The 140,717-nt window shown below is 41.5% G+C and overlaps 5 protein-coding genes across 5 annotated transcripts; 2 read left to right on the top strand and 3 right to left on the bottom strand.

Moving 5' to 3' along the window:
• Positions 1-11,599: 11,599 nt before the first annotated feature.
• Positions 11,600-46,063, bottom strand: CFAP91 (cilia and flagella associated protein 91; the record flags this gene model as incomplete). Its single annotated transcript, XM_084232672.1, has 16 exons — positions 11,600-11,751; positions 14,501-14,592; positions 15,073-15,221; positions 16,550-16,771; positions 21,072-21,218; positions 22,685-22,756; positions 24,431-24,547; positions 24,859-25,001; positions 26,201-26,383; positions 30,273-30,430; positions 34,512-34,689; positions 36,185-36,366; positions 37,309-37,365; positions 38,445-38,525; positions 39,502-39,659; positions 46,049-46,063. 16 exons carry the CDS (start codon positions 46,061-46,063, stop codon positions 11,600-11,602), a joined length of 2,106 nt encoding a protein of 701 aa, XP_084088798.1.
• A 7,855-nt stretch (positions 46,064-53,918) lies between these two features.
• Positions 53,919-56,189, top strand: COX17 (cytochrome c oxidase copper chaperone COX17; the record flags this gene model as incomplete). Its single annotated transcript, XM_084231419.1, has 2 exons — positions 53,919-54,025; positions 56,105-56,189. The coding sequence occupies 2 exons, from the start codon at positions 53,919-53,921 to the stop codon at positions 56,187-56,189; spliced, it is 192 nt and encodes a 63-aa protein (XP_084087545.1).
• An 11,218-nt stretch (positions 56,190-67,407) lies between these two features.
• POPDC2 (popeye domain cAMP effector 2) lies at positions 67,408-75,272 on the top strand (the record flags this gene model as incomplete). Its single annotated transcript, XM_084230982.1, has 3 exons — positions 67,408-67,933; positions 69,933-70,041; positions 74,766-75,272. The coding sequence occupies exons 1-3, from the start codon at positions 67,443-67,445 to the stop codon at positions 75,270-75,272; spliced, it is 1,107 nt and encodes a 368-aa protein (XP_084087108.1). The 5' UTR covers positions 67,408-67,442.
• Positions 75,273-91,946: 16,674 nt separating this feature from the next.
• On the bottom strand, positions 91,947-118,373 carry PLA1A (phospholipase A1 member A; the record flags this gene model as incomplete). Its single annotated transcript, XM_084231192.1, has 11 exons — positions 91,947-92,031; positions 93,033-93,200; positions 96,755-96,863; positions 99,366-99,455; positions 100,731-100,898; positions 102,847-102,936; positions 105,996-106,097; positions 107,061-107,169; positions 107,623-107,800; positions 109,774-109,975; positions 118,301-118,373. The coding sequence occupies 11 exons, from the start codon at positions 118,371-118,373 to the stop codon at positions 91,947-91,949; spliced, it is 1,374 nt and encodes a 457-aa protein (XP_084087318.1).
• Positions 118,374-128,749: 10,376 nt separating this feature from the next.
• On the bottom strand, positions 128,750-135,679 carry ADPRH (ADP-ribosylarginine hydrolase; the record flags this gene model as incomplete). The annotated part of the gene is made up of 3 exons (XM_084232671.1): positions 128,750-129,164; positions 130,190-130,550; positions 135,367-135,679. The coding sequence occupies 3 exons, from the start codon at positions 135,677-135,679 to the stop codon at positions 128,750-128,752; spliced, it is 1,089 nt and encodes a 362-aa protein (XP_084088797.1).
• Between the last annotated feature and the right edge of the window lie 5,038 nt (positions 135,680-140,717).

Below are 140,717 nucleotides of genomic sequence, written 5' to 3'. Positions count from 1 at the left end.
AAACCTGGTTTAGTCTTTTATCATACAACCAAAATGCGTTTTAAAGAAGTATTTTTGTTGTGTGGAAAAATAATCTTGCCTATTAACCAATTAATATAATAAGTAGCAACCTCTGGGGCCTTGTGTAGAATATTTTACAGTCTGACCATATCATTAGAGATCATATGCCCATCCCAGTGGAGGCGCTCTAGTCTCTCTGCTGTCTGGTGGTGACCACCAGTCTTCCCAGCAGCAGAACTGCAAAGCATCTGTGTGGGAGCTGCCATGAATGATGCACTTAGTCAAGATGCAGTGGCCACAGAGGTGAACTGCTGCCCTCCCCAGACACATAGCTTCCCTAAGGCAAAGGTCAAGGGCACAGGATAGGCCAGGTTGTGTTGTGATGCAGGAAGAAGGAGGGCTAGGTGGTGCTAAGCACATGTAAGGAGGCTCAGTTCTGTGGGAGAAGGTGCCACCCTTCAAATGAGGTAGAAATCCCATGATCCAGGTCCAACTCAGTCACAGGGCTATATAGAGGCGTGGGACTTCCCCCCACCATGCTGAGTGCTCAGGACCTGTGACTGTTATCTGCTGGGTCTCAGCATTAGCTGGGGGTGGGGGGCTGCCAGCACTAACCTTGCAAGCTAAGAGGAGCGGGGGCTTTTTCCCAGCGCCCACAGTGCTGGATGTGGTATTTTCTCAAGGGAAAAAAGATGTGGGATTTTCTCACATTCTCAAGAGAAAAGAGACTCCAGTCCAACAACAGAGAGGGAGCTGATAATATGAATGACTCAAGGTGATCGTTTAGGACGAAGTTTTCCACAATCATTACTTCTCTAGGAGGCAAATGTGGCATGGGGACAGAACTAATGGGGCTCAGTATAGATGATCGTCTTTGGGGTTTTTTCCAACCTGGAAATGAGGAGAGCAGCAGGAAATCTGCTACACAACCCACCACGATTCCGACCTCAAACATAAAATATACGTGGGTCCCCACATTTCTTTTGCAAGTTGCTGAAGGGCAGTTGACCCTCAGCAAGAGAGAATGAAAAAACATACCTGCTTGGTGGAAACTTGACTCTGACTGCTTCTATGGGGTCCACTTCAAACAATCAAGGACAAAAGAGCAATCAAAATATCAGCACATCTGAAATAGCTTCCTTGTTAGAGGCTGGAGGATTAGCTTCACCTTTTGCTTTTCACAGACGTGAATGGAGAGGCGGAGGCTTCCGCTGAAGTAAAGGCAGCACTTCCTGTCCAAGTCAGAGGTTATTATTTCCCAGAATACGAACCAATCTTGTCTCTCACCTACATTTCAGTGCAGGTTTGCACTTAGTCCCGGCTCTAAATGGGCCCCCACCTGGCACTCCTGAGTCCCAAGTCCAGCACCTGAACTTGCAAATGAACAGATTACCGTATTTACTCCCATTATGTGCTCCCCACATTTTTCCTCTCAGCTGTCTTCACTGTAAAACACAGGAGAAGAATGTTACTAGTATCTTCTTTGGGTCTTACTACTTCAGAGCAAATTTCATGCATCTGACGCTCTCTGCGCTTTAGACACTGAGGCAAAGTTAGTTTGATCTTAGATCTCCTATTGCTTCTTCCTTTGTCTAACCTGCCTTCCTGGACAATGTCACTTGCTGTGAAAGTCAGGGGGACAGCATATGAACAGCAACACAGGTTATGCAAGGAGAGGGAGTGTGAAGTGAGGGCATGAGCACAGTTCATGACTGTGACCTGCCCCCCAACCTCCAGAAAGGTGCCCACCAGGAGGAGCAGGGAGCCTGGACCAAGGGAGGAAGGTTCTATGACGCTCTCCTCACAAGGCCCTGCTAGAGCCCCAGGTCCTCAATCCTCAACCTGACCCTGCAGGCTCCCAAGCAGCAGCTCTGCTGGCTGCTCTAGCACTCCTGGGGGTAGAACTGGGAAACCCTAGGGGGGGGGTTTCATAGGATTAGTCTCTTTCTTTTGCTTTGTTTTAAAGGCTACTTTATGGCAGATGTGGGGAGTGGAAACTGCTCCCATATAAAATGCAAATGAAGCGCAGGCTTCTGAGAAGAGTAAAGCAGTGTCATCTGCTACAATGAGAAAGGCAGAGGGAGAAGGATGGAGACGGAGCAGATAGGTGGAGAAGAGAACTGAGGAGTTCCAAAAAATTACCACAGTCATCTGCATGTCAAATTTTGGGTTTCTTAACACTTATTTCCTGATTTGATTGTTTTTATGTTGAATTACATGTTTTAATCCAGCCCTTCTGATGATATAAGCAAGAATATCTAAGGTTTGTGGTTTTTTTTTTTTTTTTTTTTTTTTAATTTTTTAGCTAAATTGGTTTCTTCTCTTCCACTCAATTTTCCCCTGGGGGCGGGGCGGGGCGGGGCGGGGAAGAGGTGGGAGGGAAGATTTCAGTCTGGGATTTCTAAGTGTCATCATTTCTCAAGTGGTTGCTGGCTTGCTCTTCCCAACCAAATGCAAAAAATAAGATGGCTTGCACAGCTCACTGCTGGGCTCTGCCGCCAGCAGTGGTGACCAGGACCCATGGTCCGGGGCTCCTTTCTGTCAGTCAAGTTTCAGTCTGTCCACAGGGATCCTGCTAGGGATGGGGAGCATTGGATTATAACTTCCACTGGTTGGGAGGCTGAATTGGACCTTGGCAAGGAGAACCTAGAAGTGAAATGCTGGATTTCAGTTCCAGTAGAAGCAGCCCGTCCATGTATCCCTAGTATAATGGGGGGATACATGTCACTACATATTTATCCAAACCCATGCAATGTCCACCAAGAGTGAACTCTAAAGTAAACTATGGACTCTGGGTGATGATGTGTCCCAGTAGATTCATTGATTGACAGAAATGTGCCACTCTGGTGGGGAATGTTGACAAGGGGAAAACTGCATGTGTGGGGCGTGGGACAGAGAGAGAATCTCTGTACCTTATCTCAAGGTTGCAGTGAACTAAAAACTGCTCTAAAAAATAACAAAATCTTTTATTTAATAAACTAGGGCTTTCTGTAAAGACTGGCATTTCTAAGCTTAACAAAAAAAGGCCAGCATCCTAGACTAGGGCAGCTTGCCAGAAACCCTTGTGTTATGGGTAAAATATATAGCTTTCACCATCTCTGAAATGCCCTCTCTCTTACAAGGACCCAGCCTTCTCTCTCTTTAAACAATGGTCAATTATTTACAGCAGAAACAGGACTATAAAACCACTGAGGCAAAGACACTGTTGGCAGGCTTCTGCAGGGATCTTCTGGATTCCCTGTCCTCTGGGTCTGTCAAGTGTCACGGGCCAGTGGACAGGAGACAGGCTGCAGGGCTGCCTGGCCTCTTGAGGCTATAAATGTAGTTTTCACGTTAGCTCCAAGCTCAGAGAATACACTCAAATTATTAAGGGCAGCACAGATGAGAAGTAGGTGAAATTTGAGTCCCCAACCACCATTTTACACTTTATTTTCTCTTGCCAAAACCAGAAACGTGGCACTCCTAAATCACTCGTAAGCGACAAGTAGATCTGATAAGCTTAGGGATTTTCCTTAGTGTGATTTCATTTATGTTTTGCCTTCCTACAAGGATGACCTAGATGAAGAAGAGTCAACTAAAGGAGTGATGCACTAATGGGATAAACTAGGGGAAAAGGTACTTATCAACCAATCAGGTTGTCCTCAAAATCTGTTACCACCCCACTGGGGTATGCTCTTGGAGGCCCTCGGAGGCTCCTGGAACAGGGGATTGCCAAGGCCAGACACGGAGAGGGGCTTTGATCCCATGAGGACACCTTAGAGGAATCTTCTTGCTTGGACAAACATAAAGTATGTACAACTTCATTCAATAAATACTTACTTGGAGAACACCATATGCCAGAGTCTGCCAGCACCAAGAATAAAAAACAACTGAAAACAAGAGGCACAGCTCCTGCCTCCACCTCAGAACTACAGTTACAACCAAGTGTAATATGTGATGTTGGGAAGTCCAGGTATTACAACCTTGCCCTGTATCACTTTTTGGCTTGAGTAAGACAAATGTCATTAAGACCTGACTGAAAATATGTCTTCCATGGCAAGTCTCTGTGTGGTCAATACTTGGGGAGGGACAGTTTCCTTGTCTGGGAGCTTTGCACTTCAGGAATCTGGAATCTCTAATAATTTCATGCTAATGGTTGCTCATCCCAAAGCGACTTTTACTGCCATTGGATTTTACATTGACTGTTGAGGCGAGGCACTGCCTCTGTAAAAAGGCATAAATCTTCACTACTCTTGATTATGCATCTATGCGAAATTTTTTTTCTCTACCTCAAAAATCAGGCCGTTGTAATTGTGCAGTGCTGTTGATTGTATTAGTCTAGCCCTAATCCATTACATGTCTCCAGTTGCCATGATCACATGGCTTTAAATATGAGCTTTGCTCATCACTCAATGTGTCTCATTTTCCCAAAGCAACAATTATGAAAGTTGGGGTGTTTTAAGTCAAGGCCTGATAAGTAGAGTCTGCCAGTGTATCAGAAAAGTAAGTGTTTTCACCTCCTTGAAAACTTCTATTATTCAATGAGAATTCTGGAATACTTCATAGTTTCCGTTTTGTCTAAATAGAAAGCTTAGATTTAGGAGTCTATATAAGGATGATGATTTAGAGACAATATTTTAAGTTTCATTACATTATTTATTAGAAATTACTTTAAATCACTTTTCAAAATAAGATTTAAATTGAGTTCACTGCGATATACCAGGAATGGGCAAACAACAGCCACGTGTGCCAAATCTAGCCTGCTGCCAGTTTTTGAAAACAAAGTTCTATTAGCACACAGCATGTTCATTCATTTGTGTTATTCACTGCTACTTTCATCCTGTAAGAGTAAAGTTGAGTAGTTGCAACAGAGAGCAAGGGCCTGCAAAGGTTAAAATAGTTACTATCTGGGTCTTTACAGAGAAAGTCTGTTGTTCCCTGCTGTGCCAGCCCCCCCACAACCCCCAATCATTTATCCTATCATCCCTAACTCACCAATCATTGTGTTCTTGATTTTTTATTTCACAAGTGAATAATATAACCTTTGCCTTGTTCTGGGGAACATTTTTTTTTTTTTTATAAATTTTATTGTTATATTCCCCATACAATTGCAGCCCCCCATTCTGACCCCAATCCCTCCCCTCCCGCCCCCGTCCCCCTAAAAGTGTCTCTGGTTCATAGTTTTTTGTTGATTTTGATTTTCACTTTCTTATAGTTATTCATTTTCCTGGTCCCTTATTTAAGTTTTCTAGATTCCTGCTATGAGTGAGACCATCCGGTATTTTTCTTTTTCTTTTTGGCTTATTTCGCTGAGCATGATCCCTTCCAGCGCCATCCATGTTGCAGCAAATTGCATGTGTTTATCTTTTTTGAATGCTGAGTAATATTCCATGGTATATATGTACCACATCTTCTTGATCCAGTCATCTATTTTTGGGCATTTGGGTTGTTTCCAAAGCTTAGCTATTGTAAACAGTGCTGCTATAAACATAGGGGTGCAGGTGTTCTTTGGAATTGATGTTTCTGTGTCCTTTGGGTAAATACCTAGGAGTGGAATTGCTGGGTCATATGGAAGCTCTATGTTTAGTAGGTCCAGAAATCTCCACACAGCTTTTCTGGGGAACATTTTTAAAGAAAAAAAATTCAATGGCCCCTTATTTGTGCAGTACTTTTGCTAGTGATCCTCAAGGGAAAAAAGTTTCGATCTAGTTTTCCTAGGACATTGTAAATTCACAAATCGGTAAATTTTTTTAACTCAGAATATTTTTTATTATAACTTTATTGTTTCTATTTTATTTACTTCTATATGAATTCTTTTTTTATTTTTAAAGATTCATTTATTTTTATACAAGAGCTGGGGTACAAGCCAGAGGTGCGGGAGGGTGAGAGGAATCACCAGAGACAGAGCGAGAGAGAGTAGGGAGCAGAGCAGGCAGATGACCAAAATACACTGCTGAAGGGCGCAGCCGGCGCCAAATCTAGAGGAGAGAGGTCTGCTGCACCGTGTGGGAATCTCCCTGGCCGGCCTGCAATCGAATCGGCTCTGCGAAGGCTGCAGGCAGCTTCACAGTGCTGCGCTCAACCCGCTGTGCCGCCGGGGTTTAAAAAATGAAACCAAAATCTGGTTCTTTGAAAAAAAAAAATAAACAAAATAGATAAACCTCTAGCTAGACTAGAGAAAACTCTAGGGAAAAAACTCTAATAAGCTGACTCAGAAATGAAAGAGAAGTTTTAACAGACATCTCCAATATAGAGGATCATAAAAGACTACTATGAACATCTTTATGCCAACAAATTGGAAGAGCTCATCATTTTCATGTTTGTCCTTTCCTCTCCATCCCATGCCATATGACTTAACAAATTTGTCAGGAAAATTGTAATTTTCTGTTGTGATAGCTATCTTCTTAACTGTGCATAAATTGATGTCATTAGATTTTTAATCTCTCTGTATTTTTTTCTTCTTAGCCAGTCTTTCCTTTTTAGCCTACACCTGGTCTGTTTTTCGGTCTTCTCTGTGCTTACTATTCTCTGCTTCATTTTCCTAAGAGACCATCTCCTTTTGCCTCCTATTAGGACCAAGCAGATAGTTTCTGAAGCTTTTCTTGTTTTCTACAGTAAGATGTTTTCTAAGATAGGTTTTTTATCTGTCTTCAGGGTAAAATACATTTTCTTTTATAAACTCTTTACTATGGGTCCCCATTGATGCTTTTATTAATTGTTTTTCCTACTTGTTGAGCTTTAATTAAGGAGGGATTCATTTCACCCTAATGTTGTCAACACACAGGATGGGCAGATTGCTCTCCAACAGTACTCTTTTTATGTTGCATGAAAATACTTCCCAGATCTAAGGCTCAATGGTGCACTGACAGGCCCCTGAATAGATATACCACAATTAATTTTTCATTGCAGGGAGCTCTCATGAATAGTACTGCTCGTAACATTCTTCCCCTGCCTGTTCATGCACATACTTATGCATTTCTATTGGGTATGTATCTAGGAGATGAAATGCTGGGTCATGGGTTATGCATATTTTCAGCCCGAGTAGATAATACAATATACTATGGCTAGAAAACCAAAACTACTTAAGAAATAATCAGTAATAATTCTTTTTGTTTGATTCAACAAGCTAACATAACCTCACATTTAATAAAATGTTAAAACGAGACATGAGAAAACTTGTAGTAGAGCATCTAGGAAACATGACAAGGAATAAAACTCCTTTTGATTATTATTACTAAAAATCATTTCAAATCACTGGGATTTTACAGAAAAAAAAATCTCTTCGCTCATGAAGTACACATTGACAAGCTCATGAGAGCTGCACATCCTGGGAAAAGCAGAGACTACTGGAATTCTTTCTGATGATTTATACAGCTTTCTTAAAAAAGATCACAATCTGTAAAAAACAACACAAATGTTTATGATTATGTCACCTTTTTAGAAATCATCATCATCAGATCAATTCATTTAAAAAAATACTGTGATACAATTACACAGGGCCCTGCCTTTGAAGTCAGACAGCCCCACCCAATATACCATGCATCCATACATTCATACATACATATATGTATTTGTATTCACACACATTTCTAAATTTTATTATCAATATGACACATAGAGGGAAGTACAGAAAACCAATGTGCAGTCTAATTAATGTAAAGTATCCATCTGTGCAACTACTATTCAGGTCAAGAAACCCCAGAAATTGGGTTACCCCCCCGCCCCATCACAACCCTCCTCCCCCTACCACCTAAAATTAATCACTGTTCTGCTTTTTGTTGATTTTTATAGTAATCACAGTCTTTGCTTTTCTAAGAATGTACTCCTAAACATTAGAGTTCAGTGCTGACTCTGAACTGCACATAAATAGACATGTTCTGTAGATATTTCTTAGATTTGGCTTCTTTGGATCGTCACTGTATTTATAAGATTCAGTCATGCTGTTTTGTATTTAGTTCTGCTTTATTCATTTCAGTTGTGAAGAGTTGTGAAGACTCACAAACTTTTTCTGTAGCAGGCCTGCTAATAAGTATTTTAGGTTTTGTAGGCCAAAAGACAAAGAGAAGGATATTATGCATTCAAATGAGAAAAGACAAATTTTCACAAATGTTTTATTAATAAAATTCAAAATGTGCTACTAATATGGATGAACTAAATAAAATAAAAGTACACTTTTAGACTATAAAACCAATTAGTGATTACCAAAGGGAAGGGGAAGAAGGGGTGGATAAATCAGATAGAAGGGGTCAATTATGTGGTGAAGGATAGAATTAGCCTTTTAATGGTGAACGTGATATAGCATATACACATGTTAATTTTTAATGATGCCCACCTGGAACTTATATGATATAATGCAATGTTATTTCAATTAAAGGAAATAGTACTAATAATTACAGTTTTTTGTAATACAGGCCCACTAATGAGAAAAATGAAATTCTTATTTAAGGGATAACATTTTATTTAATTGGGGTTCAAATCATCAAAATCAACTGCAATTGTTCATGTGTTAATAGCAATGAGAATTCCCCCCATTTTAGCTTTGAGAATGTCTTTCACACATATTGGTCCTACCAATATTGATACTGGTATATTTTTTAAATTGTGGATATTTGTTGCTTAGAAGGCATTTATAGGATTTCATTAGTTTCCTCCCTTGATATTTGCCTTTTGGGAAGTTATTATAAGGCAGATTAATCACTTCCGATTAAAGGTTAAGTAGACATGGCTCCATTGCATAATCAGATTTTGAAATATGGAAATTTCCTTTCAACTTATGTCAAGATCCAAGAACCACTCCTGAAAACGTAGTTAAGATCAGAAATTAAATTTGTTGCAGATATGTGTGGGAATGGAGAGTTTGCTTCTTATTTCAACTTTTGACAGCACAGGAAGTATGTAAAACAATTTCACATTGCTTGTAATTCACACAATGCTAGTTGTCATTGAAATGACTTTACCATAGTATAAGTGCTGCATATAAGTTCTGCTGTGCCTTGAAATTTTAGGCTGGATTCATTTAAAAAATTACCAATTCTGTACAAAAGCTAATTTCCATAGTCATTCTGTGTTTTAAAATTAGTGGTTAAGGGTAGCTTTCTTAAAGAAACTTGGCCATTGTTAAGTCATTGAACACAAGTGTGGCAGGGAAAGTCAGGATATTCAGCTATTTTTGAATAGCTGAAAATAGCCACACATTAAAAAAAATTTTTCCATGGAAGGATAAATTAGCAACAGTTGAATCCATGAGACTGAATGAAGATCACCATTGACACTGCTGGCTAATTTCTACAAGACAGATTCAAACTAGTGAAAGGGTACCTACCAAAAACCTAAAACGGGGCCTCCCCTGGTGCCGCAGGTGGTTAAGCGCCGCGCTGTGAAGCTGTCCGCAGCCTCTGCAGCACAGGTTCGATCCCGGCTGGCCAGTGAGGGTCCCACATGGCACGGCAGACCTCTCCTGTCTTGCCCGCTGCTCCCCTCAGCAGTGTATTTCATCAATCTGCCTGTTCTGTTCCCCGCTCTGTCTCTGGTGGGTCCTCTCACCTTCCCACGCATTTGGCTTGTACCCCGATTCTTGTATAAATAAATAAATCTTTAAAAAAAAAAAAAACCTAAAAAGGACATTCTGTGGGGGGAAATGTCATCTTTTGGCTGGGTCACAATCCATTGTCCTACTCCACACAGACTTATAAAGTTTTGTTGGTTTCTCTTCCTCTTAGTAAATAAAATTCCTCTGCTTTTCATAAGCCTAATTCTTAGCAGGTGCCCATGCTCAGCCAGTGCTCCCAGGAAGAAAATAGCCAGCAGCCTCAGGCCAGTTAGGAAAGACTCTGTCCTTGCTACAATTTAGTTTACCTGGTTCCCTCTATTCCCACAGCTCTGTAAAGCCTTTAAAAAGATGGCATTTATAACATACCTATTATTTTCCCTAATCTGTACAGCTATCCTACATAGAATCAGAAGACACAGCTATTTTAATTTCTGCTGTTATTTTTTATTTTATTGTTTCCATCCTTTTATTTTTGCTTTGCCATCTAATTTCTCGAAAAGGATACTCCGTCTTATTTTCACCTTATCAAATATCACTTTAAGATTATAAAGTGCCATAGTAGCAGCATTCCACAAACTTGACACATAGCATTTTTGTCATTTTTCTGTTCAAAAATATTTTCTAATTTCTATTCTGATACTTTCTTTAATGAGCAGGTTGTTTAAACCGGTATTTCTTAATTTCAAATATATTGGGATTATCTTGTAAGTGATTTCTAGCTTCACTGCATTTTAATCAGAGAACGCAGTTCGCATGATTTCAATTCTTTGAAATAGCTGAGACATGCTTGATGATAACGTATTGTCAGTTTTTGTTAAATGTTCTGTGTATGCTTGAAGGGAATGTGCATTTTGCAGTTATTACATTCTATAAATGTCTATCAGGCAAAGTTTCTTCAATATGCATCTCAAATTTTCCATTTTTTACAGTTTATATTCTGCTTACTCCATCCATTCCTGATATATAAAAATTTCTCAGCATTATTATAGATTTCTCTACTACACAGTTATGGCAAAGCTAGTCAACATCCAAACCTTCTGAATGCCAGCCTAAAACTTCTCTGTCAACTTTAGCATCTTCCTGTCGTCTGATAGCACCGTCAGGCCACAGTAATGGGCACCATGTGCCTGCACCATGAAAGGACTGAGGGAAGAGTTACAGCCAAAGGGTTTATTCCTTTCCCCCTTCACAGGAGAATTTTACTTTTAAGTGACTCCCTGTGGGTCAATGAAACTACTACTAGGCAACACTGCTTAAGGTATAAATGACCCCTAAATGCTACCTCTAAGTAGCATCTGACTGGAAAGAATTACGGCTACTAAGACTTACTAGGAAACCATGCCTTTAAACGCTCCTGAGTGCCTATTTTTGCGACTGGGTAAATGCAATCTGAGGACCCTAGAAGCGCTGCCTATGGAACTTTATAAGAGATACTAGTCTCTGAAGCATATAAGTCAGGGCTGTCCTTGCACCCACCCAATCTGATTCTCTTTTCCTTGCACCTGAGAGCTAAAGAAAATATATTCTGTGTGTACAAGGTCTCACAGGGAGAGAAAAGCCTGGCACTGCCCTGCTGGAGCAGATTGTTACTCAAATCATACCAAATGTGGCCTATGGTGGGTAGTCCCATGAGTGTGACTGTTTAGTTGAGACCAAAACCTGGTGGGCACTGCAGAAATCATCTGGACGAGGACTGGGCAGACTGTGCTTAGAACCAGCACAATGCGTTAGGCAAGATATATCTTCTCTACCTCCACAGAAACAAGTTTTCTTACAACACAAACATATTCTATAGCTATATTTGTGAAGGAGCACAGCCACATGCTAAAAGAACCTATTAAAAAATAATTTAGAGTCACAAAAGTCCAACTGGTATAATATCAATGCTATACTCTAATAATTTAAAGTCAATTCCATCATCTAGATGAAAAGTGCCAATTTGAATGGGAGAGCTTATTTTTTTCTTCAGCAATGGACAATCTGTTCACATTATGATTGTCAGAGTTCAGCTGAACAAGGTAGCTTGTCCTTTCTTCCTCTCCTTTCCTCCAGATAAAAATCAAACTCACCTTAGCTGCTTTCCTCACTTTGAGTTCCTTTCTCAGCTTCTTGAGTTCCTTCCTCATTTTGCTGCTGTTCAGCAGCCGCTCTGATCATGGCTTCCGTGTGCCTGTGGATGATCTCATGGGCTGCAAGAATATGCTTCCGCTGTGCGTTCCTCACTGTACCAAAGTGACAGAAGAATGTTTACTCTGAAAATCTGAATGAAATCATGCCCAAAGATTTTCAAGGAGTGATGACAGAAATTGTAATTTTGAAAGCCACATATTCCCTGGCTGATGGCTGACTAGGTTATATAAGAACAACCTGCTCTCCATTTTAGAAGAGTACCTTAGGCAACCACACCCAAATCGTATTACTGCTGTACCCTCTGTTCCCACTCTTTGGTTCCGTCCAAACCTATTCTTCCCTACAGACTTGGCTCCACTCCACTTCTCAGCAGCTTCCTGACCTGGAATGCCTGCACCCCAAATCCTACCCTTTTTGCAGAGCCCAGGTCAAGTTCCAGCTCCTCTAGGGAGTGTCCTCTGACATGTCCGCCATGTCTACATTTGCTTCACTCTAGTTTCTACCAACCCATTCAACATCCAAGGACTGCATCTGAGTTATATTTTGCTTTCTATCTAAATGGTAAATGATTTAAAAGTACAGGCATTGTCTCATACTACTCTCTGGGCCTTAGTTCCTAATACGGAGGATACTTGATTGACGATGATTTTCTAAGTTCATGGGTTTAAGAGGATGGTCCTAGCTCCATATTTTAAAAATATTATCTGCATTTAGTACATTAAGCTTCCCATGTCCCCTGAAAAGGGGCAATCATGATGATGATATTAACAGTTAGCAATTGTCCTTTTTTTTGTGCCAGTCCTGTTTTAAGCAGTTGGCATATAATTATTCATATAAACCACCCACATCCCTAAAATACAGCATTACTAATATTCCCATTTTCAGATATGGGATATGAGATCCAGAGAGATTACGTAATTTGCCCAAAATCATAAAGCTAGTAAAGAGTGGTAAAATGTTCTGCAAATTCTGTGCTGTTCAGGTATTAGCTAGTCTCCATGAGGTAAATCAGTCAGCAACCCATAGAGCCTAACAGTAGTATAGCTGAAAAAAATGGGGGTTTGAAATTATACAGATCATGGTTCAAATTTGAAAGTCATATAAAGTCCTTAAGCAATAATTTCCTTAACAGAAAAATAAGAACACACAGCTGTTGTAAGAAACTGAGATAACGTCCTTTTTTCAAACACTTGGTACATTGTCTGGAACTTAGCATACGTTTAAATGTTGGCAGTTACTGTTATTTTACATCTACACAGGTCTCTTAAATGTTTGTTTTTCTAATCCAGCAGCTTTCAAAAATTAGACATCTTAAAATGGCCTGTATGCAATATTATCTTAATTTTGGGTAATATAATATGTATGGTTTTATTATATTTGGTAAGAGAAAGAGAGGGTCCTAGTGTGTATCCCTGCCCATTTGACTTCCTTGATTTTGCAGAAGTACAAAGGAAAAAGGCTAAGGACTTGTCCAGATGAATTCTTTCAGATTCTTCAGATCAACGGCCCCCTCTGGCTCCTTCCCTGCCCTCCTAGGAGCAACTGGGGAAAGTAGTTACAAACTAGTAATTATTAAACTATTTCCTCCTCTCCTTCAATTCCCTCAAGGGGAATTAATCTGAAGCAGGCTGATATTACTTCCCACCTAGAAGTAAAAAAGGTTGCATAATTTCTCAAGGATCTGGTAAACACAAGATCACTTTAATAATATAAGGTGACACAGAAATGTTATTTGATCTAAAATTTTAATTTTGTTAATAAAGGCACTATCATGTACTTGTGATGAGAACATGAATTAGAAAAATCTTTTTTATCTTTTTTATGTGGGTAATCTAGTAATCTATCAAAACATGAAATGCCCAGCATTATATTGCTAGGAATTTACTTTCAGAAGCATGACCTGGATATGTGCAAAATACATGGACTGCAGTACTGCTAATTATAGGAAAACACATCAAACTAAATGCTTATTACTAGAGGCTACTAGTTAAAAAATTACAGTATAATCAGTTAGTGGGAAAATAAGATTTCTTTTTTCCCTTCTAATGTATTAGAACATCACCATTCCTTTATCCTGGGTTGGGTGATCTGATACATTACACACTTTTCTTGTAAACCTGTCCACAATGCCCCTGTATAATTCTAAAACCTTCTGAGCTGTTATTTACTTCAGTTTGGATCTTCTCCTGGTTGCACCTTCTTTCCTTCTGGGATGAAATCTGTACCAACAGTCTGAAAGTTCCAGAAGAATATCCTTCTTTCTGCTGTTCCTATTTTTTTAGACATATTTTTCTCTCTCCCTTCTCTATTGACTGGAAGCATCAATTTTCAAAAACATTCCACTTTCGACAAATGATGGATGAGGATATTTATACTGAGATACAATCCAGCAGCAAAAGACGATGTTCATGGCACCAGCTGAGCAGCAGGGAAGATTGAGGCCCTCCAGGCATCCCAGCTCCTCAGCACCCACCCTGCGAGTGCTATGCCTCCTCCAAAAGGATGCTAGTTTCAAATTCCTGCCTGCCCTCAACATTTGTTCTTTGCTTTAAAAAATTAAATCACAAAACACACCTCTTCTGGAAGCTTGGCACTGCCTCTTAAAGAAGGTTTGGACCTTGAGACACTGTCAAACTTGTTAGACCAACACCCATTTACTTTAGAGGTGATTATATTCTGGAATCAGACAGCACGAAGAGAACTTGACAAACGTCAAACAGAAAACAATGATTCTTCTTCAGAAATTTTCCTAACTTAAAACTGCTCAGTTATAAATCTCTTAGTTACTAAAAATATATCTTGAAAAAAAAATCTTAAAGTGAAGCATTTACATTGGCTTACCTTTTTCTTTGACAAAGGCCTTCTGTACTTCTGGGATCAGGAAACTATAAACCAACTCAGCAACAATTTCCTCTGACTGAAGATGAGTCCGACTGAAAAATGAAGCAACAAATTAAACCACTGCCTTTGTTGCCTTGTTTGAGCTGCTGCCTTATTCTTAGACCCTCCTTGCTTGTGTAATATGTGCCATTGCTCAAATCCCACCATAGTCTTTGTCTCAATTAGGTGATCTGAAATCTCAAATTCCTGGTGAGCTTGGTTAACTCCATGGAAAATTGAGATTTGACCATGTAATTCATTTACCCTGCCTGACAGGGAAGGATGTTAGCGATAGAACTTAAACACGGACGCCTAAAACACCAGGGTGAAATGAAGTCCAAGTAATACTGCACATACAGTTTACTGCTGCCATATAGGATTTGGCTCTAAAGAAATACACTAAAAACGAATAAACAAACAAAAAACACTGGCATGGGATATTTATCTTTCTACTTGATGGTCAAATCTCACATTCTTGAAAAAATTATGAGTAACAGCAAATGGACTGTCCATTCTGTTCCCCTGGTGCTTACCGGTTTTCCATTTCATAAGCAATGTCATTGATTTCCTGAGCTATCTTCTCAATTTCTGCCCTGGCTTGTTCTTCTGCCGTATTCTCTTCAGTATTCAGTATTATGTCTTCCAAATAGGATGTTATAGTACTTTGGTGCACTTTTACCACCTACAAAACCCCACAAAAACCCCAGTTATTGAAAATAGCAATAGTAAACAAAACAATAATAAACAAGACCCCAAAATGTACAAACATTGGTTAAGCTTTTTTTTAAGTGCATCAATTTCCTTTATTGAGTCAATGCTGTCCTCACTGATCTTTTTTTTCATCTTAACCATCTATCCAGTCTGTTTCTGATTCACCTACATATTCTGAGCAGCCTCTCCCCACTAGACGCCCCCCGCCCCCCGACCATCTACCCCATTTCAGAATTGCGGTTCTTCCACCAGAAGGTGGGCAATGCAACATGGCAGGAAGGTTCAGGCTTCAGAGTCAATGGCCTTGCCTCAAGATCCTGGCTTTGCTCTTGTCAGCAGTGGGTCCCATTTGCTTCCTTCATGAGAGTCAACACACCTTCTAATTCTACTCTTATCTGCATGGTATATGGTAGTTACGCTCCAGGACAAAAGTGCTCACGTCGGGTTTTCCCTCCCAAGGATCCTACAATGCCTTTGTGTATTACCTAGCCTATACACATTTACTGAGTACATTCAAAAACGACTGTCATTTCATACCATGCGTTTCCTTCGTTTTGACTCCTTACAAGCCGCTCCAGTCAGTGTAAGGCAAATTAGTTTTCAGGGTTTTCTGCCCTCCCACCATTAGGATTGCCCTGCCTGATGGGGCACCTGCAGTTGTTATATTATAGTGCTGTTTACTTCTGTGGGCCGTGGAGGAGTATTGGGATAGTCACCAAGAGAAGTAGGAGAGGAGAGAGGCAGGAGAGAAGAGGAGAGAAAGGAGCCAGAGAAGCCCAGAGTGAAGACTTGCCTGGGGCCTGGAGGCCTCCTGGCCTCGTGGCCCCCCCAGCACCCCTGCCTGCCGTGTACCCGGTTGCTGCAATGCATGTAAAGCTCAATAAAAGCCTGAGAAAGCCACCGAGGGCTCCAGGCCTCCTGCTTTACCCAGTCTGTTGGGTTCATAAAACCTGCTCCCCGGTGGCGCAGCGGTTGAGCGCTGGGTCGCGAAGCTGCCCGCAGCCTCTGCGGCAACGGTTCGATCCCCGGCTGCTCCCCGGCCACCAGAGGAGGGTCCCACATGGCGCGCAGACCTCTCCTGCCGCCCGCTGCTCCCCTCAGCAGTGTACTTCGGTCCTTCTGCCTGCTCTGCTCCCCGCTCTGGCTCTGGTGAATTCTCTCACCCTCCCGCGCTTTTGTATAAATAAATAAATAAACAAACAAACAAACAAACAAATAAATGACTCTTTAAAAAAAACAAACAAAAAACCTGCCCAGTGACCACCCTGCCCCTATAGGCAACCAGCGGCACCCACCGACCTGCTTAAATATCTCGTCCTCTTCCCGCAGGCGCCTCTGCTCCACCTGGCGCCGGCCGCTCTCCTCGGCTTCGCGCATCCTCCGCTGGCGCTCGGCCAGCATGGCGAAGGCGTGGACCCGCCGCTCCTCCTGCAGCCTCACCAGCTCCTTGGACAGGAAGTCCAGCATGTCCGCCAGCACCCTGCCTTCCAGGCCCGCCAGGTGGTTTTCAACAAGGGACACCTTGAAAATAATCATATCCATTAATGGAACAAATTCCATGAGAGAATATGTATGAGAAATTTTGTGCCATACATGGTAATCATGAAAAGCTGAGAGAGATTTTTCTTGAAGTATATTTTAAATAAGAGTAAGCTAACTTAATTGTGGCATATTTTAAATAAAACCATCAAACTTGAAAAAAAAAAAAAAGAAAGGTGACTTTTATGATGAGGTGCTGGGTTACCCAGAGCTCTTAACAGTGATTTTTTTTTTTATTTTTATTTTTTTTTTAGATTTATTTATTTATTTATTTATTTATTTATTTATTTATGCAAGCACTGGGTACAGTCAGAAGCGCGGGAGGGTGAGAGAATTCACCAGAGCCAGAGCAGGGAGCAGAGCAGGCAGAAGGACCGAAGTACACTGCTGAGGGGAGCGGCGCACGGCAGGAGAGGTCTGCTCAACCGCTGCGCCACCGGGGAGGCCCCTCTTAACAGTGATTTTGCCATGCGCTTAGTTTTTATTAGGAATACTGTCTCTGGACTGGCCACGTCCCAAGGAATCTTACTAGGAAAACTTAGGACACAGATTGAGACATGAGAAATTACATTGCTCAGTCAGCCACTGATGGATTCTATCTGCAGATTATGAAGAGTGCTTAGCAAAAAAATCCTTTTAGTAAACACACAAAATGTCTTTCTTTCCCCTTTCAGTCTTATCCTGAAAGTAAAGTGTATTTGCCCAGACATGAAATATCAAGGCTTTTATTAAAAGATAGTATTGGAATGTAATAGAAATTCACTCATGATTTTTTTTTTTTTTATGCTTGGTCCATTAGTACAAGTTTGGGAAATTTTAAGAACTTGAATAACATGAAAGTAGAAAATTATGGACATTTTATTCTTTCCAATGACTTCAAAGTAATTAATTACCTTTGAAATAGGAAAAAGCTTATGTCTATAGATCGCCGAGGTTAACCAGGGACCTGGTGTTCTTATCCAGAAATAAGCCCCAGTATCTACTTACGCATCACTCTGCCCTGGCTTTGACATGGAGAATAAAAGTATTTAAAAAAAAATTGTATCCTTTGTAAAACCTGGAAACAACCCAAATGCCCAAAAATAGACTGGATCAAGAAGATGTGGTATATATACACAGAAGAATAAACATTATTAAAATGGCCATCCTTCCAAAAGCAATATACAGATTCAATGCTATTCCAATCAAAATTTCAATGTCATTCTTCAAAGAAATAGAACAATTATTGATGAAATTCATATGGAATCACAAAAAACCCCGAATAGCCAAAGCTCTCCTGAAAAAAAAAGAAGGGAATGGAGGCATCACACTCCCAGACTTCAAACTCTACTACAAAGCCATAATCATCAAAACTGCATGGTATTGGAACAAGAACAGACATACAGACCAATGGAATCGAATAGAAAATCCAGAAATAAACCCACAGATTTATGGTCAACTAATCTTTGACAAAGGAGCAAAGAATATGCATTGGAGCAAAGAAAGTTTGTTCAATAAATGGTGCTGGGAAAACTGGGTCGCTACATGCAAAAGAATGAAGCTTGACCACTACCTCACACCATACACAAAAATCAACTCAAAATGGATTAAAGAACTAGACATAAGACCTGAAACCATAAAATATATAGAAGGAAATATAGGCAAAACACTACATGACATGCACCTCAAAGACATCTTTACAGACACATCACCCAAAGCAGTGATAGTGAAGGCAAAGATAAACAGCTGGGACTACATCAAATTAAAGAGCTTTTGCACAGCAAAAGAGACAATAACAAAAACAAAGAGAAACCCCACCAACTGGGAGAACATTTTTGCACCCAACACTAATGATAAAGGACTGATCACAAAAATCTGCAAAGAGCTGATGAGACTCAACAACAACAAAGAAAATAATCCAGTCAAAAAATGGGCAGAAGAGCTAAAAAGAAACTTCTCTGAAGAGGAAATGCAAATGGCCACCAGGCATATGAAAAAATGTTCAACATCACTTGTCATCAGGGAAATGCAAATCAAAACTACCATGAGATACCATCTTACACCAGTGAGAATGGCACATATTAAAAAAACTAGCAACAACAAATGTTGGCGAGGGTGTGGAGAAAAAGGAACTCTTCTGCACTGTTGGTGGGAGTGCAAACTGGTCCAACCACTGTGGAAAGCTGTGTGGAGATTTCTGGACCTACTAAACATAGAGCTTCCATATGATCCAGCAATTCCACTCCTAGGTATTTACCCAAAGGACACAGAAACATCAATTCCAAACAACACCTGCACCCTTATGTTTATAGCAGCACTGTTTACAATAGCTAAGCTTTGGAAACAATCCAAATGCCCAAAAATAGATGACTGGATCAAGAAGATGTGGTACATATATACCATGGAATATTACTCAGCATTCAAAAAAGATAAACACATGCAATTTGCAGCAACATGGATGGCGCTGGAAGGGATCATGCTCAGCGAAATAAGCCAAAAAGAAAAAGAAAAATACCGGATGGTCTCACTCATAGCAGGAATCTAGAAAACTTAAATAAGGGACCAGGAAAATGAATAACTATAAGAAAGTGAAAATCAAAATCAACAAAAAACTATGAACCAGAGACACTTTTAGGGGGGCGGGGGCGGGAGGGGAGGGATTGGGGTCAGAATGGGGGGGCTGCAATTGTATGGGGAATATAACAATAAAAAAAATATATAGAGAATAAAGCAAGAAAAAAAAAAAGAAAAAAAAAAAAAAGAAACCTTGACGAACCAAGGAAGACATTTGTCCATTGAGTTCCTGCAACCTGATGCTTCTAGGGTACTAATTGTGCTTCCTGTCAGGATGAAAAAGCAGTTCTGCCTCCATCATTTCCAGGACTCTTGTAACTTCAGATTCAGAGACTCCAGTGTCTACACTTTCTTTTTTTTTCAGGTATCTTTACTATATTTCACAGTCTGTGACTTTCTTCCTCTTCCTTCTTCCCCTATCCCAACTTCCCAAAAGTCAGCAACAATCCACAGTCCTGCCACCATGTAAATGATGGCATTGTACCCATTTTCAAGCTGCTTACCTTTTATGCCCAGTTGCCAGCACAAGTGTTACATGTGTTACTAAAGTTGGGTCATATTAACTTTGCAATAAATTTACTTCTTAACAACAGTAATCTCTGTGCAAATTGATTCTATTCACACTGATTTTTTGATACATGAAGAAGGTAGTAAAAGTGCATCTACACTGTAGTCAACAACAACAAAATCTGGATAGATATAAACAAAGATCAGAAGAGAAAAGGAAAAATTTTTGCAGTTGTTGGGTCAGAGATGCAATTACCAATTGTTATCAGGAGTCTCAGAGCCGAGAGGTCATGATGAAAGTCACAGAACATTCTGAGATACTAATATATTTAAAATGCAGTTTGACCAGCATGAGCTATAGACAGCTCCAAAACTTATAAGTAAGCACTGATATTTTAAAATAAATCTCATTTCTCATTTTTTATTGCTTTTATTATTCATTCTGTTAAGCTCCCACTAACTAATATTTAGATTCACCAAATATTTAAGAAAAATTCAAAGGGAAAAGCCTTCTAAAAGGTGGGTTTTTTTGCAAATAAAGGAAAAAAGACCAATCGAGTAAGGGTACATACCATTCAAATATTGGCTGCAGCAACATTGTTTAAAAATGTTGCTTTGTAGAACAACCACATGATCTAGTAATCCCACTTCGAGATTTTTACAGAAGAATATGAGAACAATAATTTGAAAAGATATATATATATATACCCTTGTGTTAACTGTAGCACTAGTCAACAAATGGTGATTTTTGTATAGAAAGACAAGGGACTACTACTCAGTCATCAAAAAGATGAAATCTTGCCATTTGTAACAACATGGGTGGATAGTAAGGTGATTATCCTATGTGAAATAAGACAAGGAAAATACTGTATGATTCCACTTATTTGTGGAATATAAAGAAAAAGCAATCAAACAAACAAAACCTTATTCTAACAACACAATGGTGGTTTCTAAAGATGAAAAAAGAGGAGAAGGAATAGGTGGAGGGGGGCAACTGGCCGGTAGACGATGGTGTAAGATATGTAGTTGCTGAGGTGAGAAGCTGTACACTTGGAACCAATACAGAGTTGTAAACTAAAGTTACCTCAATAAAAAGGAAAAGGAAATAATTGTTGAACGTGATAGAGCCACAGGATTATGGGGGACATTTCTTTCGTGTCATTTCATTTATTGTTATTATAAGAGTGAGAAAATGTAATAAGAAAGTAACAAAGCAAAGAACCTTGTGTTCATGCAAGTTCCTCTGCCGCTGTAAAGCCAAGGTCACTTGCTTCTCAGCTTTCTTCACCAGCCTGTCATCTTCTTGTAGTGCGTGGCTGGTGCGCAGTTCCTGGATCAGCTCCAGTCGCTTTTCTTTCCCTTCAAACATCTGTGTCAAATCAAATCAGAGAGATTTGCAAATCAGCCTCCCTTGCAGCAGGCACTAAGATTTGCCTGCAGTGAGCTGTGAGGCACTTGTCAATAGTGGGTTCCACACTGCCTTTTGGGACCACAGCAGGTTATTTCTCAGAGCTCAAGTTCAGCCCCCTTTTTACACCTTCAACTCCCATGAACTTAGTTATCAGCTCTTTATTCGATTTTCTTAATTGCCCCTCAAAAACAGGGAATGACTATGGGGTCACACTAAAAAACTAAAACCTTCCCCTCATTTTTGTGTTCCTTCCCTAAGAAGAGTGGGATAATACATGTTTTGGTCATGGTTTCTTTTCCAGGGGCTCTGCCGCTGGTCTGTAATACACAATATGCTGTCTGAACTTAACTGCGGACTTCCTGGGAAAACACTGAAAGAAGAGTAAATAATGCTGTACACAAGAAGCTTGCCCATCTTTCCTGGACTTTCTCATCATAAATGAATCTCTTAAGAGTTATAGCTGTCTGGGAGAAGATAATATCGTAGCTAGGGGTTTTCTGTCAGTCTGTTTCTTAAATTAAAATGTGCTTGCTCTAACACCAAAATTAATGTGATTAAGGCTTTATAGTCAGGAAGACCAGTGTTGAATTTGGGGGTAGTTAACATAATGTCTCTCTGACGCAGACCACCTGTCTCTGAAAAAGAGTTACTGATAGGAAAGAAAGTAAGATGAGATATGTCAAGCAAAGAATGTCTAATGTGGACATATAGTAGGAGTCCAAAAATAGTTCATATTATTTAGCTATCTCATTTTAATTCAGGTGTTACTGGTGCTACACAAAACTCAAAGAACTGTGTTATGACTATGTATAAAATTAGGGAATATAGGAGCCTCCCTGGTGGCACAAGGGGTTAAGATGCAATCTATGAAGCTATCTGCAGCCACTGCAGCATGAGTTCGACCCCCAGCCAGGGAGATACCCACATGGTGCAGCAGACCTCTCCTGCCTTGCCCGCTGCTCCCCTCAGCAGTGTTTTCAGTCAATCTGCTTGTTCTGCTCCCCACTCTGTCTCTAGTGAATCCTCTCACCCCCCCCACCTCTGGCCTGTACCCCAATTCTTATATGCATGAATAGATAAATCTTTAAAAAAAAAATAGGGAATATACACTTAATTTGTGATGCTTTAATAGTCAAAGTTCAGATAAGAAAAATGCTGGATTTAGTAATCCCAAGGATTAGAAATTAGGTTCACAATGCTTTAGTTACAACTGGCAAATAACAGCAAGTCCTTCCTCTTTTCTCCTTGACATTGTGCCACCTAGCTGGGCAAACTGGAAGGGAATGAGTAGTTAATTTAAGAGTGTAGTTCCATGGGACAGCAGAGTGCAAGAGAGAATTCACTTCAAGGAACCAAGCACAAATGCAGTCTACAAATCTATTCTCAAAGGAGAAACTCTGGGCCACTGGTTGGGCCCTACAAACCATGTTCTGAACAACTCTTCCCCGGAGTAACTTTTGAAGGTAGATCACAGCCATTTCTATATCTTCTTCTTCCTAAAAGAACAAAGACAGAAGCAAGCAGTTTGAGAACAGCAGCAAAAAGCATCATATAATTTTTGAAGACTTATATCAAACAAAAGACACTATGCTAGTTACCAGAACAATTTAAAGAGAAATAAAACACTATCCCCACCCTCACTGAACATATAGCATTTTATATGTCACTTGCTGTACCATTAATATTTATTATTTTTCATCATAAATATCATTAACAAATCATATCAAAAGCAAAAAATTCACCCACTGTCATGCAGTAATACCTATAAATTAAGTCATTTTTGTATTTTATACTTCTATTCTCCTTTTCAGCAAAATCTTTATATCATCCCTTTTGCAAATGTTATTCATATATTATCATGAGCAAAGAATACTGCTAGTCTGACAGAGTCTAGATTGTCTCAGAAGCATTTAGCTAAGCTGGTAAAGTCAGAATATAATAGGTAAGATTAGCCATTCACAAAAATCACCTTATATAACTATGTGAAAAAAGCAAAAGAACAGTCTGCAAATCAAATTAAGTTGCCTCTGAATGCGAAAGAAAGCAACAGTCATATAGTGATATTAATATATGTAAGAGGGGTCAGCACAGAGTCTAGAAAGGGGGGTGCTGTCCAGTCTGTGGGGGCATTCCAGAACCTCCATAGAGGTGATCTATCAGAGGCATTAGTGAGATTTCCCTCCTTCTGGCAAAGTCCCACAAACTGCTGAATACAATTTGGCTTTTGTAAAAATTGCCTGATACTGGGAGCTCATGGGCTAACCCGACAGGCTTATAACATCCCCTTTACAACTGCTTTTGTAAATACATTTTTCATCACAACAAATACGCTGTGGCATCTCTAGCCGTTTCCTCTATGTTTGTTTAGTCTTAGTCAGTCCTTTAAGTACTAACTGACTGATACATTGCCCAAACTGAGTCTGAGGATGTATAGGTGAAGGTCTAGCCCTGGTCAGGGTGACTCTGAGTGAGCCCTCCCTCAGAGGCCAGCCTGGCTTGGTGTCACCTCTAGCGTCTCTTTCCTCACCGACTCTGGCTGTCAGCAGCCACCTCCCAGCGTGGGAAGATAGTGATGGTAACTGGTCATCAGTTCATCTTCTTATTTTATTGACATCTGTGTAGATTACCTTCTGATGCCCATTTTTCTTGGGAAGATTGTTTTTTCTTTTTTTTTTTCAAAGATTTATTTATTTATTCAGACAAGAACTGGGGTATAGGCTAGAGGTGCAGGGGGTGAGAGGATTCACCAGAGACAGAGTGGGGAACAGAACAGGCAGACTGACTGAAATGCTGAGGGGAGCAGCGGGTGAGACAGGAGAGGTCTGCTGCGCCACGTGGGTAGCTCCCTGGCTGGTCGGGGATTGAACTTGTGCTGCAGAGGCTGTGGATAGCTTCACAGTGCTGTGCTTAACCCCTTGTGCCACCAGGAAGGCCCAAGATTGTTTTTGCATTGTGTTTTTATTCTTGAAAAGAATTTGGGCTTAGATTTCATTTCATTTTGTAGGCTTTTGTGTGTGTTTAATGTTTGAGACATAAGAATAATGGCAACAAATAGAGATCTTGAGAAACTAACACTATTAAATTAGGTTTGTTTTGAACCCAAACTATCTGAAGAATAAACTGAGAGCAATATTGAATTTAGCGTTTCAAACGAAACGTTTCATACTTACATTGGAACTCATTTCCAAAGTTGGGGTTGGAAGCCGAGGTTGAGGTATTGGTTTTCTTTGAAGAAAGCGCAGAGGTTTACTTGGTTCAGGAACCTTATTCCTCTTATCCAACAGTGCCTGAAGTAACACCAACTAATGTCAGTTCTCATCTTTATTTTCCCCCACTGCGACACCACAGATCAGAACTTCAATAAGATATCCTCTATGGCTATGCTCAGAGAAAGTTGCTACAATATTCTTAAGGATAAGTTAACCACTGAATAAACACAGTACAGACTGAAAGTGTGTCTAGAGGGGAGAAAGAATGTAGGGCTAGATGTTGAGAACCATGGGACACTGCTGCCCAAGACAAAGTGCAATCTTTAGAGTGCTGTACCCGCTGCAAAAGTCCTACAAGAAGCATTTTATCTTCCAGCTAAAGATGATACCTTATGAACTTCTGCCAACTCATGGTCCATCCTTGCCGCCCTCTTTAGGAAACCAGTTTTGGTAGTTGTGACTTTGGGTTTTGGAGGTTTGATTCGGGGTTGTGTTACAAAATCTGGGAGACATGACTCAAGTTCAACTAATCCTGTGGAGAAGTACATGTTTTTAGTATCTGGCACTTAAATTTACCATTTTGAAAGTACATCATTAATTTTATTTTTTTTAATTTTTTTTTTAAGATTTATTTATTCATGTGTACCAGAACCAGGGTGCAGTCCAGATGCATGGGAGGGTGAGAGTATTCACCAGAGACAGAGCGGGGAACAGAACAGGCAGACTGACTGAAATACACTGCTGAGGAGAGCCGCGGTGAGACAGGAGAGGTCTGCCGTGCCATGTGGGATTCTCGCTGGCCGGCTGGGATCACCAGCGCTGCAGAAGTGGCGGAGAGCTTCACAGTGCTGTGCTCAACCGTCTGCTCCACTGGTGGGGGTGGGGGGATGTCCTATTGTTAATTTTAGTAACTGTTAGCCAAGTGGTTTCATTTGGAATTATTGCTAAATTGTATCTTATATAATTGAATTGTCCCCAAACTGAAAAGCAAATTTCTATATAATTATATCATCTTTTCAGTAACTTAGTATGTAAAATGAGAAATGCATCCAAAAATGAATACTGTCCTACAAAAAAGGAATAAATTTCACAATAATATTCAATAGAAAGTTGATGGTCGTGTGATACAAGGCACCACCATTCTACAGTAAGTATATACTCACTGCTCTGAAGAAGGTCAGTCAGAGCTACAAGTTCAACAGTGTGGTCTTCAACTCATGATCTTGGCTATGTGATGCTTCAACTTGTTAAGTGAAATTTAAATAATTTAAATAAGCCTCTCTTGGCATGTATAATAGGTATTTCCCTCTCCATAACTGTATCCCTGGCCACCCAGTCCCTCGTTGCCCCCTAGCTTTCTGGCATTTCTCCTCAAGGGCTGGCTTCATGATATATTTCTTGTTTATTTCATAATCTAATATAAATGCTTTTTCTATTTTATTTTTGCATAATTTTGATTATTAGTGTCATTAAACACTCTCAAATGTTGATTGTTGACTATACACCTTGATTAAACTGTTGAATAGTATACACATTTATTTGAGTGTTAGTAGTTTTTACTTGTTTGTATAAATTACTTGATGAATAACATTCAACGTGTTTGCTACTTCTTGAAAATATTTGTATCTGTCATTTAGTCTTTAAATTTCTAGATTTAAGATTTATTTATCCATTTATCATCATTTATATTTCTAAGCTACCCTCTTATTTGTAATTATGTAAATAGCTTACCTTCATAGGTGTTGAGATAGTGGTTTTTCACTACAAATTCCTCTGAGTTGTTGTCTGGGAAACGGCCGAGGCGAGACAGAGGTCCATAGACCTGCGATGCATAATCAGTATAATCCTTGATGATATTTCGTCTCTCCAACTTCCCTTCTATATTCTTTCCCTTTGCCACAAGTTTTCTGATTGCTAAAATAAAATATACCACCATGACTGTCTCCAAAATTTTGTTTTGAATGCTCCAAACGCAGAAGAGTAAACCAGTTTCAGTTTCATTCACAGGGCAGCTACTGAACTGTATAACTTTCATGGTCATCACTCGGCGTAGCCAGAATATTAACACTGAAAACAGAGGCCTGTTATCTGTGTGGCCTGGGTTGTCATGAAATAGGCTGAAGGAAGTGACAGAAGCTGGATCTTTAAGTGTCCTCAACTGTTATTAATCAAAAATCTCTCAACTGCATTCTAAGGTTTGGGTCAAGAAGAGGAATTCATTAAAAGTTTGTTAAATGAATGAGAGAAACTCAAAAGAACTGTGAAATACAAGTTCAATGGAGATAGGACAACTATTCTCTCCTAGGAGAATAATTAAAAGGGAAGAAAGACTATAGGTTCTTTAATAATCTCTGTTCATCTTGGTTATAACCAGAATATATCCCAGTTTATAGCTTTTGGAATTGTTTGGCAATCAGAGGGAGAAGGTTAAGCAGGGCATATTACGAGTGCACTCACATCAGGAGTCATGCTTATGACCACCTCCTGCTCCTTTCATTTCAATCCTATCCAGACCCATCCCCATTTGAAGGTTCTACACTGTGACTCTCAATGAGTGTAAAATCATATTTCAAGATTTGAAGTCACATTGCAAGAGCCACTTGCAAGGCAGCTTCCACTGCTGCCTTGTGGATATTGTTTATATTTAATCCTCACTGCTTCTGTGTATGATGTGGGGTTTTAAGATTAAATAAAAAGGGTTTACATGTCATCATTTATTCATAAAAGTAAATATTGACAGAATACAAATGTATAGCCAGCAGCTAGTTAGGAGTGATTTAATCACATGAAGGAAAAGTTAAAAGTTTACTAAAAATAGCTTTTAAGGAATTAACTTATTTTTTTGCAATTGCTTTACTTCTGCTAGAACAATAATAATTTGAATTTTTAAAAATGTGCTTTAAAGATAATATACATAGAGAACCCCAAAAACTCCACAGAAAAACTAATTCAACTCATCAATCAGTTCAGTAAAGTGGCAGGATACAAAATCAAGACGCAAAATTCAGTAGCCTTCCTAGACACAAACAATAAATCTGAAGAAGAAGAAATCAAAAAAACCATCCCTTTTATTATCGAAACAAAAAAAAATCAAATACTTGGGAATAAATCTAACAAAAGAGGTAAAGAACCTATACAAAGAAAACAATAAAACACTGTTAAAAGAAATAGAAGAAGACACAAAGAAATGGAAAGACATCCCCTGCTCATGGATCGGAAGAATAAACATTATTAAAATGGCCATCCTACCAAAAGCAATATACAGATTCAATGCTATTCCAATCAAATTTTCAATGTCATTCTTCAAAGAAATAGAACAATTATTGATGAAATTCATATGGAATCACCAAAAACCCTCAATAGCCAAAGCTCTCCTGAAAAAAAAAAGAAGGGAATGGAGGTATCACACTCCCAGACTTCAAACTCTACTACAAAGCCATAATCATCAAAACTGCATGGTATTGGAACAAGAACAGACACACAGACCAATGGAATCGAATAGAAAATCCAGAAATAAACCCACAGATTTATGGTCAACTAATCTTTGACAAAGGAGCAAAGACTATGCATTGGAGCAAAGAAAGTTTGTTGAATAAATGGTGCTGGGAAAACTGGGTCGCTACATGCAAAAGAATGAAGCTTGACCACTACCTCACACCATACACAAAAATCAACTCAAAATGGATTAAAGAACTAGACATAAGACCTGAAACCATAAAATACATAGAAGGAAATATAGGCAAAACACTACGTAATTTGCACATCAAAGACATCTTTACAGACACATCACCCAAAGCAGAGATAGTGAAGGCAAAGAAAAACAGCTGGGACTACATCAAATTAAAGAGCTTCTGCACAGCAAAAGAGACAATAACAAAAACAAAGAGAAACCCCACCAACTGGGAGAACATTTTTGCACACAACACTAATGATAAAGGACTGATGACAAAAATCTGCAAAGAGATGATGAGACTCAACAACAACAAAGAAAATAATCCAGTCATAAAATGGGCAGAAGAGCTAAAAAGAAACTTCTCTGAAGAGGAGATGCAAATGGCCACCAGGCATCTGAAAAAATGTTCAGTGTCACTTGCAATCAGGGAAATGCAAATCAAAACTACAATAAGATACCATCTCACACCAGTGAGAATGGCACATATTAAAAAACTAGCAACAACAAATGTTGGCGAGGATGTGGAGAGAAAGGAACTCTCCTGCACTGTTGGTGGGAGTGCAAACTGGTCCAACCACTATGGAGAGCTGTGTGGAGATTTCTTGACCTACTAAACATAGAGCTTCCATATGATCCAGCAATTCCACTCCTAGGTATTTACCCAAAGGACACAGAAACATCAATTCAAAAGAGCACCTGCACCCCTATGTTTATAGCAGCACAATTTACAATAACTAAGCTTTGGAAACAACCCAAATGCCCAAAAATAGATGACTGGAGCAGGAAGATGTGGTCCATATACACCATGGACTATTACTCAGCATTCAAAAAAGATAAACACATGCAATTTGCAGCAACATGGATGGAGCTGGAAGGGATCATGCTCAGCGAAATAAGCCAGAAAGAAAAAGAAAAATACCAGATGGTCTCACTCACAGCAGGAATCTAGAAAACTTAAATAAGGGACCAGGAAAATGAATAACCATAAGAAAGTGAAAATCAAAATCAACAAAAAACTATGAACCAGAGACCTCTATGGGGGGTGGGGGGCGGGGAGTGGAGGGATTGGGGTCAAAATAAGGGGATTGCAATTGTATGGGGAATATAAAAATAAAATTTATTTTTAAAAAATGTGCTTTAAAAATGAACAGTTTAAATTACTTTAAATGTGATTACATTACTATTCTTAAATGTGTATATAAATTGATAATTTATATATATAATTACTATATCATTTTAAAAGTAATTAAGTTATATTACATTTTTAAAGTAATAAGTTATATTATAAGCTAATCAGCAAATACAGCTATCACATTAAATGCTAATAAATGAGAATTTTTAACTTAAATTTAAAATATTTATTTAGTCATTCTTAATCCTCCACTGACTTCTCTTCACATATAAAGTAAAGATATTGGGCCTCCCCGGTGGCGCAGCGGTTGAGCGCTGGGTTGCAAAGCTGCCCGCGGCCTCTGCAGCGCTGGTTCGATCCCCGGCAGCTCCCCGGCCACCGGAGGAGGGTCCCACATGGCGCGCAGACCTTTCCTGCCGCCCGCCGCTCCCCTCAGCAGTGTACTTCCGGTCCTTCTGCCTGCTCTGCTCTCCGCTCTGGCTCTGGTGAATTCTCTCACCCTCCTGTGCTTCTGACTATACCCAGTGCATGCATAAACAAAACAAACAAACAAACAAATAAATAAATAAATAAAACATGCCTCTAAAAAAAAATAATAAAAAAATAAAGTAAAGATATTTATAGTACATAAACAAATATACTGCATATCTTTAATATTAAAATTTCATGGAAGTGGGTGAAGTCGGAAATAAGATGTCTCTTTTAGGAGGCAATAATGAAAAAAAGGCTGAGAAATGAATGTGGAGAGACCAAAATCTAAACACACACACACACACACACACACCCCATAATCTCAACAACTTAACTGCATGTTAGAACATGATCACTTGATTTCCTTCTATTCTTCTACCATTGAGAAATAAATCATCTCCCATCCCTTACCCATTTGGTAACACTAGGATCAAAAAAGAATTATGTCATAGTTAAATTAGGTTTGGTCAAAGATCCAAAGAAAATAACTTTTTTCCATTCTCTTTTTTTTTTTTTAACACCATTACCTGATACATGTTTGTGTTGAATTTTAGCCACTTTTGCCTCCTTTGCTTCCTGCAGTTTAGACCATTGGGCATTCAAGCGTTTCATGTTCACTTCATTTTGATTCTCATCACGCTTCTTCAGCAGCTCTTTTAAAACTTCCAGGCGAATCTCCTGTAGTCTTCAAGTACATGGTAAAACATAAAGAAATATATGTATTTCAAACAGACTGTTCTACTAAAGAAAAAAGGAACACCTGCTATAAACAGGATCTTCTCTTTGGACTGATATCATATTCATGTATTTTAAAAAGACTACTGTGAGCAACAAGAGCAAAAATAAACAAGTAGAATTACATCAAACCAAAGAGCTTCTGCAGAGTGAAAGAAAGCATCAACAGAATGAAAAGATAACCTACTAAATGGGAGAAGATATTGGTAAATCATGTCTGAAAAGGGGTTAATATCCAAAATATATAAAGAGCTCATACAACTCAATAGCAAATAAATAGCCCAATTGAAAAATGGGCACAGGATCTGAATAAACATCTTTCCAATGAAGACATACAGATGGTCAATAGGTGCATGAGAAGATGTTCAAAATCACTAATCATGAGGGAAATGTAAATCAAAACCCTAATGAGCTAGCTCCTCACACCTAAGAGAACAGTTATTATCCAAAAGAAAAGAAATAGCAAGGGTTGGTGAGGATGTGGAGAAAATGCTGGCAAGAATATGGGAATCATGATGCACTATTGATAGGAGTGTAAATTGGTGCAATCTGTATGGAAAACAGTATGAAATTTCCTCAAAATTTAAAGCATGGGCCTCCCTGGTGGCACAAGGGGTTAAGATGCAACCTATGAAGCTGTCCACAGCCTCTGCAGCACGAGTTCGATCCCCTGGCTGGGAGCAGCCCACATGGTGCAGCAGACCTTTCCTCTCTTGCCCACTGCTCCCCTCAACAGTACACTTTGGTCAATCTGCCTGTTCTGTTCCCCACTCTGTCTCTGGTGAATCCTCTCACCCCCATGCCTCTGGCCTGCATCCCAGCTCTTGAACGCATAAATAAATCTTAAAATTAAAAATTAAAAGCAAAACTACCATATGATCTAGCAATTCTACAGCTAGGTATTTATCCAAAGAAAACAAAAATATTTGCACCGCCATATTCAATGCAACATTATTTACAATGGCCAAGACATGGAAGCAAACTAAGTTTCCATCAATGGATGAATGGATAAAGAAAGTGTAGTGTATGTGTGTGCATGTGCACACATATATGTATGCACATACAAGGGAATATTATTTAGTCATAAAAAAGAATAAAACCTTGCCACCTGTGACAGCACGGATGAACCTCAAGGAAATTTTGCTAGGTGAAATGTCAGAGAACAACCAATACTATATGCATATAGTATATGCTTATGTGTAGAATGTAAAAAAGACAAAAACAAAAAAATCAGGCTCATATATAGAGACCAGATTGGTGGCTGCCAGAGTTGGGGGACAACGGGGCTCAAATGGTATAAAGTAATAAGACATGAGGAAATGATGCACAGCCTATGGCTAATGTTAATAATACTGTATTGTATATTTGAAAATTGCTAAGAGACTAGATCTTAGAAGTTCTTCTCACAAGAAAAAGAAACTTTTGTAATTTCGTGTGGCAACGGACAGTAATTAGACTTACTATGGTGATCATTTTGCAAAATATATAAATATCAAATCATTATGTTTACATCTAACATAATGTTATATGACAATTATACCCAAACAAACAAACAATAAAAAATGACCATTCTAACAAAAATGTGACAGATGAATTGGAGGTATACGGGAGGCACCACAATTATAAGTCTCTATATAACAGGAATGTATATGGGTATAGTTCTAAAGGATGAAGGAGAGTATACCAGATAGATGGGGTGGATCGGCCTAAATAAACAAGATGTTTGTGCACAGTTGCAGGTTGACTGGTATTGCTGGAGGATGAAATAATAGGAAGAGTAAAGAGAAGGTGTGGTGGGGGCACCCTATCTTAAGCAGGGAATGTGAAAAAAAAACGTTGGTGTCTGCACATTTGTTTTCTTTCCCCTTACATCACCTTGTTGTCCCAAGGCTACTTTGCTAATAGGTATACAACCGTGTACAGATGACCTCAAAATCTGTACCTCCAGCCTAGATAGTTCTGAACCAGAGTTGTCTACTTATATCTGCAGCTATCACAACCTCAAAATAACCCACTCATTTTGTTCCTCCGGAAATCTACAGCTTCTCTTCTATCTTTTTCCCTCTTCCAATGACTGCTCCTCTGAAACACTTCCTGCATCCACCCCCTAGCTCATGTTTTTGTCACTCCCTCCTAATTTGGACTTTTGTTAGTCTAATCTCTCCTGGTTCCTATCTTGCTCTATACAGCTGTCAAGATTTTCCTTCCTAAAATAGATATGAATATTTTACTCCTACTTAAAAATTCATACATTAATTTATTCAGTCAAAAAATGTATTCAGTCACTTATTTGTCAAATATTTATTAGGAGCTAGCCATATGTCAAGGCAAGGAACAGACACCTATTAACCCGTACTTACCACACAGACAGATAAACAGCAGACTGTGGGAGAAGAAATAACAGCACACTTATTCCCAGTGGACTACGGGGACGATGGGGGATAAAGGGTCCTTAGACAGTAGTTCTCAAACTCAAGCATGCATCAGATAACCTTGAGGGATTGTTATGATATAGATTGCTGGGTCCCAACCTCCTGATGCATCAGGTCCGGGAAGGGGCCTGAGAATCCGCAACTCTAACAAGTTCCCATCTAATGCTGATGTGCTGGTCTTTGGGCCACACTTTTGACTTGGAGCACTGTCCAGAATATAGTAAGCACTCTGTATGTGTTACATGCTTTAAAAATGTCATCATCATTGATATTATCATTTACCTGACAGCTTCTAGTCACAATTAAACATCCAGATCAGAGGCAGCCCCTTTTTTTACTTTCCCCAAATTTCCATTTATCTCAATCAGAACTAATTGTTCTCAACTGCATTTCCCTGGCTTTATGTATATAGAGAAGTGTTAGTCTGAGAGTTGTTAGTCTGAAAGTTTTGTCCCATCACCTCCCCCACTGTTGCCCCAATGAACCAGGAGAAGCTCTGTCTGGGCACAGAAATTTCCTACTCATTCCTTTTTCCCTCACTCACAGCACAGAATCCAGCACAAAGGAGGGACTCAAAATATATTTATCAAAATTATCCTCAGCTTAAAAAGTACTCAGTTTCTCAGGTGATGTCTTCATTCTGATCAGAAGCATTTTAAATATTATTAATCCTTCTCACAAGAATATACCTCTCCAAATTATAGCAACAAATTTAAATTTCAAGAGACAGGATTTTTGCTCCAAACATCATTTTCTGCCAAACTGCAAACTTTCATCAAAATGGTCACAACATCTGGATTCACTGTCAATCAGATGATGTTGACAAAGAAAAACATATTTTGAATTCAGAACCAAGCTGAGTCCCTAACTTTTTGATTCCTAACTTTTTAGTGTCTAAGCATACTGCCAGGGGCCCTGGTAGCATTGCTACAAGCACAGCCTGGAACAAAGGACAACCTCCACAAATTCCCTTCCTTTCTTTCTTGCTAGGGACTTGTAACTTGTTGGATCTCATCACTTCTATATATTCCAGTGACAAATTCATTACTAAAATATATCAGTTAAAATAATTGAAAACAACCAGAAGTACTGAAGCATATTGTTATTTAGATGCTATGAGTTCTCTGTTGATTAAAGAATTCTATAATTTGGAAATGCCCAATTAACTGTAGCTAGAACTTTTAAGTGTCCTGACTATGAATCCAGCACCAGGAAGATTAGAGATGGGGTTGGTGAGGAAACTGTTGGAAGGATATAAATAGGGTCAAGGCCCAGGGGTAGTGGCACTGGAAATGACAAGAAGGGAACATTTTTCAGAAATCAGTGGAATTCTGACAGTCTAGATTAGATACTACAGAAAAGGGGAAGTGTCAGAGATGTCTTGAGAAATTGTTCAAATCTGGGTTCCATGTTGAACTTTACATGCAAAGAGGGCATTATACATTTTTGTACTACTGGTGAGAAAATTTGGAGTTTTTGTTTTTGAAGGAACCAGAAATCCAATTTCTTGTCCTTACAGGTTGAGGATTACTTTAAACCTATACATTTGGGAAAACACTGTACAGATAAAATGAGTTGTCTAAGTGACTAAGAACCTACTTTTCAATTTCCTGCTCTCTGAAGGCCCATTCCTTCCTCTCCATTGCATCCATCATCTTCCTCCTTTTCTCAAACTGGGAGGTGTCACTCAGAGATGGAAGAGTGGCTTCCCAAGCACGCTTCTCCCGGGCTCGTTCTATCATCTCTATTTCAGCTTGTCCTGCAGGGAGACCTCGACCTACAGGAAGGGTGATGCAAAAAACACGTTAGAAATATACTGACAAACTCATACACCTATCATTATATAACCTACTCCCTTTCAGTTCCTGTCCTTTTTAAATTCAAACATTATGAGAAGATGAAATGATATTAGGAAAGATCCTTCAGATGTACCTCACAGCCTGTTAACTGTGCCCTGTACTGCTTCCTATTAATAATTCAGACAGAGGACCATTTTAGTTGTGTATAAGATGAAAATAGGTTTGTGAAGAACATTATGAGATTACTGAAAAATGACAGCTTGGAATACTCTGTATTTGATAAATGTCTATTGTGAAATAAAAAGAAATATCAAAGTTACTTGCAGAAGGCCATAGCTGATAAGCAGTGGAAATCAGGATCTGAACAATGCAATCTGACCCTTGTGGTTTTATGCACTACACTATACTCCTCTCTAATAAAAACAGTTGTGAAAGAAAAAAATGAATGATACTGACAAGTTAATATCATACTGTACACTAAACAGTTGAAAGCTTTACCTCTAAGATCAGGAGCAAGACAAGGATGCTTACTCTTATCACTTCTATTCAACATATCACTGGAAGTCCTGGCCAGAGCAATTAGACAAGAAAAAGAAATAAAAAGCATCCAAGTTGGACAGGAAGAAGTGAAATTGCCACTATTTACAAATTACATGAACTTTTATACAGAAAACCCTAAAGATTTTACAAAAAAAAATTTCAGATCTAGTAAAAGATCAATAAAATCACAAGACACAAAGTCAACATACAAATATCAGCTGTGTTTTTATATGCTAACAACTACTTAAAATTTTTCTGGATATTGCCAAATGTTGTTTGCTCAAGCCCACTGAGATTCTCCTGATCCTTCCTCACAGACACACTTCCTCACTTGTCCCCAACTAGCTTCTACCTAATCTCAACTGCTACAAATAAAAATTTCAAAGTTTACAGATTATAAATATACATATATGTATACATATATATACACATGCACATATATAAATCTCTCAGATACACTGAAAATGAAATTTCTGGGAGTTTTGTTGTTCTTGTTGCTTTCGTATATTTTCTGGGAAAAAAACGGTGCTAATTTTCATGGTATGGTTATACTGGGAACAGAGACTTGGATTATAATTGCTTAAAGGTATAAAATATTTTATATCTGAGACTGATTTTGGTTTGTATTGTAAAGTAGGAATCAAGAGGGTAGGTGAGTAATCAACAAAACAAGAACAAAATTAAGTTGAAATAAAACTTCAGCTTCAGGAGCACAATAAACCCCCTCTTAGTGAAAAGGGCCTAACTCTCACTCCTTGAACAAAAGTATTATAAAAAGTATGAATCTATGAAGTAGCTCTGCTGAGCAAGATATTTTAAATATCACCATTTTAAACCACTGTTGTTTCCATGTGTGTCATTTCCAGGAACTAAGTAGCACACATGGTTATGAAGACTGTCATCTGCGAATGCTTAAGAGAATTACCAACTCACCCCAAGTAAGAGTAGCCAGAGTCAAGAGCTCAGGGATTGAGTCCTGACATATTACATATTCTGGAGAATACGGATCTGTTTGAACTTCAGCATCCCGATAATCAGTCTGAGTGCCCACTGAGGACTTCATAAGGATGGGTGGGTACTGAGCAGGAGCAGGAGGAAAAGCATATGGTTCAACCCTAAAAAAATTATTTTTAAAAATTAAGACCTGATATAATCACTTATAATGCTATATAATTAAGGAGAAATAAGTCCTTGAGCTTCACTAAGTCCACTTATCCTTCAAAAATTCACAGGCACAAAGTTAGTTATCTGGTAGGCAGGATTATACCCAATAATCTTGAGAAAATTACCTTATTCTTACTTCTGCTGAGAAACTGAAGGAGTATTAAAAACGTACGTCTACTCACCAAAGTGCCTATCTTTCTGTGTATAACTGGGAAGACCTGTGGCACAGAGCTATAAAAGGGGCATCCTAAGGTATCAGGCAATTGCTTCTGAACCTGTTCAGGATAGCTACATTCCCTGGTTTCTTCCTTCCCTATTTTTGTTACACACCTAATTTTAGCTGCTTCCCTTCAGAAAAACAGTAGAAAAGAAAAAGAGATGTTTTCTGATTTTTTTAAAACCAATCCTTTTTCTGAATAGGTGAGTCAATAATTAACCCTGAGATCACTTGACTAATCATGTAGAAGTCACCTTGTGTGTTGCACAAAAAAATCACTCCAGATATTTTAAAATACTAAATGTGAAAGTAAAACTATAAGGAACTAACAGAAACATAGGAAAATATTTATATCATCTTTGAGTGAAAACCATACCATTAAAAGGAGTATATCTTACATCATTCCTACAATATATATATGAATATATGTATATATCTACCCAAAGGAAAAGTTATAAGTAAAAAACAACTTACCCTCAATATGTCTAATGCTTTCAATTATTTTCTATTCTAGTTCATTTTTTTAAATGTTGCTTATGAACTACTAGAAAATTCCATGACCTTCTAATGGGTTGTGATCCACAGGTTAAAAAATTGAGGGAACTATCTTCTGCAGACAAATTTGGAAGCATACAATAAATAAATTGGTAAAAGTTTTAAAATAATGGTTACTTACTTGGTTTCTGAAAAAACAATACCAAATGGCATCTGTTCATAAAATGGAAGGAGAGGCCTAGGGGAGAAAGGAAAATACAATGTGTGAGACTTTTGAATTGTGTGCAGTCTGAACTTTCTTCACCTCTAGCATTTTCCCTTAAAATCAGTGAGCTTGATTATCCAATTTATGAGTAATCCTCATTGGGAGTGGGGAGATTCTTCTTTAAATACAAATCTCCAGGTCTAGCCAAGGAAAATTCATCAAATATAGGTAGAGCCAATGAATCTGCATTTTTAAATGAACATTCCAATTTTTCTGTGCAGATGGTAAACAAGCCACACCTTAGAAAGCTTGAGCTTTAGCTGGCCTTTAGCACCCAGCAACTTCTCAAGTTCCCTGAGACATTCTAAAATTCCCAATAATTTAAGTTTAAAAGCCCCCACCAAAATGTCTAAGAATTGAGTACACTAAGAATTTAACATTACTGCAAAAACGTTAGCATCATAAAATTTCCAAAAGGAGGTTGCTCATAATAACAATGTGGATTATAAATTTACTTCCTCAAGGAAGCTTATGCAGATATGTAGCAAGACTATTTTTCTAATTCAGATAATACCTATATGGAAATCCTTGTCTTATTTTAATTTTATCTGAGTATATTATTATTGTATGAGTATTAGTCACAAATGAAACAAAGTGAATCCTTTCACCATGTTGATTCTGGCAACACTAACACAAAGAGAGCAAATATCACCTATTTGTCCACTTTTAAAATTTTCCCATGACTGTCATGGCATCTCTGCTGTATCTCACTTTGTCTGATGACTTTATTTTGTTCTCAAATATGCATTCTTATTTTCATCTAATACCTCTGAAATCAGGAGGAATTAGCTGGAATCCTGGCTCTGTCACTGGCTATGTGACCTTGAGCAATTTACTTCTCATCTCCTCGTCTCAGCATTTTTACTGGTAAAAAAATGAGGATAATATATCCTATCCTACATTTCTATTATGAAAATTGATAATACATATGTAAAACACTTAAAATGGTGCTTTGCATATTTCATGCACTTAAAAATGACAGCTGTTATTACTATTATAAAGAGGCTCTCTAATAATATCAGGGTTCCTATTCATTAATAATTACTTTCTACCTTTCAAAATATTTATAGCGATTCTTGCCAGTAACCTGAGGATCTTCATACACTGCAGGCATCTGAAAACAGGTGTCAATTCTAAAACAAAGCAGAAAAATATTATTCAAGTCTGAAGTATTATTTCCAAATATAATTTCTATTTAATATTTCTACACCTATAAAGTAGGAGATATAATTGGCATCTTAGAATAAGAGCAAAGTCTTTTCTAACATGCATCTGACCTACATCTCAGACTAGATAACAAAAAATAGGAATTAAGATTTATGAATTCTCACATACAAAAATGCTCACTAAAGTGAGATGAATGGTAGCATTCGTTTTTAATATACAAGACAGAGCATGTAAATAATTAAAAGATGAAGGTGTTCAAAAGATTTGGTTCTGAAGTTGAAAATCTCCCCAAAAATAGACTTGCAAATTCTAAGATGGATCAATGAACAAATTCAGTCAACCTCTTCCTTTGGTGGCAAGTTGTCATACATACATACATACATACATACATATGTATGTATGCCAACCTTTGCGAACGTCTACTAACCAATAAAGAATATCTACTAAGCAATAAATCTATAACCACTGCTCCTGAATCAGGCTTGAGTTACTCAAAAGAGTTAAGAGAGATAATTTGGGGTCAATTTACCTAAGTAGAAGATCATAATTGTACCTTTTAAAATAATAGAGAAAAATAAATACAAATTATTTTTTAATTTTTTTTAAAGATCCATCTATTCATGTATACAAGAACCGGGGCACAGGCGAGAGGTGTGGGGGGGTGAGAGGATTCACCAGAGACAGAGTGGGGAGCAGAACAGGCAGACCGAATGAAATACACTGCTGAGGGGAGCAGCGGGCCAGCCAGGAGAGGTCTGCTGAGACATGTGGGTAGCTCCCTGGCCAGGGATCGAACTCGTGCTGCAGCAGCTGCGGACAGCCCCATAGATTGTGTCTTAACCCCTTGCGCCACCAGGGAGGCCCAAATACAAATTTTTTAAAAAGAAAAAACTCATTAGAAACATGAGATTTTTTCAGTAGCTGAAGGTACGTAACACATACGCAGCAAGTTGCTGAAGAGCTTCTCTGTGTTTCTCTTCAGGTCTCTTCCATTCCCGACTGATAAATTGTGGCACGGGGTCTGACTTGCTCAAATACAGAGAATATCTCGGATAATGGATCAAGTTACTGAACATGGTTCGGAACCTGGGAACTTTCTTCTAATGTTAGGAAAAGGAGGCAGGGAGGAAAAGCACAAACTTATACCATCAGACTTTCTAAAGCATTTCACTTATAAAAGTTTATATTGTAAACTTTTTTTAAAAAGTTAGAAAACAGTATATACTGAATAGAAAGAAGGGTTGTTGGTATGTGCATGGACTCTCTCTAGAAAGATACCCAAGAAACCGATGGCATTGGCTAATTATGTGAAAGGAGCTAAGAATAGAATTTATTTCATACTATATATGCTTTTGTATTACCTGAATTCTTTCAACACAGGCATATGTTACTTTTTCCCACTGAACTAAATTAGATTCTAATGAGTCCTATAGTCCTTTAGTCCTATTAACATTAATCCACACTATGGGTCATAAATATACAGATGTCATGCCCCCTAATAATCATCGCAAAATAGTTTTTGTAGAATATAAAATTTAGTAGAGGTGTAGTGACGAGTCAATCTGATCAAACATGGTTAGGGTTCAAGGGAGGAAGTAACTTTTCCACTATGGATGTATTAGACCTACCAGTTTGCTTTGAATCAGGGTGACTTGGACATTTGCCTTTTTGTGGTCTTTCTCACTTGACACAGTAAACAATGGATCTATAAAAATAAATAAGGTAGTATAAGAAAGAGAATATATCTATTCTAAGACTGAAAATAATGACAAAGCAATAGAATTTTTTAATTGAACAACAAATTAGAAAATGCAAACACTGCTTATCTCTGAGGCATTCATAGCATTGTTTCCCTACCACCAAGGACAGTCTGTTAGTGCATTTATTTTCTGTGTATTCCAAAGTCAGCTTGTAGAGTTGGCATGGAAAAGGAGACCTAACACACTCTTTTGTCTCCTACAAACAAACCTTCTGGGTCTACGCAGACCTGCGTAGCTCAAGAAATACTCCAAGAGGAAACACCATGTATATATGCACAATGCCCGTTTACAAGTGAAAGAATCAATAAATTTGGGCATAACATCACATATTCAGTATACAGGGAAGATACAAACCTTAATAGCACCCCAGAATTGGTAAACATGGTAACAAAATGTTATTCTCTAACAAGAGATAAACAATATCAGCTATCTTCAGAATTCGCCTTTAGGTTTATAAGATTGTTGATGAGGGGACTGTTATTTCTCCAAAGTTCAAGACATTGTCCTGCTATTATAAGTGTGTCCTTGGTAGGTATAGTTATAAAATAACAAAGAATATTCATGACTGTCTATACCATCCCTTAAAAATCATCCAATTTGACATTAAATTCACAAGCAACCTTCAGGTACATACTTGATCTCTTTTATCTCTTTTTTTTATACATGACCTTAAATATAAAAATAATTGGTAACATTAAATAAACAACCAGGTCTCAAACTTTTCTCTGTACTAATTCACTTATTCTGTGCAACAATTCCACACTTGGTCTGTTTTTCAGATGAGAAGAGTCAAGTTTCAAAGAATTTGGTAAAGTGTGCAGATGACTTAAACTAGTCAGTGATAGAGGTGGGAATTAAACCTTGGCTTTCTGATTCTAAAATTTAACTCTTCAGCTGTACGCACTGCAACTTTGAGATAGTTCATATAATCGAGGGTTAAGAATTTTTTTCTGCACCACTATTCCACCACTATATCCTCTTTGTTTTTTTTTTTTTAATATTTATTTATTTATTTATACAAGCACTGGGTACAGTCAGAAGCGCAGGCAGGTGAGAGAACTCACCAGAGCCAGAGCGGGGAACAGAACAGGCAGAATGACGAAATACACTGCTGAGGGGAGTAGCAGGCACAGCAGGAGAGGTCTGTCGTGTCATGTGGGACCCTCGCCCGGTGAATGAGGATTGAACTGGCGCTACAGAGGCTGTGGGCAGCTTCGCAGCCCCGCACTCAACCGCTGCGCCACCAGGGGAGGCCCATCTTTTATCCTCTTATACCCTTTCCTCCTCCTCCCTCTTAACTTCAGAGCCTCAGCATGTTTACTGATGTTCACTGGTTTTTTGACAGTGTTTTAAATTATTGAATTATTAGCTATATAGATGTCTGGTATTTGTTTTTATCATTCTGACTTACTTTGCTACACATATTTCTCTCAAACTCTCTCCATTTTGTTGAAAATGTCTGCATTTCGTCCTTTCTTATAGTTATATAATAGTCCATGATGTGGATATACCACATCTTCTTAATCCAATCATCCATCAATGGGCATTTAGGCTGCTTCCATAACCTAGCTAATGCTGCTATAAACATTGTGGAAGATATGGAGTTTTATGTTGATGGTTTCATATTCTTTGGATAGATGCCCAGGAGTGGAATTGCTACGTCATATGGTATTTCCATTTTTTTTTTTTAAAGCTAAATCCAGATTGCTTTCCATAATGGTTGAACTGGTTTACACCCCCATCAACAGTATAGTAAGGTTCCTTTTCAACATATCCTTTCCAATACTTGCTGTTGAAGGTCTTTTTAATATGTGCCAGCAGGAGGCAACTTAGCTCTGATCTTCCCTGATCTGGTTTTAGTCTGTCCTAGTTGTATTATGCGTCCTATTCATGAATAACTGTGAAACAGACTGTTTTACTTGAACAATCCAAACTTTCATTTGACCTAAGTGGATTTTTGTTTCTTGCAAGGGACATTAGTAATCCCTCTGTAAAAAAAAAAAAAAAGAGAGAGAGAGAGAGATACTTTCAGTCATAAAAAAATCATCCAGTTTAAGTCCTAGCCAGAGCAATAAGACAAGAGAGACATACAAGGAATCCAAATAGGCAAGGAAGAAGTCAAACTATCACTATTTACGGATGATATGATAATATACATAGAGAACCCCAAAACTCCACAGAAAAACTAATTAAACTAATCAATCAGTTTAGTAAAGTGGCAGGATACAAAATCAATGAACAAAAATCAGTAGCCTTCCTATACACAAACAATAAATCTGAAGAAGAAGAAATCAAGAAAACCATTCCTTTTATTATTGAAACAAAAAAAATCAAATACTTGGGAATAAACCTAACAAAAGAAGTAAAGGACCTATACAAAGAAACTGTAAAACACTATTAAAAGAAATAGAAGTAGACACAAAGAAATGGAAAGACATCCCTTGCTCATGGATTAAAAGAATTAACATTATCAAAATGGCCATCCTACCAAAAGCAATTTACAGATTCAATGCTATTCCAATAAAAATTTCAATGTCATTCTTCAAAGAATTAGAAAAAATATTGATGAAATTCATATGGAGCCACCAAAACCCCCAAATAGCCAAAACCCTCCTGAAAAAATAATGAAGGGAATGGAAGCATCACTCTCCCAGATTTCAAACTGTACTACAAAGCTATAATAATCAAAACTGCATGATATTGGAACCAGAACAGACACATGGACCAATGGAACCGAATAGAAAACCCAGAAATAAACCCACAGATCTATGGTCAACTAATATTTGACAAAGGAGCAAAGACTATGCACTGGAGCAAAGAAAGTTTGTTCAATAAATGGTGCTGGGAAAATTGGGTCGCTACATGCAAAAGAATGAAGCTTGACTACTACCTCACACCATGCACAAAAACCAACTCAAAATGGATTAAAGAACTAGACAAAAGAGCCTCGCCAGTGGCACCGCGGTTGAGCGCTGGGTTGTGAAGCTGCCCGCAGCCTCTGCAGCGCCTGTTGGATACCTGGCTGCTCCCCGGCCACTGGAGGAGGGTCCCGCATGGCGCACAGACCTCTCCTGCCGCCCGCTGCACCCCTCAGCAGAGTACTTCCGTCCTTCTGCCTGCTCTGCTCCCCGCTCTGGCTCTGGTGAATTCTCTCACCCTCCCGTGCTTCTGACTGTACCCAGTGCTTGTATAAATAAATAAATAAATAAATAAATAAATAAATAAATAAATAAATAAATAAATAAATAAATCTTTAAAAAAAAAAAAAAAAAGAACTAGACATAAGACCTGAAACAATAAAATACATAGAAGGAAATATAGGCAAAACACTACATGACATGCACCTCAAAGACATCTTTACAGACACATCACCCAAAGCAGTGATAGTGAAGGCAAAGATAAACAGCTGGGACTACATCAAATTAAAGAGCTTCTGCACAGCAAAAGAGACAATAACAAAAACAAAGAGAAACCCCACCGACTGGGAGAACATTTTTGCACACAACACTAATGATAAAGGACTGATCACCAAAATCTGCAAAGAGCTGATGAGACTCAACAAAAACAAAGAAAATAATCCAGTCATAAAATGGGCAGAAGAGCTAAAAAGAAACTTCTCTGAAGAGGAAATACAAATGGCCACCAGGCATCTGAAAAAATGTTCAGTGTCACTTGCAATCAGGGAAATGCAAATCAAAACTACAATGAGATACCATCTCACACCAGTGAGAATGGCACATATTAAAAAAACTAGCAACAACAAATGTTGGCGAGGATGTGGAGAGAAAGGAACTCTTCTGCACTGTTGGTGGGAGTGCAAACTGGTCCAACCACTATGGAGAGCTGTGTGGAGATTCCTCAACCTACTAAAGATAGAGCTTCCATATGATCCAGCAATTCCACTCCTAGGTATTTACCCAAACGACACAGAAACATCAATTCCAAAGAGCACCTGCACCCCTATGTTTATAGCAGCACTGTTTACAACAGCTAAGCTTTGGAAACAACCCAAATGCCCAAAAATAGATGACTGGATCAAGAAGATGTGGTCCATATACACCATGGTCTATTACTCAGCATTCAAAAAAGATAAACAGGGCCTCCCCGGTGGCGCAGCGGTTGAGCGCTGGGTTGCAAAGCTGCCTGCAGCCTCTGCAGCACCGGTTCAATCCCTGGCTGCTCCCCGGCCACCAGAGGAGGGTCCCATATGGTGCGCAGACCTCTCCTGCCGCCCACTGCTCCCCTCAGCAGTGTACTTCGGTCCTTCTGCCTGCTCTGCTCCCCACTCTGGCTCTGGTGAATTCTCTCACCCTCCCGCACTTCTGACTGTACCCAGTGCTTGTATAAATAAATAAATAAATTTTAAAAAAAAACAAAAAAGATAAACACATGCAATTTGCAGCAACATGGATGGAGCTGGAAGGGATCATGCTCAGCGAAATAAGCCAGAAAGAAAAAGAAAAATACCGGATGGTGTCACTCATAACAGGAATCTAGAAAACCTAAATATGGACCAGGAAAAAGAATAACTATAAGAAAGAAAAAAATCAAAATCAACAAACAACTATGAACAAGAGACACTCTTTGGGGGGGAAGGAGGGATTGGGGTCAAAATCTGGGTTGCAATTGTATGGGGAATATAAAAATAAATTTTAAAAAATCATCCAGTTTAATAAATTCTTTGCCTGTCTTTACTGAAGATATTTATCACCATTCCCAAATTACCTTTGAAACATAGTGATATGATTATAGGAGTTTACTAGATTTATTTTATAAGATAAAACCAAAAGTGACTTTAGAAAACCACTATCCACAATAGGTAAGCAATGAATATATAGGCCCTATACCAGTAGATGGGTAACCTATAGATTTCCACCCAAAGGAGAAGAAAGCATTCCAGAGGAGACATGATGTGGTTGAAAGGAATGCAAGGTTCAAGTGAAGAGCCTAGGATGACTGAGGGCAAAATTGAAAAAAAAAAAGTATGTTTAATTGATTATAATTAAGTTCAATAAGTACTAATGAAGCACTAGCATCTGTACCAATACTGGACTAGGTGCTGAGAAGGCTAGAAAAATGTATAGAACAAGAAAAGATAGAACATAAATGGACAAAGTTTTAAAATAAACTGGGCTTTACTGTCACTGAAGGACCCATTGGACCTAGTTTTTATGCCATGTTTTGATGGATATAAGTTAAAATAAAAAATAAACTAAAACAAAAGATGGGATAAAATGGCACTTCTTTACCTTGGATGCCAAATTTGGACTTGCTCAGAGAATGGGGGCAGGAAGGTCATCCTGGCTGGGCATTTTATACAGTTTGAACGTGGGAATGTTGAGTGAATCTCCCAAGTCTGCATCTTTGCATACTTTCCTGGACACCAAAAGGCCTGAAGTAGATTTCAGGAAGATCTCTAGGGCTGTGAAAATAATCAGGATAAAAGAGTGGCGAAGAGTAAGGTGGCCCAGCGCAGGTGGCTCTCAGAGACACAGGGCTCACCTGAGGCTTCAGAGGAGCGCTACCAGAGCCCTACCACCAGTGCCCTACCACCTGGATGGCGCGCTGCCACCCACCCTTCACCTGCCCCAACAAAGGGCAACCGCGAGCAAGGGGTAGATCCTGAGGCCTTTCTTTTGTTCACCACGCCCCTGGCGAGGTCCACACTCTCCAAAGTCACCTGGTCCAGGGGTGGACAACTTGTGAGGGAACTCTGGGGTCTCCCTTACCGTACAGAAAATCATAAGGTCGACTGGAAGACACGTTGCCCGAGGGGGCCGGCCTCTCCGCGCTCGGAGCTTGAGGCCACTGTGGCAGGTCCTGGGTCTCGACGGTCACTACTTGCTCCATGGTGTCGGCTCTTCTCCCTTAGGCTAGTAGAGAAACAACTGCACCGGCCAAGCAGCGCTGTGCACTGTAGCTATGGTAACGAACGCTAGGGGCGGGACTTCGGGGCGGGGCTATAGGCGGAAGGGGCGGGGCTGAGTGGGAAGTGGCGGGGTGAGCCTAAGGAAGGGGTGGGCTGAGGCGCGGCCCAGGTTGCCTTGAAGGGGAAGAGCAGAGGGAGGGGCGTGAGGAGCAAGCAGGGAGCGGAAAGGGAGGAGGAGTAGAAAGAAGTGAAAGGAAAGGCAAAGAAAGGCAAGGCGTGCGTGAGGAGAGGAAGTAGCAGGGCGTGAGGAGAGGGGTGGCGACACCCTCACCGCGCACTCCACTGCAGAGACGGTGCCTCGAGCTCCTGCTCCTCACTCAGGGTCAACACTGGGGGAAGCCTGCTGCTCCAATTCAGTAGGGATTACAGAAGACGCCACAGACTCAGAAGTCCCTAGGCAATCTCAGAACATTCTAGAATAGTTGGGGTTTTCAGTTCAGATAGCCTTTACCCGCAGGGCTTGTTCTGCATGCTGAGGAATACAAGCTCATGAACGTGGTGCCTTGGCACAGTGTGAGCTATGTGATGCTAGCCATGCTGGCATCAGCATTAGGGTGGTCAGGGTGATCAGTAGCTCTTGATCCACCGAGCCCTGGGCATTAAATCTATTGAAGGTGATGTAGTTTAGGCACCCTTTTTTGAATATTTTAAAACACATCCCAGAATATTGTTTTACCGTAAATTAACCTACATCTCTAGTGAAACGGATTTTTTTTTAAAGATTTATTTATTTATACAAGATTGATTGATTGATTTATACAAGCACTGGGTACAGTCAGAAGCACGGGAGGGTGAGAGAATTCACCAGAGCCAGAGCAGGAGCAGAGCAGGCAGAAGGACCGAGGTACACTGCTGAGGGGAGCAGCAGGTGGCAGGAGAGGTCTGCGCGCCATGCGGGACCCTCCTCTGGTGGCCGGGGAGCAGCCGGGGATCGAACTGGCGCTGCAGAGGCTGTGGGCAGCTTCACAACCCAGCGCTCAACCGCTGCGCCACCGGGGAGGCCCTGAAACGGATTTTTAAAACATAATCATTATCAAATGTAACGAAATAATTTCCTCATTTCATCTAATAATACATATTTAGTTTTTCCTGGTTAAATCCAAGATGTCACTTAATAGCTGATTTGGTGCAATCAAAAGATAGGAAAAAGGTTCTCATTCCATTTTGGTATATCTTAGTCTTATCTTAGAACAGTGAATTTTTAATACTTTCTATATTCTCTATTACGTAGGGATTTTTTTTAAAAGATTTATTTATGCATATAAGAGCTGGGGTGTAGGCCAAAGGTGCAGGGGGTGAGAGGATTCACCAGAGACAGAGTGTGGAGCAGAACAAGCAGATTGACAGAAATACACTGCTGAGGGAGGCAGTGGGCTAGACAGGAGAGGTCTGCCTGGCCATGTGGGTTAGCTCCCTTGTGGGGTGGGGGGGGGGTTATTGAACTAGTGCTTTAGTGGCTGCTGATAGCTTCATAGTGCTGAGACTTAATCCCTTGTGCCACCAGGGAGGACCTATGTGGGGATTCTTTTACAGAGATTATAGAAGAAAGATTGGATAAATGCAGGATTCTTTCACTTTCAATTATCAAATTTCAGAGAAATTAGTTGTTGCTCTAGCAACTTTCAGTGGTAACCTATAAGTTTGTGGTGTTTAGTATCACACTGAATGCATGTATTTTTAAACATCTGATATTAATCCATTATGATTATTTTTCTTTATGATGCTCAAACTATCACATCAGTTTAGTGGCACAGCTGAGAACTGGCTTGTCTGTATGATGTACTCCACTTCCTGGATAAGCCTTTGACCTCTTATGTCTCTTTCCATATATACTCCTGATTTTATTTTCTTTACTCCTTGAATTTCTTGGGGTTTTTGCAAACCAGCCATATACTTTCTTATCTCCAAGTCAATTGCTTTGCCTAAATTGCTTTTCCATTTATAACCCCAACTAATCTAGTTATCCTTCAAGACTTAAAGGCTAAATTTTCCACCTTTATGTAGTTTCCCAAAATATCCCAAATAGAGTACAATTTTGTTCTTTCTTCCAATGCTATATAGTAGCATCAATAGCATTGACCATCTGTGTCAGTGATTGCACCTCTGCTTACAAAAGTGAGTTCTTAAAGGGACAGGCCTTCACATGGTCATTTTGTATCTGAGGTATCTGGTACAAGAAAACTTAAGAAAATGATTCCTAAATTAATAAATCCAGCCATTTATTAAACAAATGAATCATTTATTATGTAATAGGTGTAGAAATTCTGAGATAATTTGTACAGCCCACTGATGCTGGAGAAAACAGAAACAAATGAAATACAGTGCTACATGGTATTTTTTTTTCAGTCTGTGGTTATAGCTACATACCCCACTTTCTGTTCCTTCTTCCCGACATGTTTCTCACCCCACTCCCCATCGCCTCACTGTTGGCTCCTTTTTGAGTTCTCCGCTAAAATCTCCCCTCCTCAGAATGACTTTTGCTCTATTAGATAAATTATTTGAAGTGGCCAACTGCCTGCCCCCTCTACAAATACATTTGAAGTCACTAACCAATACTGTATGTCAAACATCATGGGAGGAAGCAAGTGGCCATGTTGAGGATCCCCATGTGGCAGGAACTGCAGGTGGCCTCTCAGAGCTGAGGGTGGCCTCCAACCCAGAACAAACAAGAAACCAAATATCTCAGCTCTGCAACTGCAAGAAACTGAATTTTGCCAACTTAAGAGACTGGAAATATATCCTTCCCTAATAGAAGCTCAGATGAAACCACAATCGCAACCAAAATCTTGACCACAGTCTTGTGAGACCCTTTTCAGAGGAGTCATGGTACCATGCCAATTCCTGACTATAGAAACGGATATAATAAATATGTAATTCCACTAGGTTTGTGATAATATTGTTACAGCAAGAAATAACTAATATACAACCTTTATGAAATTAGGTTTCTGGGTCTTTTAGTTTAATAGAAACTTTTGATATTGGTTTTGATCAGTTATGCTTTGCCATGTGGGAAGACAATTCCCCTTGGGTCTCGTGTTCTGCCTGTAAAAGAGGAAAGGCTGTAAATAATAAATTATCCTTCATCTCTGACCCAATAGTTTGCTAGCTTCTACCAGTATTCATGGAACCGAGCCAGAGAGTAAAATTTCAGATCCCTCAGAGTTCTTGAAAGGTATAGAAAATGAAATACAGCACATATTTACCTATGGAAATTAGAATTGTTTATTTTTAGCAGAGGCAGAAATGCAAATACTATACAAAATTACCTCTGAACCTATTAACTAAGCAAATGAAAATTTAAGCCTTGTAATTCTTCTCTCTCAGCATATGGTGTCACTCCTTCGCTACCAACCCCAGCTACCCATCCTTACCTGGTCTACAGACCTTACCCAGTCTACATACCTGGGATTAGTTAGACATAAACAATAACCAAAATCACCTTTATCATGGAAGGAGTTTAGAAATTATTTCCTTAGTTGTTACTTGTTACTTTATCAAGGCTGCTATGGTGTCCATAGAATAACTACTTGATGCCACTGATAGTCAGCATCACCATTCAGAACCATACATTAACATGTTAACTGTATTATGAAAAAAGCCCATTACAATCACCATTTCAAGTCTTGCTGCCTACCAATGTAACAATTATAGCTAACTATACATTTTATTGGTTGGAATAACAAAGAACCCATGGCATAAAATAGTAAAATATTGCTGGTTAAAGTCAGAATGGGAAGCTAAAACTTAATACCAAAAACTATTAATCAAACTAACTTTAGAATTCCCTCTATAAAGCAGATGACTCAATGCACTATTTTATTATTTAGTCTCCACATGCTCCTACTCTTAGTTTAATCCCTAATTACAGCTCTCTGGAATTTTCATGTTTTTCATGGGAAAAGTAGGCTTGAGATTGTTCCTTGGAATAGAATGGAAAGCCTAAATCTCATGTTTTACATTCCAACTTTTCCTTTAATACTGACAGGGCATCGCACAAGTCTAAAGGCATTTAGGCTGGGTAAGAAAACTAAAAATTATGTTAATGTAAAAACAAATAGTTGACCTTAAAGTTTGCTTATTCATAAATCAAAAGGCAGGAGAAAAAGTAATCCACGTGTTGGGGCTAGCTATACCATTCTGAAACAAGAGAATTTGCAAGGTATATAAATATTTCACTTTGGAAAGGAGTATTTTTTTGCTCTGCTTTTCAACAGTCACAGTGCTCAAGGAGGAAGGTCTTGGGGTGCCCCTCCTTCTGCACACTAACACTACTTCCAACTTCTGCACACTATCATTACTTCCAAAGTTATATGATGCTGAACACATCAAGTCCATCTCTGAACCTCAGTGTAATCAACTATAAATTTAGATATGTTCAACTGCAATGAGATTAAATGTGGGCTCACAAGCTCAACAGTTTCACTTGTATAAGGAAGATACGGTAGCTAAATATTTTGTTGTTATTTCAACTGCTTATACGTTCTCAGCGAGCATATTTTTTAAAAATTTGGCTTCTCTATTAAGAATTATCAGTGGCAATATAAGAGTTATGGTGGGAAAATTAGTTCAAACATTTTCTGCTTTTCTGTTGTTGTCCTTTGCTTAAGCGAACTCTTCCTTTGGGGTGGAGGAGGGAATACTTCTAGATTCTGTAAAGCAACAAGGCAAAATAAAGCTCTATGGCAATAATTTCTCTGAGTAAAAAGCATTTACACTGTGTCCACTATATACTGGCCACTGAGGGACCATAATAAGCATGGTCGTGTCACAGAACAATATCTCTTTATAAAAAATGATTATTTTTACTTCAAAGTTAAGGAAATGACTTAAGCCCTTAGAATAAAGCTTACTTTGTTCCACACTACCTAAAACTGCAGTGAAAGAAGACATTACAATATTAAATTCCAGTTCCACCCCATGAAGTAATGGTTTCCAAACTCTTTGGTGGCATGCAACTGACACGGCATTCCTTGTTTTCCAGGTGAGGATCATTGATTTAGTTAAGCTCCTCTGAAGATGACACATTATCTTTGATCCCAACAAGTTTACTTTTTAAATAATATTTATTCCCATTCTCTACCCCCACTTGCCTCCCTTCACAGGCAATTATTCTATTATAAAGCAAATCTTTTTTTCATACATGTATTCTTTTTTTTGGGGGGGGTTTACCTATAGGCTTTTATTATGTTAAAGTATGTTTCTTATGTTTCCATTTTTTTAGAAATTTTATTTTATCTTAAATGGAATTTGAATTCTGTGAACTTCAGTATATGATCTAGGGACACAAACTTCAGTCTGACATATTTGGCATACAAACAAATTTAGAAGGTATACTAAAAGGCAAGTTAAAAGCAGTATGAAGAGACAAAGTATCAGAAATAGACTCAAATACAACACAGGTATTCATGCATGTATTCTTATGTGTATTTTTTATTTTGCATTCTTCTTTAAATTTATATATGCACATATTTGACTATGTATTTATTCTCATCCTTTTCCCACTACCTATACTATTTTAAAAATTTATCCTTGTTATGGTTAGGGGTAGAAAAGGGCTCTCACACACTCCCAGACACAGCTGCATTTCTGCATTCCATATTGTAGGTAGGGCTGCTGCAGCCTAGTCTTAAGGACTGGATAAGATCTGGGACCAGGCAGCTTGGTAAGAGTCCAAATTTATTCTATCTAACAGCTCCAATCCATAGCTAAACAGCAATTATTGGCTGGGTTAGTTACCCTTTTCACAACCTTCTTTTTAATTGCATCTCACCATTTTGACATTAGTCTTTGTTCCTTCACCTCTGACCTCTGATGTGGCAGTTACCCCCAGTTACAATTAGCCTGGAATCAGGACCAAGCAAGGCAGCAAAGGCATGCATACATAATTAAAAGGGACCCCTCCCTAGAAGAAAAAGAAAGATCACAAAAACTCTCCTGCTTTACACCCTCTGGGCAGTTCTCCAGTTTTTCAGTGACCACCTGCTGCCTTATGCAGAGTACTTTATCTTACAGTTACCTTCTAAATAAACAAACTTTGGCGAGCTTTACTCCAGTACTTGGTACTTTCTAAAATTCTTTTTCCACAAGACACCAAGACCCTCTGGTGTCACCATCTCCAACATTACTTGTGTATATGATGCAATTTCTTATAGTTTGTGATCAGTGTTCCCTATTTCCCTTTCCATCTCCCCAGTAATGCATGCCCAGATTGCCTCCAGTTGTCTGCCACATAGAAATGCTGTGACAGTTATCTCCATACATGTTCCCTAATGGACTTGCTAGGAACTTCTTTGGAATATAGATCCAGGAACAAAATTGCTGAGTCACAGTAATTAACTAGATACTGCCTAATTGCCTTCCAGAGTGGGCACAGGCAAGAGCAGTCTACACTCTGGGAACACACTGTAAAATGTTCTGGAAATGACCTCCTTGAGCCGCCAAGAGAGCAAAGCCGACCTGAAGTCTGTGAAAAAGCCATGCAAAATTTGCTACCTGTGAGTAAAGCCAGTCCTTACCCGCAGTAATAACCAGGGATCAGGATAAAGAAGATTCCCTTTCTCCAACATTTCTGTGGGAAAAAAAAAAATCGCGATATTATAGTCACTGTACTGCAGACAATGTAGGCACCAGTTCTTACCTACCTAACTCAAATCTCAATGGGGAAATTTTTTTCGATTTAATTCCTGCTGAAATCAAATCTTTCGTAAGGAGGCTAAAAAAATGCCAATTACCTAAGGATTTAAACTATATGGGGGGGCCTCCCTGGTGGCGCAAGGGGTTAAGCACGGCACTATGAAGCAATCCGCATCCTCTACAGCACGAGTTCGATCCCAGGCCGGCCAAAGAGAAACACACAATGGTGCAGCAGACCTCCCCTGTCTCGCCCGCTCCTCCCCTCTGCAGTGTACTTCAGTCTGCCTGTTTTGTGCCCCACTCTGTCTCTGGTGAATCCTCTCACCACTACCCCCCCATGTCTGGCCTGTACCCCAGCTCTTGTATGCATAAATAAGTATATCTTAAATTTAAAAAAAAAAACAAAAACTACTTCCTAGGCAGCTATGAGAATTAAAACAAAACAACAACAAAAAAAAACTGTATGGGGAATAGGAGTGGCATGGGTGATTAACACGTGTGGACTAGTTTGTTAAATTGTTTTTTCAACTCATTTTTAACTAGGTCAGCGAAGCGCCTTGGGAGACAGGAACGAGGCTGATAATACCGCAGTGTGAAATAAGGGGAACTGGCTTGTTGCTGAAGGAAACTGGCTTTCACTAGTGGTTTTTCTTTAGCTTGGACAAGTCATTTCACCTTCATGCATTTTCTACATCCGTGGGGAGTAATGGGGTTGGGGGATCTTGGAACTGCCTTTCAGCTCTCATCTTTCTAGCCCTTCCCACGTTGCCTTACAGACTCCTGGAGCCCCTCCACCGCCTCTGCGCCTGCGCTGAAAAGGGGCCCTGGCATTCCCGCTATGCTGGAGCCTCTTCTGCGCACGCGCCTTAAAAAAAAAATACTTCCTCTTCCTCCCCCGCGTTGTCCCCCCCCAGCACTGGTCTGAGGAAGGCGGGACTTCCTGTCCTTTTTCAAAGCGACTGCGGAAGTGACTGCAAGCGAATCGCCGCTGGCACAGTTTAGGGTGTCTGAGCAAGTCGCTGATTTCGGCGCCAAACATGCCGGGTCTGGCGGCTGCAAGCCCTGCCCCGTCTGAGTCGCAGGAGAAGAAGCCGTTGAAGCCCTGCTGCGCCTGCCCGGAGACCAAGAAGGCGCGCGATGCGTGGTCAGTGCGCTGCCGGGAAGGGGCGGCCGGCGGGCCCCCGCTCCGCCTTCCGCAGCTTGTGTCCCCCCCTTGGGCTGGTCGTAGCTCCCCACTTTGCTGTGCGGCGCGCTCGAGAGTTATAGGGCCCCGCAGGCTGGGCGGTCGGCTGTTGACAGCTCTTCCTGGGAAAACGGTGGAAGGGTCACATTGACTCAGACTTGCTTCACCCACGTGCCCCTACTGAAGGTTTTTTGAGCCTGTATTACGTGTCAAGCACTGTGTAGGGTCATAAGACGTAGAACTGCATAAGGGTGCTACATTGCTTAAGAGAACTTGACGCTAATGGCGACACACCAATGTTTGTTATGCCACGTGGTAAGGGCTGTGATGTTTTGCAGATGTAGCGATCATGAGCAACCATTCAGTCAGTCTGTAAGGTAGTGCACCTGATGGACATGCTTTGGTATCACTGAAAAAGCCTTTTAAATTCCAAATGTAGAGAGTAAATGATTCTTATAAGTCGAGGGGAATTCAGTGGATTTGGGGGACTATTTAGACTTTCAAGGAAGGCAAGAAATCTTTAGAATCAGAATCATAGCCAAAGGAAGTTTAAAATGTTGGCGAGACCCAAAAATAAACATTTTCTGTTGTTTCTTCTCAATATATGAAGGTACTGGAACATAGGGTGCAGTCCTGGCAGTGCTGAAGAGTTCCCGTTCTTTTTAGATAGGTGACTTAAAAATCAGCCAGTCTACTACAGTGTAGTTCACAGTACTTAGAATAATGGTACGTGTAGATTACCATCACTCCGCAAAAGGAGGAATTTATATGCATTCTGTTGTGGAACAGTCTTGGTAAAAGGAATTTTCAGGTGTAAATGTACACTTCCCACCAGCTCCTTTTCCTCCTTACATAAAAAGTAAAGAAATCCTAAGTGGCATATTAGGGATAATACATTAGAGTGTAGGAGTTCACTGCTTTTTAATAATATTTAGTATTTTGCAAATCTCTCAACATTATGAAGGGAGAATTGAAAGGCTACCTTCTTTAACGAAATTGCTTCCATAGTAACAGTAAGTGCTTATTGAACTTTCTGATAGTGTGATGTATCATGATCCAGAGTCAAGGTTTGAGTCTAACCAAGACTTTGTGATCTTGAGCAAATTCCTTAACATCTGCCTCATATAACTCCAATGTGCCTAATAAAAGTATTTGCCTCCAGGATTATTGCAGAGGTTTAATGATTTAAACCACATCAAGGGCCTAGCACGGTATTTACAGCATTCAGTACAGGCCAGGGAATGCTAGTTATTTTCATAAAAAACTATCCCAGGAAGTCACTCATAGGCAGACTGCCCTTGAGCTATTGAAGGATGTGGAGGATTCAAACGGAAGAAGAACCTACCTATCTTTAAATTTCTGTTGCACTAGCTACCAACATATCTTCTCCCCAATTATCTCTAGTCAGGAATCAGTTTTTTTCTTGTAATTGAATTTGGTTTAACTTGATTCTTTGATGAAGTTACTTTTGCAGGCCCTAGAAATAAAGCTTGTCTCTGTGAATTTTGCAAATAATAAGTTCTTTGACCATGAGGGGGACTGACCAGGTTTCTCCTGGCCGCCAGATCTTTTTTGCTGTTTATGTTATTGGATGTCTTATGATTCAAGTAGATTTATTTGAATGTACATGTAGATAAATCAAGAATCAAGAATGTAATTCCTATGTGATAGCAGGCAGAAAATTAAACCTTTTCTCTTCCATTGAGCATGAATATTTTATTCAGTCAGTTTATTTCATTATAGAGTGATATTATTCCTTACATATGAACTAGAGGCAGTATTTGATATGCATAATGAAATAATGAATCAGTTTTCCCCCTTCCCGTCCCCCCTAACAAAAAAGTAGTTATCTTTGTAACATCTTTAGGGGCTTAGAAATATTACGAGTCAAAAACAAACAAACAGAAAAACAAACAGCCATTTGGTGTAATAGCATTTTTTTTTAACTCCAGCTACGTTCCACCAGGCTCATGTTCTACCTCACTCCCGTCACTCTTAACCATGCTTCTTGTTAGATAATAAGTTCATTTATTTTTGTAGCATCATCGAGAAAGGAGAAGAACACTGTGGACACCTAATTGAGGCCCACAAGGAGTGTATGAGAGCCCTGGGATTTAAGATATGAGATGGTGAGCATGTTACTTTCTGATTGGGAAAGGTAATAATATATTGGTTTATTGTTTCAGAATCATGTATTGCTTTAATGGTCATTGACAACATTCATTTTGTAGGGTAGTTCACCTGGTTAATCTAATATGCTTAAGTATTACTAAAAATAATTTTTCCATGTCTAATGTAGGAAGTAAATGATGCTAATAAATTGAGAGGCATTCAGTGGATTTGGGAAAGAGAATTCAGGCTTTCAAGGAAGACAAAAACCTTTAGAGTTATGTCAGAGTCTGAAGGAAACATAGCTGTAGGGAGTTTAAAATACTCAATTTTCTGACTTTTAAAGGAACTAAAAGGAAAATGTTCTCTCCTTATTTCTAATATTGGCCTTTAATAAGTTCATTTATATTGGTGTAGACGGCACACAGAAGTAATACTCTCTGCAAAACAAAAATGAAATTGTTGCTGTTTATTTTGGACCGTGCAATATTCTAAGAAAGCAAAAATCTTGGACCAATTTTTTTTTAAGAACCTTGAATCCAAATTTTAATGATGAAAGGGTCCCTGAGTAATGTGTTTACAACATACCAGAAATAATTGATTTTCTTTGCTTGGAAAGTGTTAATTCATTAAGCAACCATACTTACTCACTCATTGAGGTCTGTATTCAGAATATCTCCTTAGTAGAGAGGCTTTGCCTCAACACTCTATAAACAGCATCTCTTGCTGCCTGTCCCAGCAATATTCAAGAGAACTTTCTGTGATAGGTATGAAAATATTTCTGGACCTGCACTCTACTGTATGGTTGCCATTAGCTATCTGTAGCTGCTGAGGACTTGAAATTTGTCTACTGAAACTGAGGAATGGATTGTTTAATTATTCTTTAATTTCAATAGCCACATGTGGCTAGTGCCTACGGAATACCATCACCTGCATATTATGTGTTTATCATCTGTGTTGCTTTATTCCAACTAGAATGTAAGCTCTGAGAGAGGAATTTTCTGTTTCACTTCCATTTTCCCAGGACCTTTAACAGTGCCTGGTGCAGTAGGTACTCAGTCTATAGAAGAGTGCTAATTACATGATGAAACTCAGACGGACAGGTTTGAAATGACCCCCCAAGGAGGATTAATAGGATCAGAACTGCCTCTATCCAGGCAAACTCCCTCTGCTGATGCTCCTGCTCACTCCCCACCCTGCCTAATGTCTACAGTACATTGCCACTGTTAACTCAGTAGCTGAGAAATAATGCCAAAGCTACATATTAGTATGATAGTATTAGAAAGCCTGACTTCCTTCCCTTTTCACCTCTTTCCTGCCTTTTTGGAATTTCACATGTGGCCAGTCTTCCTCACTGAGGTATGAAAAAAAGGAGGGATAAGGAATCAGTCCAAAGCTGTTTAGAAGCATTGCTGTGTAAGTGGCAAACAGACTAGGCTGAAAATCCTGAACCTTAATCTTTGGTTCTTTTGATACCTGGTTTAGCTTATTTTTCACTGTGGATACACTTATTGAGACATTAACCCTCTAAGTTTTACTTTTTTCATTTCTAAAAAGAGAACCATAATATATTTTGTGGTTCTCTATATGATATGGTCTAGCTAGTCTGTATACATGATATACTTAAATGACTTTTAGAATAGATAGCATTTAAAGAAACCCAGGGGTGAATTGTTTTTGGGGAGGGGAGTGTGTTCTTAAAAAGTATACCTATTGATTGATTTTAAAGATACAGAATCTCAACATTTGTACATGGTTTCATTATTCATAATCTAACTCTCTTCCTAATCAGTTGAATAAGCTGTTGGCTAGGACTGAACCTGCCTTGTAAAAGAATGTAATTTTAGGATCATCAAAATTCCTCTTAGACTCTTTGGAGACGGCAGAAGTGGTACAATTGTTACAAGTACCCTGTGTTCACAAGCACCAGAAAATATCATGGGACAGTGAAACTGATTCCTAGGTACTTTATTTGCACATATAAGAAAGTACAAGAGCTTTTGGACTTAGTAGAGCTGATATTTAACTGATTATGTTGTCTTGGGCAAGTCCTTAACTTTCTGAACCTTAGTTTTCTTATCTGTAAAGTGACTACTTAATAGAGTTGTGAACATTTAATGATACATGTATAAATATACTTTGTAAACTAAAATAGAAACCAGAACACAATACCTGGGGGAGTTGTGGATAGCAAACATTAATTGAATGAAGCAAGAGTTGAATATATGGCAGATTATGGATTTTTGAATCCGGGTTACAAGAAGAACAATCTGAATCCATGTAGTACAATTCTAAAAATTCAAAATGTCATGTTTTCATTTTTGGTGTGATAATACTTTGGAAGAGGAATAGGTATCTGGGTCCTTGTAGGTCCCCAGCTACCATGGGGACATGGAGAACAGTGAGGACTTGGGCAAAAGACTTGCCCAAGTTAAGCGTTGACAGGGGCTGGAATTAAAACTAGAGTCTAGGTCTTTTATATTCTCCAAATCACTGGCACTTTATGCTTCACTCCTTGCACGTAATGAGATTTTACTGCCAACATACTCATTTTTAGGATTGCCTTTATTCTTGGTTGTCAATCCTAAAACATTTTCATGAATGCCAATTAGGAAGCCTATTGCTGAAATGCATAGGTGTGTATAACTTAGTAACCAGGTCACTGGCTGTAGGTAAAATCCAACACAACTGCCTATACTGTTACAAGGTAAACTTAACTAAGTAGACTGCATTGTTCTGAATAACTTCAGAGGAAAAATATTTTGCAAACTTTGATCTTTCCAGTAATGAACATGAAAGTTTCTTGATTCAAAAACCTTTGTAGATTTCATTCTCATTAAATAAGCTAGATCTGAAGTATACCTTTAATTCAGTGGGTTGGGACTTCATATAAAAGTAGGCTATATTCAGATTTTAAATCACCCAAACAGTATTTTCCAAAACTCACAAACCTAGGCCCTGATGTGCACATGGCGACTCAAGAAATGTCTAGATAATGTTCAAGTGTACTCCTCTTTAAGAACCACTGGTTTAGACTGAAGTAGTAAGTTTAATGCTAAACATAAACTGTCAGAAAATTTACATAGTAGCAAAAACTACTCCCAAGAAAAAATAGATGTGCTGGCATTGTTTCTAGACACTTTCTTCTGTGACAGTTTATTTTACTGAAAGAGAAACTGAAGCGACCTTAAAAAAAAAAAAAAAAAGAAACGAAACTGAAGCAACCTAGAACCTGCTTATTAATGCAAGAAGAAAATGACAACCAGTATCTTTCTGCCTTTAGGAATCACTAGAGTCCCAGTTTGGGCCCTAATATCATTGAATGCAGTTGAAGTTCTAGTACTGAGCAGTGGCGATTTTCTTTTATTAAGTTTAACTGAACTTAATAGTTGACTAAAATATGCTTAAAATATGCTGATTTCACATGCACACAGAAAACGAAATTGTATACAATGTAACGCCAAGAATATCCAAAAAGGGGACATTTCTGCTATTCAGACATTTGTTCACTTAATAGATACTTATTATTTAAGACCTTAGAAAATGCCAACCTGAGAAAGAGAAGGTCTCTTCTCAGAGATAAAACCAATGTGTGTGCACCCAGAGACTTTCAGCAGGTAACCAGCCCCTCTTCATACATAGTCTGTAGCAAAGGAGATAATACTTTGGACTCTACTATGTCCTGAAATGTGGACTGGCTTAATGTTGGGTTATCATTCCTGCCCAATCTGTGTTTGAGCCTTTTGGAATAGGGAGAGTTTAAATTATTGTGTTGTTTGAGGAGACTTATCTTCCTCTAAATTCAGGAATAGCTGCTTGAGAGAAGCACTTGCTTTAGATTTAAGAGATGGCTAGCCCAAATTATTACTGAAGTTATCTTTTAATTACAGCATGTTTTCTGACTTCCGGGATTGCTTCTGGGGTGGGTGTGGGTGAGAGCTGTCTGGAGAGCAGGCTGGTACTCACTGACTACAACAGCAGCCCTGTCCTCTAGTACACTTTCTTTTTTGATTGTTGCCCTTAATTCGTCCTTGGGATTAAGTGAGTAGCTTTCCACAGGAAGTGCTTTTTGTACAGAGCTGACCTTCTGCCTTCAGCTTCATGGGTTTTTGCCAAACATGCTTGGATCAGCCAGGAGTGATTAGCAAAATTCTCTTGATTAGCTATAAAATTAAAATGCCTTTTTTGGGAAAGTTATTTTTGAGAAAATATATAGATTACATAAAGTTTTTACTTCAACACACCTCTAAAGATTAAAGAGTACAGATTGAACAATTTTAGTGATTTTTTAGTTAGGCAAAACTAGAATTTAAGAATGTTTCATGACTGGTTTAGGGTAATTGTGGCAATTAGTAAATAGCACTAGTGGAGGCATTCATTTCCAGTGATGTTAATATTTCCTAATTTTATAGGTCTGGCATAATGTTTGAAATCTGACTTGCTGAAATCTCTTTCTGTAGGTGGTCTGCTCATTCCTGAAGAATGAAGAAGATTCAATGATTTTGGGAGTTCTTTGATGAACTTTGACAAATGAAAGAAGTATTTATAATTTATTAAAAAAAAAATCCCTGGTCAAAAATCTCTGCATGTGTGTTTGTCTTTAGTTGTTTGCTTGTTTTTCTTAAAGGGTATAGTGTAAACAAATCTTACAACATGTAAGTTTCTTATATTCTTGTGTCATTCCGGGGACTCTGAATATCTCTTGTAAGGAAAAAGCAGATAATGGTCTCATCCAATGAATCTCCACCATTAGGAGCTTAGAAGTAAGAAAATAACCCTTTACCAATTCAGAATGAGTACAGTAGCCAGGTCGTTTCATTCAAGATTTTTTTTTATTTTTAACTTCCTTAGAGGCAAGAACTGGGCAAGCCTTCTGTATCTGTATTTTAAATCAATACAGTTGTTTTTATTAGTTCTGACTTTTGGGGAAGTAGTTTGTTTAGATTTTAGATCACTTTATAGCCTCAAAGGTGTTTGGCATGATTAATCAGTGGCTAGCTAGTTTCATTTTAGAATTGACTAGAATCAAGTTTATTGCTTAAGCCCAGATAATTATCTCTTATTAGAATCTGGCTCTGCCATAGACTGAATAAGTACAAGTAAATTAATGAAATAGTTTAACAGAGTGATACCAGAATGTGTGGTTCACTTACTATAGCAACCCTGTGGTCCTATTAACTCTTTCTGGGCTAATTAACTGTATTCTGACTAAGTATACTAAGTTTCAATCTCAACAACAAAAAGGCTGAGGAATGTAAGATATATGTAGTATCTTGTGTGATGGGAAAATTGACTCTTTTATAAAGTGAAGAAGCTGAATTAAATAATTCCTTAGGGTTCCTTTCTCGATAATTTATTAGAACCATGGTTTTGAAATATAACACTCTTAGGTTCAACAGCTGGCTATGTCACCAAGAAATTCACCGCCTCTTTGGGCCTGGTTTTTTTTTTCTCATGAAAGAACAAAAGAATCAAGGAAAATAGGATTATCTAACAAGACCACTGAATACTAATTAAAATGATGTACATAAAGCACTGGCCACAGGTGCTAGCACTTAACATTGTTAACATTCTCTTAATTCTTTGGTACTAGATTCGTATTTTTCTTTGAAAATGCTACTTTAATTTTAAAGGACTTCAGGCTTTTCAGAACATTCTTCTAAATGAAGAATGGAATCTTCAGATATGAACCAGCTTCCCACCCAGAACAGATCTGTGGTAGTTACCCAAATTTTGCTTGAAAATATCCCGGGACTACAAAAGAAAATAAAAATATATTGTTTTATGATCCATTTGTTGTTGTATGCTGTTCCAACTTTTTCTTAGGCATCTATATATTTTTTAAAACAAAAAATGAAAACATTTTTCTGTTAACTTTTTTTTAAAGATTTATATGTACAAGAGCTGGGGTACAAGGTGGAGGTGTGGGGCATGAGAGAATTCACTAGAGACAGAGTGGGGAGCAGAACAGACAGATCTACTGAGCTACACTGCTGAGGGGAGCAGCAGGTGAGTCAGGAGAGGTCTGCTGTGCCATGTGGGTAGCTCCCTGGCCTGGGATTGAACTTGTGCTGCAGTGGCTGCAGATGGCTTCATAGGTTGTGGCTTAACCCCTTGCGCCACCAGGGAAGCCCCCTGTTACATATATATATATTTTTTAATAGAGGCATGTTTTATTTATTTCCTTGTTTGTTTGTTTGTTTTTGTTTATACATGCACTGGGTACAGTCAGAAGCACGGGAGGGTGAGAGAATTCACCAGAGCCAGAGCAGTACCGAAGTACACTGCTGAGGGGAGCAGCGGGCGGCAGGAGAGGTCTGCGTGCCATGTGGGACCCTCCTCTGGTGGCCGGGAAGCAGCTGGGGATGGAACAGGCGCCCAGAGGCCGCGGGCAGCTTCGCAACCCAGCGCTCAACCGCTGTGCCACCGGGAAGGCCCCCTGTTACATATTTTTAATGAGATCACAAAATTGATTGCCTTTCCCCCTTTATAATATTTTACTGTCCAGGAGTATAGTTCTATAATGTGATTTCTATTAGCTATGTATAAACTCATTCTATGGCTTACCATAATTTAACCAATTCCCTGTTGTACAATGGTTAAATAAATTAGTGTCATAGTCATTTCATTAAAGTAATTATATGTGTTCAGCATTATAGGAATTGGGTCTCAGTCTTTGTGGTGGGAGGGTGTCTGTCTTGAACTAACATACCAGATACCGAAATTACTATTATTTTTTTATATTTTGTGTTTTGATTTGATGGTAACATGAGAAAGAAATCACTTAATACCCAGCAGTCTATAATAGGACCACTTTTTGTTGACTTTGTCATATATCTTTCTCATATATACATACTTTTCTGACTACCTCAATGTCACTGCAACCCATGTGTAGGGTAAGGAAAAATGTCAGGCTTTTCTGCCCTCCCGCCATCAGGATAGATGATGGATCCTTGAGGTCCTGAATGCATGCCTGATGGCGGGCACCTGGAGTAGGGTGTGGGCATAGGTAGATGGGATTCACGTGGGCTAAGACTGTGCTTTTAAGGGCGGTGTCACGGGGATGCCAGCAGCAGCAGCAGAAGCTGAGAAAGAAGCCGAAGAGAAGCAAAGAAGCAGAAGCAGAGAACGCCAGAGAGCCCAGAGAGAGTGCGGATTTGCTGGGGGCTGGGAGGACTGCCAGCCTCCCGGCCCCCCAGCACCCCTGCCTGCCATATGCCTGGTGAACACCAATAAAAGACCTGCAAAAGCCACTGAGGACTGTGACTCCTCCTTTATCCGGTCTGCTGGATCAGAAAACCTACTCAGTGGCCATTCCCTGGCCTTACACCATGTTTCCATAGGGAAGTCTTTACAAGCATCCTTCACTATCACTTAGCTAAGGGTGAGCCACAGGGAACGCCTTTTTTCAAGGCTTTGTATGAGTACTGCCTGACTTAGAAAGAGTGCCAATTTGTATAAGCTTTTAGCAAGGTTAACTTTTTCAATCTTTGTCAGTTTGATAAGTTGTACTTCCTTTTTCCCAGAAGCCCTTCCTTTACCCCCTACTTTTTATATCTCATCGGTCACATGTCCATAAACCAGCTGCCATCAAGGGGAATGTTTTAGTCCCTGGCATCTGAAGGAGAAGTTCACCTTCCTTATTATGTTGCCCAAGTAAAATCAGAGTTCCAAAAATGAAGGTGAAAGGGGAAACAGCTATAGACTGGGGAAACAGCTATAGACTTGGCAACCAGCAGTGTATTCCTAAAGTCATGTTGGCAGTATGTGTCCACAGCCGAAAATCACACCTCTTCTATTTTAAATTCTGTATTAGGAAAGCATCACTCTGAAGCCCAATGTTTCTCAGACTACACGATGAAGAATGAGCTTTTTTTTTTTTTCCAGCTCACAGCTGTACAGGTTTTGATGAAATTCAAAGGCCCTAAGTTTCTGTAAAATTACCATAAAGTGTCTAAATACTCTAAATTTTTCTCTCCTTGTCATTGAACAGTGATAGTTCACCAACCAGCTGTACTCATCACCACACTTGGAGAGTCACTCTCTAGTTAGAGACTTCATAATTTGGCCCCAGCTTCCTCTCCTGCCTCATGCCCTGCTGTTCCCTTTGACTCACCTACAACAGCTGTTCCCTGTTACCAGAACATGTGATGTATTTTTGTTTTACTTCTGGATGTCACTTCATATTCTGTTCTCCCTTCCTGGAATGTCCTCCCCTAGCTGGGGGTTGTCTAATCATCTTTTCAGACCAGCTTAAATGTCACCTGTTTTTCCTGAATTCTTTGTGCCCCCATTGGTATTTCCTTTGACCCCCTGAGTATACTGACTTTCTTGGATTACAGTTGTCTCTGGGTTAGTCTCTCTCACTATACCAAAGTTTCCTTAAAAGGGGATAATTGTCTTGCTCCTCCTCAGATACCATGTCCCTGGCTCACATGCTTTGCTCTAAAATGATGTGACTTCTGTATCCTTTGTTCTCCCCAAATAGTTTCTACAGTGCTTTTGCCTACATATATGTTGATTTCCTCAAAATATTTTGACACACAAGTTTTTTCTTTCCTTTTCTATCAAATTTGAATTAAAAAAGAAGATAGAACTTTCCACTGTATTCCCATCATTGGGCCTATCCTACAGGCATCAATGTTACTGATACTGCCGCTAGCATGTGGGATTTAGGCACCCATTATGCAATCCCAGCAACATGTGCAAATACCCTGTAGCAATAAATGAGGCCGTGTGTTAATCATAGAAACTTCCGAAAGCACCTAGCAATGTAGTACAGCACCAACTGTCGATACATACAACTTAGAGTCACAGTGACCAAGACATTAGTCCTTATTCACATACGAGCTCTGTGACCTTGGGCAAGTTCCTTACTCTCTGATGCTGTTTCTTCCATTTAAAGATATCAATGGATGACGTAGAAGCCATAACCATTTGATGAATGTTAGTACCTTCTGCTCAGATGAGCACTGGGTTGATAAGGAAGGCGGGCTGAAAACTATTCAATAGTCCTCTGTCTCTTTAAAAGGTTAGGGCCAGCCCATCTCTCAGGCTTCCAGAGTAAAATGACCTGCTTTGAAATTCAATCTCCATCAGAGCCTTGGTTGTCTTCCTTTCTGCACTTCTGATTTTGATCAGCTAGCTAAGACAGCTACTCAGACAGCTCAGGGGTGTATGACTAAACAGGATAAGCAGCTGCTGCTTGGTGAAGTGGTGAGTTGGTTGGGAGGTGGGCAAGTGGCATAAAAGCAGCTTGGAAACCCCCAAAATCCACTGCTCAAATGGATCCAAAGCAGAGGAGGGGTGTGGGAAGGAGGGAGTGGTTTCCTTCTCCAGGCACTCCAGCAGTCACCCCTGGATTTTTCTCCCTTAAATTTAGAAAAGAGGGGACAAGATGCACATGGGTTGATCAGTTGATTTAAATTAAATAGGAAAATACCACTTTCTTCAACATGCTGTACGTTTTCATATCACTGTGCCTCTATTAGTGCTCGTCTCACCACTAGAAATGGTCTTTCCTTCTTTCTATCTGGTTAATTCAGCCCCTACACCTAAAATCAAATGTTAATCCTTGCATCTTCCCTCCTTTATCCCACTCTTCCTTCCAGGTTGCCACCTGTCTATAAAAGTAACTGTTATTATATATCACACACGGAATTGCCATTGTTTTTTTCATTTATCTTTCCCTTGATCCAATGAAAATTCAGAATCTGATTCTCTACATGCTTGGCTAAAGTAGGCAGTCAATAAAAAAAAAAAAATTGTTGAGCAGAAAACTTCCACTTCACATATTTGAAAATTTCGAGCAGTATAATAAAAGTCCCTATGGATTGAGCATATGAAAAATTGTTGGGTGTCCCCTTCTTGTCCCCCTGCACCTCCCCCCAGGAATGATAGTAAGTGCTAACCAGTAGCAAGAGAAATAATAATAATAATAAAGGAGTCGTTTAGAAGCTGGTGGGCATTTCTTAGTTAAATGTTGGCACAGTCCAGTTTATTTCTTGGTGACACAAACTAGAGCTGGGTCGGTTTACAGGTTCCTTGGGTGTCATCATTCTTCCTGGGAGGGGAAGCGGGAGGGGTTAGGGGTCATTTGTCAAGGCCAGGATTTCCACTGCTGCAAGCTATTTGAGTCACAGCAGTAAGTCTGATGACTAAACAGTATGTGTAAAGTACCGAATCTAGACCGGGCACTTCATAAGTGCTTAATGGATGGTGTTTTTTGGTCTGCCAAGGTCTCACCCTTTGTGTTAACCATTGCTAGAGCCAGATATGTGTGGGGAAAATCAGCTTAGAATTCAAAAAGCTGTTTTGCATAGCTATAAAATTTAATGAATGCCACATAAATGCCTAGTGATGTTTACAAAATGATCTAATAAAGGCCTTCAAGGGGTTTTCCTCACTGTTAGGAGTTTTTCTGATAACAGTCCCATACTTTCCTACTTTGATGTGTCTTTCTACCTCAGGAGAGCCCCGGCCCTCCCCTCAGGGAGCTCAGGACTGCTTCCTGCCTGAGGTGTTGTGGAAAATTCTGTGCTTGCTTATCCCTTGTGGGCTGCCCGCTCCCACATCTTCTCCCTGCCTGTCTGCATGTCTGTCTTGCTCCCCCTCCTGCATGTCCTCTCCTTCCCCCCCTTCACCCCCCACCCCCCAGCCTTATCCTGTCCTCTGTGGAGGTACGCTAAGTGCTCTGCCAGCCTGCCTGTGTGCCTGATCTGTTTTTTCTCACTGCCAGTACCTCTTGGATTCCAATTCCAAACATGGTATCCATCTGGGGTCACCCTTTCTTCCAGTGCCAAGAGAGACGCATTCCAAATGGAACACAAGTGTGCCTCCCATGCTGGACTCTCATTCTGTTTAGGGACAACAGAAGGCAGGATGTGGTTACTTTATCCCTCACTGCTGAAGTTTTCAGTTCCATGGCCCTATTTTTTCCTTGGGACAATTTAGTTTTCTTTTTCAAGAGCCAATTTGAAGACTGTCAAAAGAAACCTGCAGCCAAGGAACGTTGCCAGACCTCTACAGGGAGGGTCAGAGCCTTGCTGAGGGAAAGAGAGGGGAGAAAAAGTCTTGAGATTCTCCACGAGATGTACTATGTTCTGTCACTCACTCCCAAAGCTGCCGGAAGCATTCCTCCCAGGAAAGGTGGAGTCACTGGGGAGAAGCTGGAGGTGAGAAGACTCCGGGGAGGACCATTTCATTCTTTTCCTGAATTTCCTATGTGGGGACAGCCTTAGGGCTGGCAAGACTTTGAGAAGCCCCAAAGATGAGCGCAGACAGCAGCACAGTGGGCCAGCACCTCTGGCAGGGGCCAGTGTGCGTTGGCTGGAAGCAGGATGTGGAAGGAGCTATCTACCACCTGGCCAACTGCTTCTTGCTCCTGGGCTTCATGGGAGGCAGTGGGGTATATGGATGCTTCTACCTCTTTGGCTTTCTGGGCACAGGCTACCTGTGCTGTGTGCTATGGGGCTGGTTAGATGCCTGTGGCCTGGACATCATCCTCTGGAGTTTCTTGCTGGCAACGGCCTGCCTGCTCCAGCTAGCACACCTGGTGTACCGCCTGCGAGAGGATACCCTCCCCGAGGAGTTCGAGCTCCTCTACAAGACACTGTGCCTGCCCCTACAGGTGCCCCTACAGGCGTACAAGGAGATTGTTCACTGTTGCAAGGAGCAGGTCTTGACTCTGGCCACCGAACAGAACTATGCTGTGGAGGGCGAGACGCCCATCAATCGCCTGTCTCTGCTGCTCTCTGGCCGGTAAGCCACTCTGTCGCTGCCAGTATTTCTCCCTCAGCCCAAACTTCTCTTTTCCCAGCTTGTTCTTTTTTCCATTTCGTGGTACCTTCCGTCGAGAGAAGGATGTGACAAATCAGACCAAAATAGGTTTTCTAAGCTTGGGTTTGTTTCCTCTTTCTACGTATACAGTGCTTCATGGCTTGGCTACAGCAATGTCTCTGCAAGTTTTGGGAAACTGAACATTTCTTTAAGATTAATCCAAACCTGCCCTTATGCATTCAACATTTGCTAAGGGAACAGTACCAAAAATGGGTTTTCTAGAACCCCTGTTGCCTGCCAGAGAATCAAGGAAACACCCCCAATTGTGTTGGCAATATCCTGTACAAACTTAATGGTAAAGCCATTCTAAGTATAGCCATTCCCAGTATTCTATTGAGATTCTTGCAGAACTGTAAATGTGAGAACAGACAGTGAGGGAAGAATAGAGATGCCCACATATGTCTCATTGAGGATTTGGTGAAGATGCCTGGCTTCCCAATTGTGAGAAGGCTGGCTGACAGACAGACATTAGCAGAAATGGTCTAAGTTAGGACCCATGATTCCCAGTCAGCCTGCACGTGAGTGTTGCCTGTTGGCCGCTATCTTCAGCACAAATGAGATGGGGCTATTGCTGTGCTGTGATAGGGGATTGTGGATGCTTGAAATACGGCCATACTGGGTCTTGCATGTGGGACTGAACAGCCAATAGTAAACAACTTAATCTGGTCTACTTGGGCTGGCTCTGCAGAAAGCAAGTGTTTCAAAAGCTTCATTTCAATTTCCTTCCCTGCTTTCTTTAGACCAGGAGAACATGGTAGAAAAGATATGCTAGGAGTCAAAAGACTCTGACTGTAAGAAGAAAAAAAAAGAAACCAGATAAGGCTGCTAGTCACATAGAAAAAAGGAGATTGATGATGATGTTATTATGACAACTATTAATAGTAATGCACTTATATAATATAATGTATAGAATCCACAGTATATGTATATATGTTTTCATTTTGTTTGGGACTCAGAAGTCCTGGGTTCAGTGAACTATGAGGTTTTGTGAGCAGACATTCCATTGTAAACAATTGCAATTATTTATAAACAAATACATGTGTAAACACAAATACATTATAACTGTGGCCAAAATGTTTGCCACTTATAACTCATGCTTCAAATAAAAACAATACGGGAACCTTGATTGTTCATGAGATCTATGTAGTTATTTGCACCTCTGTTTAAAGGAGGAAATTGGGACTGCTGGGGGAAATACCTACTTCACCTGTGTGGTGATCATTTGCTGGAAACATATTACAATCATTGTTTGGAATTACCGTGAACTTGTATAAAAGCACTTTTCTGTGATGAGGAGAGGGGAATTAGTTCCCCTGGTGGGATGTTTCCTAGTGTATTTAGCATCAAAACCCGAGTCAGAAATAAACCATTCTGATTTTTTTCTTAGCTTTCAAGGTTTGGAGTAAAATTTTGTTATCTTTCAATGTTATCCCGGTGCTCCAGACCTCTCCTATTTTACCCGATGCTCCCCTCAGGCCCATGGCTCCCCTTAGCAGTGTATTTCAGTAGATCCATTTGTTCTGCTCCCCACTCTGTCTCTGGTGAATCCTCTCAGCCCCTGCACCTCTGGCCTGTACCCCAGTTCTTGGATGCATAAATAAGGAATAAATAAATAATAAAATGCTCTCACATGAAATTCTAATCACAAAGACTCCTGAGCCAGCAACTGCCTAAGCAATTTGTGTCCTGCCATCCAGGAGATCAAGAAGGAAGAAGAGGCTGGAATGGAAAGGACAGTGTATATGCACTCAATGGCTTCACAGAGCCACCCAGGCTCATGAGATGTTGCTCACACTCTGAAATGGAGAAAACTTACTAGATCCTAATCATTTCCCCTTTTTTTAATACATAGATTAGACTTGAAGAGGATTTGAGCAGCCATTTCCCTTCACTCACATGGTCTCTTCTCTCCCTTTGCCAGGGTTCGTGTGAGCCAGGATGGGCAGTTTCTACACTACATCTTTCCTTACCAGTTCATGGACTCTCCTGAGTGGGAATCACTGCAGCCCTCAGAGGAGGGGGTGTTCCAGGTAACAGGGAGCCCTGTGGCTCATCCCACGGTGACCCAGCAATAGCCCTTCCTCCATCTCCTCCCTCTCACTCCTGTCCTTTGAACCACTGCCAATAAGGCTGCTTGGGGTGGGAGGGCATCTCCTGTGGAAAGAGGGCCTGGGCTCCAGTAGACGTGGGGTGGGTAGGGAGGTGTGACCCCTGATAGAAGGGCCATGTCATTCCTATGCCTAAAGCTTTCCAGAGCATTAAGTGATCACAAGATAAAAACTCACCCTCCTTAGACAGTAACTTAGGACCTTTAGTGATGCCCAGTGTCCTCTCTAGACCTTCCCTCCTTCACTGCTTTTGCCCATTCCAGTCATGCTGAACTATTAGTTCTTCATGAACACATCACATTATTTGTAGCACCAGGCCTTGACCCCTCTGTCATTCTATCTGAAATACATTTCCCCTGTCTAGATGAGGCTATGGTGTCTTACTTCCTCTGAAGCCTGCCCAGATTGACCTCACTAGCTCCCACCCTGAGAGCCTATTGTTCCCGCCTGCATGTCTGTTTGATTCCTTTTATCTGTGCTGACTGGTACATATATTGCTCTCTGTTCTAACCATCTGGTTTCCTTTCTTTCTTGCATGGGGTGAGCTCTTTGAGTTAGAAAACTGGGCTTTTTTTCTCTCTATCCCCGACTTCCAAAGGACAGTTCCTTGAACACAGTAGGTATTTGATAAAACTTTCCTGAACTGGCTTGTCTGTGGGCAGCTGGTGTCTCAGCAGACCCCCTGGGGCACTTCACTTCACATGTAAAGCCTGATTATTCATCTCCTGCTCTCTTCTGTGCCAATCATCAGACTTCAGTTACTCTCTTTGTAGTTCTCACTTATCTAATGGCTATTGTATTTTATTTATTTTTTAGGGGGAGTGTTGAATATTTTTAATACCATGCTTAACAGATGAGGAAACTGAGGCTCAAAACCATCAAGTAATTTGGCTAAGGTCTTCATCTAAAAGATGGCAAAGCCAAATTGCTTAGCTCTACTATTTCTCTCTCATTTTTTTAAATCAGAGTGTTCACCAGGAAATTGTAGTTAACGCACACACACACACACACACTCACTATCATAGGGACTCCCCTCTCCAGATGGTTTGCCAGTACTGGGCTCCATGTGTCTCCTACCACTTCTATTAGGGAGTCCCTCAGGCTCGCATATGAGCCAACCCCAGAATAGACACATACCAGGCAGTGCCACCTGGCTGGGCCTACTTCCGCCCCACCCTGCATCTCAGCTCTGTAAACACAGATCCTGAGAGGCAATCCTGATTCCGTTACCAGGGCTACCAGCCACAGGCCCCCTCTAATGATGTTTCTCCCCCAAACAAACACACACACACACACACACACACACATACACACACACTCATACACTTATCCTCTCCAACCGGCCCAGAAAGTCTCCATTGAGAATTCCCCCAAGGCCATAAAAACCTCCAGGAAGGCTGTGTCAGGTCATAAGCCAGCCAGAACAGGCTCTGTTCTGACACTGATACTCAGGAACAGGTGGTGGATAAACCGGGTGTCCTCCCGTAAGTTATGCTTGAAAGGAAGGCCTCTAACCCCAGATGGCCTCTCAATCTAGAATGGTGGTATCAACATATTCCTCCTATTTTTATTTTTAGTGTGCACCTCTCTTGGAACAGTGAGATCCACATGTTTGCTATTGGCTATGTAAAGTTCCGTTTCCTTTTTGCAAATGTCAAGTGTTGTCCAGAGTTACAGAGTTTATCCTGTCCTTGCCTTGAATTGCATAGACTTTGTTGATTCTTACTGTGTTTAAAACAAATGAATCGACATTCCAGCCTATCTCTCAATAATTAGTTAAATATGAATATATTGATTGTTCATCTCTGTGACCCTCTCATTAATCATAAAGAATATAGCCCATAGGGGTCCCATAGAAATCACCATTATTTCTCCAGTCTATATTGTGTTTTACTCGACCCACAACTTCTGTATATATGTCCTCTCATTTAATCTATTCAAATAGCCTCTGAGATAATTAAAGAAAAAGTTTGTCATATCTTTATCACAATTGCAATGGACTAGTGAGCCCCCATGTATCCCTCAGAATGGGGGAGACACTGGAGCTGGAGGTGGGTGCTGTCACGGGAACTGTTTGTGGCAGCTAGGAGAGTCTGGCCCACAGCTGAGGCCCCCCACAGACTCCTGGAAGGTTGGTATGGGGGAGCATAAGGCAATGATCTCACAAAGGAACTTGGAAAGAGCTGGCAAAACTACAAATGTATTTACCCTTTGAGCCACCAATTCCCCTCTAGGAAATTGCTCTAAGCCTATACTTCTACAAGTACAAAACCACAAAGGAACAGGCTTTTCTCATTGTGGTATTATTTATAATGGCAAAACATTGGGGACAACGTCACACTCATTCATGACAAAATCTTTGTCACAGATGTGTGTGTGTGTGTGTGTGTTTAATTAACAGGTTTAAATTAACAGAAATTAACTGGTTTCCTGAAGACCTTTGGGGAAGGTTTTAAGGACATAAGAAAGTGATATTAGTTTGTTTTGAAATATTCATTCATTCACTTTAGTAATATTTATCAAGCACCTGTTATATACCAGGCACTACTAAAGGTTCTGGGAGTATATCTGTTAACAAAACAGATGAAGGTTCCTGTCTTTGTGCATTTATAGTCCAATAGAGTAGACAAAACATAGCTCTTAGACACAATGAATAAGTAAATGATGTAATATGTTAAAAGATTTTTATCTTTTACTTAACTTTTAAACTTTTACTAAAAAGCTTTTTATAAAATCTAGCAAATGGCAAAACACAACATAAATAACTCTTAGACTCTGAAAATTACAGTGGTAACCAGTGAGTGGAGGAGAGACGAGGGCACATAGGGAATAAGGTGATGGTGTGCTGGCACTGGAGCTTTGATGGAAGGTAAGCATGTGCACAGGTTGAAGTGTAAATTGTACTCATAAACATATATTCTTGCAAGCAAATGACAAATCAATAAAATTTTGATGGGGAAAAAAAGGCTAGAAAAAAATTTCAATTTTAAATAGGGTGGTTATAGATGACTTTGTTGAGTAGGTGACATTTGAATAAAGATCAAGAAAGGTGATATTGACCCCTGTGAATATCTGGGGGAAGATCATACTAGGCAGAGGGAAGAGCCAGTGCAAAGGCCCAGTGAAGGGAGGGGGTAGCATCTTTGAGGTACAAAAAGAAGGCCAATGCTGCGACAACAGAGAGAGGGAGTAAAGAGGATAGGTGGAAAGGCCCCACACTATGTAGGGCCTCTAAAGTACAGGCTATGGCAGATCTTGACAAGCACTTGCTGAATTTAGTCATGGACAGATTGTGAGTACTTCTTGCAGAATTCCTTCTCATGAGGCAATAAACTTGGAGAGATTATGTAATTTGTCTACTGTCCCAGCTGGTAAAGGGACAAAACAGGAGCTTGAAACCAGTTTCTGGTCTTGGTGAGGTAGTGCTGGGCCTTGACTTTAGTGCAGATTATTATGGGAGAAGAAACTTAGTGGATGAAATAAATGAAGGAAATGAAAGAGGAATACTGCAGAGGAGAAGGGAGAGGAGAGGAGACAGTGGGAGATGGGCAGGACTTAAAAGGATTATATGAAATCTCTGAGAATGCTTGGAATGTTGACTCTAACTTCAGTTAAATAACCCATACAAAGAACTTAACACAATGCCAGGCACATAGCCAGCTGTCAGTAATTGTTAGCTGCTGTCGTCATTGTTAGCTGCTTGTCTCCATCCACAAATCTGCCTTGTGAACTCTGCCAGCCTTCTCACTTTTAATGTATCACAGCCAAGTAAATCATTAAAAATTGTATGGCCCCCCCATCCCCTTTTCCTTTAGTAGCCTGGGTTTCCCAGTTTAACCCCAGCCAGATCACACATCAGTGTTTTAGTAAGAACTTATCAAGAACCTACTGCATGCTGGGCACATTGTTATTCACCCTGCAGTGTAACTTATCTTTGTACCATGGGCACATAGTGGGTGCTCAGAAATTCTATGACTAAATAGATGGAGAGTGGGGACCCTTCAACTTGAGCTCTGAAGAGTTCCTCTTCCCCGTACCTGTTTTTCTGACTTCAGATCCTGTTGATAACTTGCAGAGGCCAAGTCAAGAGCAACTTTATGGGCCTGAGTCCCAGCCAGTGTTTTGTCCACTTGATGTAGCTTGGCATACCTAATCAAATGCTCTTCCCTAATAGAAACTCTTTCCATTGCTTTTTTCACCCCCACCCCAGTATACTGTCCTTTTTATGATAAAATAAGCTGTCATCAATATCTGACCTTTCTTCAGGGCCCTAGGAGGCCCCTTCTCTCTTGGAATCACAATAGAATCAGAACCCTCTACAGTCACTAGTGATAACAGCCTTGGGACATAGAATATAAAAGCTGAGGAGACTGAATGGGAAACTGAGTCTCCAAGAAGTGAGGTCCCCATGAGTGAATGACTGATCCTAGGGCTTCTGACAACCCCTTACACCCCTCCCCCAACTCTCATATCACTAACACAAATAAAAGTCATTCACTGGGCCTCCCCAGACAAGGCCATGAAGCGGTACTCCCCCAGGTTCTTCAGTACACATACATATGTTTGCCATATATCTGTTTTTCTATGCTAAGTGTGGGCATGTTTTCTAGTTTAAACCTTCATTCTCTCCTCCTGAACTTTCTCAGGTCACCCTGACTGCGGAGACTGAATGTAGCTACATTTCCTGGCCCCGGAAAAGTCTCTATCTTCTTCTGACCAAAGAGCAATACATCTCCCACCTTTTCTCTGCCCTGCTTGGCTATGACATCTCGGAGAAACTCTATGCACTCAACGAGAAGCTCTTCTCTAAGCTTGGACTGTGCTTTGACATCCGTCTCCCCAGCCTCTACCTCGTCCTGGGTCCGGCTGCCCCAGATGCAGAGCCAGAGTCTGAGAAGGAAGATGAGGAAGTCTTTGAGCCAGCAAATCCCCCTCCTCAGGCCACACCCACATTTATCCAGCCAGAGACCCCTTACTCTCCTCCCCCAGGGGCCACTGACCCTCCTATACCTCTTTCTTGGGCCAGGATTCCCAGACCTGAGAGCGGCATCCTGAGTGAGGACTCCACCAGCCTGGTGCTGGAGGACTTTGAGGAGGTGTCAGGCTCAGAATCATTCATGGATTATAGAAGTGATGGGGAGTACATGAGGTGAGGCGAGAACTGACGTGGGCACAGCCACCATGCTTAGGATCTTGTGTAAGTATTCAGAAGCAGCTGCCACACCTTCCTGCCAACAGCTGGCCTTACCTTGATTTGAGAGAGCAAAAAACAAACAAACAAAAAACCCCCAAAAGCTGTCTTTTCAAGAGACTTCCAGAAAGTGTCATTGATTTAACCTTGCAGAGGATCACTCACCCCAGGTGCACAAAGGCGTGAGGGGATGTTTGAAACCATTCTTTATTGTAATTGCATTTGGGGCAGATTGATACATTGAGTAGTCAGGTCACTTACTAGAATTTGGGCAAGGTTTTGCTAACAGCTAAGGCCACAGCTAGATCTAAAAAGATTCTATTTGGGGCATGCATTTGAAAAGGAATAAAATACTGGCGTGGTTCTAATTCTTACTTTCCTCCTGGAGCAGAGTCAGCTCTGAAAAGCTGTCATTACTTAGCCTAGATTGGGCCATATCTCTATTAACATTGCATGTTTTAAAATGGTTTGTGGCTACAGGCTAGAAATCACAACCTCACTTTCCTTTTACCCAGGGGAGAATGTGTTGGTGGTTCAGGCATTGGGCCGCATGGCACCCTGCTGAGTGTCACTATGATCGGGATGGGCACACAGCAGCCCAGCTCTCCCACATGCCACACCTGTGGGAGCTGGAGTGGGGCCTAAAGTTACGTGCATGGTTTCCCTCACAGCTCGTGGGCATGTACAAGAAAGGCCATACTGAACGGTTCTGGGAAATTGCTTTCATGTTCCTCCTGTCTGATTTTGTGATGCTGTGACAGTTTCCTCTGGGACTCTGCCAAACCATTGTGGAGGCCTGACTTTTCTTGAAGAAAATCCCACTCTTTTAATTTGGAAAGCACTTCCAGCTGAGGGACCCATCATGATCTGGGAAGCATTGAAAGGTTAGCCCAGGGAGGAGGGCCTCCAGTAGTCACAAGGTGAATAAGGGAATGTCTGTCTATTTTGAAAAACGTATTATATAAACAAACAAGGCAAGAGAGAGTTTTTTCTTTTTTTTAATATATATTTATTGCATCATTCTTCATATTTGTACAATGTATGATTTCACCGTGAAATTCCCACCACCATTTCACTGTGCACCATTACCATAGTCCCTTGAAGAGAAGACTGACGAAACATGGTTTGATGTTTATTTTCATAGCTATGGAATTTTTAATCTTCTGTGGCACCAGTGTCCTAAGAACCACAGATGATGAGCTGATTCTGGGTTAATTTCATGGCACCCAAACTCACACTTTTGCATTGTCCACTCTCATCACCCCCACCTGGCTACAGACATTCACCTTCCTGATTCACCCCTCCAGACATATGAGTTATGTTCTATGGATCCCTGTCTTTGTCCAGCATGACTACCCAGCTGAACTCACAGCTGGGCTCATTGTTCTCATGTTCTTCCTGGTTCTATTTGTTCTCTTCTACTTTTTTTTTTAAAGATTTATTATTTATTCATGCATACAAGAGCTGGGGTACAGGCCAGAGATGCAGGGGGGTGAGAGGATTCACCAGAGACAGAGTGGGGAACAGAACAGGCAGACTGACAGAAGTACACTGAACAAAGCACATGCTGGACAAAGACAGGGATCCATAGAACATAACTCATATGTCTGGAGGGGTGAATGATCAGGAAGGTGAATGTCTGTAGCCAGGTGGGGGTGATGAGAGTGGACAATGCAAAAGTGTGAGCTTGGGTGCCATGAAATTAACCCAGAATCACCTCATCTGTGGTTCTTAGGTCACCGGTGCCACAGAAGATTAAAAATTCCATAGCTATGAAAATAAACATAGCAGTGGGGAGACAGGAGAGGTCTGCTGCACCATGTGGGTTGCTCCCTGGCCAGCCGGGATTGAACTCATGTTGCAGATGCTGCGGATTGCTTCATAGTGTGATGTTAACCCCTTGCGCCACCAGGGAGCCCTACTTGTTCTCTTCTTTCTAGCTCTTTCTGAACTCTTCCAGTCCTTGGTTGCCACAGCTTGTTTTTAAGAACAGAATCCTTTTTTTCTCAGTTAATTTCCCCTCTCCATTTGCCCTCTGTCACTTTCCCATTTTCTTGTTCACATGTTTATCTCTTTATTACCTGTCCCCCTGACTTTCCTACCTTGTTGCAGCCATTCTTCCTCAACTACCCTGTACTCCCGTCTTGGTTTTTTAATGCATATCCTTCCGTGATCAGTAACTTTCCCTCTGCCTATAAACACTCATTCAAGTGAAGGCAAAATTTGGAAATCCCCAAATTTAGATGACTACCCTTTTCATACATGAGTTTTACCAAACATTAGGAAGCAGGCAACATGGTAAAAGAGAAAGAGACAGTCCGAGTCTTTATGTCTGCCTCTGCTACTAAGCAGGATGTGACTCTTTTTTTTTGCAAACCACACAACCTCACTGAAACTTTCTTCATATGACACTGAAACTTTCTTCATATGAGTGTGCTGGATGAACTGGTTTGGTGAGAAAGCAAAGATGAGTTACTTTTCAGAGGAGCAGTGAGCCAGCAGCAGAGTGCATCTGTGGTGCAGGTGTAATCAGCTGCATTTTACCGATTTCTGCAGTGACTTGGAATTGTCTTCCAACCTGCTGAGTGGTGGGTCCTGCTTGCCTAGAAGTTCCCTCTATTCTGTTCCCGTGAGGAGTCTGTCAGCTCAGTCTCCAAGATCCTCTGCCCTTTATATGGTTATATGAAATACCACTCTTCTAATTCAGCCTTTTCTGAAGCTCAAGATGAGAAAACATATAATTTAACTGACTTTCTAAAGTATAATACAAAGAGAGTAGGTTTTTAAATTTGGTAAATAGAGAGAAAGGAGAAGCTGTTGTTTACTTCCATGTTTTCAGAACAACTTGAAACATAATCAAATGGGCAAAATTCCAAATGACTTTCAATTTATTTTGTGCTAATGAAATAGTTTCAACCAGAGATCCTTGTCTGGAAATGTGTGTTTGGCTTGACTTGTTTGTTATCAAACTCCTTCTAGGGTTATTGCTGTAATGAATAAGTACCATCTTTTGTGATTGGCTGGAATTTGCTACTGTTTCCTATATGAAGTAAAGCAAAATTCGCCCTCTATTCCCTGCCTGTTCAGTTACCAAAATGTTCAGCTCATTGCTACTCATCTGGCACTTACATAAGAGGCATGTGGATGACTGTTTTCTGCATCGTGGAGAATGACACAGCTTCATCACACTGACACCAGCCCTTGGCCCTCACATCAATCCAACTTAAGACCAACTAAAAATAGTCAGAGCTTCTACTAACACTCTTTTTTGAAGGGAGTACATCCTTTAGTCTGCGGGTGCCCGGAACTGAACTGCAAACAAGCACTGCTCTTGTTATCCAGGGCAAACAACGCTACTGGATAATGTATTCACACAGGTCTTACAGCTGCTACTCCTTAACCCTGACTTCACTAAAAATTTTCCATTTCACTCTACGAACCCTCTCCACGATGTCCCACTTCGTTTCTTATAGGAGATGCTCAATGCACACATCTCTGAAGGGGTCAGTTGAATCAGATAATTATCAGAAATTAATTGAAAAATTTCTAAAATTTGGCCAGATGTGATTATGTTTTCAAAACTCTGTGGTTTCCAAAAACTGTGGTTTAAAAGTAAAAACAATATATCATTTCCTTTCTCCCTACTATTTATGAAACAAACAAATGAAAAACAAATGACAATGTGGTGGCTAATTGTGGTCAGGGAAGGAGCCTGGAATCAGGAGAGGACCACATGCCAGAGAACCAGAGAATCTTGACCCAGTAGGTAGGATATAGTTCAAGCACTTTGCTAGGTAATTGCACCATGATTAATTATGAGTAAAAACTGAAAGAATGAAGAGATTTAACTGTAAGAGATGGGCCAGATAATATCTTTAACTTTCACAAAGAAGGGAAATAAGAATTTGCCTTAATTTGGTGTAGTTCTTGAGAAAATAAATTAATTAAAGGCTGAAAGCTTTAAGGAGGATTTCAGCAGTATTAACAATGGATCACCTCGGAGAGTAGTGACTTACTCATCATTGGTAGAGTTCAAGTAGGAACCAGAAGAAATCGCAGAAATTTTTTAAGTTGGGCCTCCCTGGTGGTGCAGGCGGTTGAGCGCAGCACTGTGAAGCTGTCCGCAGCCTCTGCAGTGCTGGTTTGATCCCGGCTGGCCGGCGAGAACCCCATATGGTGAGGCAGACCTCTCCTGTCTCACCCACTGCTCCCCTCAGCAGTGTACTTCCTCATCAGTCTGCCTGTTCTGTTCCCCACTCTGTCTCTGGTGAATCCTCTCACCCTCTCACGCATCTGGCCTGTACCCCGGTTCTTGTATAAATAAATAAATCCTTAAAAAAAAAAGAAATTTTATAAGTTGACTCAGGCTCTGCCTTATGTTTTTGCTATTAGTATTTCTCTGTGATTCTGTTTCTAAATCTGACTCTAGTCCTGCTACTTAACCACCATCAAGAACCTCCGTTACTCTGCAAAACAGGACTAATAGTCTAATAAGTAATTAATATCTACTAATAGGTAGACCGGTAGCTCTGTAAAAGCAGCAGTGATTAAGTTGTAAATCATTGGTTTCATGTAGAAGATACTTTAAAATTCCGCTGTTTGCAGAATTGTTTACTACTGTATTTCCTCTCTCTCTCTCTTTTTTCCTCTCTCTCCCCCTCTCTCTCATGACTTCCCTTCTTATTTCCCCTAGTCTGATTTCCAGGGAAGATGGCAACTGGCAGAATCCCCTGACAACACAGTGGCTGCTGATAGCTTTGGGTGGAGGCCCAAAGAAAACATACCCTGCTCCTCAGCCCCTGAATAAGCGAGGGATGATCTTACCCAATTCATTTTATTTTTTTAAAAGATTTATTGTTTTTTATTTATTTATGCATACAAGAGCTGGGGTGTAGACCAGAGGGGTGTGTGTGTGGTGGGGGAGAGGATTCAGAGAGAGAGTGGGGAGCAGAACAGGCAGATGAACTGAAAGCACTGCTGAGGGGAGCAGCAGGCAAGACAGTAGAGGTCTGCTGCGCCAAGTGGGCCAGACAATGCCCTCCAACCCCCATCAAACTTGTGCTGCAGTGGCTGCTGATAGCTTCATAGTGCTGAGACTTGACCCCTTGTGCCACCTGGGAGGTCCCCAATTCCCTGTATTTGATCAGGAGAAAGATACCCATCGCATATTATAATCAGGTTCTCTCCCTCTGAGGAGGCTCTAAGGTGTTTAGGTGGGAAGACTCTTGAGACAGAAAACCTGCTCTTGGAAGTGGCTTGGTAGGACCCTGGGGGTGTCTCAGGTTCTGATTCTATGTACTCTCAGGTACTCTCGGTGAGAGGCAGCAGCTTCCCCTGCAACCTGTGCTCACTGCCGGGTTATCCTTCTTCTCATGTTTTACAGGCCTCATTTACTCATCCTTATCTTTATTTTTTATTTATTTATTTATTTATTTTTTTTTATAGAGGCATGCTTTATTTATTTGTTTGCTAGTTTGTTTGTTTGTTTTGTTTATACATGCACTGGGTACAGTCAGAAGTGCGGGAGGGTGAGAGAATTCACCAGAGCCAGAGCGGGGAGCAGAGCAGGCAGAAGGACCGAAGTACACTGCTGAGGGGAGCAGCGGGCGGCAGGAGAGGTCTGCACGCCATGTGGGACCCTCCTCTGGTGGCCGGGGAGCAGCCGGGGATCGAACCGGCGCCGCAGAGGCCGCGCGCAGTTTCGCAACCCAGCGCTCAACCGCTGCGCCACCGGGGAGGCCCTCATCCTTATCTTTATAAAAATAAAAGATAGGACTCTTATAAAACTTACCATTTTTCTATACAGAATTTTTAAAGAACTCATTTCGTAGTGTTAACTAGGAAACAGAGTTCTATAAATTCTTCACAGGAAGCAAGGAAAGTTGATCTCCTGATCTTATCACCTATGAAATGACAGGACTGGACTAGAGAACTTCAATTCTACTCTAACACTCTGACTGGTCCTAATAGTCTAGAATGAAATGACTCAAAAATACAACTTCCCAAACCATGTCAGGCATTTAGTACATTTAAACATTAGGAATTATTTAACAAAAAACAACGAAAGGAACCCTGTGACATTGGGCAAGATGTTGAAGCCAGTAGTGCTGAAATCCTTCCTCTTTTTCTTTCCACAGCTTCTAGAACTCCTCTCCAGATAACTTAAGTCCAGGGGACAGGCCACCTTGGCTCCCACCCACACTCAGAACTTTAAGGATCAAAGGGCTATCCTTTCTGTGGCCAAGCTGATCTTCACAGGAATGTTCTTTGTAAACACACCCCTCTCTCCAGCACTGGGAGGCTCAGCTACAAGGACCAAGCACAAGCTGAAGACCCCAAACCATGGCTACACCAGGGTGACTTTTTGAAAGTCACCTTCACCAAAAGGCACCCAAAAGTCCAGAAGCACAGATTCCATCCTTTACAAAGTACAGAATCTTAGGCAAGTTACAGACCACTTTGAGGCTCATCCGTAAAGTGGAAATTATGAAAACCGCTCACAGGGCTGCCGTGAGGATGAAATGAACAAATTTAGGCAAAACGCCTAGGACCTGGCATGGCACCTAGTAAACACTCAATAAATCACTTAGTTTCTTTCCCAAGGCTGTTTCTTTGAACTCTCTGAAAGGATTGATGAAGTCAGCTCTCCAACAAGTTTTTACTGTTGTTTGTTCTTTTTTTTTTTTTTTTTACTGTTAAGATTTTTGGAAGTAGAAATATTAAACCCTATTATTCCTTAGTTTTTACAAATTTTAGATCTTAGATTTCTCTTGTTCTATTTATGAGCCTAGCATTAAACAATAGTTTTTAGAGGGGTCTTTACAAACATAACTAATTTCTTTAGGCATTTTAAAGTGGATTTTTATATGTTGTTTTTTATTTTTACTTGTACATTTAACATACATTCCAGTTATCTGTTGCTGTGTAACATTCATCCCTAAGACAGTGACTTAAAATCACAAACATTGATTTTGCTCATGATTGTGCACCTTCTCAGGTTTCAGCAAAGCTGTTCTCACTCAAGATTTCTCATATGGCATTCAGATGGTGGCTAAGGCTAGAATCATGACAAAGGCTCATCACTAGTCAGAGCCTTAATCTGAGCACTCACACAGCTGAGGGTTGAACAGCTGTGAATCCGTTGTCATTTTTGCCTCCATCTCTATCTCCATCTGTCTCTGTCTCCATCTCTGTCTCTGTCTCTCTCTCTTCCTTTTGTTCATTTTGATTTGTGTAGACCACTCTTACATATCACTACACAACCATTTATTCATTCTATTACTGATGATCACTTGGGTACTTTGTAACTGGGCAGTTATGGATCGTGCTCCTATGAACATTCTTGATATTATCTTGGCATAAACACATGTATTCATTTCTTGGGTATTCTAGTTCAGGTATTGGGTATGTTCAACTATAGTAAGTGCTACCAAACAGTGTCCCTGGGTGAGTGTACCAATTAATATTCCCTATATCAGTGCATGAGAGTTCTACTTGCTTCTCATCTTCCCCAACAGTTGTCATTGTCTTTTTTCCCCCCCCATTTTAGTCCTTTGGGTATATGCAGCAATATATCATTGTGGTTTTAATTCTCATTTCCCTGATTAATAATAAGGTTGAGTACCGTTCATATTTTTATTAGTCATATAGATGTCCTCTATTGTGAAGTATTTATGCTAGTTCTTGTCCATTCCTTTATTTGTATGTTTTTGCTTGTTGACTTAAGGAATTCTTTAATAATTAGACATTATTTAATCCTTTAATCCTTAGACATCAGGATTTTCCATCAGTTCAATAATGTCATCTATAAATAATGATAGTTTTATTCCTTTCTTCCTCATCTATACCTTGATATATCTACAAATGAACTCTAAGAAGTCTTTTGTGGAAAGCATTCCATGAGTGGTTGAAACTCATGAGTAGACATGATCTACATGAAAGACATGATCCACAGAAGTTCAGCAGATGCCACTTCCTAATTCTGGAACCAGGAGGGTTCATGGAGAAGATGACTTTGGCAGAATTAGTCTCTTTGGCCAAGTAGTCTCATTGTGGTCTTGATTTGCATTTCTCTAATAATAAGTGATTGTGAATATTTTTTCTGTTCTTGTTGGCTGTTTGAATGTCTTCTTTGGAGAAGTGTCTGTTTAGTTCTTTTGCCCATTTTTTTAAATTGGGTTATTTGTTTTGTTTGTATAGATATCAGACCTTTGTTCGATGTACAGTGGGCTAATATTTTCTCCCATTCAATTGGGCGTTTTTTTGTTTTAGGTTATGGTTTCTTTCACTGTATAGAAATATTTAGTTTGATGTAGTCCCAGCTGTTTATGTTCTCTTTTGTTTTCCTTGCTGCTAGAGATGAATCCCTAAAGACATCACTGAAGCTTATGTCATGAAATATTTTCCATACGTTTTCTTCTATGTATTTTATGGTTTCAGGTTTTTTTTTTTTTTTTTTTTTGAAAGATTTATTTATTTATTTATACAAGCACTGGGTACATTCAGAAGCGCAGGAGGGTGAGAGAATTCACCAGAGCCAGAGCGGGGAGCAGAGCAGGTAGACTGACAAAGTACACTGCTGAGGGGAGCAGCTGGCGGCAGGAGAGGTCTACACACCAGGTGGGACCCTTGTCCAGAGGCCGGGAATCGAACCGGCGCTGCAGAGGCTGCGGGCATCTTCACAACCCAGCGCTCAACCACTGCGCCACCAGGGAGGCCCTGGTTTCAGGTTTTACATCCAACTCTTTGATCCATTTTGAATTGATTTTGGTGGATGGTGAGAAATCATGGTCTATTTTTATTCTTCTGCATGCAGCTGTCCAATTTTTCAAACAGCATTTACTAAAGAGGCTATCCTTGTTTCAATGTATGTTTTTGGTTCCTTTGTCATAGATTAACTGTCCATATATATGTGGATTTATTTCTGGACTCTCTATTCTATTCTATTGGTCTGTGTGTCTCTTTCTGTTCCGTTACCAGGTTGTTTTAATTATTATGGATTTATAATATAGAGGTCTGGAAATGTGATACCTCCATTCTCTGTCTTCTTTGTCAAGATTGCTTTTGCTAGTTGGGCTCTTTTGTAATTCCATATGAATTTCAGTAGTATTTGCTCCAGTTCTTTAAAAAAAAACTCCATAGATATTTTTATTGGGATGCATTGAATCCATTATTACTTTGGGTAGGATGGCCATTTTGACAATGTTGATTCTTCCAGTCCAGGAGCAGGGAATATTTTTCCATTTCTTTGTGTCTTCTTCTATTTCTTTTAACAATGTTTTATGCTTTTTCTTTGTATAGATCTTTTACCTCATTTGTTAGGGTTACTCTTAAGTAGTGTGTGTGTTTGTGTGTGTGTATGTGTGTATGTGTGTGTATGTAATAGTAAATGGGATCATTTTCTTAATTTCTTCCTCTTCTTTCTCATTGTTTGTATATAGGAAGGTAACTGCTTTATGTATGTTGCTTTTATGCACTGTAAACCCCATTTTAATGCAGCCAAATGTGTATGTTTGTGGGTGTATGTGTTTGAGAAGGCCTTCATTTAGTATGTGTGTGGGTCTGTGATTCTAGCTCCTGGCCTGAGAGCCTCAATTGTAGCTAGAGAAGCTGCCCTAGAGATTCTAGCATCCAGTAACGACTCATGAACATCCTTGAGTTTTCCATCCATGGTCAGTTATTCATCCTCCTCCCAACTTCCACCATGTCTGTGCACAATTCAATGTTTGTTGTGATCCTGCTGTAAGTATTCATTTAAAGCATGAGTCTCAATCCTGGTTGCATATTAAAATAAACCAGGAAGATTTTTAAAAATACAAGTGCCATAGAAAAAACAGTAATGAGAATTGATAATTATTGAAACTGGATGCTTAGCACTTGGAGATTCTTTATGCTAGCTTTCTTAATTTTGTGTGTTTGGAATGTTCCATAATTTATAAATGGTTAAAAAGTAAATATAACTATAAAAAGTTAAAAATAAATATATTTTTATTATGGAACATTTCATACATATATTGATATATGTATACTGGACCAATAGAGAATCCATTAAAATGGAATTTTGGGGGGCCCTGGGTTTGGAATTTATGGTTGTAAAAGGTGCCTGGAGACTCTGAGGGTGGAGATGAGTGCATGACTCAAGATGTTTAAAGTGATTGTAGGGCCTCCCCAGTGGCGCAGCGGTTGAGCACTGGGTTGCGAAGCTGCCCGCAGCCTCTGCAGCACCGGTTCGATCCCGGCTGCTCCCCGGCCACCGGAGGAGGGTCCCACATGGCGCACAGACCTCTCCTGCCGCCCGCTGCTCCCCTCAGCAGTGTGCTTCGGTCCTTCTGCCTGCTCTGCTCCCCGCTCTGGCTCTGGTGAATTCTCTCGCCCTCCCGCGCTTCTGACTGTACCCAGTGCATGTATAAACAAAACAAACAAATAAATAAATAAAAACAAACAAACAAACAAAAAAAAGTGATTGTAGTTGTTGCTTCTGGACTATGAACTTTTGATGACAGCCCCTAGAATACTTAACTCCTGGTTTGGATGATTGATCAAATGTTTCTAAAATGGTAACTAAAGATAATTAATTTACCATGTCATCTATGCTGAAATATTTTAAACTAAACTATAGACCACTAAACTGTATGACAGCTCTTTTTATTATTATCCTATTAAGGTAAGAGCTTCTGAAGAGAATATTCTTTTCTGTCTTGTCTGTATTTGCATTCTTAGAACTGAGCATGTGGCCAGTTACCTTGCTGTTACCAGCAAATATATGTTAAAGTACCTTTTAAAAAGAGGAGATGGAGTGACAAAAGCAGACATTGAGTTAGGATACTATGTCAGCATAGTGTAGGGTTAAGAATACAAAGTTCTGGCCTCCCGGTGGCGCAAGGGGTTAAGCACAGCACTGTGAAGCTATCTGCAGCCTCTGCAGCACGAGTTCGATACCTCGGCCTGCCAGGGAGCTGCCCGCTGCTCCCCTCAGCAATGTATTTCAGTCAGTCTGCCTGTTCTGTTCCCCACTCTGTCTCTGGTGAATCCTCTCATCCCCCACACCTTTGGCCTTTACCTCAGTTCTTGTATGCATAAATACATAAATAAATCTTTTTTTTTAAAGAATACAAAATTATGGAGCTAGGCCACCTGGATTCAAAGTTTAGCTCCGTTACTTTGCTTTGTATCATTCATTGTCTATTTAGTTAACTGCTCTGCACTTCAGCTTGCTCATGTATAAAATGGTAACAAAGAACTTGTCTCATATGGTTATTGTGAGAATTCAGAGGATGGATGATAGATAGATAGATAGATAGATAGATAGATAGATAGATAGATAGATAGAGATAGAAAAAAGCACTTAAAACCATGTCTGGCATATGCTAAGCATTCAACTAGTTGTAGTTATTATTAAGAGGATTGCCAGGCCTCCCCTACTGGCGCAGCGGTTGAGCTCTGGGTTGAGAAACTGCCTCTGCAGCGCTGGTTCGATCCCCGGCCGCCGGTGAGGGTCCCACATGGCCTGCAGACCTCTCCTGCCGCCTGCTGCTCACCTCAGCAGTGTACTTCGTCTGTCTGCCTGTTCTGCTCTCCACTCTGGCTCTGGTGAATTCTCTCACCCTCCTGCGCTTCTGACTGTATCCAGTGCTTGTATAAATAAATAAATACATCTTTAAAAAAAAAAAAAAAGAGGATTGCCATTAAAATAGTGCCTTACATATAGCATGCATACAATAAAAGTTTGCTGAATGAAGGAATGAGTTAATATTCTGGTTTCATCTCCAGTTTAACCTGTATTCCTACAATCTCTAGATAAGAAATACAGTAGAAAGCAGTTCTATATTAAATGTTCGATTGAGAGTCAAAAGGTATGATCTTGGGGTCAGGGTGGATTGAGTTTTGAGTCCAGACTGTTGAGTAAACACTGAGGGAATGTAAAGTTGAGAGGGCCGGTGACTATGAGAGAAAATGGACCATTTTTAAAAGATTTATTTATTTATTTATTTATTTATTTATTTATTTATTTATTTATTTATGCATACAAAAACTGGGGTGTAGGCCAGAGATGTGGGGTGGGGGGTTAGTAGGTAGTGAGAGGATTCACCAGAGACAGAGCAGGGAACAGAACAGGCAGAGTGACTGAAATACAGTGCTGAGGGGAGCAGCGGGCGAGACAGGAGAGGTCTGCCTCACCATGAGGGTTAGCTCTTTGGCTAGGCAGGGGATCAAACTCATGCTGCAATAGCTGGCAACAGCTTGGTAGCGCTGTCTTTAACTCCTTCACCACTAGGGAGGCCCAAAAAGGGACATTTTTAGAGGAGTCACTCTAATACCACTCAGAACAGGGGTATCTGCATTTGGGGCTATGCTTTTCAGGATATTTACCTAGATCTCTTTCTGCCTCTCCACCCTCCAATTCTTTCCAAAATAAGAAAGGCTTACAGGCTCAGACCTGGGTAGATCTTACAAGCTCAGAGCTTCAAGGTGGCAGCAGGAAGAAAGTAAATAATTACTCCAAAATCAACATTGTCCCTTGTTTATCTTCATAAAGTTATTAAAGCTCACTTTCATTATGCCTGAAGCACAATCCAGGTGTGAACATGCAATAAAAATGGGAGAGCAACTGTGCTTGTTGCTGGTCGTTGTTGGACTTTGGGCAATTCATTAAATCTGAGGCCTTGGTTCCTAACCCTGACACTCTGTGGTCTGCTGACCCATAATCTATATGGGTCATTTAAAGAACACTATAGTAATAACAGTAGTAGAACCAAACGGGGCTAAGATTTTCTTTTGAAAAGAAATCAAGGAAGAAAAAGAAAGATGTGGCCACAGAAGCTCCTGAATTCTGCATTAAGACATTAAGAAAGTCCTTAATCTAAGGCCATCACAGGGGAATCCACTGAAATTTTTGGAGCAGGAGGATGATTCAGTGTTTTTAGAAGGAATTTTCTGGCACAAGGACAGAGTGGACTGGAGGGGAGAGAATCTGGAGGAAAAGAGACCAGTTCAGAGGGTTGGTGTCAGTTCAGAGGGTTGTGTCCAAAGGAAGAGATAGGAAAGGATGGCTTTCAGACTCCTTTTGAAGAAATTGAGAGCGTAAATAACTCAAACGCTGTCGGAGGAAGAAGGGAATTTTTATTTGAGCATGTGAATTTCTGAAACAAAGATGACTCAGACTTGGGGTTTTGTGAGATGTTGATTTGGGAGGGATTGTTTGAGCTGTAGTGAGGGGAAGAATAGTCACATAGAGCAGTTACGGTTTTATAAATGAAAAGGCAAACGCTGAGGATTGGGAGGGTTTCAGGAAATTCAGAGGGCATGGCAGAATCAAATATTGGGATACTTGAATCAGCTCTGTGCTGTCCTTGAAGAGGAAAAATCCAATCTCCTCCTGGGTAGAGGTAGCACTGTGATGGCCTGGGGTGTGCCCAACAGTGGGGTCAGCAGAGTGCTTAAAGGTGGGAGAAAAAGCACATGTCACTTTAAGAATGTCACTTGGGGCACTCTGCAAAGAGATTAAGGGCTAGATAAAAATTCAGTAATTTGGGAAGTCGTGTTTTATTTTATTTATTTTTTATGTTTTTAAAGATTGATTTATTTATGCATACAAGAGCTGGGGTACAGGCCAGAGGTGTGGGGGGTGAGAGGATTCACCAGAGACAGAGTGAGGAACAGAACAGGCAAATCTACTGAAATACACTGCTGAGGGGAGCAGACCACAGGAGAGGTCTGCTGTACCATGTGGGCAGCTCCCTGGCCGGGGATCTAACTTGTGCTGCATTGGCTGCGGCAAGCTTCATAGGTTGCATCTCAACCCCTTGCGCCACCAGGGAGGCCCAGAAGAGTTATGCTTTAATCTATATACAACCAGAGCTTCCTCCTGTAGAGACTTTAAAGTTTAAAATGTAACACTGGCAGGTGAGAATTTAAAACAAGGTGAATAAATAAAGGCCATTCCTAAGATTTATGAAAAGACAGTAACCCCTCCTTCAATGTTAAAATTCTCTGTGCCTGGTCTTTTCTCTTTGCCTTTGTCTATATTTCTAGAATACTGTTTTTAATTCAATTCAGTTTATACTGCATGCTTACAATGTGCTGGACACAGAGAAGGAGAAAGCATAGCCTCTATCTTTAAGGACCTTTCAATCTCATCCCAAAAGTCTGACACACATGTAAGGCGCTATAACCCCCTCTCCTCCCCCTCACCCCCCCATGCTAGGCAGCAAAGCTACTGACTGAAATGACGCAGGAGGTCAGGCAGTTTAGAAGAAATACATCAGGAAGTGGATGCTGAGTGACTAGTGACTAGCAGATTCTGAAAGGGGGTGTTGGGGGTAACAGGTGCAGAGGCATGGAGGTGACAGATTATCCATATCACCACTAAGGCCTGAGTTCCATCCCCGGCCAGGCTTGGAACATACTGCACAGCAGACCTCTCCTGTCTTGCCCGCTGCTCCCCTCAGCAGTGTATTTCAGTACATCTGCCTGTTCTACTCCCCACTCTGTCTCTGGTGAATCCTCTCACCGCCACCTCCACATGTGGCATACACCTCAGTTCTTCTACGTATAAATAAATAAGTGAATCTTTAAAAAAAAGGAAAAGAAAATACTGTTAATATTTTTGCACACAGGGCTGTGTCAAAAGCCAAATTAAAAGTATAAGTTCAGGCAAACTCCAGTATGGTCAGTGAGGCATCAATACCACGTCAGTTTGATCTCCGAAGCCTAAGACAATTTGCACACACTTTGAAGCAACAAGCAGGAGGGAAAACTAAGGAAGAACTTGTGCTAAGCCACATCTCCTTGCGTAGCAAATATGTTAGAGTGACATGACAGAAAACGTAGCCTTACATGGCTCAGGAAATGGAATGAAGGGTTTCAGGGTGCAGTGAAAGAGAGGAAGGAAAAGAAAGAAGGGGATTGGTTTTGTGAAAGGAAAAAATAATAGGAGGTGCGGCTCCAGTGGTGCAATCTGTCAGCGCGGTACTTAGAAGGGAAAAAAAAAAGTGCTCTAAGCTGCATATTGGGGAAGCTTATTTGGACATGTTATTCACACAGTGCAGAAAATAGAAATTTATGTGAGTATCCACACCGCAACAGCTGTCCTTTGGTTGCATTTCCACGGTCTGGACCAAGGCTGGGGCTCTCTGTTCTGGTGACCAGGGTGACTTGACTCAGATGGAGCAATCACAGCCTGTTGTTCGTTCTGTTCCCTGCCTTTTCTGCCCAGAGTCAATCAACAAGTCAGCAATTTCCTTTCAAAGCACATTTATTTAGATTAAGAAAACGTCTTAAGCACACATTGGCATGCCAGTGTTTCCAGCAGCACTACTCACAATACCCAAATTGTGGAAGCAACCCAAGTGTACACGGATGATAACTCAATAAAACAAAATGTATTTTATACATACAATGGAATATTTTTTGAGATATAGTTGACATCAACAACAATGTATTTGTTTTAGTTTGGGATGATGAACAAGTTATGGAGGCAGATAGTGGTGATGGTTGCCTGAAGTACTTAATACTACTGAATTGTATACTTTAAAATTATTTAAGTGATTATTGAAAGATGCAAAGAAAGCCATTAAGTGCGGAAGAGTCCAGGCAGCACCTGGCTGTGAAGATGTGGACCATTTCTCTGTTGTTTGCCTACCCCAACCCTCCACTCTATACCCCACCCTTTCCTACTCAATCCCAGGCCAAATCAAAGTGCTTCTTGCCTCTGGCTTCTGGCTGGAGTAACTCAGTGGGGAGCACCAGCAAGAAAAAGAAGACCAAGAAGAATGAGGTTGGAAAATGATGTCCTTGCTTCCTCCCCCAGGAAGGCTGCCTGGAGACTGTATGCGTCCCTTGACAAAAGGCTCCTCTTCTTTTTCTGGCTCCGGCTTCTGATGTGTCTTCCACTTGCCCCTTCAGAAGAGACCAAGGGCAGGAGCAGCTCCCACAGCCACTAGCCCCAGGGCACATTGTTATCACTTCTAGTTTGCCCATGCCCTAGTCAAGAGTCACATACCATCTGTTTCTCCGTGGACTGTGGTTGATATAAGGTTATTTATCAAGATCAAAGTTTGGGAAACACTGATCCAAAGGAAATCTACCTTTATCCCCCAAAGAGCTCCCTGATCCCCCAAATCTTCTGCCTATCCAGAGAAGGCAATGGAAAGTGGTGGTGAATGGTGTCATCTTCTGCATCTCCCTGCATCCCCTTTCATGTTCCAAGCATTTCATTTCATTACTATTTAATACACACAATTCAACATCTGTTTTCTCTAGTCCCACAGACTGTAAATCACATTTTTTGTACATAACAGCACTCCATTCTAGTAAAACAAATGGTTCAGATATGCGATGGATATTAGGGCGTATTTTCCTTGTATATGTTTCTATTAAATCCTAAGCACAGATCTCCAAGAATATGGAGCAACTGCAGTTAAAAATGATTTATAAATTTGAAATACATTCTATATCAAGCTCTCCAAACTAACAATGAAGATAGAGCTCTGTAAAATGAACTATCTCTCCCTTCTAAGGTGGCTAATTTTGGGGAAAATTATCAAGGATTTGGCCTTCCTTCTTTGTAGTAATCATCTAGAAAAAGTTGAATCACCCACCTCCCAATTTCAGGAACACGTGTCCTGCTAGGGTTGTACTAAACACAAGTTATGTTCAGGTCATGAGAAACAGTCACACCTGCTTGCAGGGTCACTGGCTCAGGTAAGCAGACCATCCTTTTGCTGCAAAAGAAGAACAACAAGAGGGTATAGGCTCAGGGTAGGCTCTTGGTTGGCTGGTCAGGAGAGAGGGCTAGAAGTTGTGTGCACCTGTGTTTCCATGTCAGGTGAAAGGGGTCTATCGGTGGCTTTAGGAGCCTGTTGTCCCGGGCTGCTGAATAGAATGTGTAAATGCCCACAAATATAAATGCTGCTAATACAAATGCCTGTAGAGGGGACAGATCGGGTAGGGATCCTGGATCCACATGCATGGACATGATCAGTGGAGGCTAAGGAAGAGGAAGAAAGCAACCAGAAGTCTTTACGCTAATAAAATCTGATGTGAAACAAAATGAAACAGACATACCCCCCCCAACACACACACACAAATATATTGGGTTGTTGGAAAGGTCATGATGCATTTGTACATCATGACCTTTCCAGCAACCCAATAAATAGAGTTTTTTTTTTTTTTAATATATATATTTTTTTAATAGAGGCATGTTTTCTTTCTTTCTTTATTTGTTTGTTTGTTTTGTTTATACATGCACTGGGTACAGTCAGAAGCGCGGGAGGGTGAGAGAATTCACCAGAGCCAGAGCGGGGAGCAGAGCAGGCAGAAGGACCAAGGTACACTGCTGGGGGGAGCAGTGGGCGGCAGGAGAGGTCTGCGCACCATGCGGGACCCTCCTCCGGTGGCTGGGAAGCAGCCGGGGATCGAACCAGCGCCGCAGAGGCCGCAGGCAGCTTCGCAACCCAGCGCTCAACCGCTGCGCCACCGGGGAGGCCCTAAATAGAGTTTCTTACATAGAAGTGGGGATGAGAAATTAAAGCCCACTCTGACTTCCTAGCATCCCAACCCAAGATTGCACGGCAAGAGGCTTGGGAAAACCCTGGATCTTTGCCATTTCTGCTTTGAAAAAGCTAATCCCCATCATGGGACTGCACTTCAAGAAGTACCACATTTGAGGTCAGCATTGGTCCTTGTGGGTGTGAATGGGGTGGGGGTGTACAGCGGGGCTTACTTGTCATTGACGGGCAGAGGCGCGGTGCAGAACTTCCCAGCAAGGACAGTCTGGTCTTTTTTCCAAACCTTAAGTATGGAAGCCTTAAGCTTGAGTTTCACTTGGTTTATCTGGCAGGGAGGATTGGCATGGGCCATGACTGCTTTCCCCTGGAGCTGCTGTTTAGGTCTGCAAAGGGAAGGGATAGTAAGTCACTGTCACACTTTTTTTTCAAAGATTTTTTTTTTATTATTTATACAAGAGCTGGGGTACAGGCCAGAGGGTGGGAGGGTGAGAGGATTCACCATAGATAGAGTGGGGAGCAGAACAGGCAGATGAACCAAAAGCACTGCTGAGGGGAGCAGTGGGCAAGACAGGAGAGGTCTGCTGCGCCATGTGGGTTTCTCCCTGACCGGCCAGGTATTGAACCAGCGCTGCGGAGGCTGCAGACAGCTTCACAGCGCTGCGCTCAACCTGCTGCACCACCAGGAAGACCCCCACTGTCGCATTTTTGATCTTTGCTGCCTGTGGTTCCAGTAGGTCTCTGCTGGTGTATTGTTTAGCTGACCTACATGAGGTTTAGTGAGTTTAGCTCTCGGAGGTTGTATCATCCTCACCAGCCCCACTGCCCACACCCCCAAAGCTTAGAAAATATCTGTGGATTGTTGTAAGTTAAGTAGTGAGCACTGCAGCAAAATAGTAATAGCTCTTGGAATTTCCCATCTGGAAAAATGTCCCTTTTCTTAGATTACTAGATTATCTGAAAGTAGAGCCCTCTTTTTAGTTCAAAGAATTTTGTGCAACGACTACTCTATTTTAGATTTAATATGAATGTGTGGATGAGAAAAAAATAAGCAAAAAACAGGTCTTAAAGTCAGACAGAGCTGGAGTGGAACTTGGTTCTGTCTTCCCAGCCATGTGGTTTTGGAGTCACACAGTCCTAGGTCTAACCCTAGGTCTAAAGCCTAGGTCCCCCACATGCCAGCTACAGAGTTTGGCAGATACTGACTGCAACATCGGGGGTCCAGAGTGAGAACAGAATCCCCCACTGCTTTATGAGATTTAAGCACCACTTTGAACTCATGTCCTCAGGCCAAGACGAAGGGAGGAGCTTGCAGACCAACATAGAGAGGACCCAGACAAAGGCAAGACCCAAGCGTGGAACAAAAGTTCTGCCATGAAAGTCATCTCAGAAGTCCTGGGTCTCCAAACTGGGCCCTGAGGGCCTCTGGAGGTAGGGTGGGGGGAGCAGGGAAGGAGCTCAGCAGAGCCACTCAGCCTCCAGTCTGGGAAGGAATTTGCTTCCTGTGTCCTGGTGTGGGCTGCTGACCCTTCCCAGTCCTCTCAGGCTTCAGAGGCAATAGGAATTGTGAGAAAGAGAGGGCCCAGGAGGCACTACCCCTCCTACCCCCAAGGTGGTATGCATTGTTCTAGGGAAGCTGTGGTTCAGCCAGTTCGGGTTCTTTTCTTTCCTGCCTGTGCAGAGTGATGAAACGTCTTCTTGTTATATGTTTAGTCATGTGGCTTATTTTTTTCTTCTGAGAACAAGATCTTGTATAACTTTGTTTAAAGTGTTCCTTTTTTGGAACTATTTCAAAGGAGAAATTAGGAAGATTGTCCCCTTTAAGAAGATACTTGGACTGAGGAGCTTGCAAACTAAAAAGGAGCATGTACACTGTGAGTGGGTGGCCTGGGGACTTGACGGGGTAAATTTTCTAATTAGAAGGAAACCTTGGGGTTTCACAAAGCTAAAGGAAGTAGGGGAAAGACCACACATAAACTCCCCTCTATTTTTTTTTTTTTCAATTTCTGTTCTGCTAGAAATTGAAGATAGTCATGTTCTGATCGCCTTCTTCAAAAGAGTAACATACAAATCTCTTTGGGAGATGTTGGCAGGCCTGACTCAGGAAGCCCTGGAGGCTACACCCTGACATTCTTCAGCCAGTAGCCTGGGGCTTGGCGGCAGGCGCTTCAAAGCTGTCCCCTGACTCTAATGTGCAGTGTGGCGGGTCACTGTCACAATGCCTTCCAGTGGTGACCCACCTACCAGTGGGCTGGAGAGGTCATAAAAACTCTCTTTGTGAAGTGACACAACCTTGAACTGATCTCATGAAAAACTTTCAGCTACAATCTACAAGGCTCACGTGGACACCTGAAAATCTGTGTTGGGGTCCTGATGGCCACACCTCCCCATGGGGTCTCAGTCAGCTGGAATTCTGCCTGAGACCCCAGCAGAAGGTTCTTCTCAGCAGAAACCTGAGAAACTCTGAGAAGTTTCTCAGTAGAAACTTCTGAGAAAGCACAACCAGTGTCTTAACGCCACAGCCTGAGATGTGTTCCCAACTCCGCACTTGTTGAAAATACCTAGTGGCTCCCCAAACTGCTCTCAGATAAAACCCCTATCCTGTCCTTCAAAACCCAGCATGGTCTGGGCCTGACTAACCTCCCAGGTCTCTGCTCACTGTGCTTTACCCCCTGATCTCTGTTCCCCAGTGTCTTATTCTCACTAAACCGTGGCCTGGGGAACTCTTACAAAGCCTTCAAATCTCTATTCTAATCTCATTTCCACACATGGGTTAGGTTCCCTCTTACTTGTTCTCAGAACACCTGTCACCTTGACCACAGCACAGTTCTCCATGTGTGGGCTCCGTCCATGCCCTTGCAAACCACATTTCTTAAGCTCCTCTGCCAAGCACCTTTAATGCACCGGCGTGCACCAGTAGGTCAGTGCTTCCAGAAGGGCTGTGTTTCCTCCCAGCTTCCAGCTCCTGCCAGTCAGCCTCCCATCACACACCCTCCTCCCTGTGAATCTGCTCTGTCAGCACCACCTTGCTCTGCCCTTTTAGTCCTAGGGTGGGTGTGGTTCTTTCTGAAGCTAATCTCTGCACTGCCTCCTCATCCTCCTTTTGGTTTTTTAGTTCTCCCAACACATTTGTGTTAGTTCCTTGTGTTAAATTCTTTTTAATGGACTATGGAATCGGGCTGTATTTTTCCCACTGGATCCTGACTCAGACAGTGACTTCTCTGCTTAGTCTGTCTCCTGCAGACGTGTGAAGAACTAACCAAATGCTTTAAACCTGAATCATTGCTGCTCTGTTCTTGTCTCCCACCACTGCAGCTCCCTACTCTTGAGGTTCTCAGCTCTCTCACCTCAAATCTGGTCCCACCAACTACAGGCCTAAGTGGGACAGAAATTCTCAGCTCACTTCCAGGCACTGGTTCCACCAGGCATCAAGCCTGCTGGCTCTCAGCTTTCATTCATTTGCTAATGACGCTCTACCTAGGGTTCTGGCCAGGTAACCCATCAAGTGGGATCCCCTCCAGGAGTGGGTGTTGCCCAGGCCCTGACCAGCCCTCTGTGGGCTAGAGGCTGAATTCCCTTCTACCTGCTGACATCCTTGATGGCCCTGCTGTACTGCGGAGCACCTTTTCCTATCAGGGACCCAATTTCCATGTTCTCACCACCTGTTGGGACACCCCACTACTGCTGCTTGTCTGCCTCATCTGCTTTTGTCTGAACACACTACTCTTGGATCTGGTGCTGGTCCCGAACCTGGGACAGTTGCCCAGCATGTCTGTTATACAGCCATCACCCCCCTGTCCCAGCCCAGGGCACTTGTCCCACCCATCAGTTATCACACAATGCCTGCCAGGGGACGTGTGTATGTGTGTGTCTGCATGTGTAAAGTGGGAAGGCAACTAACTCCTAGGAGATTGGTCATCCACGTGGGGCACTTACTTACATGGTGATCTTGACCGAGGAGGAGACATTGCCGCTAAGGAAGGTGACCTTAATGCTTGTGTCCTTGTTTCTTGGTTCCTGTAGGTGAAACTCCACAAAGCTGTGATGCACTAGGAAACCAAAGCAGAGCTGATGACTGGGCCAGAGATCAGTGGTATAACATGAAAAATATCCCAGATATTTTTCTGTGTGGTATGTGGTGAGGCATCTCAGGGCAGCCCCTTAAAAGCTGTGTGACCTGTGACAGATCACCTGTCACCAGAGCGCCTCAGCTTCTCAATGTGACCATATAGATAGTTCTCAGGACTGAATGAGAATTATTTTTTTTAAAGATTTATTTATTTATGCATACAAGAGCTGGGGTACAGGCCGGAGATGCAGGGGGTGAGAGAATTTGCCAGAGACAGAGTGGGGAGCAGAACGGCAGACTAACTGAAATACACTGCTGAGGGGAGCAGCAGGTGAGACAGGAGAGGTCTGCTGCACCATGGGGGTAGCCCCCTGGCTGGCCAGGGATTGAACTCATGCTGCAGAGTCTGCAGAGAGCTTCATAGTGTGGTGCTTAACCCCTTGCGCCACCAGGGAGGGCCCTGAATGAGAATTAAATGAATTACATATAAAGTTTTCAGGCAGCATGTGTGCCTAGGAAGATTTAATACATATTAATTTTGATTACCTTTAATGCTAGAATGTCCTAGCCCTCCCAATTTGGTCACATGACCCTGGTGGTGTGATTTTAAAAATGCTGTATCTCATACTAAATAACTAATTAAAAAAACATAGCGACATCCCTCTGACTACAAACACAGTGTCAAGGAGTCCATTCCCTGTGTAGGAGGTGACTAGTTCCCTCTCTGTGGTAGCTGCTGTCTATGTGGCATTTTGAGCCTCCAGGCAGCGTGGACACTAGGGCTCTCAAAGCCGGTGTTTTCCACATAGACTGGGAGAGCAGCTTGCCTCATGGGGATGTGACCACGCTGAACCCGCTGCCCCTGAGGCAAGAGAGGTTAAGGGAGGCCACTACTTCCTTAATGCCAGGACAGCACTTCTGGTGGCATTTTGCAGTAACTTTGGTCTCAGGGTTTTCACAGACTCATTGGGTGATTGAGATATAATTAAAGAGGCAATTCTTTACTTTTGCTCCACTTGTGCTTTTTCTATTTTTTTCTATTTTTTAAATTTTTTTTTAAAGATTTATTTACTTATTTATACAAGCACTGGGTACAGTCAGAAGCGCGGGAGGGTGAGAGAATCCACCAGAGCCAGAGCGGGGAGCAGAACAGGCAGACGGACGAAGTACACTGCTGAGCAGGCATGGCAGGAGAGGTCTATGCATGTGGGACCCTCACTGGCAGCTGGGGATCAAACCGGTGCTGCAGAGCCTGAGGGCAGCTTCGCAGCCCAGTGCTCAACCGCTGCGCCACCAGGGGAGGCCCTTCTATATTTTTTTAAAGATTTATTTTATTTATTTATGCACACAAGAACTAGAGTGTAGGCCAGAGGTGCGGGGATGAGAGGGGAGAGACAGAGGGGGGAGCAGAACAGGCGGATCTACTGAAATACACTGCTGAGGGGAGCAGTGGGCTATAAAGGAGCTGCACCATGTGGGTCACCTCCCTGGCTGGGGATTGAACTATGCAGTGGCTGGTGGCAGTTTGATAGCGCTGAGATTTTAACCCCTTACGCCACCAGGGAGGCCCCTGTGCTTTTTCATTTGTTGTGTTTCACAGGCAAAATTGGAGGGGACATCAAATGGATTGAGGCAGACTCAGCACAAAGTTGCAGGAGGGTTCATTGGGTTAGTAACAGAGAGGACTCGTTGACATTGCTAATATGCTAAGAACCAATGAAAAAAAAGATAGCACTATACACTGCCCACTTCCCCAGAGGAAAATATCAAATGCCACACCTCTTGTCTTTTACTATGGGATATGTATTGTTATGGTGATGGGCAGGGACTAAACTAGAGTGGATAATTGCAATATGGAAAACAAGGTCTAACCTTGTTTAGAGATTTTGGAATTTTATTCTCTAGGTTGTTTGATATACTGCTTCTTTCTTTGTCAATAGGTATTACTGATCAAGAAAATTTTCCTAAAGAAAATGTCTGCTTCTCTCTAGTCTGTATTTCCCAGGAGAGCCAAGTCTACTAATGCTGGGTGGGAACTGGTAGTGAAATAAAATGAGCATAGCAGGTCCTCCCCTGGTGGCACAAGCAGTTGAGTGCCATGCTGTGAAGCTGTTCACAGCCTCTGCAGCGCTGGTTCAATCCCGGCCAGCTGGCGAGGGTCCCACATGACAAGCAGACCTCTCCTGTCTCGCCCGCTGCTCCCCTCAGCAGTGTATTTTGTCAGTCTGCCTGTTCTGTTCCCTGCTCTATCTCTGGTGAATCCTCTCACCCTCCTGCACATCTGACCTGTACCCCAGTTCTTGTATAAATAAATAAATAAATCTTTTTTAAAAAAATGTGCACAGCATCTTGACCTGGGAAGCAGTGCTTGGAGTGCTGACGGCTAGTGAGGGGACTCGGTTCCAAGGTCTGACCCTCTGCTGACCAGCGGTGTGACTTTACCTAAGTCGCCAAATCATCTGTCCCTCCTCTGCCCACTCACCACAGTATGGAACCATGGAAGTGGTCAGCAGGTAGACTCTCACTTCCTTGGGCAGCGGCTCTACCTGGACACCACCTCGTTCCACCAGACCTGGAAGTAAAGAAGAAAATACAGCAGAGTCCTAAGGTGGTCATTTCAGGACAAGCTACATATTGATTTATTTGTGCACCCATTCACTGGGCAGGCAGATCCATTGTGCTAATCATGGACCGCACCTTGCAGTGCGGCAGCCAGGAACACAGTGCAGTGGAGGATAAACATTCAAGTAAACATGAGGTACGTAGTTCAGATCGTCTAGCCCAACCTCAGGAAATATTTAGAAAAAATTTGGGATTTCAAATTTAAGAGGGGCAAAATTGTCTCTGTGACATTTGTTTTAGTGACACTGGAAGCACGGGGAAGTATTTGATCTCAGGAACAGTGGTTGGCCAGTTAGGGAAGCGTATTCCAGGCAGAGAGTGCACTTTGGGCCAAGCCACACAGTGTGGAGAAACATGAAATACCCTCGGACATGCTTGAAATACTTGCAGCATCGCCGGGGTGGTCAGGGCAAGGGAAGGGGTGGGGAGGGGTGGGCTGAAGTGGTTGTTACACCAGCTCATTCATCACATCTGGGAGAACATGCATGATGAGCAAGAAGTAATGGTGGTTTGCTTGACTATGGGAAACTACCCCAACTTCCACACTTTGTCTAGTTGGCATCCATTTCATTCATATAAGCAGGGACAGACTGCTGCAGTTCTGAGTGGTAACCAAAGTGGGAAGTGGGAGAGGAAGGGAAGTTTACACTGCCCAGGAGTTTTTTCCAGAGCCTTTCAGCCTGGCCAACACCAGGATATTTGCAGCAATGTTCTGCCCGAGGAGAACAGAGGTCAGATCCCTCCCTCTCACCAGAGTGGCCCAGATCATCCAAGAATGTACCTGAGGTGGGACAAGGCACCACAGCCAGACACCTCAAAAGTAGGCCATGTGTGCCATTCTTGGGGACTCCTGCAAACACTTAATTGAGAATCTATCAGGAATAGGAGAATGGCAGGCCTCGCCAGAAAGACTTATGGCAAGCATCCCATAGAGCGGGGATGGGAGGTCTACACTATACCACTATTTCTAGATGATCCGGAGCCTGAGTTTGCAGGCGAGGGACTGAGCATGCAAAGGGTGTGTGAACAGAGAGTATGGCATCAGGTAGCAGCACAGAAGGTAAAGTGCGGGGCACAGAGACTCAATGCCATCTTTCAGGTAAGAACAGACTAAACATCTCATTGGTTAATTTCTTCATCGCAATGGGTAGATTTCTTGACCAAAGGTGGTCAGAGACTTGGATTTTCCACAAATTGTTAAAGAAGCCAAAAGGGTGGCATTTACCAATCCTTGGGCAGGAAAGCAGAAAAGGGTTAGTACAATCCAGACAGTGTCCTGCCAGGAAGTCCTCGTAGTTGTCGCAGGGAAAGGCCATCAACGGACAGGAATTCTCCAGGGCGCTGATATAGAGGTACACAGCCCTCATGTGATCACAGATCAGATAATTGTAGCCTGTATAAGAGGGAAAATAACACAACCAAGTTTCAGTTCAAGAAAATGAAAATTCCCTGTATGCTACTTACTTTAACTCTACTGAGTTTATATTCCAGCAGTATGTAAATACACAGGATGTCCCCTGAACCACATTTGAAAAATAGTAATGGATGTGGCTGCTGTGTCTTCCCTCCCTTTTTAATATGTCCTGAGATACCTAAACTTAATCTATCAGGAAGTTTTCCTAATTTAAGACCCATCTCCCATGATCATGCAAGGTCTCTTTCAGAAAATGCGAGTATACAGAGAACTGAAGATTCTGAGCCCACTTCTCAAAAAGAGTATCTGTCTTCACATTCTTACCTTCTTCATCATCACCCACACAACCACCTGCATTATAGCCACCCCAGCAATGACATGAGCAAGGGAGCCAGCAGTAGCCCACAGTCAAACTCTGAGAGTCGAGGTGCCAATGTGCACCTGTCAAATGACTGATAGCTGAGTTTGCCAAAAGTTGGTTTTCTTGTAATTGTTATATACTATTTTAAATTCTGCTTAACTCACATTGGACAAATCGACTGGGGCTAAAAGGTCTGTATTGAGCCACAACTCCAGGGTTCCGGAGGCTTCCAACTCTCCCTTCACCGTAGGAATCCTTCTCTAGGACCCACTACTCAGTCTGAGCTGTGTGCTGACTTGCCTTTCCCTCACAACTGGATCACTGTCTATGGCAAGCTCCTTCCAGCTGCACCAGGGGGCTGGGAAAAACATAAATTAAGCCTTTTCAAATTGCATTATGAAGAAAAAACCAAACATGAAACCAACCAATATGCCACAGGAAATTTCAGAAGTCACTAAAACCAAACTCTCCAATCTGATCAGAATTGCTGGAAAAAAATATAAATTGTTAAAAGAAACATGTTTTTGGAAAATCAGTGAATTTGGTAAATAAATTATCAAAAGAATCCTTAAAATGGGAAAAGTTTGATAAAGCCAGATAAAATTAAAAAGATAGTAAACAAAATCAGGATAAGGTTCCCAAATAAAATTCTGATAGTTGGCTATATTCATAGCACACCTATAAGAAGACTAAACAAGCAATAAGGATGTCAGCTTTTGACTAATATAATATTATTTAAAATGATGATAAGAAGAATATTATTCTGGGAATTTATTTTTTAAAAATCCAGAAGAATAGGGCTTCCCTGGTAGTGCAGGGCTTGGTCTCAGTGTTATCAAGCTATAGCCAGCCACTGTGCCATGAGTTGGATCCCCAGCCAGGGAACTAACCCACATGTGGTGCAGCAGACCTCTCCTGTTTCACCTGCTGCTCCCCTCAGCAGTGTATGTCAGTAGATCTGCCTGTTCTGCTCCCCAGTCTGGTGAATCCTCTCACCCCTGCACCTCTGGCCTACACCTCAGTTCTTGTATGTATAAATAAATAAAATAAATCTTTTTTAAAATCCAGAAGAATATACTTAGAAGAGAAGAAATGTATATTCATTGAAGTATTTGATGAGTATCTTGAGAATGACTTTGAGAACTACAAGTCTGGAAAAAAGGTCACACAGTGAATGGACACTTCAGCTCTCTAGCTAGCACTGGGTACAACGATCTACTTCTGCTACAATCAGGCTCTGCCCAGATGTAGCTGGTGTGGACCTGCCACAAAGCAGGGCCCAGGAAGAATAAAGGTTACTGGCTTGAATGATATTAGGTCACACACAACCTAAAGTGGGGAGGGCAGCATAAAGTATGGCACACCTTTTAATTGCAGACACACCTCCCTTAGACTTCTGGGATTCCAAAGACATCCATTCAGTAAGTGCAGAGCAAGATTTATGGGACACAGCTAAGGACACTGGAAGGAAGACTGTCTATGCCCCCACTGGCTGACTCTGCACTAAGGCTGTTGGTGAATTCTGGTTCCTGGGGTAGCTAAATGCCAACTCTGTGGCTTTCTGACCTGCATAAAAGTAAGTGGGACAGCCAGGTTGGTCTTGACCTCCATTAACGAAGTAATCCACGTGTCCTACAGGAATCCGAATACCCCAATCTGAAAGGAAACAAAACCCTGTTACCCTGTTACCTCCTTACAGAAGGGACATATGTCCCCATTGGCAGCAGGCCCCACACAGTGCTGAATGGGTGCCCACCTCATTCCTAACTGCTGTGAGGCTGCTGAACTGGCCCACAGACAGCTTTCTAAAGTGATTTTTCCATGTTGAACAGAAGCAAAGAGGAATACATTCATAAGATAATCATGTTGGCCTAATAAAGTCAAGAACAACGTCCCTTATAAATCAGTAAATGTTATAAGCTCCGTAAATGTTGAGTAGTTTCTATTTCGCTTCAAGCAATAGTTCAGAGAAATATATTTGAGCCACTTTCCTACAGTTTACTCATAACATATTTTTGTGCTCTCCTTACTGAGCAGAAATATGACCTGGTTACAAGGGATCAGTTTTAGAGACAGTAGCCTCATCTCATCATATGACCATCTCTGACCCCTCACACTGGGTTAGATCCAGCTGCCAAAGATACTTTCTACTTTATACAATCTACACTATTGTAAGCAATTGGTTGAGTATTATTTATTTAATGTCATCTATTCAGGGTTTCAGCAATGATTCAGAATTCACCCTTGAATATACGTTTTCCCTTGCTCCCTCCCTGCACCTATCACTAGTCTGGTCAACCATCTCCAAAATATGTTTTGAATATGAAGCTTCCATAAGGGGAGGGGGTGAACCTGGGGAGGGACAAAAAAAGGGGGAGAGGAGAAGAGGACAAAGGAATATGGAGATGGACTATGAATGTGTGTGTATATATATATATATATATATATATATACTGAACCTTTCTGCTGTCTATCTCTACTGCCACCACCTTTGCCCAAGCCATCATCATCTTTTGCTACCATAACAAATACCTCTAATGAGCCTCTAGGCTTCCCCCCCCAGTGCCTCCTGCAGACCATTCTCTATATAGCAGGCATGATCATCTTTTAAACAAATCCAAATCACCGCTCTACTATCACTGATTGTAGAACTCCTTGCCAAGGCCGGCCTGGTCTGCTCCCTTTTCTCCAGCTTCACTCACAATCTCATTCTCCATTCTAATGTCATGTTTCTCTTTCCCATGCCACATCTTTCCCCCTCACCCCTCATCTCCTATTCCAGGTTGTACTGACTACCTAGAATGTTCATTTCCTAGGACTACCAGGACTGACTCATTCTCACCACAAGTCTCCCCTCTAATATCCCACCTTGGACAGATTTTCCTTGATAATCCTTCTTGAAGAAGAACCCCTACCTAAATCATCCTTTAGCTCAAATCCTTCCTAATTGCAATTACCTTGTCTATTTCCTGGTACATGAGCTCCACAACAGCAGAGCCTTTGCCTGCTATGTCCCAATACCAGCATGGCAGCTAGCACATGTGAGTGGCTAATAAATGTTTATTCAAGGAGTAGATGAATGAGTACTTGCCCAATTAACCCATCATTTCCATGTGAACAGGGGCCTTATTTGATGCCTTGTTCAATGTGCCAGAGGAACAGTGAGGAGCAGCCTCTGAGACAGTGGGTGGTGCTCATGGCCAACTCAAGGTAGAAGGTGGAGCTTTCCAGGCCCCACCCCCTGAGTGGAGTCTGATGGGAAAGGGGGGTCTAGTTGGGGCTTTGGGCAGTTGAGTCACTGCCATTGAGGGGTGTCTATAGAGAAGGCACCCGCATTCCACTTGTGGTTTCAGCTTGGAACTTGTTCTCTGCACAGCAGATGCTATCTGGTGTAGGGCAGACAGCCTCTGGCCTGTGCCAGCCTGTAAGTACTCTCTCAGCTCTCCCTTTTCTACTGCCTCATCACTAAATCCTGTTACTGATTTTTCACCTGTATCTGATTTGGGGTCAAGTTCTGTGTTATTAAGCACATGGGTAAGGACCCACCAGCTGGGTCAACTCTGGTGCTCTGGGTTTGTCCTGTTTCAGTTGTATTCTCACAGCCTATTACATAGTTTAAAAAAAAATTGATTGTATAAATGGACAGGGTGGTTTTTGGTGGTGGTGGTTTTGGTTTTTGGTTTTGTTTTTGTTGTATTAGAAAGAGGGTCTAACTTTGAAGGGAGACTAAGAGGCCTCGCTCAGGACTCTAGTATATCATACATTTAGTAAATTTAGGGACAGATAACCTTATTAAGTATGGCTTAATTAACCCAACAGCTAGGCAGAGGTCTGTGGGCTTTGGTCGTCCACCTGTAAAATTAAGGTGGAAAAGAAAGTTGAGCAATATGATTGTGTTAGTTTCTTCCAAAATGATGAATCTGTAGGTCTTGGAGGCTAGCAGCAGGCTTCTGACCAACTGGAACAAAACAGGGAAATCTCATTAGAACTGCAAACTCTTCCGGTCAGGTGCAGATGTTATTTCTTCCTGCACCTCCCTCTCCTCCCCTCCTCTCAAGCACACTGAGCACAGGACCTGGGACAAACTTTATGGGCATTTGATGGTGAGTAGGAATGAGGAGGAATGCCCACTCCTTTTTCCAGCTGGTCAGAAGAAACTTAATTTGGTCATAATGGATTTCGAGATGGAGGTGGAGTAGGAATGGGGAAGGGTGGCTTTTATGTGCCAGTTGATTTGGGATGGTAGATTCTCATTCTTCATTGAACTGAGAGACTGGGCTTGTCCCCTAGAAAGGAAAGGAGACTTGACAGTCTTGAACATCTGTCCTGAGTGGAATCCCCCAACCCTCTGGGGGCACATTCACCCCAAGAAAACGGTCTGACTTTCCCATTTATGAAAAGGCCACAGTGTCTTCCCAGCACTACCGCAGCCCAAGGTTGAGTTGAATCAGAGACTGAATTTATGACCAAATATCTTGGACCCACAATGTTTTTGACCCTACTGCCTGCTGCTGGTTGACAATAAAACAATTCGTTTCAGTAGTCACAGAAGGCAAAGCTGGGGCAGCCTTTCAGGACCAGGCTGGGAACTCCTCATTGAGCCACAGAAGCTGAGAAGGGGAAGGACTTTGCCCATGGCCACATAGTTAGGTGTCAGCATCCTTACCTCCTGCCCTGTGCTCATTCTCCCACCCAGAAAGGTCACCCCAGCTCACTGTCAGTGTCGGTGTGGATGGCTTCCACGAAGAGGGCATCTCTGGCATCCAGACGCTCCTCCGGGCTGGCTCTGGTGTACTCTGGTCCAGCAGGGTCCAGGCCTGTGAGGACAGACCCATATCAGAGGCCCTTTTCTTCTTAACTAAAGGAACCTCATGTGCCCACTGCACACTTACCTGAGCAGTTTTTCAGTTCAGATCAGAGTCACCCATGGAGGACCCAAGAGAGAACTAGTTCAGGACCACAGTGCCCAGGAAACCCCACTCTGTTGTCTCTGACCTTTCAATGATCCAGTTTCTCTGCCTCTAAAGTGAGTTTAATAACACCACCCATTGGGTAGTGTGAGTAATATTAATCATCACATATTAATCAACACTAGCTTTACGCTTTAGGCAGTTACTATCTGCCAGGTCTTGTGCTAGGGAGTTTTATAAATTCTAGTCTCACAACGACATGGGAAAATAAATATTATCTCCATGTCTAAGTTGGATTATTTTCCCCTCCAAAAACAGACCCTGACACAGGGATTTATAATCAAATAACTTTATTGGGAGAAGATCAGCAATGTGAGGGAGTAAGAAAATGAGTCAGAAATTGGAGGAAAATTTTAATGGATGGATTATCACTTTGGGCAACTGGGTGTCATACGACTGGGGGCCTCTGAGGAACTCTGTATGACTGATTGTCCTGCTGGTGGGCCAAGAAGTTGGAGTGTTTACCACATGACTTTAGTTCCTTAAAGATTGAGGACAGCTCCTGACGCATAAAGCACCCTCCGATTCCACAATGGACCAAGGAGATATGAGCAGTTATATTCCATTTTACAGATATAGGAACTGAGGTTCAGAAGGACATGCATGGCCTCTTATACTGACATTAGAGATCATGTAATAGTAACACAATGCCATTTTATACAAAAGGGCCATGGTAAAATTTTTTAGTGGCAGTAGGTGACTTAATTAAAGAACAAAGAATCAATACTTACTCCTACTTGTCTTAGCAAGGGCATTTCCAGGGCATTTTCTATCTCTAAAACTGGAAGGGTGGGCAGAAAAGAATGTTACCTGTGATCCGTCCCAACTGGCCTTTGTGGAAATGTCCCACCATGCCCCCAACATGGGCCCCCAGGCTGACACCAATGATGTGGACTGAGGACTCTGACACGCCCAGCACCTACAACAGGACATTCAGAGAGAGTTCCATTTGGGACACAGCAACCCTTGGCCTCCCCATTCTGGGCCTGAGCCCTCAAATGATGCAGAAAAAGAGGGGACAATTCTCATTCCATTAAGCATTTGCTCTCTTTCAACCGCTCTACCTTGACAATCCCCTCACTTTACTTTCTGGCATCCAAAAATACACAGCCGTGCCCTCTTGCCTACAGAAGCCCTCCATGGCCCTCCCTAATGAGCATGCAGTGGCGTATTTTAAAAAGGAGGAGTGGAAGGTTCAGAGAGATTCACAAGCCGCCCAAGGTCAGCACTGTCATTAGCAGAACCGAGATTTGAATCAAAAATCAGCAAGCCTCCGGGTGGCTCCGCTTTTGCCCTAAAGCTCCTCTCTGTGTGTTGTTTCTTTCTTTCCTGTAAGTTGTCAAAACTCGCCCCCAAGTTGTTCTGCACCTACCAGAAGTTCGCTGAGGAAGCTGGAGATCTCGAGTCCCAGCTTAACCACATTTTCCACAGCTGAGAAGTAAGCAGCTGTCGAGCCGTAGACCCAGTCCACAGCAATCACATTAGCATCTGCTGCCCGCAGAAGGGTGCCAATTAATGTATCTATCCATGAAGGCTTTGTTCCTAAAGCTCTGGACACGGGGACAAGAAAGGATAGGAAAATTACCTGCCAAGTTAAGCTGCATTGTCCTGGTAACTTCTATAAACCTAAAAACTAGAAAAACTTCAATTTTAGGGAAAAGAGATATATGGGCAATGACTCGTATGTCACTTTGGATGTAGGAAGAACACAATCCCAAAGTGATCAGGTGTCTGCCAACACATGTGGAGCCCTGGGTAAATTATAAAAGGGTGCCCTTTGTTCCAGTTGGTACAACTTCTCTCCAGGGCTCCGAGCTCAGTCACACCAGGCCACAGTGAGGCATCTCTGTGCAATACACAAACTACACAAGCCACAGCACAGACCTGCTTGTGTTATTCATGGAAAAGAAAAGATGATTTTGTACCTTAGGATTCAGATTTACAACCTTAATTTTTTTAATTTTGGTGGAATTTTATTTTACATAGTTGTTCATTTTTTAAACAATATTTGCTTCCCCCACCCCCTCAGGTGTAGTCCCCATAGAGTTTCCTCGACCAATGTGCCCATGTACCATCACCTCAGTCCCCTGTGCTCCTCCCTCTGATTTCTCTCCCTCCTCGTCCCCTGTAGTATGTCTCTGATTTATAACTGTCTTACAACATTAATTCTTAAAGTATTGACAATTTCCTTGTTTTCATTTACTTGTTCATTCATTCACTCTTCCATTCACTCAATAGACTGACCAGGCAGTTTGCTAGGTGCTTTGTAAAAGATAAGAAAAATAAGATCTATTCCCAGTCCTCTGGAGTTTAGAGGATAATAGGACTTTTCTAGAAAAAGGAGAATGATAGAAAAATTTTCAGAAAGCTTTCCTGAAAGACTGGAATGAGGAAAGAAGTTTTCTTAATGACTCAAAATATAGGAACAATCAGAGCATGCTCGTGTGGACTAAGGAGCACAGCCTAGGTGTGTGCTGTGCAATGTGGCTTTGTGAGATTTATGAGCAAAAAAAAAAGGATGAGCCTGCTGAGCTCTCCAGCTCTATTAGCTATCCCTGGCATGGTATTTTACAAAAAGGGAGACACACTAAACATTGGGTAATGGTTGACACTAAGATTTGCTAGAGGAGAGACTGACACAAGAGTGATCTGAGATGCCTAAGGAAGGATATGGTGGGGTCCCCGGAGTTAAGGTATTTGAGAAGTAGAGAGAACTCAGAGATTAGGAAATAGTGATTTGTGCAGTGACTGTGTCCACCTCCCCATTGGACGCCCCTAACTCTAGTTGCTCTGTGGTGCTGCTGCTTCACCACATTCTCTTCCTTTCTCCTCCCAGCAGCCTCTCTGTTCCTATCTTGCCAGGAGGCTTTGCATTGGAAGGAAGTGTTGGAAGGATGGGAAATGATTGAACTGAGACTCAATGAATATATGTTGTAACAAAATTTGGTCTCTAAGGCATCAAAGAAATTAAAATGAGACCAACCTAACTCCTGAGGAACACTAACCTCTGAGTATGACGGAAGTAACACCCATGAGTTGGAGTTTCCTAAGTCATGAAACCAGGGAAGAAGTAAAGGAGAAATAAAACCTTTTATACAGACACCACACACCATGATCCCACAGCGATTATGCAAATCCTATGACCTCATTGGCTGAGATGAATCACACAATCCCCGTGTTTCAGGGAGGAACGGTTCACCATGACTATCTCTACAACATCGCTTTTATTCAGATATGGAAACCAAGACTCCATGTGCTGGAGTGACTTGTCCAGGGTCATACATATTTACTGCTTGGGTGTGTATGGACAGAACAAAGGGAAGGGATAACCTACCTGACCAACAAGAATGAACAACATAAGTATGTCATGACACACATTCAAAAATGGTCCAAAATAAGGGATGAAACATGACACTATCAGTCAACCAATTTCTCCACCTGCACCTCTCATTAATTTCCTGTGGCATTTTGGTTACTTTCTAGTTCTCAGCTGAGGTGGTCCTATCAGTTGGTTAGCTCCCACCTGAATCCATGGATAATTAGTTTGGTGTCCAGAGTGGCATTGAACCCAGCATTCTGGATATCACTGCTGTCTTCCACTAGCTGTCCACAAGTAGGATCCGAAGGGGTGAAGAGGAGAAACTGGACTTTGAGATTGGTGCCTCGGAGGAGATTGGCATTCTGGAAGTCAGCACATTTTGGCTGTGGGGCAGGAGGTACATCTCCTAGAGGGAAAAAACAAAACAAAGACGATTCAGATGATCTCATCTGTTCTTAGAAGGAAGAAAGAAGTTCTTGAAAGAAAGAAGGAACAGGGGTTTAGAGACATTATAAATCGGTGAGTGCAATAATCAGACTTACTTATTCCAGGCCACATCACTTCTGTAACTAAAATTTGTGATTTTTTTTTTGATGTGTAGAGATAAAATACCAGAGCAAAATTGGAATATTGCTCAACTAGCACTAAATGATCTAAAACCGCCTCCTCCAAGAGTCCTCTGTTTGCCCACCTATTACTTCCTCTGTTCCAGCCCTTCTCCTTCTTGCTGTTCATCACTGAAGATAGGTTCCCAAATGAGGGTCCTATGCTGGTTGTCCTTTCTGCCCAAGTCACAGACCTCCACATGGCTAATTCCTTACCCTTAGTAAATGTCAGCTCTCGTCTAACCATCTAATTTCATATTAAATATCAGCTGTCATCTAACCATTTTATTTAAATTGCAACTTGTCTGTGTTCCTCATTCCAGTTTGCTCTGTCTTCTTTACTCTGATCTACTTATATATTTTTACAACAATCATCATCTTCTAATCTACTATGGGATTTTCTGATTTATTATAAAATTTATTATTTATTATTTTCCCACATGATTTTTTGAAGGAGCAGCAATTTTTGATCATTTTATTCACTCTACTGCTTAGATAGTGCCTATCATACACAATAGACATCAGAAGTTGTTTCTTTGAAAAGAATAATAAATTGATATTTTTTTTAAAGATTTATTTATTTATTTATACAAGCACTGGATACAGTCAGAAGCACGGGAGGGTGAGAGAATTCACCAGAGCCAGAGAGGAAAGCAGAACAGGCAGAATGACGAAATACACTGCTGAGGGGAGCAGTGGGCGCCACAGGAGAGGTCTGCTCGCCATGTGGGACCCTCCCCCAGGGTCCGAGATCGAACCTGCGCTGCAGAGCTTCGCAGCCCAGTGCTCAACCGATGCACCACCGGGGAGGCCCAAATTGATGTATTTTTGACAAGACAAAAAAGAACAAAAGAGAGGAGTCTAAGTAAAAAATATAGAGAACACAACGAGGATATAAATGTAGACAGCAGGGTCATTGAAACCATGAAAGAATATGTTTATATCCACCCAACAAAACAAGGCATTAGTTGTGCCTGTGTTTAATTTGAATAGCTGATTTAAAATATTGTGTGGCCATGAAAAAGTTTTTGAAAAAACAAAACAAATACTGGACAATTTACATAGCAGATGATATGATAAAGTAAAAACTAACAAAAACTTATGGAGGCTAATAAACACCATGAAGGCTCTCAAATCATCTCCTATGGTGGGGGGAAAAAAGAGAATAAGTAAAAAAAATTTTAAATACTCAAGAGTCTTTAAAAGTCATAAAGTTTTGGGCCTACCTGGTGGTGCAAGAGGTTAAGATGCAACCTGCAGCGTGAGTTCGATCCCCCCGGCAGGCCAGGGAGCTACTCACATGGCACAACAGACCTCTCCTGACTTGCCCACCTCTCCCCTCAGCAGTGTACTTCGGTCAATCTGCCTGTTCTGTTCCCCACTCTCCTCTCACCCCCCACACCTCTGGCTTGTACCCCAGCTCTCGTATGCTTAAATAAATCAATCTTTTTTAAAAAAAAGTCATGAAGTTTTAAAGGGGGAGGAAAAAATTGCCAATACTTGTAAATGATAAAAACAACTGTCTATCACTCAGGAGTATGGAAGACAGCACAGTGAATCATACTCAGAATACTCCTCCCCCAACCCACTCCAACCAAATAATGACAAGGTAATGATTAAAAGAGGAAAGGGGGGGGGGAGTAAGAATTCTGTGCAGCAAAGTAATATCTCCACGGACAAGAACAAGAACAATGACAGAAATGCAAAGTGAAGCTGGCTTTCTATTCTGGGAGAAGGCAATGTTGTGAAAAATCACTGTGTGAGGTAAGTAGGCCCAAAGTGGCTTCATGTCAGAAGTGAAAGGCCAGCACCAGGCCCACCTGGACAGCCAGTGAGGCAAAGAGGGCCCCAACTCAGGAAAAGAAGCTAAAACCAAAAATCAACAACCTTAGCTGTTGACCTTTCACCTGGGGCTTCAGCTTTATTTAGCAAGAGCAGATAAAAAGACAAGGTCTCACCAGTGGGAGCTGAGCCAACTCATGACTGGAGGAGAGTCTGAAGATAGAGAACCCCAGGGTGGGGAGGCAGAGAGTCCCAAAGTGTACTTTTCATTGAAAATTAGAGTGAAATGAGCACAGGGGACTGTGGTGATGAAGCATGTGTGCCTTGGGGAAGGAAATTCTATGGGGACTCAATCTGAGGGGGTGGGGGGAAGCAAATATCAAAAAAAAAATAAAAAATGATAAATGTTAAAATAAAAAAATTAAATAAAATAAAATAATGCTACTGGAGATAAATAAATAAATAAAGTGACATGAATCTTTGCATGAGAAGCCAAGATAATAGTTATCTCTGGGGTGGTGGTGACTAAGAGACGGTACTGGAAATGCACTTTAGGACTCCAGTATTGTTTTGTTTCATGATCTGGATGATGGTTGCACAGGTGAATTCACTGAAAAACTATTCATCTGTATATTACTAATCTGTACACTTTCTGTATATATGTTGTACTTAAAAAAAGTTTACTTAAAAAGTAGCCTATGCACAAAATGTTTAAATATATAAGGAAAATGTTGACAAAGCTGGTCAATAAAACCAGAAAGTGGTGAAATCAGCTTTACAAAGCCTTTGACATAGACTTTAAAATAACTATGCTGAGAAAACACAAGGATAAAATAAAGACAGAGCATTAAAAATTATTAAATAAAACTTGGTATAACTAATACAGTAAGTATATAGGAGAGGATAATTAGTAAATTGGAAACAAAGATAGCTATTGAAATAAAAAAAGGAATCAATGCTACAATAGCTAGTACAGAAGTAAAAGAATATTTTAAAATACAAAAGAGCATGTAAAAATACAGACAATAAGTTGGACAAACCCCAACATTTATCTAATAGTTGTTCTCTAAAGGAAGAGAGTGGGTGAAGAAGCGATATTTTGAAAGATAATTGTTAAAAAATTTTCCATAACTAAAAAAAGATGAGTTTGCCAATCAAAAATTATACTCAGGATAATGAACAAGACAAAAAATAATCTCTACTAGGTAGATTATAGCATAACTGCAGAACATCAAGGATAAAAAGATATTTTTTAAATTCCCAGACAAATACATTGAAGAACTTAAAACAAATCAGCAATTTTCTTGGAAAATATAATTTACTGACATTAATTCAATCAGAAATAGAAAACCCAGATAAACCTGCTACCATCAAAAAATTGAATTGATGATCAGATACATTAGAACCAGAAGGTTTTATCTGATAATACCACTAACTTTCGCGCATAGATAATATTTTTCTTATATGACCTTTTTGTGAATAAAAGTTCATTTTATGAAGTTATAATGGGCTTTGTTATACCCAGACAAAGGCAATGACAGAGAAAAAAGTGATTGGTAAATTCCTTTGTGAACATATATATGAAAGATTAGAAATGTGATTATAAAAATAAACAAAAATAAAAATAAATGTTGGCAAATCAAATTCAGTTTTCTATTTAAAAGATACACCATGACCTAAGGATTAGTCCGTAGCGATCTTAATTGCTTTGGGCCAGTTCATGGGCTTTAGAGGAACATATACAGATTATCTTTATAGGAAAATTGCTTAAACAACACACTAGAAATACAAATCATAATAAGAACGAAGATGAAAATATAATGCTGTTTTTCCTATCAGACTGACAATATGAAAAACAAATTGTTGGTAGAGAGCTGGAGATATAGCATGCTCACAATCAAATAGAGTTGTAAATGCTGGCAGGGCAATTTTCTCACATCTATCAAAAATGTCTAAGCTGGTCCTCCTTAGTGGCGCAAGGGTTAAGCACAGCACTATAAAAGCTGTCCACAGCCACTGCAGCACGAGTTTGATACCCGGCCAGGGAGCTACCCACACGGTGCAGCAGACCGCTCCTATCTCGCCCACTGCACCCCTCAGCAGTGTTTTCAGTCTATCTGCCTGTTCTGTTACCTACTCTGTCTCTGGTGAATCCTCTTACCCTCCCGGACCTCTGGTCTGTACCCCAGTTCTTGTATGCATAAATAAATAAATCTTAAAAAAATTGTCTAAGCTATAAATCCTTTCAGATCTAGTATATACTGTTATGTCAATTTTAAAAAATTCATTTTTAAATAAATGTAATTAAATTTAAAAACAAGATAGCTCTGTACGTTGATATGAAAGGATTTCATACATATACACTCAGATTTATGTATATATAGATAAATAGCAATGCAATTTTATACACACAAATATTATATATACATATAACAGGATGTGAATTTTTACTATTTGCATTTACTTCCATGTATTACTTATATCTCTTAAAATTATTTGTCTTTTTAAATTTTATTTATTTTATTTATTTATTTTTTAAGATTTGTTTTTATACAAGAGCTAGGGTACAGGCCAGAGGCATGGGAGGGTGAGAGGATTCACCAGAGACAGAGCCAGGAGCCGAATAGGTGGATGACTGCTGAAGACACTGCTGAGGGGAGCAGCAGGTGCGACAGGAGAGGTCTGCCACGCCATATAGGAATCTCCCTGGCCAGGAATCGAACCCGCACTGCAGAGGCTGCAGACAGCTTCACAGCACTGTGCTCAACTGGCTGCACCACTGGGGAGGCCCTTTTTAAATTTTAACTCTCAAAGATTGCAATTTCCATTTGGGTATCACTTTATTTCCACCACATGCCAGGTTGGTCAGAGGGTTAGAAGCAGTAGCAGGAGGCATATAGCATTAAATTCTGACTTGTTCATGTCTGAAAAGAGCCCTTTGTCCTGATAAATGTTAAAGAAAGATGGCTGAAGACCCCATAATACCTACGTTTCTTTGGTGGAAAGTGACTCTCAGGGTTGAAACGCTTAGAGCTCTCTTCAGCCTCCCAGGCTGCCAGTGATTTGCATGGTTGAGCCTGTGTACTGTAATTGTTAGAAATATTCTGTAGTCCTGCCTGTATCTGTTTCACATGTGTTCTCTAGCTTGGTATCACACACATGCTTTTGTTTCATACAAGTTTTCTTTTCTAAAATAGTTGGGTGGTATGGACTGAGCCAAGAAGGGGTCAAGTGTGCTCTGGAGGACAGAGTGGGCTCAAAATCACGCTGGCCACCTTGTTATCACGTGTGGAGATGAACAGGAGCCATAGGTTGTTCAGCATGTGGCCTCCCTTTTCCAAGCAGCTCAGAATAACACTACTGGGTGAGAGGGGAGTGGGGGTTCCCACCCCCAGCTGACTTGAGCCTCACAACCCTCAGTGAGGCTAGCCCAGACTGGCCTTTGAGGGTCTGCCATTGCAAGCCGAATCCTAGCTGTTTTTTCTCAGAGGCCTCTGCCCCCTAGTTCAGCCTGAAGGGACCATGAACTTCTCATCACCACCTCTGCTAAACCTCAGCCTCCATGGCAGACAGTTCTGTTTTCAGATAACCTGTGTTGTTGATCAGTGTCACCGAAACGGGTGACACTCTTGGACCCCTTTTGACTGAAATGCTGTTTCAGGGCTAGTGTCATTGAACTAATCCACCATGATGCCACACAGTGGAGATGGAGGCCTGCAACTCCACCAATTTCTTCTAAGCAAACTAAACTCTTTCATTGACTGAGCACTCTCCTGTGTGCTTGGCTGAGGCTCTGGGGATTCAAGGATGAACAGACATCAGCCATCACTGCCTTTAGGGACTCAAAGTCTAGAAGTGAAAGTGAAAATAAGCAGGGACATAAGAGCTGTGACCGAAAAACTGCTGAGAGAACACGTAAGACAGTCACCTTCCCCAGATAAAGGAGGACTGCAAAACCACCCAAAGGAGAAGACCCAGGGTCAGAAATATGAATTTGATCAAGGAGGAAGCTGGAGAAATTTTGGCATCCACAGTCCAAGGAAATGGATGTGACTGACTTGTGAAAGATTATGCAGGGAGCCAGGCAGGAAAGCAAGCAGAGGCCAAACTTCCACACGGGCCCAAATGAGTTAGCTGTGGCCCTCCTGTGACGGGGATAATGTTGCTTAATGACACCTCAGTACTTCCTGAAAGTCCCTTCCTCATGTTCATTTGGTCTCTCTTTCCTTTCCTTTGTTCCCTCTCGGTCTCTCTCATCCTCTGTCTTCCCTCTGTCTCCTTCAGGTTCCAAGCAGTTACCTTCTTCATGCTCTCCCCTTTGGCTAGTGTCTAGCCCCCTGAGCCCCCTACATGCATACATGCACAGTGTATGTTTCTATCTCTGTCTATCTGTCAACTCATTTACTTCATTAACTTTTTAGTATGAATTTAAAAGTAAGAATGGGAGACATTATTTCAATAGATCCATCACTATTGACAACGAGCGACTTGGTAAAGGTGGGAAAAGAAGTAGGTGGAAGATAGAAAATGCTTCACCAGAGGGCATGTGTAGAGAAAGACATCAAACTAAGGGGATAGGGCAAGGAAACCCGAGGTCCTGCTAGCCAGTTATTTTAAGCCCACTTCCTGCTGGGGTAGCTATAATATTTCCCATGCATGTAGTTGGATCTGGATCTCTTTTGCCCTGATCCCAACTCTGTTGCCCGACTCAGGGTTTCTGAGCTCTGTTTATGCCTGAAGTCCCAGGTTTGCTGAGAGATGAAGTTCCAAAAGGCATTTGAAGGCAATTTGCTACCCGTCCTGCCATCCCTCAAGCTCCAAATCAGGACAACTAACAATTGCTTCCTAGCCCCCAAGCAGGATTGGAGCTTTGAAATGGGGGTGAAATAGCTGAGTCCACTTCTCTGAGCCCATAGCCTCCTTCTAAGAACCTCAGGACACCTGCCATCTTCCCTCCTGGAGGACACGTCACAGCTCCTGCTCCTTGCACTTCCATCAGCCCAGTGAACCATTCATTAATAATAACATCACCGCTGAATGAACAACTGCAAAGTGTCCTATTTGGGACACACACAATCACATTTAATCCTTATGGTATTTTTATCTGGTAGCTATTACCTTCAATTATGGGTTAAGAAACATATTCAAAGTCACACAGCTACCAAGAAACAGCCATAATTCAAATCCAGTTTAGTCTGACCCAGAGTCTCTGCTTAACACATGGCCTCCCCTCAGCAGGCATGCAGCAGCATTCATTGAGCACTTTCTGGGTACAGAGCCCAGTGCTTAATGGGGTAACAGGCAGAAGCCCCAAACTTTCACCTTCTGGGAAAGAATGATTGAGTTAGGAAAAAGTTACACATGAAGCTAAGCAGAATCTTTTCAGAAGCCACCCACTAATACAAATAGTGAAAACACTCATACAAATTGAATGTGAAGCAGAGAGGGGGTGCTGAGTAGAGGAATGAAGACATTGCAAAGAAGCCATGAATCACGGAAGTCCTCTAGGATGATGTGGACAGCAGAAATGACCGAAAAAGGAGAGCAGTCAGCTCCAGGCAGAAGGACACATAATGTTGCGGAATGGAACTGAACATCTGGTGAAGATGACCACAAAACGCCTGCTGGCAGCAGAAAGAGGGGGCTCTACTAGGGGGGTGCCCCAGCTGGGACAGGTGGGGCTCTTCACTGTCAGAGAACCTTAACTACACAAGAGGGCTTACATTTACTATATTAAGCAGGAGGGTGTGATGGGTGGGGTTTTTAACCAAGAAATATGCAGAATGCAAATGGCATCTCTAAGTTGTTCTAACGGCCAACCAGTCATCTGTGGTGAGCAGGGACCAGTTATCATAGTTCCGTCAGGAGGAACGCCAGACCTGACATGAATTGAGTTAGCAAGATTAAAAAGGATATCTAATAATCTCAGTGATTTTATTGGTTTGGAATTTTTAGACTTTAAAATTAAATGAATCATGGAACAGTGAGTATTTATAGGGTGAAAATGAATCATGTTAGAACAAATCCAAATTAATTTTCTTATAGAAAATTTACTTTCTTACATATATATATAAACGAAATAGTTTGATGAGGCAAAAAGGAGGAATACAGACTTAAAAAAATGAGCAAGGCAACCAGGGGAAGTTAATTTGATGACTTAAGAAAGTGTCCTGGTTAGCGTCATTCCCATTATGATTGTGGGGGTTTTCTCCGTCTTTTAAATTCACCTCAGGGGAGGACTTTTAGGGGACCTTCCAAAGGTTAGCACTGCATAAATGCGTGTTTGAGAAATAGAACTATTGACTGAAAGAATTTCCATCAAAGGCCCGAGTCCCCCCACTTACCTGAACTCCCAATAGCGAACCACAGAAGGAGCACCCAGCACCAGAAGCTTCTCTCCCAGAGGCCTGGGGGCATGACGACGATTGGAAGTTTTGGAGCTGGGGTGGCACTAGACCCCTTATGCGACATAACCCAGCCTCTCGCTGTTTCCAACACTTTACACCACCTTGGGTCTCGCTAATCATTAACTGGCTTCATGACCTGAAAAAGAAAAATAAACTCTCCCTATTTGTTCGACTTCTACATTTTTTCAGTTTCTTCTTCTTAATGAAAATAAATACCCTTTTCCTTTCTTTTCTTTTTTTTTTTAAACCAGGGTACACTGAAACACATTGTCCTTCCTCTCTGCACCAAACATCACCAGGAAGCTATTTCCTGTACCTCTCCCACTTCCCATTATAAAATGTTAGTAAAAACCAAAGCAGAAGTCTTTCATCCCTAGGTGATCCCAACACCCTCATTGTACTGGAATTGTCTTGGATATGTTTGTCTCCCTAGGAGGTTCAACTTCTTAAATTCACCAATAAAGAAATCTGGGAAGCTTCTGAGAGACGTGAAGGCATAAACCTTCTTCTTTCATTTCTGAATCCCCAGTACCTGGCACACAGCTGAGCCAATAATACCTGTTCAGTGTACATTTAATGAATAGAATAAAAGAACATGAAGTTGGCTTTTAGAGAGTATTATCCTTTCCTAGAATCCTGTACTCCATTCCACTGCTTACCACCAGGATGGAGCATGACAGTGAATGGGACACTACTGAAAACTGTTCTGATGTCAGAGATCTGTTAGCCCAGGTCTATAGAGAAGAAGATGTGAAGATGAGCCTAGGTGTGGGACAGATCTATTGGGGACAGCACCTGTGAAATTTAAGGTGCACTGAAGGAAACAGGGAGATCCTTTAGATCTTTTATATGTTTCCCTATCACATTCATCCTCGAGTACGGTGCTCTCCAAGTGGTCCCATGAGGAAACATATGCTTCAGAATCCCCCAGGGGACCTGGCACAGACTGCTGGTTCTAACCCAGCACAGGGCTTGGTGACCCCCTCGGAGAAAGAATTCACCACAGAATTTCAGATGAACTGAAGACTGTATCAGAGACTCATGCGTGAGGCAACCAGTGCCAGGAAAGGAGACTTTTCGCCTGCCTGTGAGATGGGGAGTTAGGAGATTTTTAAGGGGAAGTTCTGATGGAGGCTAAGAATAGAAAATTTAGGATGGAGGCATCACAAGACCAGAAGTAGGGGTAGAAATTATTATCATAGTTGTTAAACCAATTATAGAACGAAGCTCCTTAGATGCCAACTGATAAAGGAAGTTTCAGATGCTCTAGAAAGTACCTGGAGGCACAGACCAGAGGTGGGGATATGGGGATTGAGCACAATTATAGAGAATCCTTGGTCCTTACAAACCAACCTAGGGGCCTCCCTGGTGGCTTAGGGGATAAAGACAGCGCTATCAAGCTATCTGCAGCCACTGAAGCATGAGTTCAATTCCCAGCTGGCCAGGGAGCTACCCACATGGCTCAGAGACCTCTCCTGTCCTGCCCGCTGCTCCCCTCAGCAGTGTATTTCAGTGGCTCTGCCTGTTCTGCACCCCATTCTCTCTGGCAGGTCCTTTCATCCCCCACACCTCTGGATTACACCCCAGTACTTGTATGCATAAATAAATAAATCTTTTTTAAAAAAACAAAAAAACAAATCAACCCAGACTTACCCTAAAAGTGATAAACAATAGGTAACAATTTCACAAAGCCCCTCCCTAAAAGAACTACTTTATCAGTCCAACTTCTGTCCTGGCAAAATGCAGCTCCCTGCCTATCTGTGACTATGCAGATGCCTCTCTCCATCACTCTCTCTCTCTTTTTTCTCCTTTTCCTAAGAAACCTGACCTTTTAAAATGTATCCTTTACCTGCCTGTGTCTGTGCCAACTTCTCCATCTCCTGGGTAAACTTGCTGTGTCAATGAAAGGGAAACTGCTGAAATTTTTCTCAGAGATAACCCACAGGCCCCGCTCACTGAACTCAACATCTCATCAAAAGGACATCAACACAATGTTCAATATCTAGTCCTCATTGCCCTGGGTTCCTTGCTGTGTGCTCAATGTCTAGAACAGTGCCTGGCATATCATAGGTGCTCACTAAAGACTTGCTATGAAAGAGAGAGAGGAGGAAAAGACTGGAAAAGAAGGGAAGAAAAAGAAGGAAAACCTACAGGCTATCATCCCTAGATCACTGAATCCATTTCTGTGTTCCCTGTCTGCCTATTTCCGGTTCAGATATCCCATTTTCTCACCTTCTTCCTGGATCCCTAGTTGACAGTTGTGAAGTAAATATGCCTTTGCTTATTTGTGCATGTGTGTATCTGTAAACATAATATAACACTTTCTGGGGACCTGCCCATGGTCTGGCTGGCAAGCAAGCAACCTATCTTCACAAGCTCCCTTCTGAATGCAGAAATTTTCTGTGTGAAGGTGTAATCACTCTTTTCAGATAAAAATATTTTTTAAAAGATTTTACAATGGGCACCCAGCCTTTGCATCTCTGCAGAGCATTCTTTGATATGGAAAAGATTAAATCCCACCATTGTCTTCCTCTATCATTAGCACATCTTTAGACCTAGAACTGGAAGCCCTTCCTGCCAAACTTAAACTCTTAATGTCAATTATACAGTTTCTGTTTATATACTGTGTTTACTGGAACAGCTCTCATAGAGTACAATCTATTGGACTGCTTCCCAGGTTTGAATACTCACTTTGATTATTGAAAGAATTCTTTTTCCAACTATCCTTGAGATGTATTTTCAGTTAACATATGTGTATAACTGCTGCCTTCAATGAGGATGGGAATTAGGGTCGGGGTGAGGTGGGGGTCATAGGGATGGAAACTAATTTTAGGGAACAATAATGGTAGGTCTCATCAATTTATGATTACAAATTGCATACAGGTTAAATTTTAATATTTTAGTATTTTAATAGTTATATATATATTTTTTTCAATCAAGAAGTTCAAAAATATATGGTGAAAAATAAATCTCCACCCCTCCTGCCCATCCCCCAGATTCACCAGGAGGCATTTTTACAATTTCCATGCTTATTTGTTAATAGATATTCTAGCTCACCCTTTTTGAACACTTTCTTCATATGTTGACCCATTACACAAATTCTCTGCACCTTGCTTTTCACACTATACAAAATATTTTGCATCAGCCTTATTCTTTTTTAAGATTTTTATTTTTATTTATACAAGAACTGGGGTACAGGCCAGAGGTGTGGGAGGTAAGAGGATTCATCAGAGACAGAGTGAGGAATAGAACAGCCAGACTGAGTGAAATACACTGCCGAGGGGAGGAGCGGGCAAGACAGGAGAGGTCTGCTGTACCATGCAGATTTCTCCCTGGCCAGGGATTGAACTCAGGCTGCAGTGGCTGCAGATAGCTTAATAGGTTGCATCTTAACCCCTTGTGCCACCAGGGAGGCCCAAATTGAACTTTTTAAAAGCAGTTTGATGTGAAAGATCCAAGGTTCAATCTTTGTTCGCCAAGATCTCCTAACTTGAAAGTAAAATTATTTGTGAACCTTGATGGCTTGTCACTGGGTGTGCAGTGTTGAAAAGCAATCCCCTGAGAAGGTTGAAGAGGAAGAAAACGTGGAGGTCCCCTTAAATTGTCTTCCAGGTAGTGAAAGAAAGCAGCTGGAAGCAATTTGCCTAGGATCCTCCCTGGGTTTCCCATTTCATCACAAGTTGATGGAAAGAAGACCCTAGACACATTAACAACAACAACAAAAATGTATCAGTGTTATGCTACTGTTTCTTTCCACTTTTTTTTGTTTGTTTACTTATTATTCCACATACTATTTTATATAATACATAAAGCAATTCCTCAGAATAGATACTATTACTAGGCCTATTTTACACATGTAGAAACTGAGGCAGGGGCCTCGCTGGTGGTGCAAGGGGTTAAGTCTCAGCACTATGAAGCTATCCGCAGCCACTGCAGCCAGTATAGCACCAGTTCAATCCTTGAGTTGAATCCTCAGGCAGGGAGGTGACCCACATGGCACAGCAGACATCTCCTGCCTCACCCGCTGCTCCCCTCAGCAGTGTATTTCAGTCAATCTGCCTGTTCTGCTCCTTGCTCTGTCTCTGGTGAATCTTCTCACCCCCTGCACCTCTGGCCTGTAACCCAGCTCTTGTATGCATAAATAAATAGAAAGAAAGGAAGAAAGAAGGAAAGAAGGAAAGGAAGGAAGGAAGGAAGGAAGGAAGGAAGGAAGGAAGGAAGGAAGGAAGGAAGGAAGGAAGGAAGGAAGGAAGGAGAGAGAGAGAGAGAGAGAGAGAGAGAGAGAGAGAGAGAGAGAAAGAAAGAAAGAAAGAAAGAAAGAAAGAAAGAAAGAAAGAAAGAAAGAAAGAAAGAAAGAAAGAAAGAAAGAAAGAAAGAAAGAAAGAAAGAAAGAAAGAAAGAAAGAAAGAAAGAAAGAAAGAGACAGAGTTAGGTTAAATCACTTGCCCAAAGTATACAGGTAGTAAATTACAGAGCAGGGATTTGAATTTGGAAAACCACTGTATCCATGACACATAAGGTTACTAGTGTTTCAGAAAATCCCAGTTCTTCCCTTACTGTTCCTCCTTTACTCTCACACAGCTGTCAACTCATCACTTTTGACACCAGATGTGGGTGGGTTTTCCCCACCTGGCAATTCTCTGCAACGTCAGATGGATGTCCTACAATTAAAATTGCCAACACCATTTACCTAGAGATTATATCAAATTCCACAGATCAAGGGCTCAGTCCTACAAGACTGACTACCAGCTCTGCCTCCTCAGATGCCAACCACAAGTCCTGGTTGTCACCTGTGTGCATGACTGATGGGCTATGAATTAGAGGTTCTCCGACACCTCCTCCTTGGTTTTGATTAATTTACCAGAGCAGATGACAGGACTCAGGAAAGCAATTTATCTACATTTACTAGTTTATTATAAAAAGGTGTCATAAAATATAACAAGTAAACATCAAGATGGGAGAGAGGCACAGGACAAGGTGTGGGGAAAGGGTGCTGAAGTTGCCTGCCTTCTCTGGACACCCACTCTTCCAGCACCTCTGGGTGTTTACCATTCCCAGAACTCTCCAAATCCCACACTATTGGAATTTTTATGGAAGCCTCATCTTTTGGTAAAGCTCAGTCACCAACTTAACTTCATATACATCTCCTCTTCCTTTTCAAGAGGATGAGGCTGTGGGAGAACTGAAAATTTTAACCTTCTAATGATGGCTTGGTCTTTCCAATGACCAGCCCTCATCCAGGAACCCAACCAGGGTTGCCTCAGAACAAAAGACACTCCTATCACTCAGGAGCTCTGTGCCAGAAACCAGAGGTGAGATGAATAGACATATTTTCTATGATCTCACATCTAGTCTCATCCTCCCTACAGTGCTCAAGGTGAGCATTATGAACCCCAATGTACATTTGTTCTCAGAAGTTTGAGACTCAGAGAAGTAAATGACAAGCCCTGTAGCAGAACTGGGTTATAGTAACAGATCTCTCTGTAAAATATCACAGGGTATACCTTTCCTTAGGCTTAATCACACAGTAATTAACCTGTTCCTGCAAGAGGAAAAAAAAATTTACACCTTCAAAGTGTTCTCTTCCCAGTCTTCTAGTTTCTTCGAGTCCTCTTCCTAGTCTTCTGGTGTGGAATAAGGGACACCAGAAAATTCATCTCACCCTAAAATATCACCCCACTAGAGTAGTCTGCCATGGAAATCATCCTCCTGGAGACACATTCCTTTGCTCAACACCATGTTTCAATTTTATTCATGCAGGTTGCACCTTCCATACATCTACCAGATCTACCTATCACCACGTTGACTCTGTATTTCCAATTTCTATTTACATAAACTTTAATAAATATACTTTATTAGGAACATTTTGTTAACAGAAGATACAACCAGTCCCTGAAGTGGGATGACAAGCAGACTATGTCACCTCTCTGCTAACACTGGCCATGGGGAGTGATGAGCCCACCTGCATGATAGGAAATGCTGGTTTCAAGCTCAGTTCTCTATTTAAACTACAAATGTCTGTCTCCAACTCTGTAAGTCAGGAGAAACCAAAGAGTTCTTTGTTCAATTCTGTCCCCCTCTTCAGACAATGCCATTTTAGACTCCTGTTCTTTAGATATTAAAGTCTATTGACTCCAAGCCTGAGACCCTGGCTCTGGGGGACACTTGCCTGAGACCACCCAGCTAGCACAGATGGTGACGCTGATGTCCAAAAAAGTGAAGAAGGAACCGTAGTGGGGCAGGTGCAACCAAGCACAAACCAGATGGGGTCTTCTTGGTGGTCTGGGGACAAAATGAGGGTAGAGGAAGAAGAGACTCTCTGGGGACATAATGGGTCTAAAGAGGAGAATGAAGAGACTCTTCAAGCTTGGCTCTACCCCCTCCTTTCCTGACCTTATGTGTGGGTCTCAATTCCACGACTAGCTTTCATCTTAAATTCACCTCACAGCTGTGAGAAAGTGAAGATAGGCCTCAAACTTTTGCCATCACCACCTCACTCCTGCATTTCATTTGGCTTTCTCTAAGGAGAGATTTTCTAATTTTCACTAATAATTAGAATGGGGTAGAGTGTGTCAAGAAAAAAAACCTTTGGAAACACATAGGTCTGGGTTTAAACTGCAGTTCAATCTCATCCAAGCTGTGTGACTTTGGATAGGAGAACTTTCTGAGCTCAATTTCTTGAGCTGCCTGAAACTGGGCAACCTCTTTCTTCCTCCATTTTCTTCAAACAGAAAAAGTCTCATCTACTCTTTAAGTGTTACTTTTCCCAATTCCCAAACCTCAAAGATGAAAAAAATGATGGCCACATTATGCCACTCTTGCTATCTCCTGCCCTGTGCCCTGTCTACATGACTCCTATTTCCTTCCTTGCTTAGCCAGACCCTAGTAGCTATTCCTGGAGATGTTGGTCCTCAGTCTGGCTGCCTGTGAAGTCATCAGAATCTTCACTCCTTTCATAGTCTCAATAATTCTGCAACTGTTTAAAAAAGATGCACATTCACCTGCACAGAAGAGGAATAGAGAATGTGGTGACTGAAGATGCTTGGAGGGGAGGGAGGGCATGACATCAATGTTTATTTTGCAGATATTAAAAATTTGTCAAGACTTCTAGACAGCATCTAATAATCTTAGGTAATTTTTTATATATTTTTATTTTAACATTTATCATTTTTTACAGTTTTTAGACAATATTTGCTTCCCCCCACCCCCTCAGATTGAGTCCCCATAGAATTTCCTTCCCCAAGGCACCCGTGCACCATCACCTCAGTCCCCTGTGCTCCTCCCTCCCTCCCTCTTACCCCCTCTCCCTCCTCCTCCCCTGCAGTATGTCTCTGGTTTACAATTGTCTGTTTTTGCTTTGTTGTGTTTTGTGCTCTAATTATTATTTTTTTACACTGATGTCTTATTTGGTTCCCCTATATTCCTGTTATGAGTGAAAGCATCCGATATTTTTCTTTTTCCTTCTGGCTTATTTCACTGAGCATAATTCCTTCTTGCTCCATCCACATTGCTGTGAATGGCATGAGTTTATCTTTTTTGATTGCTGAATAATAGTCCATTGTTTATATATACCACATCTTCTTGATCCAGTCATCTATTTTTGGGTATTTGTGTTGTTTCCAGGTTTTACCTATTGTAAATAGTGCTGCAATAAACATAGGTGTACAGTTGCTCTTTTGAATCACTGTTTTTGTATAATCTTAGGTAATTTTATGCACAATCTATTGTTTTTCAGTGCACAATGTCAACCTGAGAGAAATGATCAGGCTGTATTCTAACCAAAGGGGCATTTATTTGAGAGCACAAATCATGATTTGGGTACATGACCAAGGGACAGTCCAAGGTTCTGTGCCATCAGGATCAGTGCATAGGAGAGTTTCAAAGGACCAGGCAGGGACCCTGCTTTTGGTTGGATTTTAACCTTTTGGATTGGTTCTGAAGTCCATTTGTCTATGCATGGTTGTTGGACAAAAGTCTCCAGACAAAAGGCTACAGTGGAGGTGGGAGGTCTATAGTCATGACCAGTGTCTTCTAAACTCTTACTGAAGTTTGCTATGATGATTAGTGAGGATCTGCAAAGCAAATGTAAGAGGATCTCTAAAGAGTCTTTTTCTGTGGTCTCCAATTGTAGCTAAAGACCTGTAGGGGAAAACAGCAGATGCCAAGCCCCCACCCTCCTTACCTGACTCCATTCTTGCCCCCACCTCCACCACCACATTTTAAAGAGACTGGAAGGATTTGGAAAGTCTTCCTAAGAGTTATGGAACTGCTCCGTTATCAGACCTCCCTTCTCTACCTCCCCCAGCTGAAAACCATGGATCTGAAGGGAAAACCATGAGAGTTGTAGTTTGTGGGGTTTTTCTCCTTCCCTTTTTAAAAGGGGAGGGAAGGTGATGCTCTTCCTTACCTTCAAAACAAATCAAATGAGAGGACCAACCAACTGAACTAAGGGTGACTTCATGAAGGTGACAATGGCGTCCGTTTCAGAGCTGGGCGTCTGCTGGACAGTCTGGTCTGTCCTTAGGGTCTATTTGAGGGGTGGGGGTGTAAAGACAGCCATGGGTGGGGCAGCCTGCATTCACCTGTGGCCCTGTCCAGCAAAGGTCCTCCCCTCTTATGGAGCCTCAGAAGAACGCTGACTGCCGTCTTTCCCACCCATGAGGATGGTCTGAGGTCAACACGGGGAGAGGAGCAAGGAACCCCAGAAGGGGAACAGGAGGAGTGGAAGAAGTTTCCACAATCCCATTTCTCTTCTAATTCTCTTAGGCCCAGGCTGGCCTGATAGTGGGGAGGAAGGAGGGCATCACATTAAAGTTTTAGAATTAATTAAACGGGACTGGGATTCTCATTGGGATTCTTCCAGTTTTTACTATTTTGTGAATTGTAACCCTCCACTCTTAAAAACCTGCCATTCTGACTGGCTGTCCTGCTAAAAAAAATCTGTTCTTGGTTGTATTATTTAAAATGATATGTTTGGTTTCTGAAATATATAAATAAAGAAGGAATTTTTTAAGCAGAAAAAGAGCTTTGGAATATCCTTCATTTATTTATTTAAATTTTTTTTAAAGATTTATTTTTTATTTATGCAATAGCTAGGATACAGGCCAGAAGCACAGGAGGGTGAAAGGATTCACCAGAGACAGAGTGGGGAGTAGAACAGGCAGATGGACCAAAAGCACTGCTGAGGGGAGCAGCGGGCGAGACAGGAGAAGTCTGCTGCGCTATGTGGGAATCTCCCTGGCTGGCCGGGAATCGAACCCATGCTGCAAGGCTGCAGACAGCTTCACAGCACTGCGCTCAATCCGCTGTGCCACCAGGGAGGCCCATGTCCTTCTTTCAAATATAAAAGAATGATAAGTCTTGTGCCATTGGTGGAGTCCTGCTGCAAACACAGTTAGAGGGCTGCCCTGGTGGCTGCAAAGGGTTAAGCACAGCAGTATGAAGCTATCCGCGCAGCCCGCAAGAGATCCATCCCCAGCTGGCCAGGGAGCTACCGACATGGCACAGCAGACCTCTCCTGTCTCTCCCACTGCTCCCTCAGAAGTGCATTTCAGTGGATCTGCCTGTTCTGTTGCCCACTCTGTCTATGGTGAATCCTTTCACCCCCACCCCCCGCACCCCTAGCCTGTACCCCAGTTCTTGTATGCATAAATAAATCTTTAAAAAAAAAAAAAACACCACACAGCCAGAATCTCTCTTAAGTCAGCACATAGGCATGGTGAAAGAACCAAATTCTCCATCTCTCCGGCACCTCTTTGGCCAGACGACAGCTGGCAATCCTGAAGTAGAGGGCATATGAAGCAGATGTAGAGCTGCATGTTGAAAGCATTCATGTCAGCACAACTTGATGTCACAAAAGTCAATACTTTTTGAATGTCTCTCAAGGGACAGGCAGGGAGGCCACAGAGAATAAGACACTATGCCTCACAAGGAGCCTGCAATTGCCCCAGAAGAGACATAATCCCCGTCTCACTTCCCCATTCTCCTACCAGTGCTTCCTGGAATTGTCTCCCACATAAACTCCATGTGCTCAAATCTTTGTCTCAGGTTTACTTGGCAAGAAACCCAATTTGAAATAAACAGAAAAAACTTAGTCCAAAGATGAGATGATGAAAATGAAGACTTTAATATATTTATGAGATTTCAGACTTGGGAGACACTGACCCCATCACCTGAAATTAAAGACTCTTTGGGATAAGAAGAGGGATAGATTCAGGGAAAACAGGTCAGCTTGGAAAGACTGGATTTTAGGTATCCAAGGGACAAGTTATCTCAAAAATACCTGAATACAATGTTAAACCTCTTGACTTTGGAAAAAGTGAAAGAAATCTAACAGAAAAGGAACAACACCCAAGGAGAAACCAACAGAAATGAGTGTCACATTCCCTAATGGGCAATTCCAGCATCTTCCTTTGACCCAAGAGAATATAAAGCCCTAGCTGTCTCTTCTAGTCGGTTTCTGTACTCAAGTTTCTCGTAGTTGGAGGGACTCACTCCTTTAAACCCATACATAATGCCCCACCAGCAGCCTGCAATGACAGCTGTAGAATCACTGTCTCCACCGTGGAAAAAGGCTCTGTGGGCAAGCTGCTTCCAGGAGTCTCCGGCAGCCAGGATGGCATCGTATGCAATCATGGGGGCATCGTGGCCGCTGCTGCCGCCCAGGCCTGAGTAGCTCACGGATTTGTAGAACTGATCCCTCTCCTTCACACCAAAGGGCTGGGGGAAAGTAGGGGCTGATTTGCCATCCAAAATCCCTCTAAGTTTTAAGTATTTTTCCCATTGGTCTTGGAAGTAAGACCTGCAAGAGGAAAGAAATCTATTGAATTGAAAATAAGAAACTCATAAGGAAAGGTGCCAGATGGATATGTGAGCAAAGGAAATTCCAAGATGATTTCAACTTCTTATACTAATATCATAAACAATGGAAAAAAAAATCAAAAGAAGCTATGACATTCATTCAAAAACTTGCTAGGTGTTGATATAAACAAGGCATTCAAGTCTGTGGCTAATAAGGAAGATATCTATCAAGTTATAGGTGAGAAATAAAGGTTTTGTTTTTCTGAGTAGTCATGTTACCTTTCAAGAGGGGAACTTTCTTTAATCTGTCATTATATATTTTATTATTTTATCTTCCTAATATAAATTATATATATATTTAATATAAATTATAAATATATATATATAACATGACTGGATATACATAACAGTGAAATGATTACTCAGTCAAGCTAATTAACACATCATCTCATACATCACACTGTTTTGTTTTGTTTTTTGCCCCCAAGAAGGAATTTTGGAACATTATGACCAAAGGAGATATTAGCGGAAAGCCTCTGGACTTTTTTGTTCTAAGAAAGGCAACGTGAAGCAAACTCACAGAAAGAGGAAGATGTGGTCTTAGAACTTATTAATTAGTTAGTGGAAAAACCTAATTCTTGTTTATTCTAAACTAGGATTTCCAAACCTTGCTTGTGTGTCAAGACAACATTGAAAAAACAAGTTTCAGGAGATGAGAAGGAACTGAATTCACCTCATTCTAGAATAATCACAAGAACTATAGAAAGCTGGAACACAATAAAGGATCTTCACACAAGAGGGATGTGCTCACTAACATGCTCACTCAGCTACTTTGTACCAACCACTGCCGAAACTGAACTTGAAGTCCTTGGCAGGTGCAGGAGTGCCACCAGATGCAGTAGAGGGCAAAAGTGATGGTGAGAAGTGTGACAGTTGACATGACCTAGGAATCTTAGCTATACACATGCACGCTTGTGGGCACACAGATTTCACCATTTTCCAGCAGCACTGGACCTATAAACTCACCAGTGTTGAAGATTCTCCTCCACAAAGTAGCCTGCTTGGACAATGTACTTTTTTGCTTCTGGCAACATCTCCATCAGTCCTTTTCCCCATTGCCTGGCTGGCTTGCCATTCACAGCATAGGCTGTAAAAAGAGCAGACACAAGGGCTCCCAGGTAGCCTGTGGGGTGGTGGTGGGTCATTCGGCCGCTCTCGATGCTTACCTGCATCAGTGTGTCTAGCTGGCTGGGGTGAGGGAACCTGAGTCCAATGCACATGGCCCGCATGGCAGCCCCACAGCCGCCCTCGTGACTGTTGAAGGGAATCCTCCAGCCATTAGCTTTGTCGGGTTCCAGCCGCAAGGCATTACTCACTGAGGCACCACCTGGGGAGAGTCAGATAAGGCACAGGGTCACAGGCTCTATGGAACCAAAGCAAAGACCCAGCAGAAGAAAAGAAGCAAGCTCAAACTCTGTCTCCAAGTTTCTTTGACAGAAAATGAAAGCCAAAAAAAATATGATGATGAGCACGGTCAAACTTTAAACCCTAAGCCAGCATTGTGCCTTATATTATAAATACGAATCCTCTCTTATTCGTGGTTTCTCCTTCTGCAGTTTTTGTGGTGCAAAAATATTATATAGATATTTTGAAAGAGTCAGAGAGACCACATTCATACAACTTTTAAAACAGTAGATTGTTATCACAATTCTATTTTATTATTAATTATTGTTGTTAATCTTTTTCTGTGCCTAAGTTATAAATTAAACTACCATTAAGTATGTATGTACTGGGGAAAACATAGTATGTATAAGGTTTGGAACTATCCATGGTTTTACACATCTTGGAACTCGTCCTCCGTGGATAGGTATAACTGTTAGCATGGTAAGAAAAATAATAACAGGCCTCCCTGGTGGCACAAAGGGTTAAATCACAGCACTATGAAGCTATCAACAGCCACTGAAGCATGAGTTCGATAGTGGCCATGGAGTTACCCACATAGCGCAGCAGACCTCTCCTGTCTCACCCGCTGCTGGGCTCATCAGTGTATTTCTGTTAATCTGCTTGTTCTGCTCTCCACTCTTTAGGGTGAATCCTCTCACCCCTCCCCCCACACCTCTGGCCTACACCCCAGCTCTTGTATGCATAAATAAATACACATTTTTTTTTTAAAAGAAAAATAATAAGAGGAGAAGATTCATGTAGAGAATCTTTGGCAATTATTATGGAAACATCACATTAATTCAAAAAGGTAGGTATAACATATTAATCTCTTTTAAATGAATAAGCTAAAGATCAGAGTTGAAGAACCTTGCTGAAAACCATGTAACCAGCTAGTCTGTGGCTTTGTCAAAACCATCAGACTTTATTTTTTAAAAAATTTATTTATTTACAAATGGTGCTGGGAAAACTGGACCACCACATGCAAAAAATTGAAACTAGCCACTACCTTTCACTGTGCACAAAAATCAACTCAAAATGGGTAAAAGAACTGGACATAAGACCTGAAACCATAAAATATATAGAAGAAAATACAGATAAAATACTACAAGACATACAACGCAATAGCATCTTTAAAGACTCATCACCCAAAGCAAAGAAAGTCAAGGAAAAGGTAAACACCTGGGATTACATCAAACTGAAAAGCATCTGTACAGCAAAAGAAACATTAACCAAAACAGAGAGACACCCACTGATTGGGAAAAAATCTTTGCATTCCAGTCAACTGATAAGGGACTGATCACAAAGATATACAAAGAACTCACCCGGCTCAACAAAAACAAAATAAACAATCCAGTCAAGAAATGGGCAGAAGAACTTAAAAGACATTTCTCCAAAGAAGAAATGCAAATGGCCAACAGGCATATGAAAAAATGTTCAACATCCCTTATCATCAGGGAAATGCAAATCAAAACCACATTGAGATACCACCTTATACCAGTAAGAATGGCACATATCAAAAAAAGCAAAACAAATGTTAGCAAGGGTATGGTGAAAAGGAGCTCTCCTACATTGCTGGTAGGAGTGCAAACTGGTCCAACCACTATGGAAAGCTGTCTGGAGGTTCCTCAGTCTACTAAAAATGGAGCTACTATATGACCTGGCAATTCTACTCCTAGGGATCTACCCAAAGGACACAAAAACACTGATTCAAAAGAACACCTGTACCCCTATGTTTATTGCAGCACTATTTACAGTAGGTAAAACCTAGAAACAACCCAAATGCCCCAAAATAGATGACTGGATCAAGAAGATGTGGCATATATACACAATGGTATATTATTCAGCAATCAAAACAGATAAACTCATGCCATTCGCAGAAACATGGATGGAACTAGAAGGAATTATGCTCAGTGAAATAAGCCAGAAGGAAAAAGAAAAATCAGATGGTTTCACTTATAGCAGGAATACAGGGGAGCCAAATAAGACATCAGTGTAAAAAAATAGTAACAGCACAAAACACAACAAAGCAAAAACAGACAATTATAAATCAGAGACATCCTGCAGGGGAGGAGGCGGGAGAGAGATCAGAGGGAGGGAGGGAGGAGCACAGGGGACTGAGGTGATGGTGCATGGGTGCATTGGTGAAGAAAACTCTACAGGGACTACACCTGAGGGGGTGGGGGGAAGAAAATACTGTTTACAAATGAGCAATGATGTAAAAAATTTTTAAAAATTTAAAATTAAATTTAAAAAAAGATTTATTTATTTACGCATACAAGAACTGGCCAGAGAAGTGGGGGAAGGGAGTGAAGGATTCACCAGAGACAGAGTGGGGAGCAGAGCAGATGGACCGACGGAAATACACTGCTGAGGGGAGCAGCAGGTGAGACAGGAGAGGTCTGCTGCACCATGTCGGTCACCTCCCTGTCTAGGGATTGAACTTGTACTGCAATAGCTGTGGATGGCTTCATAGTGCTGACTCTTAACCCTTTGTGCCACCAGGGAGGGCCCCCAAAACCATCAGATTTTAAACTCAAGCTCTTTGAGAGCCCAATGAGAACTTGACAAATGTTGCTCCTGAATGTCAGAAAGAGGTGACAAGTTCTAGTGTGAAGAGCACACACTCAGAAGAGGAGTGATGGATTCTGGGCAAGTGTCCTTGGTTTGCCTCTATGTGCAAGCAGGAATCAGGCATATCCATCTCCCTGGCCTGCTGGGCGCTGAGAATGCAAAAGTGAGTCAGAAACAGCAGCAGTAATACATGGTGTGGATCATTGTTCCCTGATAGTAACTTAATTGCCAATGATGTCATCCATGGCAAAAGTGGACACAGAAAACTCTCCATTTGCCAACCTGATGAGCTATCAGATGTTGAGAAAGGCTAAACAAAGACTGGCTTCCTTAGATCACCTTGGGGGATGACTGGAGGCCCCTGGTTTAGTATGTGTGTATGTGTGGGGAGGGGAATTCATCAGGGGCTATATGAGCTAAACTGTTTCCCGAAGTTCGTATGTTCAAGCCCTAATCCCTAGTTAACTTGGAAGGTGACTACATGTGGAGATAGGCTCTTTAAAAAAGATGAATGGGGCCTCCCTGGGGGCACAGAGGGTTGAGCACCGCGTTTGTGAAGCTGTTCGCAGCCTCTGCAGCGCAGGTTCAATTCCCGGCCGGCCAGGGAGAAATCCACATGTCCCAGCACACCTCTCCTGCGTCGCCCTCAGTGTCTTCCGTCCGTCTGCCTGTTCTGCTCCCTGCTCTCTCTCTGGTGAATTCTCTCACCCTCCCACGCGTCTGGCCTGTACCCCAGCTCTTATATAAATAAATTAATTAAAAAAAATGAATGGCGCAGCGGTGAAAGTCTCAGTACTGTCAAGCTATCGCCAGCCACGGTTGCATGAGTTTGATCCCTGGCCAGGGAGCTGACCCACATGGGAGCAGACCTCTTCTGTCTCGCCTGCTGCTCCCCCCAGCAGTATATTTCATTAGGTCCACCTGTTCTGCTCCCCACTTTGTTTCCAGTGAATCACCCTCTGCACCTTTGGCCTACACTCCAGTTCTTGTATGCAAAAATAAATAAAAATAAATCTTTAAAAAAGAAAGAGAGAAGATGAAGTTAAAATAAGACCACTAAGACCTTAATTTAATATGACTGGTATCCCTATAAGAAGAGAAAATCTGAACACAAAAAGAAATACCAGGGATGTGAGCGTAAGAGGAGACAGGAGGAGGTTAAAAAGCCTCAGAGGAAACCAATCCTGCCAACACCTGATCTCAGACTTGTATCCTCGAGAACTGTGAGAATAAAATGCCTGTCCTTTAAACCACAGTCTGTAGATCTTGTTATGGCTCCAAGCTGCCTAAAACAGGAGGAGAGGCAGGTCAGAGAGGACACATAAAAGGGGGTCCTAGTGGCAGCAGCAAGCTCCCAAAGGGGTAAGAACCACTGTTGTGTGAATCTAGAACCAGAGAGGGAATCTCTACAAGACCCTTTCTGTTCCTCTTAAAAATATATTTTTTTCTCTTTATAGTTGTTCATTATAAAAAAAACTTTAGAAAATACAAATAAATAAAAAAAAAAGTAAACAATTCTGGGGCCTCCCAGGTGGCGCAAGGGGGTAAGCACAGCATTGTGAAGCTATCAGTAGCCTCTGCAGCATGAGTTTGTTCCCTGGCCAGCCAGGGAGCTACCCACATGGCGCAGCAGGCCTCTCCTGCCTCACCCACTGCTCCCCTCAGCAGTGTACCTCTATCAATCTGCCTGTTCTGTTCCCCACTCTGTCTCTGGTGAATCCTCTCACTCCCCTCCCCCCGACCCCGCACCTCTGGCCTGTACCCCTGTTCTTGTATGCACTGCTGAAGGGAGCAGTGGGTGAGTCAGGAGAGGTCTGCTGCACCATGTAGGTTGCTCCCCTGGCAGGCTGGGGGATAGAACTCGTGCTGCGGAGGCTGCGGAAAGCTTTATTGGTTGCGTCTCAACCCCTTGCGCCACCAGGGAGGTCCATAAATAAATAAATCTTTAAAAAAAATCTTCCCATATCAGTAGATATTTACCTAATTTTTAGATAAAATTTATCTAGCTTAAGGCTGCAAATGTGTCCCCATGATTAAATAAATTACGGGACATTTAGGTTATTTCTATTTTAAAATCACAGCTACAAAACTACTGTCTTGTTAATATTTAAATCTCAATCAACATTTTTGATACTTCCTGCGCCTGCTTTATTTTCCACTTGGCTAGGATCAACACTGCCTGTGCTTACCTGGTGACCGACCGTCCATGTCTTCCATGCAGTTTTGGTAATTCTTAGCAAGGAGGGAATACAGTTGGTCCAAGTCTGAGATTTTCCCGGCTTCTGAGAGAGCTTCTGCTGTGGCAAGGTGCATTACTGTGTCATCACTGACTCTCCACTTCTCCACATCGATGGCGTCCAAGCCACCAAGCTGGGCCAGCTGCTGGTGGATCTTCTCCCCACTCCGGAGGAACTCCCACTTCCCATTGAAATATCCCAAGGCATCTCCAGTTGCACTCAGCACCATGGCAGCCACATACCTCTCGACTAGCCCCTCACACATGCTGAGGGTGTCTCTGGGGGAGAATTTAGACACAGGGAGAATACAGACTCAGGGAAAAAAATCACAGTCCTATTTACATTTATGGACACTGACTACTCATCAGCACAACATAAAGTGCATCTTATTTCATCCTCACAATAGTTCTATGAGGAATGTGTAAGGTCCATTTTACTGATAAGTAAATAGAGGATCACAGTGATAATGCCGTTTCATAACTGTTAAATGACTTGTCTTGGGCCATAGAGCTTTTAAGCGGCCAGGCCACGATACCAAAAGTTCACCTGACTTCAAAGTCCATGATTTTAACTACAAATCCATTTTACCTCTTTGAGTGGCAAACCCATTAAATTCCACAAATCAAGTCAAATTATCATTTTCTCTTCTTGGTTGGTGTTTGACCTCCTTTACTTAAATAATTGTACTTTCCACTGGTGTCACCATGCACGGTTCAGAAAGCACCTGTACATTTTCCAGCTCACTAGTTGGCAGGGATGACCATGTATTTTTCACAGATAAGAAAACCATGGCTCAGAGAGAATAAATTCACACTACCAGGAGGTAAGGGCACTAAGAAGCCCAGTCTTCTGAATCTAGAAGAATCTAGGCCACTCTGCTTCAGCACATACCTTACCTTGGGCATTCTATGTGCCTCAGCCTACACAACCATAAAATGGTGACAAAAATAGTAACAACTACCTGGGTTTATTGTGTGGATTAAATGAACTAATTTTGCCAAACTCTTAGAACAGTGCTTACCACCAAGTAAGCACTATTTTGATTATTCATACACACCAAGGAAAATAATTTTTCTATTATTAAATGAGAATACTTTTTCCCTACAACCTTCCTTTCAAAAGCAATATTTAATTACTTTCCTTCTAAATACCTGGCTTCTAGAGTCTTAGGATATTAGCTAATATTCATTCCATAAACCTGGTGCCAGTCAAGTCCTGGTTTTCCTGTAGGTGCATTTCCAGTTCCCCAATGGAAATCTATTGTCTTGGCATTCTCACCCAAAGCCCTCCCCACTGCCCCACTCCACTCACCCACGCCACTTGCACTTGCCAGACTTTCAAACACCAATGAACTAGCTTATTCTTTCCTCTGCCCAAGCTCCTTCTCCACCCAAGATATCTTTCTTCCTTACCTTAACCCTTTTAATTCAGGGTTTAGTTCAAGTCCTAGGGTTTCCAGGAGTCCTTCAGCTGCACTGCTGTGGGCCAAAGAGTGCAGGTTGGCAAGAACCTGGGAAGAGTAAATGATAAAGATGGACTGAATGTACCATCTAAGTTAATGACCACGCCATGTTTCATATAAGATATTTATTAGATATTATTTACATAATTTATTATTTATAAATGATGCCTAGGAACTGGAATTCTGGGTTGCTAGACCTGACTGTGCAAGAATAAGTTAGGTGGCTGTGGATCAGCAATCTACTTATTGGCGGGGTTGGGGGATGGAGACAGCAGAGACAGGGACTACAGAAGCTCCCTCCCCGCCCCTACCCCCTCCCCGCCCCCCCATTCCGCACTAAGAGCTTCAGAGCTCAAGTGTAGTTGGTTTCTGAGAATCAGCTTGTGACAGCGTGTACCTTCCTCTCTGAAAGTCCTTCTCATTCCACCTAAAGTGTGTTTCTGCAAGCGAGGGCGAGGGGCCCTCACCCTCTCTTTTGGTGAGAAATTCTCTGTGTGATATTCACACGTACTGCTGCAGCCGCCGGCTTTTAGCTGTTTATTCCTCAAATTCCACTTAACTCTGGCCTTTTGCATTTTTTGCCTCGAGCTAGACGTTCAGAACAAAGATCTGGGTAGCTACTTCCCCAAAGTCCTCTTCTCTACCGTGCGTGTTGGGGCGGGAGTGGGGGTGGGGTGGGGCGAAAGGGGGGGCAAGGGCGGGAGTGACAGTGGGGATCAATATATAAAACACTTTCAAAGCAGCGCCAAGCACAAACCCTGAGCTGCCGGCCAAGTTCCGGACGCGCCCCCGCCCCGCAGCTGGGGGTTCGGGGTGAAGGACACATGGTCCCCGCCTGGAGCAGCGCGCGCACCCGGCGGGGCTGGGCGGAGCGCACCCCGCGGCCCGGGGGGCCGCCCCGAGGAGGGGTCTCGGGGGCGGGGGCGGGGGCCGGGGTGGGGCCGGGGTGGGGCCGACCTGGACCCCGCCCGGGGACGAGCGCGATCGGGTTCAAGGCCGCGTACCTGGGGCGCGCGCGGCTCTAGGGCAGGGTCCGGGCCGGAGCTCCCAGTCCTGGAAAGGTCCTGGTGGCTCCCGAGCGCGGCACCCCGGGCGCACCCCGCTGGGAGCCGAGCACTAGAGCGAGGCCGAGGGGCGTCGTGGGGAGCTTCCCGGAGCTCCGCGGCCGCAGTGCCCGAGCGGAAGGGAGGGGACCTGGGTCACTGTGGTTCGGGAGGGGCGGGGCCGCGCTTGGACCGACGTGGAACCTGCCTGGTGTGACTGTCGGTGACTCAGGTGTGACCCCGCACGCCTGACACCTCGGTCTTTTCCCTTTTTTTTCCCCCAAGATTGATTTATTTATGCATACAAGAACTGGGGTGCAGGCCAGAGGTGCAGTCTTTTTTCCTGACCAGTTGTTCTGGGTTGGTGAACCAGTGTGAGGCCACTCACACTGGACACTGGTTACAGGGCATGGATAGTGGCCTTTGTCAGAGTTCTGGGCCCGTGGCCCATAAAAGCGGGGCAGTTATAGTATCTCCCTCTCTTCGTGTGGTTGTTAGTTTTTAAGCTAGTTAATTTTAACCCACGTCATTTATCTCTGAGAAATAAATCAAAACAAAACAAAACTAAGATTATATTTTGCCTGAATAAATTAAGTCACTTTTATAAGGAATTAGAATCACCATATGTAAGTCCGCTTATCTGAGTCTCCAAAATTTAATGTGCTGTGCCTCTTTTTTTCCTCACCAAAATGACCCTGGCTTGACCTGGAAGTTTTTCATTGAGATAGACTTTCTATGTAATGAAATGTACTCATTTGGTGTGTTTTCCTAGAGAAATACCAAACATGTTCACAAAGATAAAAGTTCCTAGATGTCCCTTGCAGAGTTTTCTTGAATAGCAGAAATCAAAAATAATATGAGTATGAGTTACCTTTCCCTAAATTATGGCACAATTATGGGATAGTTAAAAACCATTTAGATCAGTAGACTTTGGGTAAGTAAGATCACATGGGGAGACATTTTGCTCAGTAAAAAAATGTCAAATTTTAGAATGAGGAATATATGGTTGTATTTATGTGGGGAACAAAAGAAGTGTGTGTGTAAATATGCACCAAGTTGTTAGTAATGAATATAATTTTTTATTAAAGGATTATTTATTTATGCATACAGAGCTGGGGTATAGGCCAGATGTGCAGGGGGTGAGAGGATTCACCAGAGACAGAGTGGGGAGCAGAACAGACAGACCCACTGAAATACACTGCTGAGGGGAGCAGCATGTGAGCCAGGAGAGGTCTGCTGAGCCATGTGGGTAGCTCCCTGGTGGAGGATGGAACTCATGCTGTAGTGGCTGTGGATAGCTTCATAGTGCTGAGACTTAACCACTTACACCACCAGGGAGGCCTCTGTAACGTCTATAATTACTTCTCAAGAGACTAATGTGAGTTTTGGGGGACTAGAAAGAGAGGAGGATAAACTTTTAATCCTTCAATATAATTTATATATGTATACGTAAATTTACAAATGAATTTATATGTATATACACATATATAGAAACATAAAGCACATCCCACCATTGTGATTGTATATACTTACAGTCTTTATCTTCTGCACATATTTTGAAAAAAATTATATGGTTTTGTATATACAATTTCATATCCTTTTGTTTAAACACTAAACTTTACACCATAGGCATTTGTCTGTCACCCGAAAGAGTGGGTCATTTGCCCTCTAGAAAGAATTCACCAGAGAGCACTAGATGTAGTTGAGACAGGCCAGGCTTTATTAGACTCATGCCTAAGGGAGCCAACTCTGGAAAGGAAAGATGAGATGCCCCAAATTGTTTAGCTGGCAGTATCCTACCAGCTCTGGATTTCTTTTACTTAGGTCATTTGGAATAGTACTGATTATTTTATATAATTGATTCCAGATTTTCAGTTAAGATAATGCCTCCAGAATAAACCCCCTTTCAAGTAGATGCAAAGAAAGATGAGACCTGGTGCTCAGTCGCTTTCCCCCACACTAGGGTCATGGTTCAACAGGAGGAAAATAGAAACACAGACAATTGAAAAATATTTGCCACAACATGGGCTTGAGTGTATGCTTAGTTTAATGGTAGAAGCTAAAAAAAAAAAAAAAAAAAAAAAAAAGCCTGAGCTAACAGGAAATGGTTACTAGTCAGGGCCCCTTGAACTCATTAACAGACACAAAATAAGAAAAAGATTCAAAGGAAAACATACCACAAACAGGACTCAACACGCACTTATTGAAATGAATTTAAATAGGTTTTTAAGGAGAAAATGGAAGAAAGCTAGCAGAGGATAAATAAGTAAAAGCAGCTGTTCACATATCATTTCATAAGACTAAGGGAACATCTGTGATTAATTTCATGTGTCAACTTGACTAGGTAATATTTGGTCAAAATTTTTACTAGATGTTTCTGTGAAGGTATTTTTTTTAGATAAAATTAACTTTGAAATCAGTAGATACTGAGCAAAGTTGATTATCCGTAATATGAAGGGGCCTTATTCATTCAGTTGCAGACCTTAACAGAAGACTTACCTTCCCAAGGAAGAATTCTGCCAGCAGACAGTGCAGACACTGCTTTCAGACTCAACTCTCACCTGTGTCTCCAGCCTATGGCACCCCGCCCTGAGGATTTTGGACTTGCCAGCCTCCACAGTCATATGAGTCAAATCCTTAATCTCTCTCTATCGAGAAAGAGAGAGAGAGGGGTAGATAGATTATAGAGAGGTTTATATTTGACTATGTATACATTATAATCTGTTGGAGAATCCTGACTAATACAATGTAGGGGAAAAACTTTTCACTGTTCTCCTTCTATTAATAGTTTCTTTGCA

The sequence above is a fragment of the Talpa europaea genome (genome assembly GCF_964194135.1).
Source record: "Talpa europaea genome assembly, chromosome: 4".
Lineage (NCBI taxonomy): Eukaryota > Metazoa > Chordata > Mammalia > Eulipotyphla > Talpidae > Talpa > Talpa europaea.
Note: the sequence above shows the minus strand (reverse complement) of the source record. Positions and strands in the feature narration are given on the sequence as shown.